A 144,179-nucleotide genomic window follows, 5' to 3' on the forward strand; every position below is an offset into this window, starting at 1 on the left:
AAAAAAAATAAAAAAATACAAATATCAGTATGACATACAATACAAGTCCTCTCAGCAGCATGCTAATGCAGATAGGCAGAGAGCAATCCAAACTATCGAGTGTCATTTTTAGATGTACTTCCCAATTTAGCTAAGAACATAGCCAGGGAAACTACCAAGGACAAGGGTTTGGCTAAAGTGAAGCACTTCACACTTACAGGGTGGCCTAACCACGTTACTGATCCTGAACTAAAGCCTTATTGGGTGAGAAGGGATGAGCTCACTGTAGAAAGTGATTGTGTGTTATGGGGTTTGAGAGCGGTGGTGCCAGCTACTCTACAGAGGAACCTACTAAAGGAGCTACATGAAAACCACTGGGGCATGGTAAAAATTAAAGCTCTTGCAAGGAGCCACTTTTGGTGGCCCAGGTTAGACTCAGACATATAAGACATGGTAAGGAGATACTAGGTGTGTCAGTCTACTAGACATATGCCAAATCTTGTGCATTCTTTGAAATGGCCTGAGAGGCCCTGGCAGCGCATCCATATCGATTTTGCTCAAAAGGGAAAGCACCAGTTCTTAGTAGTTACAGATGCATACTCACGCTGGCCAGAAGTAAAGTGTATGAGTAATACTTCAGCTACAGCCACGGTAGAGACACTCCGGGGAATGTTCTCAGCCTACGGGTTAGTTGAGGAGTGTGTTTCAGACAATGGGCTGCAGCTGGTGTCAAAAGCGATGGAGACATTCTTCCAGTTGAATGGGGTGAAACACATCAAGTCGGCTCCGTATCATGCAGCTTCAAATGGCACAGCAGAGCGACTTGTACAGAATCTTAAACAGGCTCTAGAGAAGGACAAGTCATCAAGACGGTCTGTACAGCATAGTGTGGACAACTTTCTGTTTGCCTACAGGAATACACCACATGCCACAACTGGAAAAACTCCAGCAGAGTTGTTCCTAAAAAGACAGGTTAGAACAAGGTTATCACTGGTTAAACCTAGCTTTTCAGCTGACATGCAGTCCAAGATACAGGACAAGGGGTGGGCAAGAGTCTTCGTTTTTTACAGTCGGAACAAAGAGATGGGTACCCGGGGTTGTGAAAAGGGTACTTGGTCCTGTAACCTACTTGCTGCAGACTGAGGGAAAATTGTGTAAGAAGCATGTGGATCAAATGATGATGCACCACAATGAAAGAGAAGACCTGAATATGTCAGAGTGGAACATCTCTGATTGGGATTTGGACACTACGACTGTGACGTGTGTAACCGGTTCTGTACCGGTACCTTTCTACGTTGTGTTCTGGCGAGGTGGAAGGGAAGGCTCTGGACACAATTCTGCCGGTTGTCTCTCTTTTAATGACTGCATGGAATGGATACAAATGCAAGGCAAACGTTAATGCTGCCGTCTGGACTCTCATACAATTATATTTGCCTCTCCTCATCACGCTTTGAGCAAACTTCACATCAACAAAAAAATGCATTGTACAAAATGTACATGTTAATATTTTCAAAAGACTCACATTTCATTTTAGAAACGTTGTACACCAATACACTAATAATTTGCTAATAAGTGCTAAATATTTATTTGAGTGTGCTATTGTATTATTATACCTGAGGAATACTAATGAGGCAACAACGCCATTTTTGACATGATCGGACAGGAAACGAAATGAACGACAGCTAACTAGGCACATTAAACATGAAATACAAAAACGTCACATTTCACAACATACCTGCATGGAATGGATACAAATGCAAGGCAAACGTTAATGCTGCCGTCTGGACTCTCATACAATTATATTTGCCTGAGAAAATACAAAAGACAGTGCAGAATGCCCATGAGAAAATGTGGTCCTCTGTAGCTCAGCTGGTAGAGCACGGCGCTTGTAACGCCAAGGTAGTGGGTTCGATACCCGGGACCACCCATACACAAAAATGTATGCACGCATGACTGTATGTCGCTTTGGATAAAAGCGTCTGCTAAATGGCATATTATTATATTATTAAAATCGCCAGAAAAACTCACGCGGTCTGTACCTGAAAGAGACCCTCTCCCGCAACCAAAGCTAATGGTAGCAAGGCTAGCCTTGCAAAGTTGCAATCAAAGTTACACTCAAAAATTATCCCCATTCACGCTAATATATATTCCTACAAACAGTAGTGCAACAACACTAAATCAATGACAATTTAATTTTTGTTTGTGCATTTGCGAAAATGGACATTCAAAAGACCGGAGCATACCTCTCCTCATCACGCTTTGAGCAACCTGAGAAGTAAAAGCATGGCTCCCGTTGATGACATCACAACATTAACACTATTTAGAAAATAAATACAATAAAATAGTTCCCTCTTAAAATAATAAATGAAAATAAATATGAGGAATTCTTGGTGAAATACATAAAGTATATTATACACCTGTTACACGGGCATGCATACAGAGACACAGATGGTTCCAGGCCGTGAGCCTGAGGGTCCAGAGCGTCATGAGAGGCCAAAAAGGGTCAGAAGGCCTCCGGACCGATTGGATCTGTAAACAGGTTGTATATGAGTTGATAAGTGGAAAACCCATGATGTTCATCAAGGATGTTTTCAGAGGAAGTGAGAATTTCCAGGGAAGAGTGTGGTGTATTGAGAAATGTATTATGTGTTAATGAGTTTAGATTGTAAATGATTGCAAATAGCCAATTTGTGTGCAGGGGTTGAGTTATTTGAATTAACAAATGACAATAGGGTTTCCGTTCTTGCATTGAAGTGATTGGATTACGTGAGTTGGGCTGAAGACACTGTAGAGAGTGGTCGACTGGAATGTGTTAAGGAGAACATGAAATAAATCTGTTCTGTTTATTATAAGTACGCTTCAGAGTCTTCAGTAAAAGAACCCAGCATCTTTGGCAGATGAGGACAGAAATCCCCCCAAGAGATAAGGTATAGCTCTTACAGTAGTTCCAACTTTCTGCTGTGTTTTCATACATCACTGGTCTCTTTCCATGGTCACTGATGTGTTGCAGATAATGTGTGATAGCAGTAGTAAATAACTGGCCAACACGCTGCGCTGACCCACTGACCTAGACCTACCCTTGGCACAGGCTGCAGGCAGCTATTTGCCTGCATTTGATTTGCCACTTGAGTTTCAAAGTGGAAAACCAACTCTATGGTCTGCAGATAGGAACCCAGAGAATGTATGCTGTCCAAACAGACGGCCTGGTGTATCTTTCACCTTATCTGTTATGGCAGCATCTTAATTCAACTTTATAGCTGATTGTGAGGCCTAGGGATTAAACTGCTGGATTCGGTTGTCGTACATTGATTTATCAAAAGTGTTAGCTTTAACACAAGAATGCAACAGCAAAAGTACACTGCCGTTTAGGATAATATTATACTGGATAGCAAATGTATAATTTACAGTAGCTGTCTGGAGAATGAAAATGTATTCTGAAATGCATAAAATTAAGAAAATAACTATTATTTAACATGGTACAAATGTTGAGGCAAACTGACAGTGGAATGTGCTGGATATACTGTATGTTGTGTCAAAAATATGTAAAAATTCCAAGACAAAGATCTATTTTCAAAATCCCCTCCTTTTCTTGTCTATTTCATAGAAGGTCAAAAGTGAATCCCAGGGATAGGGATAATAAATATCCGAACATCAGGCACTTAAATTGGTTTGCCTTTTTTCCCTATAGAGACCTCAGACTGGTCACATGAACATCTCTGAGCATCCCCCCAGTGCAATTTGGAGTTAGTCTTATTTCAAAAAAGTATATTTGTTGATCATTGTTGTGTACCCTCTGTCTTCGCCCTTGTATTTTTAAATCGGTGGTACTCAGCCTGTCGCCCTCACTATGTTTGTTCTTGACATTTGGGCAGGCTGTGATGTTTTTCATGTACTACTATGAGAATGCCACACACCTTTAAACTACAAAGCAGAGACATTGCCCAGAGAGAAGGCTCAACAACGCAAACAAGTTGCCTCAAAACTGAATGGGTTGTCTATATACAGTAAGGCAGAGTCATTTTAAGGTCATGGCAGTAAGTTATTCCAATGTACATGGTTCGACTTGGTGAGATTGATAACGACGTTCATAGGGCCCTAATAAATGACATTCAAGGTGAGGATCTGCACTCACACATGGTCACTGAGAGCGACTAACCAGGTCGGCATGCACAATATTCCTGGTATTCTGTTCTCTCTTTATCTTATTTCATCATCATAATGGAACTGTTGTAAGAGTGGCAGAAACCAATAAATCCTATAAAATAGTGGACCAGGCCTTGCTGACTGAGTTTTACAATTTTTTGGCTTCCATTCATAGTGTGGCAGTGTTTCCTGTCATTGTGTGCCAGGAAAACGCAGGCCTCTTGGCTGCTCTCAAACGTCCTGCCCATCTTACAGGACGTTTGATTGCATCACTGTGGTTAATATACAACTACATTTTCTAAGAAGTAAACCACGAAGGCAATTTTTTAAAACTATTTTCTCAGATATCTACATTGAGTATCTTCTACAGAGTTACAATCCAATGAACGTATAGTCAAGCAGGTCATTACAATTCCCAGGCCACCACACAGTATTGATTTGATTGGTACAATTTACACATACAGGCATTTATTTAGTTATTCACTCTGCATTGATTATCATAGTAGTTATACACTGACACATAGCCAGCAAGTGTGGTATCTGCCCCCTAACTCAAGATAACAACATCAAGCACCATCATTTAGTGCAATCAGTTAACCTTGGAGCCACTTCCATTACATGCTAGGGAAATTATGGAGGATCTAAACTGTGACAGATTGATACAGTATCTGTACATTTCTGCATCTTAATTTACAACTGACCAGATAATGACTTCGCTGACACTCTTCAGCAAAGACGAGAACTGTGTGAGGAAAATATGGTGCCATAAATCTTTTGATCTGGTTTATAAAAATACCTGAATGGACTCCAAGATTTACTAATACAAAAAAGCATTAATGGATCCCAGTAATTGTGTAGTAACACAGACTGCGTGCATTTCTGTCTCGTCCAGAACAGTTCTAACTCTGACATGTTTCATCCTGAAGCCAAGGCATATAATAAATTACTTTTCCAAATGGTTCAAAATGCTGCTTTCTACCTTGAGATGTCCCCTAAGACACTTTTAAGTATCAGCATGTATTTTATATCTCAAAGAGCTGAAATCAAATAAGAGGAAGATGTGGTGTCCAAAGAAAGCAGATTGTCCAGATGGAATATGAACCAGGTTTGGAGTTTGGAGGCTCTTCACAAGAATCTCACCATTGAATTTAATAGCCTGGAAATATTCAGGGTAAGCCTCCTTAACTAACCTGCTGAACTTCAACACACTCCCCTGCAAACCTCTTACTTGCTCATTGCCGTTATGGAGCTATTTGATAATTACTGTATGAACCGCTGCCTTTCAGAATCATACCACAGCCAAAGCCAACGTTGACTAAAAAATATGTATTTTCACTGTACCTGTGGTAGCCTTGTTTTAGTACCCCATTTGGTCTCACTTTACATTAAGGGTCACTAAATAATTACATAAGTAGGTAGAATGTAACTACAGCACAGAGCATGTACACATGTTAATGTTATTCAAACCGCAAACAGGTTCCTCAGTTACAAGAAACAACGTCCATCTGCAATGTAGTTACACTGTATCTTTCTAGATGTAATTACTATGTAAATACATTGTCATTAATGACATATGCTATGAATTTGGCATAGTTAGACGTAAGTAGGCTACTCAGGGCTTAAAGATATTTTTTACTTCATTATGATGGAGGAAAAATATGAATTGAAATAGTATCTTAGAGAAGGCTGTTCTACCTTGCCAAGAGAGGCCAACGTGATAATAAACTTCAACAGTACAGTGAATGAGTAGAACTTTGGGTGGATAAACACGTCAACAAGGATTTCATTTCACATTGTTTACTTCCATTCATGCATACATCCCCGTATCATGTATCACTGTTTTGTTCTTTATAACTCTGCGCAACAATTACATTTCTAATTGGGACTTTTTAAAACTGTCTTTGATTTATAGCTCAGGGTGCTTTTTTGATAAAAGAGTATCCCTTTGCAGCACTAACAAAAGATTGATGCTTTTTTCATGCCATAAAACCTGTGTTATGGAACCATGGAGAGAGGATTTTATTCAGATGCTGTTTTACGGATCTTCTCTAAAGCTGCCCGCATAAGCAGTTTGGACGACTGAGTGTTCCCAGCTGGAGACATGAAGACCTGATCCAGGACCAGCAGATTGAGGACCAAGCGTCGCTCCATACTGTGTGGGCCTGAGTCGAGGCTTAACTGCGGTGTTGTGAATTCTGGGTGGCTACCAAAATCCATAGAGAAAAGAATGCAGTGCTCTTTATAGCACAAGCATCATATGTTATTATGAAGTAATTTCTTCTGTTTAGTATCACATTGGAGATATATTTATCATCCTCCTCTGAAATAGCAGAGCTATACAGTATCCTGAGCGGCATCTGCTTGTATTGGCAATCATGATGGGACAGAATTGAGTTCAGCTTCAGGCCAGCCACGGTGGAAGCTACAAGAGACGTGTTGAACTTTAAACGTCTATACTAGAGAATTAAGAATAATTGAATAATTTAGTTTGCCTTCATTGATAAACATGTGGAGGTGCCCTTGTGTACAATGTCATATATGCTGTACACATGGTCTAACTAACTCCTATTCTATTTCAAGTTCTTGGCTCTTATTTCTGGCACAAACCAAAAGCCATTGTTTAGCATACTTTCATTGTCATCTTACAATCACAAGGTCAAGATATGGATGAGGCTCCTAAAGGATATGCATTCTCAACGTCCTCATGCTACATTTAGCCACATCACAATTTATGGGAAATTAGAAAGGCAACTTTTCTACACCTATAGAATTTACAATCCGGAACGACCTGAAATATCAGGCCAGAAGAGCAATAATAGGGACAACAGTACGGTTTTCCCCTCAAAGTTGGATGGAAATTACAATTATGTCATTTTTGGCATTTTAATGGCCCGGTGACATCAACAGCGACCAAGCAAAACATTCAAACTTGAGAAAATAATTACGGCTTATTATTGTATCCTTCCATGCTGGAACTGGTGATTATAAATTGGAGTTACATGAATCGAGGCGTGTAATAAAAACTAAACCAACCAAACCCACAACAGAGAACAAAAGACACTGGAAGTCGAAGGCTGAAATTTCAGCTCACTCCATCTAAGTGTGTGGGAGTAGTCATTGGACCATCTCTTTGGGTTGAGGTTTCAACCAAAAGGCGTCAAAGGAAGTCTTCATTGAACGTAATGCTATTCTCCACGCTTTTTGAGGAGAGGCAACTATATAGCCCTATCATTAATGATATCCATGTCAATTAATCATCAGGAAATATAGTGGTTTTCTAAGCTGCTTTATCCATTTTTGGATGCATAGTTAAGTCTGTGAAAACAAGAGGTTACCGAGGACATTTATGTTTGGACAGGCCTTTGTATTTGAATAGAATTTCCATTACCATGGTGTTTTGGTAATCAATAGAATGGGTGTCTTCACATCCCAACCAAGTAACCCATAATGTACTCTAACTGTCCTCTCCTAGAATGGAAATAACATCATGCTTAACAGAACACCTATTCATCTCAATGGCAGCCTACCATTAACTTCACACCTACAGTGGGGAGAACAAGTATTTGATACACTGCCGATTCTGCAGGTTTTCCTGCTTAAAAATTATGTAGAGGTCTTTAATTTTTATCATAGATACACTTCAACTGTGAGAGACGGAATCTAAAACAAACATCCAGAAAATCACATTGCATGATTTTTAAGTAATTAATTTGCATTTTATTGCATGACATAAGTATTTGATACGTCAGAAAAGCAGAACTTAATATTTGGTGCAGAAATCTTTGTTTGCAATTACAGAGATCATATGTTTCCTGTAGGTCTTGACCAGGTTTGCACACACTGCAGCAGGGATTTTGGCCCACTCCTCCATACAGACCTTCTCCAGATCCTTCAGGTTTCGGGGCTGTCGCTGGGCAATACGGACTTTCAGCTCCCTCCAAAGATTTTCTATTGGGTTCAGGTCTGGAGACTGGCTAGGCTACTCCAGGACCTTGAGATGCTTCTTACGGAGCCACTCCTTAGTTGCCCTGGCTGTGTGTTTCAGGTCATTGTCATGCTGGAAGACCCAGCCACGACCCATCTTCAATGCTCTTACTGAGGGAAGGAGGTTGTTGGCCAAGATCTCGCGATACATGGCCCCATCCATCCTCCCCTCAATACGGTGCAGTCATCCTGTCCCCTTTGCAGAAAAGCATCCCCAAAGAATGATGTTTCCACCTCCATGCTTCACGGTTGGGATGGTGTTCTTGGGGTTGTACTCATCCTTCTTCTTCCTCCAAACACGGCGAGTGGAGTTTAGTCCAAAGAGCTCTATTTTTGTCTCATCAGACCACATGATTTTCTCCCATTCCTCCTCTGGATCATCCAGATGGTCATTGGCAAACTTCAGACGGACCTGGACATGCGCTGGCTTGAGCAGGGGGACCTTGCGTGCGCTGCAGGATTTTTATCCATGACAGCGTAGTGTGTTACTAATGGTTTTCTTTGAGACTGTGGTCCCAGCTCTCTTCAGGTCATTGACCAGGTCCTGCCATGTAGTTCTGGGCTGATCCCTCACCTTTCTCATGATCATTGATGCCCCACAAGGTGAGATCTTGCATGGAGCCCCAGACTGAGGGTGATTGACCGTCATCTTGAACTTCTTCCATTTTCTAATAATTGCGCCAACAGTTGTTGCCTTCTCACCAAGCTGCTTGCCTATTGTCCTGTAGCCCATCCCAGCCTTGTGCAGGTCAACAATTTTATCCCTGATGTCCTTACACAGCTCTCTGGTCTTGGCCATTGTGGAGAGGTTGGAGTCTGTTTGATTGAGTGTGTGTGCAGGTGTCTTTTATACAGGTAACGAGTTCAAACAGGTGCAGTTAATACAGGTAATGAGTGGAGAACAGGAGGGCTTCTTAAAGAAAAACTAGCAGGTCTGTGAGAGCCGGAATTCTTACTGGTTGGTAGGTGATCAAATACTTATGTCATGCAATAAAATGCAAATTAATTACTTAAAAATCATACAATGTGATTTTCTGGATTTTTGTTTTAGATTCCGTCTCTCACAGTTGAAGTGTACCTATGATAAAAATTACAGACCTCTACATGCTTTGTAAGTAGGAAAACCTGCAAAATCGGCAGTGTATCAAATACTTGTTCTCCCCACTGTACATCTAGTCTACTTGGTGAGAGTGGTATTTTCACATTGCTCCATATCTACACTACCGGTCAAAAGTCTACTCATTCAAGGGTTTTTCTTTATTTTTACTATTTTCTACATTGTAGAATAAGACATCAAATCTATGAAATAACACATATGGAATCATGTAGTAACCAAAAACGTGTTGAACAAAGAAAAACAGATTTTATATTTGAGATTATTTAAATAGCCACCCTTTGCTTTGATGACAGCTTTGCACACCCTTGGCATTCTCTCAACCAGCTTCATGAGGTAGTCACCTGGAATGCATTTCAATTAACAGGTGTGCCTTCTTAAAAGTTAATTTGTGGAATTTCTTTCCTTAATGCGTTTGAGCCAATCAGTTGTGTTGTGAAAAAGTAGGAGGGGTATACAGAAGATAGCCCTATTTGGTAAAAGACCAAGTCCATATAATGGCAAGAACAGCTCAAATAAGCAAAGAGAAAACGACAGTCCATCATTACTTTAAGACATAAAGGTCAGTCAATATGGAACATTTCAAGAACTTTGAAAGTTTCTTCAAGTGCAGTCGCAAAAACCATCAAGCGCTGTGATGAAACTGCCTCTCATGAGGACCACCACAGGAATGGAAGACCCAGAGTTACCTCTGCTGCAGAAGATAAGTTCATTAAAGTTACCAGCCTCAGAAATTGCAGCCCAAATAAATGCTTCACAGAGTTCAAGTAACAGACACATCTCAACATCAACTGTTCGGAGGAGGAGACTGTGTGAATCAGGCCTTCATGGTCGAAATTGCTGCAAAGAAACCACTACTAAAGGACACCAATAAGAAGAAGAGACTTGCTTGGGCCAAGAAACACGAGCAATGGACATTAGACTGGTGGAGATTTTTGGTTCCAACTGCCGTGTCTTTGTAAGACGCGGTGTGGGTGAACGGATGATCTCTGCATGTGTATTTCCCACCGTAAAGCATGGAGCAGAAGGTGTTATGGTGTGGGGGTGCTTTGCTGGTGACACTGTATGTGATTTATTTAGAGTCAGAGCTCAGAGTGAAGGAAAAGCAGCCAACAAGTGCTCAGCATATGTGGGTACTCCTTCAAGACTGTTGGAAAAGCATTCCAGGTGAAGCTGGTTGAGAGAATGCCAAGAGTGTGCAAAGCTGTCATCAAGGCAAAGGGTGACTATTTGAAGATTCTCAAATATAAAATATATTTTGATTTGTAAAAAATGTTTTGGTTACTACATGATTCCATATCTGTTATTTCATAGTTTTGATGTCTTCACTATTATTCTACAATGTAGAAAATAGTAAAAATAAAGAAAAACCCTTAAATGTCCCCTGTAGCTCAGTTGGTAGAGCATGGCGCTTGCAACGCCAGGGTTGTGGGTTAGTTTCCCACGGGGGGGCAGTATGAAAATGTATGCACTCACTAACTGTAAGTCGCTCTGGATCTGCTAAATGACTAAAATGTAAAAATGAGTAGGTATTCTAAAACCTTTGACCGGTAGTGTATATTTAAGCAAGTCTCCTCTGCTCTTAATTAACTGGTAAGAGCTACAATCAGCAACATTTATTGAGTCAACACAGATTCTCTCATAACATTCTATAATTGCCTCCATGCTCATGACATCATAGAAGAAATACATCATAGTCACTGATGCCTCATTGAGTTTTCCCTGATAGGAATCAAAATCAATACCATATCGGGATAGTCACCCTTGATGACACTGACCATCAATCAGAGAAACAAAATCATCTGTTTTTGCAATTGAGTCAACACGAGTTGTGAATGCTCGCTGTGTCCCAAAAAACTAAAACAGATGTGGATATTGCAATGGGGAGAAGTAAATATTTACCCACCAGTTTTCATTAGGCAGCAATTTCACTATGAAATTAAGCATCTCCATCATAACTCAAGCAAACATTACACTAATGTTGAATTCTTTAGTGAACATTCCCCAAAAAAATTAAAATAATAATAATAATAATAATGTAAAAATAGCAACAATGTGGAAGCAATTTATGCTAATTAGGCTTGTATTTATGGTCCAATAATTGGGCACATTTTAATTGTTGATTATGTTTTTTATCTATCCCTGTGCTCTCTCCTTACTCCCTCTCTGAGAAGATCAAAGGAAGTCCACTTGACTAGATGGCCATGCTGAGTGGTTGGGGTCTACATGGACACAATTAGAACAATTTATGTGTGCCTTTCCCTTAGGAACCTCCACTTAACCCACAGAAAGGGGCTTAGCATTCACTTCTGAGCTATGATTTTCATAACCTTTCCCTCTTGTGTCTTTTCATTAAAACACTGATAGATTATGATACTAGCAATAGAGTCCTTGTGCTACTTTATACAGTCGTTAAGGATAATGTCAGAATAAAGTGCATGACAGCACTGCCATTCAAACTGATAGATTTGGTCAATACAAGCGAAGAACTTTTAAGATATGCTCAGATTATTTTAATACAACAATCTCCTTAAGGATTAAAGTAAAGTATGTCCAGTCTCATCATTTAAGAACTTCATACAGTGATTAACCCCCATTTGAAATTGTGCTATCCGTTTCCCTCCAAAACAAGACCACTAATCACGTTTTTCTTGTATCGTAGTTTACATCAAATGCTCGGGGCATGGCTTGCCTTATACAGTCAGTCCCTTTCTTCTCCCCCCGCTTTTTAATGAGACCGCAAATGGTCCAGTCCAGATTGAGCTGAGGAAACAAGGTGCATTATGTAGGTGGGAGGTAACCCAGCCATTGACACACAATTAGCATGAAGCCCAGACCTTGGAAAAAGCAATGAGGCTGCTGAGAGCTCGCCTGACAGCATGAAAAGATTAAGACTTGAGAAAAGATAGCGGGGGCATGGGAAAGTCCAAAGGGGATACAGAGCGACTGAAGTATACCCAATGAGTGAAGGTGGACAATTAGGCAATGAATGTTATTGTGAAAATTAATGTGCCTGAAACAGCTGCCAAGTAAGTGTCTGTGCATTCCTTCATTCTAAAGAGATGCATTTATTTGGACATGACTTTTGTTTACCAACCTCTATATGTACATGCAAGCCTGTAAAAGAGAAAAAGACTGATGAAGTAGGGTGAAAGCAAACTTTGTATTGAAGTACAAAATTCCCTCAGGTACATAATTAAGTCAACTTGGGATCCATAGTCCTACTTGGTATTTTACATTATGACCCTCATTCAATGCAGAGTACAATACTACAAGTCCATAAAATACAAGTCCACAAGAAGTACTGAAAAGGTCCTCTGGAAGAGTTGCTGCTCAGAGTTGCTGCCCAGCAGGTCAATGTGTGTAAAATCCCCCTATAGAATGATTTCATAAACATTATAACAGCCATGCTGTACTGAAATACATGGTGATTAAATAGAAGGCAGCTGTTTCTACATTTCTTATTGTAGTTGAGAGAACAAATCAGCAACTCATAATTCAGAGTTGTCTGGTCTGGGCCTCACAGTCACTGGAAAAAGGGAATATTATAAAGATATGCATTACAATGAAAGACTGTGTATACCTCAACTTAAAACTGGTGTCTTCTTTCCCAGGATTAGTCTGGGAAAAGTAATGGGAAAATGACTAACCGTGATTGTGATAATTAACTATTTTTTAATTCACACAACAATTAATTAAACCGATTTATAGTGCAAAGAGTGATTGCTTGACGTACCTAGGAAACTCTGTGGTACAATTTCGATTGAGTAGTGTCCCCAGTTATGATGTTCTGTGTTCTTTGCCAAGCTAGGTCTTAGCAGCATTGATTATGTCTCAGTTGTCTCTTTCTTTGCTCTATAGAAATTCCCCCAAAAGGGATTTAGCATACGCTCCATTATATGGAGGAATGACTATCAATATGCATTCAATATTTTATGAGGAGGTGGTGACCAGAGTGAGTGAGTAAACATTTAGATAGGCGAACCACCCACAGATGAATACTTGGCAGTGTAAGGACTTGGCCCACATGTTTCTAGGTGTTCTCTTATGTGCTGTGGATTCGGTCTGACTGGGGATTACTTGTTGACCATTGCTTGTTGACAATCTCTTTTTCCATGTATTTGTCTTGAAGCTGAGATCATGGATGATTTGAAGGAGACCTCTCTCTATCTCTGTTATGGGTTGAATACACTGTCCACTGTAGTTACTGGAGTCATAGCTGATTATATCTCTTTCTAAATCAGTGTCAACCAGAGAAAGAGATTTGACTATCTTTTCAAGTCCAAGAAAAGATGACAGAAAACCCCATGGCAAATACAGTACAGTGTGTTCTTTTTTCCAAGGGGACACTACTTCAACCTTTTGCCAAGCACAGAGAGCTAGGTGGCACTTAAGTCAGCATCCCCCTGAATTAGAAAACAAAACAAAGTGCTGAGCCAGTAATGTCACATCGTAACTCATACCAGATGTGCCATGTTGGTCATCTTCGTGTTTGACGATGAAACAGTGGCACTGAAACGGGATGTTTGGTACCAGTTGATGTTCGCTGCTTAGAACTTAACAGACACTTCTGTTAACGTTTTCAAGAGGGTAGCATATAAGCCTACATAATACTACCCTTTGGACTAGAAAATGTGCCAAGTCATAGAAACAATATATATTATATCCCAAAGATGTGCAGACAGAAAAGTATGCATATTTTTTCCCTTTCCCCACAGTTTAATTAATTGATGCTTTCATGTCAGTTGAAAGGCATCGACTTGGCTGCAGTACGCACAGCATTGAGGAACACTTTCGAAGGCAATGACACAGCTTTGATACAGATGTGAACTTGAACACTCGCTATTAAAATGAAGCAGTAATTTGTAGATAGTCTTTTGCTGTTATTTCACGTGCACATATTTCACGAATGAGCCAGTGATTTGTCTTCCATGTATCCATCGAGGCCGTACGATTCTGTAAGCATACCTGAACACCTACCTTAGAAAGTTAGTCATTGTATGACGTTTCAAATAGTAGATGATCATCTTCAGCTTTAAAGACATGGAAGATGCCACTTCCCGGAATAGGTTTTAGGATTGACCAACAACTCTGACTCTTGTTAGTGGATAAGGCTCATGGTCATCTGACGATGCTTTTAATTAAAAGCCACATAATTTAAGCTGTTATTGTTTAATCATGCGGAGGCTTAGGAATAATCAATCTTTATAAACAAACTCTGGGCAGATTTTGAAGGAACGGAATGATTTAAGAAAGGCAATTTCACCACACCACATCCTCTTATAAACATGGGGGAGAAGTCAAAGTAAACAGAAAAAATATCAAAATAATTTTAATTTGACTTTTATTCTATGACACTTGTGGATTTTAAAATAGTTTAGCTCAGCAATAAGCCACATGGGAAATTGCCTCTAGCTCATTTCGCACCTTCATTCAAGATAATGAGGTTTTGGCACGGGGAGATACAGAACATTAGGAACGTCTTGTTGGCATCTCCGTCATTATCACTCGCTTGGAAAACAACTCGTTCAAATTTCATCTTGACACGTTGATAACTTCATGTGGTGAATGTTGATAACATAGTCACACTGCACTGCTAGACTAATAACAATGTTATTCATGTGAAGTTATGCTAGACTATGAATGATTGTCCATTTGACTCTATTGAAATAACATTAACTGTATTTACTCAGCGTTATACGTTATGTTATGTTCCTCAGAAATATACAGTATACACTGTAGCAATTACATTTAATATCCAACTAATGTAAGTTATTACAATAAGACAATGCTGCAACCCAATTTTTGCAACTTTACAACAACAAATCCTTCTCGGGCAAATATATCTACCCACTTCTCCTGTTTTATATAGTAGGACAATGCTCCCTTTATGCAGCAGCCCTGTCTCCAGAGGTGGACTGGGACCAGAAATCGGCCCTGGCATTTCTAACACCATTTTTTTCCTTCAGGCCCCCACAGCGGCCCATTTTGTCCCCTTGAGGCCCTCATTATTAGCCAGATAATTATAATTTTGCACACAAAAAAACTAGTTATACTAGGCAATAAAAACAAAATCCAGCCCATCTGGCATCTGCCCGAAATGCCAGATGACCAGTCCACCTCTGTCTGTTTCCCTCTCACCTATGGGGGTATGTCTCCCTTTCTAATTCACATTTAATTGAAGCGGAGTGCATGCTATGCAAACTTTGACTCCTCTCTCGGTTTCATTTTGATACCCTGCCATGCCAATCTCACACAGTAAAGCGAGAGAGCTGCTGTGAGGTTTATTTGAATTCATCTTCTCTTGTATTTACACGAGGTCCTTTTTCACTTACTATCATTATCCTTATGAGTGTTATTATTTCAGCATCGGCATGGTACAGCATTCCCAAGCAGTCTACGTCAACATTGGTCTCGGCAGGACAGAACCTCTCCAGGAGCCCACTGTAATTCTACCAGATTTGGGTTGTCACTCTTCGCTTGGTTCATGGCTACCCGCTCTCTCTTTCTCTCTTCGTGGCCCCTCTCTCTCGATGACGGAGAACATAAGCATGTTGCATACCGGATCACCAGGCTACGAAAAATAGTTCTGCTCAATAAGCCAGATGTAAATAATTGTTGAAAGCAATAGAGGGCCCTGCGTCGCCGAGTCCGCTGGATGTTGTGCTTGGCTCCCAGCACTGTGGCTCAGTTTCATTTAGGTCCTCAATGGCCTTTTAACATGTTTTGTTCAATTCAGCACAAGCTTTATTTAAACTCTGCTCACAACAGGCTTAGAGTCCTTAGAGTATAAAATACCTTACCACCCACATTATGAAGCTGCTATCTGAGCTCAAAGGTGTCTATTTTAAGTTTGGGGTATTTTTAGACCACCCCTCCCCCCCGGGGACTGCAGTGAGATTGCTTACCACAAGACAAGCTCACTTTGTATTGAAAGAGACCTTTAAATAAATACTTTTTTATTCTGTTATTGGCTTTTTACATGTACAAAGCATAAAGTATGTTATAGTTTTATCAAAAGTGGAAAATACTGATTTTACATACAGTGGCTTGCGAAAGTATTCACTCCCCTTGGCATTTTTCCTATTTTGTTGCCTTATAACCTGGAATTAAAATTGATTTTTTGGGGGGTTTGTATCATTTGATTTACACAACATGCCTACCACTTTGAAGATGCAAAATATTTTTATGTGTGAAACAAACAAGAAATAAGACAGAAAAACAGAAAACTTGAGCGTGCATAACTACTAAAAGTCAATACTTTGTAGAGCCACCTTTTGCAGCAATTACAGCTGCAAGTCTCTTGGGCTATTTCTTGGCACATCTAGCCACTGGGATTTTGCCCATTCTTCAAGGCAAAACTGCTCCAGCTCCTTCAAGTTGGATGGGTTCCGCTGGTGTACAGCAATCTTTAAGTCATATCACAGATTCTCAATTGGATTGAGGTCTGGGCTTTGACTAGGCCATTCCAAGACATTTAAATGTTTCCCCTTAAACCACTCGAGTGTTGCTTTAGCATTATGCTTAGGGTCATTATCTGCTGGAAGGTGAACCTCCGTCCCAGTCTCAAATCTCTGGAAGACTGAAACAGGTTTCCCTCAAGAATTTCCCTGTATTTAGCGCCATCCATCATTCGTTCAATTCTGACCAGTTTCCCAGTCTCTGCCGATGAAAAACATCCCTACAGCATGATGCTGCCACCACCATGCTTCACTGTGGGGATGGTGTTCTCAGGGTGATGAGAGGTGTTGGGTTTGCGCCAGACATAGCGTTTTCCTTGATGGCCAAAAAGCTCAATTTTAGTCTCATCTGACCAGAGTACCTTCTTCCATATGTTTGGGGAGTCTCCCACATGCCTTTTGGCGAACACCAAACGTGATTGCTTATTTTCTTCTTTAAGCAATGGCTTTTTTCTGGCCACTCTTCCGTAAAGTCCAGCTCTGTGGAGTGTACGGCTTAAAGTGGTCCTATGGACAGATACTCCAATCTCCGCTGTAGAGCTTTGCAGCTCCTTCAGGGTTATCTTTGGTCTCTTTGTTGCCTCTCTGATGAATGCCCTCCTTGCCTGGTCTGTGAGTTTTGGTGGGCGGCCCTCTCTTGGCAGGTTTGTTGTGGTGCCATATTCTTTCAATTTTTTAATAATGGATTTAATGGCGCTCCATGGGATGTTTAAAGTTTCTGATATTTTTTTTATAATCCAACCTTGATCTGTACTTCTCCACAACTTTGTCCCTGACCTGTTTGGAGAGCTCCTTGGTCTTCATGGTTCCCACTTGCTTGGTGGTGCCCCTTGCTTAGTGGTGTTGCAGACTCTGGGGCCTTTCAGAACAGGTGTATATATACTGAGATCATGTGACAGATCATGTGACACTTAGATTGCACACAGGTGGACTTTATTTAACTAATTATGTGACTTCTGAAGGTAATTGGTTGCACCAGATCATATTTAGGGGCTTCATAGCAAAGGGGGTGAATACATATGCACGCACAACTTTTATTTTTTTAGAATTTCTTGAAACAAGTTTGTGTATGACCATTACATGAAATAAAAATAAAAACCCATTTAAATTACAGGTTGTAATGCAACAAACTAGGAAAAACGCCAAGGGGGATGAATACTTTTGCAAGGCACTGTATGTAACAAATGTAAAAAATAAGTCTTCAATCTTACTTTCCCTGAAAGTAAGAACACACTTCAGCATGTGAAAATATCCATAAAAACACATCTTAAGTAATTTAAGTTAATAAACAGTACAAAAAGTAGAAACCATACATTTAAAAAGAATGGACAAAAACACTGACAACGATGACATCCATGATTTCCCATGGATACAAAAAAATTTACACAAGTTCATAGTCTTAGTAGGGCGGGGTTCACGTCAAGATGGGATGGATCAGCTATCATTGGCCGAACCTTTTGGCTGGTCAAATAACACTCAGGCTTGGGGGATTGTGACACAGACTATTCACTCCAGAACCTTCCCTTCCCACCCCCGCCAACAGAACCAATAGTGTCCTCAGCATTCTTAAATCCTCAAATGTCTGTAAGGCAGGGACTCTTGGAGGGCTTAGCCAGTCATCTGAGAGAACACATACAGCCAGAGAGCGGTTACCATGCTTGGGTCATAACATTGGCAGGCCTCGATTACTGTGCGAGCAAAGTTGTGTGCTCATTTTCACACCGAGGGCTATATTTTCATGCCTAAAGGTGCAGTGGGATCAAACACACATGCTTCCTTTTAAAAATTAGCAATAGGACAAAAAAGACACAGGCTGGGGGTTTCTATAGCTATGGCCTTTGGAATTTCTCCTGCAAGTGTTTCAATGCTATCGCTCATCTTATCTTTCACTTGTGAATGTGACAGAAGTTTTGCAAAGGAGAGGCAATATTGGTAATACAGACCAGCCACATTTGATTAAGATCAAATTTAGCTTTGCAGTCATCAAATTGAATTCAGACACAGGCTTTTTGTTCCAACCATTCAGTGTTAATGTATAACGCCTAATGAGACCGCAGAGATTAATGATTGTACAGTTAGAGGTCTGTAAAGGACTGGTATACTCTTCCAACTACATTAGAAGTAATATTACAGGTGTCCTTTTCTGCCGTAATGCATTAAAGGTGTCTTATTTGCACAAAGAAATGAATGGAGACTGCTAGCCCAATGTTCTCCGCTTCTTATCTACATCGTCTTAGTTTCTCTTTTAGAGAACATACCATATTGTACAGGATTGTAATAAATAGTCTCATACATATTGCTCAGCCTCCCCTTCGTTCAGAATGGTCACTGACCCGTTCCCACTGTTCATCTCAATGTTCATTTCAATGTTCATCTCTTTTGTGGCTGCGTTCTCCGGCAGCAGGGCCAGGTCCTTGAACACATCCACGTAATGGCCGAAGCCTGGGCCCCAGTTTAACAGGTTGTCCCAGTTGAAGCCCCCGGCTTGCTGACCCAGTTTTTGGGGCAAAGTGTAGTGGTCTGTCATTGGCGCCTGTGCAGCGGGCCCGCCCTCGGTCCGCCGGCTGGAGTAGCGCCTCTGCTTGAGCCGCCCACCGTAGTCCTCATCGTCTGCGTCGGACTCGTTGACCTGCGACAGCTTGGGCACCCTGGAGCTGTAGGCCACAGGCTTCTCCCGGTCGTACTCCATCTCTGAGCAGGTGAAGGAGTCGTGTGAGTCGCTCTCAGACGATGACTCCGGGGCAGGGATGCCATCGGCTGGGTTGCGCATCCGTGACAGGGGCCTCCGGCAGTCCTCTTCAGACGAGGAGCGGCCGTGGTCGGCGCTGCAGATGCTGGGGTTGCGGGGCCGCGGCGTGTTGAGCCGCTCCACCTCCTCGATGGACAGCCCCACGGGGGGCCCCGTCTCCAGGGGGATCTGCTCGATGGGCTGCTTGAGCCGGCTGCCGGGCCTGGAGCCGTGGCCCGCCATAGTCTGGGGGCTCTTGCTGCGTCGGCCCAGCCGGGTGGCGTAGTTGAACATGGCTCCCGGCTGGCCCATCTCGTTGTGGTGCAGGTCCAGGGGGCTGCCATCCCTGCGGGCCAGGTTAAGGTCTCTGGTGGGGGTGTTGCGGTAGAAGGACGAGGGCTTGGTGAAGGGGGCTGGGCTGTGCCTGGAGAGGGGGTTGGGCGTGGGGCATGCTGAGTGGCTGAGAGGGGTGGACCTCAGGGCCTGGCTGTACTGGGGCTGGTAGGTGTAGCTGGTGGCCCCCAAGGGCAGGGGAGACTGTCTGGCGAAGCCCAGAGGGCTGTGTCTCTGGATGGAGAACTTGGGCGTGTGGCTGCGGAACTGCTTGTAATGCTGGATGATGTCGGCATCGGACGGGGCGATGCTGCTGGCGTTGTCTATGTCATAGTGCTCCATGTCTGCCTCAGGCATCTGGCAGGGGGCACAGGGGGCGCTGGGGATGGTCTCATTGTTGTGAGGGATGTCCGTCTCGTCATATATCAGGTAGGGGTTTTCCCTCTCGATGATGTCAGGCTTGGGGTTCCCCTCAGGCTGCTTCCTCACCGTCATGTCATCACCGTACGGCGGGATGTTATCTGGGTCGTCAAACGCCACGTTCTCACTCCCTTTCTTCTTCTTCTTCTTCTTCTCCTTGGGCTGCTTCTCCTCCTTTGGCACTTTGGTCTTGTTGCGGCTCTTGCAGTGGTTGCAGAGGATCAGACTGAGCACCACCAGGGCCAGGGCTGTGGCACAGCTGCCCACAATGGCCGGTACCGCCCAGATGGGCAAGGTCAGCTCCTTGGCCGTGGGGCTCGGGCTGCAGATGAAGCCACCGTTGTTGGCCATCTTGCAGAGGGTGCCCTGAGGGCATTGAACCCCCAGGCACGCCACCAGGGTCTCACAGGTCTGGCCAGTGTAGAACTCAGAGCAGACGCAGGTGTAACTAGAGCGGGGGCCAGGGACGCAGTTCCCTCGGTTCTGGCAGGGGCTGGAGGCACATTCACCGGGTGGGAGGCACTGGTAGGTGTACCACTGGTTGACACACATCAGGCCGTCCCTGCAAGGGCTGCTCTCACACAGGTTGGGCCCTCTGCAGCCGATCTTAACGGCTGAGCTGGTCTTGGAGATGGTGACGGCGCTGTGATCTCCGCTGAATGGTAGATTCTCCCCATTGTACTTCACATAGGCCAGGCAGCCGTCGAAGCCTGCAGGAAGAATAGGAAGAGGAAGAGGTGTTCAGATAACAGGAAGTAGTCCGGGACGGTTATTAAGACAACACAGTGGCCTGGAAGATCATAGATTCCGAATGACACAAGTTTGATCGCTTTTCAGAACGTGCTATAAGGCTGGGATCGGGGATCGCCTCCTTGTAAATAACAGGAACTGAAAGCTATAATCAGAGCTGTTGAATTTTGTCGGCAATTTGTTCAGCATCAGCCAAAATCTCAATGAAATTTCCTCATGGAAAAAACCTTGACAAATCACATTCTCAAATGGGTAAATCAATTGTTGGAAATTCTGAGAGAAGCCAATATGATTATTGACTAAAACGTGGGAAGTCGATTCCAGACAATCTATCTTCAGACCTCATATCACTTCAAGACATCCATGTGGAAGAAATGTTTTGGTGACTAATTCAAACCTTCGCTTTCATATTGCCTCACAATGTTCCCTCACAGATGTAAACATATTGAATTTATCCCAATATAAATGAAAACAATTTTGTCCTATTCATTATATCCTTACTAGTTGAATGCACACCAGAACACAACTGCTTCGATACGCATATTGAGCGAGGGTCAGGTCCTATTTGGTGCAGGCGTGGCCCCAAGAAACCGGGACCAGATTATCATTGTGCTAGGCAAGGCAGCCTGCCATAGAGCTGCGTGTTCAGAGAGTGTTTATTTTGAAATATATCCTGGACCTTGCTGTGTGAAAGACGCCAACAAATCATTCAAATTGCTAATTTCTTACCATATTAGTCCAGTCCATAGTATTAAGTCATTTTCTTGCCCCTAAAAGTCAGAAATTTACAGTGGTGTATCCCTCCCTCTGGAAGCCCTCTCGTTCACCCTATCCAAACTATTTTCAAGTCAAAGTTGAGGACATTTGATACGTGATTTAGGTCTAACCAAAGCCGAGATTCCAGGGCAATAAGATGAAAACATTAAAGCATTAAAGGTGGGGCTCTCCCACCTAATCAAACTACTTTCACATTAGTTATTGTCTAGAAATGATCCGTAAAAGAGAGCAACATTAACTCTCTTCTACTGTAAATATCTCACAGGCAAATATGTGTCCAATGTCAAAAACCCAATTTACAGCAGACATCAGGACTGGAACACCACCTAATATGGCCAACAGAATACCTTTTATTCAGTGAAAAAGGTCTCTACCATTCACATACTACACTGAGTGTACAAAACATTAGGAACACCTGCTCTTTCCATGACAGACTGACCAGGTGAAACCAGGTGAAAGCTATGATCCCTTATTGATGTCACTTGTTAAATCCACTTCAATCAGTGTAGATGAAGGGGATGAGACAGGTTAAAGAAGGATTTTTAAGCCGTGAGACAATTGAGACATGGATTGTGTATGTGTGCCATTCAGAAGGTGAATGAGCAAGACAAAAGATTGAAGTGCCTTTGAACAGGGTATGGTAGTAGGTGCCAGGCGCACCAGTTTGAGTGTGACAAGAACTGCAACGCTGCTGGGTTTTTCACACTCAACAGTTTCCCCTGTGTATCAAGAATGGTCCACCACCCAAGACATCCAGCCAACTTGACATAACTGTGGGAAGCATTGGAGTCAACATGGGCCAGCATCCCTGTGGAACACTTTTTGACACCTTGTACAGTCCATGCCCCGATGAATTGAGACTGTTCTGAGGGCAAAAGCGGGGGTGCAATTCAATGTTAGGAAGGTGTTCCTAATGTTTTGTACACTCAGTGTATATGAGAATAACAGCAACTTCACACATCACCAACTCACCTAATGCAATTTTCTGCTGGGTGGGCCCAGAGGGAACACCACCGAGGGACATGGTCAGGACGTTAAGACCCCCAAAGTCCTGGGTGGGGTGCTGGATGAATTTGAGGAGGGCTCCGTCCACGTGAAGGGAGGTGGCTGAGCCATTTTTGAAGATCTGCAGGACGTGCCACTGGCCGTCTGATAGGACCATCTCCCCCAGGGTCCTCTCCACCTTGCCCCCCACGCCCGCATCAGAGATGTATTGGACATTGCCGTTTTTCAGCTGGGGGAAGAGACAGAGACTAAGTTAGATGGATGGATAGATAGACGTGGACAGACAGACGGATGGACACAGACGGACGGACACAGACTGACACAGACAGACGGACACAGACAGACGGGCACAGACAGAAGGACACAGACAGGCAGACAGACAGACAGATACTGTATTGTACATGTTTGTTGAGAAGGAGAGCTTGGAGAAATGGATCAGCATGACGATATGATTACTGTATATGCTCAGGCTCTGATAATTCTCAACTCAAGGATGTTGTTGATGTTTCATTTCAGTTGGAGTTCTTGTTTTGGAATACTAATAATCTATTTATGTACAGTATTGTTAATGTACCAGGTAGGACAGTTGATTGAAAACACATTTTCCTTTACAACAACAACTGTTGCAGTTAGGTGTGCAAAGGGAGGGTGTAATACTGGAAACTTTAGAAGGTTACCAGTAAACTACCAGAATTCTTGTATTTTTAAAGAATGTTATGTAATCTATCATTAGACATCTAGTGGCCCTTTTGGGTACTTCAGATTATGACAGGTGTCCGTAATAATCTCTGGCCCTCTGTGTGGCTTTATCACGTAAAATATATTCAATAATTAAATAATACAAAATAGAATGACAAAGCTGTAAAACATTATCCTAAATATAAACCATCAATTTAGTGAATACCATTGGTATATACATTTAAATTATTTTGTTTATTTTGTTTAAAATTTTTGTCATTTAGCAGACGCTCTTATCCAGAGCGACTTACAGTTAGTGAGTTTTTTTTGTTTGTTTTTTCATACTGGCCCCCCGTGGGAAATGAACCCACAACCCTGGCGTTGTAAACGCCATGCTCTACCAACTGAGCTACACGGGACCAGTATATGAGGGTTTTAGCATGAAACGTCCGTTATAAAAATAGTTTTACAAACTTTTATTTATTTTACTATGTCAATTTCTATTTGTTGGCAATGTTTTGGCGTCAAACTGGTGGTAGATGTGAAAAAAGTCAACAGTTGGAAGAGTTTGCAGAAATGGATGCCATTGTTCATTAGATGCTTTTTCATTAAATAGGCTATTGTCTCTTGAACCATATGGTCTACCTACTAGAAAATCAAGGACAATATGGACACAGATATAATAAATGAACACTATATATATATACATATATTTTTTTAGTTATTCAAAATTACGATAGATTGCCATTGATTTGCTGTTAATTACCAAAATTACTGAAGATTCCAGTAACTTTGGTAAATTACCAGTAGCTTTGCAAATCAAATCAAATCAAATCAAATCAAATTTTATTGGTCACATGCGCCGAATACAACAGGTGCAGACATTACAGTGAAATGCTTACTTACAGCCCTTAACCAACAGTGCATTTATTTTAAACAAAAAAAGTAAAAATAAAACAACAAAAAAAGTGTTGAGAGAAAAAAGAGCAGAAGTAAAATAAAGTGACAGTAGGGAGGCTATATATACAGGGTACCGTTGCAGAGTCAATGTGCGGGGGCACCGGCTAGTTGAGGTAGTTGAGGTAATATGTACATGTGGGTAGAGTTAAAGTGACTATGCATAAATAATTAACAGAGTAGCAGCAGCGTAAAAAGGATGGGGTGGGGGGGCAGTGCAAATAGTCCGGGTAGCCATGATTAGCTGTTCAGGAGTCTTATGGCTTGGGGGTAGAAGCTGTTGAGAAGTCTTTTGGACCTAGACTTGGCACTCCGGTACCGCTTGCCGTGCGGTAGCAGAGAGAACAGTCTATGACTAGGGTGGCTGGAGTCTTTGACAATTTTGAGGGCCTTCCTCTGACACCGCCTGGTATAGAGGTCCTGGATGGCAGGAAGCTTGGCCCCAGTGATGTACTGGGCCGTACGCACTACCCTCTGTAGTGCCTTGCGGTCGGAGGCCAAGCAGTTGCCATACCAGGCGGTGATGCAACCAGTCAGGATGCTCTCGATGGTGCAGCTGTAGAATTTTTTGAGGATCTGAGGACCCATGCCAAATCTTTTCAGTCTCCTGAGGGGGAATAGGCTTTGTCGTGCCCTCTTCACGACTGTCTTGGTGTGTTTGGACCATGATAGTTCGTTGGTGATGTGGACACCAAGGAACTTGAAGCTCTCAACCTGTTCCACTACAGCCCCGTCGATGAGAATGGGGGCGTGCTCAGTCCTCTTTTTTTTCCTGTAGTCCACAATCATCTCCTTTGTCTTGGTCACGTTGAGGGAGAGGTTGTTGTCCTGGCACCACACGGCCAGGTCTCTGACCTCCTCCCTATAGGCTGTCTCATCGTTGTCGGTGATCAGGCCTACCACTGTTGTGTCGTCGGCAAACTTAATGATGGTGTTGGAGTCGTGCCTGGCCATGCAGTCATGGGTGAACAGAGAGTACAGGAGGGGACTGAGCACGCACCCCTGAGGGGCCCCCGTGTTGAGGATCAGTGTGGCAGATGTGTTGTTACCTACCCTTACCACCTGGGGGCGGCCCGTCAGGAAGTCCAGGATCCAGTTGCAGAGGGAGGTGTTTAGTCCCAGGATCCTTAGCTTAGTGATGAGCTTAGAGGGCACTATGGTGTTGAATGCTGAGCTGTAGTCAATGAATAGCATTCTCACGTAGGTGTTCCTCTTGTCCAGGTGGGAAAGGGCAGTGTGGAGTGCAATAGAGATTGCATCATCTGTGGATCTGTTGGGGCGGTATGCAAATTGGAGTGGGTCTAGGGTTTTTGGGATAATGCTGTTGATGTGAGCCATGACCAGCCTTTCAAAGCACTTCATGGCTACAGACGTCAGTGCTACGGGTCGGTAGTCATTTAGGCAGGTTATCTTAGAGTCCTTGGGCACAGGGACTATAGTGGTCTGCTTGAAACATGTTGGTATTACAGACTCAGTCAGGGACATGTTGAAAATGTGAGAGCCAGTGTAGTACGATTCAATCTTAGTCCAGTATTGACTCTTTGCCTGTTTGATGGTTCGTCGGAGGTCATAGCGGGATTTCTTATAAGCGTCCGGGTTAGAGTCCCGTTCCTTGAAAGCGGCAGCTCTACCCTTTAGCTCAGTGCGGATGTTTCCTGTAATCCATGGCTTCTGGTTGGGGTATGTACGTACGGTCACTGTGGGGACGACATCATCGATGCACTTATTGATGAAGCCAGTGACTGATGTGGTGTACTCCTCAATGCTGTCTGAAGAATCCCGGAACATGTTCCAGTCTGTGCTAGCAAAACAGTCCTGTAGCTTAGCATCTGCGTCATCTGACCACTTTTTTATTAACCGAGTCACTGGTGCTTCCTGCTTTAGTTTTTGCTTATAAGCAGGAATCAGGAGGATAGAGTTATGGTCAGATTTGCCAAATGGAGGGCGAGGGAGAGCTTTGTATGCGTCTCTGTGTGTGAAGTAAAGGTGGTCTAGAGTTTTTTTTCCTCTGGTTGCAACCCTAGTTGCAGTGCAGTGGAAAAGGTTGCATGTGCCAAATACCAGTGAACCAGACTGATATTATTATTATGATCATGTTATGTATACAGGACCATTTAATAGTATTACTTTCAATATGCATAAACTATATCCATACGCAATAGAGCTAATCGTATAAAAGTAATGAACCAATATAACTTTGTCTTAGAAAATGAATGTGTGCCAGGCATTGTGTATGGTAATCTCATACATTTCAGCCTAAAGTGGAAATGCAATCTCTTTGCTTCCCCTTCAAAGAAACAAAACTTCAGCAATGATAAGTAGCTTCAGGAGGAATTGATTTTAAAGGTCCACGACAAAATCTGGAAAGCCAAAAACACAGGAAAAGAGATTTGTAGAACCAATTTAACTTATCTCTTTTACATTATTTATACTCCTGTACATATTCTTTTCTAGGGTCACACAGTACATTCAATATTGCTCTTTGGGCTGTATAGTAGTAGTGGTAGGAGGGATTCTGGGGGCCTGCTCTGCACCGGAAAACATAACCAGAGAGACTCGGTGTGTCCTGGAGGAAAGGAAGCGGACTGGGGGAAAATGGAAGTGGATGAATGCGAGGCCCTTGGGCAGCTGCCCCGGATCACTCAGAGCCTTGAAGTGTATAGCAGCAGATTGAAGTAACGTATGGAACGTATATATAAGGGTAATGGGAGGAGGTGATGAAGACAGGTCCCCTTATAGCTTTGACTCAGGGGTGGGGGGTTAAGGGAGGACTAGGTGTATGTGTGACATGTTTACATGTGGATCTCAAGATGACGACCAAGTAGCAGATGGAGAAACAGACAAATATACTAACATGCCTGTGTGTACGCTCATTTGTGCCTCTGGATGCTTTGGGAACAGCAGACACATTCTAGCATGTCTCTGGCTTCGCTCCATGGAGCCTCCCTTTACCTTGATGGTGGTGTAGTTGCTGCTCTCCTGGACATGGAGTAGGGTGCCACTCTTGCTGCGGGTGCGGAACTTGATCTCAAGGCTGCTGGGCCCAGAGAGGTCAGAGGTCAAGCCCATGAGGCTCTGGCGTAGCAGGACGTCCCGTTTGGGGCTCTGGCGCATGGCGTAGTCAAGCCGACCAGTCCCGTCCAGCGAGAGAGCCGTGTCGGCCGTGATGTCTATGCAAGAATGAAAAGCACAAGTCAGGGTAAGTCAAAGGAAATGATACAATATTTATCTGATTGATGGTCAAATTCACAAGAAGTGTATGACTCAGACTGCAAGCACAGTCAGCCAAAATTCCCCTCCAAAGGGATTCTTACATTTCTCGCAGTATTTGCCGGTGAAGCCCTCCATGCATTTGCACTGCTGCCAGGACCAGTAGTCAATACAGGTGCCCCCATGTCTGCAGGGGTTGGCTGTGCAGGCTCCCTCCAGTCTGGGACATCTACAGACAGACAGACAGACAAGTCAGCCACCATGGTGGACAGCGGGCCCTCTATAGGATCTGGAAGATGCAACTCCCCCAATACAAAAAACATAAAAAACCTAGGGAATTAGCATATTAAAAGATCTGTCTTCGCCACTATTCACAACAAACTAAAAGAAAGAATCTCCATTCTACAATTCTACGAGTACTATTCCAAAAAACTGTACGTCTGCTATTTATATCAAAGATGGCTCTTCAGAGGTTCTTGAGGGTTGAGCGCTACAGTGAATGACCAGATATCCTGCTGGGAGAGTTTGGGAGTTAGGGGGTTGAGTAGGATGGAAGGATGGAGGAAAGAAAGAGGTAGGGAGGGCGCTAGACCTGTCAAGGATGCCATGGGACGCCAGGGCCTGACTGGGCTCCAGTGGGCGGCCGTTGACGGCGAACTCCATGATGCAGCCCACAAAGTCGTGGGTGGCGACCTGGCCACGGCGATGAAGGACGGGCTCTATTGACCTGACGCCTCCCACCGAGAGCCGGTTGGGCCCAACGTCCAGGATCCTGCGAGGAGGAGAAGGAGAAGCCGCTGGGGGTCAGCGCCTCTCACAACAACATGGCCCCACAGGGGCCCGGGCCATCCGCAAATAAACTGCAGCAGACCCTCGTCATCTGCCAGATCGCTCACTCAGTAAGTCTCACACACAGTCTCCCCCCCATGGGTCCAGACAGCTTTTCACTATGGGCGTCTCACAATGCTAAACGGTACATGTGATGTACATGTATATGTTTACAGACACTATGGTTTACACAAGCCAAGGTGGACATGCAAGGGTTCATTGAGAACAGTCGACATGATGGATGGGTCCACAGACCATTCTTTGCAGAGACATGAGATATTGTTGTACTGTTGATATTTTTAACTTCCCAGAATGAGAAACAATAGTGACCGATAAGGATGTTTGTATGAATTCAAGATGGCCAGCAAGGGCTACTCTGAGAGTAAACAGCCTCAAATGGCATTCTGTTTTTTTTCTCTCAAGGAATTATATTTATTTACAACAGATACAGTATATCATGGAAATAAAGTGCTATTTGCATCTGGAAATAAATGCTTCCCCTATAACCAGTCTCTTCTACCGAATGGAACCTTTTACTATGTAGTTCACAGCTGGGTGTACTCTGCCAGAGTTGACGGTGTGGTAAGCTCTACTGTATGTGTTCTTACCAGTCAGTATGCACAGCCACGTTGCTCACAGCACAGTAGCCTGGCTCCTGATCGTCCCCACACACGTCGACTGTCAGGGACGCAGCCTGCATGACGAGAGGAGCAGAGACACAGTCACGGATATGTTATTCTCCTGTGACTGTACAGCACACATACTGACACACAACAAATTACCACACACGTTGCAACTTCCTGATGGTCGTACCAGCACAGACAGTAATATCTTACTCAGATGAGCACTCCAGTTTGCAGAAAGACAGACAGACAACAGTAAATACAACTACATGTCTGATTTTGTAAGTCACAATTAATGTTGTTTGATAGCATACTGTTTTGAAACCATCCTTATGAAGGTTAGTAGACCTAAATGGCAATCTAAGATTCCCTAAGATATGACCTTTACCGTTAGCCAAGGCTAATAATTGTTCTACTTTCCCTTTCCCTCTGTGGTCTCTGAAGCTTGACTGAGGTGAAAAAAGAGGTGGCAGGAGAAATGAGAAGTGCGTGAACGTGTTTAAAAACCATGGCAGCATGCTCCACCTACACCAAGATCTTAGATAAACACAGAGCGGCCTGCTTGGAACGTGAGCACAAATCATCCAAGAGATGCCGGAGAGCGTGACCCCTCCCTCCCTTCCCTCACTAATTGCTAACACAGAAACTTACAATTTATGAGGCAAAAAAACAACAAGGGAAAAAAGAGACATTTGTCTCAGGGCTTTGTCGCTGTTGTTGAAGGGCTAGGGCTACACTTCGGCGCCAGATGGGCAATTTATTAATGCCTTTCTCTCAGATCAAAGCCCCTGCAGCCAAACCACAGCGTACACACACTGTCAAGTGTCTCACATGACTGGCGAAGGGTTTTCTCAAGGAAACACCCTCTGAAAATGGATATAATATGTGACAAAAGACCAAGAGCATTGTTTTTGTTTGCTTAACTATCAGGGAACACGGTAAACACAGCAGATTAGTGATGTCACAACATATGAGGGTGGAAAAGTGCCACTGGAGAGCATCATTTTCCCATCACCAACCTTCTAGATGACAAATCCAAATAGATGGCTGCTGTTGAACACTACAGAAACATGCTATTGTCTTCCATTCGTCATGTTGGATTATTTATGTGAGAAAGTCAGGTTCAACACTTGTTGAGGATGAAAACAGAATGTGGATGCTAAAGGATGTAAATAGTTGTAAATTATTTATGTTAGGCCTGAAACCACTCTCATTCCTCCAAATGGGAAGAAATAGGAAATAAGGCAAAAATAGCCTTGAGAAGAATGTTACAACAATTCTTGCAGTTAAATTGTGACATGACTGTATTACATATGTAACCTACATTAGTTTTCTTAACTTAGTGGTCATACTCATAACTATTGCTGTTATAATACAGCTATAATAACAGAGTATAGGCAATATAAATTATGCTTGCTGGGTTGCAGCTTTCAGTTGGGTGAACTAGAATATTATTTTCATATATACAACAGTGTCCTTGACTCTCCCGGTGTGTCCTACATTACTAGGTCTGGTTATCACATCTGCTCAGAATCCAAAAGTGGAGGAACTGAAAAATGGCCTTCACAGGCACAGCCGCGGGAAGTAGGGGTGCTGAGGATGCTGCACAGCACCCCCTGATAAATCGGAAGAAAAAAAACTTGTCAGCAGAGCGGAGAAAAATACTCCCCCCCCGTGCCTGAAATGCGGGCAGATGCACGCTCTGCTTTCGTTCTACTAGCTCGGTTAAGAGCCTCAACATGGTAATTCCTCAACCTACTCATAATATTTGTAGTGCATCGTATTTCTAACTGCATGTTGTGTACCTGTCTATCCTGTCACTCTCTCCAAGCTGACAGTTTAATGATTTTACCAATTTCCTATGAAATCCCAGTGCAATGACAAATCTGAAGTCCAGCAGGAGACTTATACAACTCTGGACAGGCTGGTGATTTTTTTCTCCATACCATTGAACAACTGGCAGAGAAACAACTACATTCGGAGGAAATACAAGGAATTTCAGAGTCTGAGGCTATTTTGGAGGCCATATTGTAAATCACAACAAGCAATCAAATATAATTACAACTATGAAAGCTATATGCAGAACTACCAGTGTGTGGGTAGTTTAATTATCATCTCACGGTGCAAAAAAAGAATATGATGCCAAATTTGGATGCTGCTCTCAGCTATAAAAACCCAGGAGGTCATAACTGCTGTTGAAACATAAGCTAGACTTCTATATAGGCCTACATGTGGGGGCTTTAGGATTTTACTCTACATCTTTGCCATTATAGGCCCATAAAACCATTAAGACTTCAAATACAATATATTGTCCAACTGTTTAGGGTGCAAAACAAATAAAAACAGCTTGGTAATAAAGCCATATATAACAAAAATGCCTCTCACCATTCCAGCTCTCCTTGCGATGACAGTGTGGAACTGTCCATCTGAAACTTTTATCATGGTGATTAGTTTATAGGTCCCGCTTCCCAAGTTAAACGAGAAGCGCATCCGTCCCTCAAAGATCTCCAGAGCCAGGAATTCCGCCTTGTCTCCGGTCTGGTTGTCATGGTTGTACATGAGGAGAGCGTTGCTCTTTAGTGTGGCAAACTTGATGTAGATGTAGTTGTTGTTGGGATCCAGGCTCGGAAACTCCATGTAGGACAGCTCCTCAAAGCCGTAGCTGTTGAGTTCACAGTGTTTTCCAAAGACCCCTGAGGAGGAAAGGAATGAATAAATGAAACAGGGATGTCATGAATAATTCACCATACAGCATCTATAAAAGCAGCACATATCTGGGAACCATCCGCTATCATAGGCTAACAATAAGGGTATCATGCTTAGAATAGAGAAACAGTTACACAACATACAGTATGTGAATAAATGTGACATGGATACATACAATTCATTACACTGGGGATAGCAACAGTCATTTTGCCAATCCAGATAGTTTTCAATCACGTAGCGGTTTCCTCTAAGTCAATACTTACCAAATGGACAATGACAGTTATAGCCATCCACTCTGTTCTGGCAGGAGCCGCCATTAAAACATGGGTTACACTCACAGTGATTGATGATGGAATCACACGTTTTGCCTGGGTTCACAAAACAACACAAATTAAAATGAACGAGGTGGGGTTGACAGGAAGATGTGGGGGCAAACACAGTTCATGTTTTTTTTCTTCCTATGACACCCTGTCATTGAAGTTGAAAATCACAGGGGGTCTACGACAGGGTTTAAATATATAGAGAGAGATTTTAGAACGGTAGACTCTTCAATGGATCTCTGAGGCCAATGAACTAAAGCATGATGAAAATATGATCACTAATATAAGACAGTACAATAACAGACAGAACAAGGTATGCAAGGGGCAACACTGACAATGACCTGCAGCTTTATGTATTTTTAGGCACTGACTCCTGCACCATGAGACAAATAGCTTAAAGGAGATACATTCTTTCACCACAACCAGGCAGGGAAAACAGGAAGTGTGGAGTTCAACGTGAGGGCATGCAAACTTCTGTAAGTCAAAAGGTGCAATTCTTCAAGAGGGCCATTCATCTTGATGAAACGACAAGGTTTGTGGTAATTTGTTATGGTCATAATAAAAAAAGACTGATGCTTAGGCAAAATGTCTGCTGTTGATCAGTGGAAGTATCTATCAGCCACTACAGCCAGCAGCTGGCCAAACAGACATGATTCAAACTACTGTTCTCATTTATGGTTCTCCATGTGCACTCCCTTCATTAAGATTAATATTATTGTATTTATCACACCATCAACATTCAAGCAGGAAGGGAGTGATTTACACAAAAAGAGAGTAGCTAGTTCTCTTTAGTTCACTTTTCAAAAATATTTGTATCTTTAAGGATCTAGAAGGAGCAATCTTTAATACATACTAAACCTCTCAATGTTTGACCAAATGAAAGATGAGCAGAGCCCTAAATATCAAAAATATGCTTAAGTACTGTAGAAAGAAAGGCATGCAGAGGAATATGAGACTATATGAGACTACTGAACTCTGTGCAGTCCACAGTAAGGCCCTTACTGGGGTCAATTTCGCATCATCCTTTTTATTAAAGTAAACATGACAAGCTGATATGCATCAAAGCTGATACCCCCCAACTTGTAATCATAAAACCAAAATGTTTTTGGGTTTTGGCAGTCAGGCCTGTATGCTAGGGTTACAACACCTCTTGCATTAGTTTGGAGGCAAATATTGTACTTGGACAAAAAAACGTGAGTCATGTGCAGTGTGTGTATACTTGAGCCTAGCTGAACATCTGTGGTTGTGTTGCTCATAAAATCTAAATGGCTCCTAAGGTGGTGTACGGTACCTGCAAAGCCGGATTTGCAGAGGCAGTTGAATCCACCAGGGTAATTCTGACAGAGTGCCCCGTTCTTGCAGGGGTTGGAGAGGCATTCGTTGATGTCCCTCTCGCAGGCCATGCCCGTGAATCCCTCTGGGCAGGTGCAGGAGAATCCCCCCACCAGGTTGTGGCAGGTCCCGCCATTGTGGCACGGAGACGGCAGGCACTCGTCTATATCCGTCTCACACAGCGCCCCTGCGTACCCTGGTCTGCAACTGCAGGCGTAGGGCTGAAGGGGGTGGTTTGAGACGAGGATCACCGGGACACTCTCCGCTGTCTTCATATCTGGCCCCACACTAAGGCGCCTCTTGCAGCTGCCCCCATTCTGGCATGGGTTACGTGTGCAGGGGTCGTGATCCACTGAGTCTATCTGCACCCCGCTCTGCCTGTGCAGAACATCTTTGATGCTCTGAAAGAAGGTGGCCACTCCACTGGGGTTGACATACTGTCCGTGGCTGCGCTTTATGGCAGCCATCAGGAAAGTTTGGTTGTTGAGTTCAAAGGCGCCATACAGCTGTACTCCAGTGCCTAGCCCCGCCAGCTGTGAGTTTGCGATGCGCACAAAGCTGAGGTAGTGATTGGTGAGGAAGGTGGTGACCCCCTGGGTACGGAGGCGAATCAGGATACTGTTGTCCACAGTGGCATTGGTGAACCCCATGAAGAAGACCCGGACGTTACTGCTGACAGAGCCGTGGACACCATCACTACTTCGGACAGCTAATTCAAGTGTTCCGTCTGTTGAGCGGGCCTTTGAGTTGAGGTCACAGGTGCCCGTTGGGATGGTGAACAGACTGGATGAAGGAGGAGTCAAGGAGCAGTGGAAGCTGTCCTGTATGTCTGGGTCTTGGGGCTTCACAACCCCGAGGGATCCTCCGGGGAACATGTTTCCGAAATAGTGGATGAAGATCTCCACGGAGCGCGGCTCTGACGGGTTATCATTCTGATCATTTACTTTTACGTGGACCGTTCCAGTGGAGGACATCTGAGGGACACCGGAGTCCTTGATAACCACAGACAGGTAAAAGTCGCTGATCTGTTCCCTGTCGATCTCTCGACTGGTGGTCAGCACTCCAGCGGGGCTGAGGCTGAAGTAGTTACTGGCCGAGCCGGCGCTGAGCAGACTATATGAGAATGGACCTTGATTGGGTGACAGGTCTGGGTCAGTTGAAGTAAGAGTTGCGACATCTGTCCCAGCTCGCTGGTTCTCCATGACTTCTGCCCTCACCGTCTTCAGAGTAGGACCGTTATCATTAATGTCCTCCAGATTCACAACCAGGGTGGCACTTCCAGTTGCGGAGGGTGAGCCAGAGTCCACAGCTAGCAGAGTCAGGCTGAACACAGGAGTGGTTTCCCTGTCCAGCTCAGCTGCTACAGATACTTGGCCAGTCTGGGGGTTGATGGTGAAGACGTTTTTCTCTAAATCTGAGGCTATGGAGTACGAGAATCTGCTCCAGCTTGGGACAGAGTCAGAGTCCTGTGCACTAACGAAGGTGACCAGACCGCCAGGGGAAAGACCCTCACTGATCTGAACATCATAGAGTTCCTGGCTGAAAACAGGAGGATCATTGGCATCCAGGATCGTGATGTTCACGAAGACCTCGTCGATATCAGCCCCACGGATGCTTCCCGCGTTTTTCGCCAGGACTTTGAGGGAGATCTTTTCCTCTTTCTCACGATCGAGGGGACCTGTGACGTAGATCTGACCTGTTTTTCTGTTGATGCTGAAGCCCTTTCTTCTGCTCTTCCCGAAAATTAGGTAGTAAACCACTCCGTCATCCCCTTGGTCACGGTCACTGGCGAACACCTCTCCCACCACTGTGCCTCTTGGAGCTGCTTCAGAGACTTCAAAGTAATACTGCTTGGAGACAAAGCGGGGAACGTATTCATTGGCTCCCTTGAGCTGAATGTTGACATTGGCAAAACTGCAGCGCTCCTCGTCTGGGACATTGAAGGCCTTCACTGTTAAGTGGTAGACCTGCTTAGCCTCATAATCCAGGAAACCCTGGGTGGTGATTACGCCTGTGTTTGGATCAATTACAAAGAGGTCGCTGTCTGACGACTGGATCACGTAAGCCATGACAGCATTGGGCCCTGAATCGCTGTCTGTGGCATTCATTTTCACCACTGTGGTGCCACTGGGAACGTTCTCCTGTACCACAGGGAAATACTCATCAGGATCAAATATAGGTGGGTTGTCGTTCACATCGGTCACATGGATTGTGACCATGACGTAGCTGGTCTTTGCGATCCATCCCCCGTCGGTGGCTGTCACTCTGAGCTCATGCTTTTGCTTTTCCTCAAAGTCCAGATGATTGGCCAGAGATAGGACTCCTGTTTTACTGTTCATGGCAAACTGGCCCTTGTCGTTGCCTGAAGTGATGTTGTATGTGATATGCCCGTTCATCTCTTTGTCCTTGTCCCTGGCAGAGAGCGTCCTGATGGCTGTCCCCACGGCAAGGCTCTCAGGTATGGTAGCTGTGACTTGGCTTTGGGAGAACTCCGGTGTGTGGTGGTTCTCCTCAGTGACTGCCACTTTTACAGTGGTTCTAGCACTCAGAGGGGGGTTCCCTTTGTCTCTGGCAGTAACATCCATGAGGAACACCTTGTTCATATCTGAGGTGAGTGAGGAGGCGACAGCGACCCATCCACTCTGTATATCCAGCTTGAACTTGCTAGTGCTGTTCCCTCCTGATATTATGTAATCCACCTCAGAGTTGAGGCCAAAATCTTTCTTGTCAAGAGCTATGACCCTGATAAGTTTGGTGCCAACTTTGACGCTTTTAGTGACAGGGGTAAAGTAGCTAGAGGATTCGAACTTGGGTGGATTGTCATTACTATCTAGTATGTTTACAATGACTGTAGTTTCACTCATCAATGGCTTGGTCGCACGGTCTGAAGCAGTAATGATGAAACTGTGCCGATTTATGTTTATGTTGCTGCCAGTTGAGTTTTGATATTTTAAATGCTGCTTGATAAAGATTTCTCCAGAGCTTGAATTGATCCTGAAATATTCTGACTGGGACCTGATGAAATAGAATATTTTGCCATTGACACCCTCGTCGGGGTCAGTTGCAGACACCTGAGTAACGAGTGACCCCACCTCTGTAAGCTCAGGGTAGTCCAGGTAGTAAGATGGCCGACTGAATCGGGGGGCATTATCATTTACATCCGTTACAAATATTGTGACATCCGTGCTAACTGTCCAGCCAGAATCATGGGCAGAGACTTTGGCAATGTAATGATCAGTGTCTTCCCTATTGAGAGGTTTACTGATAGTTATGTCTCCAGTACTTGGATTGATAGTAAACGGTAGACTTGTGTCTGTGATTGAATGCTTGCTTATGGCATTAGCACCTGCGTCCTCGTCTGTGGTTGTAACCCTGGTGACAGTGTACCCCACTGGGGCGTTTTCGGGCACTGTGGCGCTAAAGATCTTAGAGAACCTGGGAGCGTTATCATTCACATCTAATACGTTGATCAGGACTTTCACAGCTGTGCTTTTGGGAGGATTGCCACGGTCTGTGGCCTTCACTTTCAGGGCATATTGAGATAGCTTTTCCCTGTCAAGAGGCCTGGTCGTTCGGATTTCACCAGTGGCCCGATTGACGCTGAAGCTGTTCTCCTTGTTGCCGTCGATAATGGCATATTCCAGCTGGCCGTTAGGGCCGCTGTCCTGATCCATGGCAGACAACATGAGCACCCGTTGAGGGGACAGGTTCTCTAGTATCTCTGCATGGAATGGTTCCCTGTCAAATACAGGGTGGTTGTCGTTTACATCCAGCACTGTGATCTCCACTTTCTCATAGGAGGAATAGGGGGGGAATCCTTGGTCCCTGGCCTCAATCCAGAGCACATATTTCTGAATGTGTTCAAAGTCCAGTGAATGTTTGATTGACAGCTCTCCTGTCAACTGGTCGATGTGAAAGGCATTATCCAGGTTTCCACTGGCGATGTAGTATGATAGGGCCCCGCCACGTGTAGAGGACCCGGTGACTGTGGTAACTATCGTGTTTGTAGGTTGGCTCTCTGGGAATGTGAAAGTAGTATCCTTCAGCTTGATGACAGGGAAGTCTCCCCCGGTCACAAACCGGACGGTCACAGTGGTCGAGTCTGTTTTGGGATTGGTTCCTCCGTCTTTCACTCGGACAGTGAGGGTAACCTCCGAGCTGCCTGTCAACCTCTCATTGGCTGTAATGGCTCCTCTTATGGGGTCAATCTTGAACTTGTCAGAGTTGCGGCCAGTTAGAGAGTAGTGGAGCTGAGCATTGAGTCCAGCGTCGTCATCTGTCACCGTCACAGCGAATACCAAGTTGCCTGAAAAATACAAAATGAGACAAAATACTTCAGAATAACTACTATAAGTATAACTGATATTCACTTCATCATCAATATTTTTCACAAAAGTAATATTTTCATAGGAGTTCATATACTGTACACTTTAATTTTATAATCATATATTATACTGTATAAGCATGATATAATTCGATATAGAAGAACATTAATATTTGAAATTAAGATGAATGTATCAAATCTGAACCCACCTGCTGAGGTGAAGGCGGGGATGTGTGTGACGTAGGGGTGGTGGTGGAAGCGGGGAGGGTTGTCGTTGATGTCAGCCACCACCACCGACACAGTGGCGGAACTGGACATGCCCAGGGGCTGCCCTCCGTCTGTGGCCACAACTAGGAGCTGGTAGTTGGCCCTGGCCTCCCGGTCCAGTAGGGAGCTGGTGATGATCTGGCCTGTAGCTGGGTTAATGGAAAACTGACCGTTGCCTCCAGTCAAGCTGTAACTGTAGGGACACACAGAAGAGGACATGTTTTAGGGCAAGATTTATACCGTTTCAGATTAAATGCATTTCATTGTGCATTTGAGTTTGATTTATTTATGTAACATTTACAGCGGTATATTACATGTCCAGAATATCATATTTGAATACTGTTACTGGAAGGAGTAGTTTCGTACACATTATACAGACATTAATATGCTGCACATACTGTGGTACTGCAAATGCCTGGATTAAAGCTCTTGATCAGCATTGCCATAATAATCATATGGAGGGCACTGTTTCAAGCTTTAAAGAGGCAGAGAGTACATTTAATAGAAAAACACAGACGTAATATAACTTCCTTACTGTTTCTGTGGTTTGAAGAAAGCACCATCTATCGCGCAAAGCATTACCCAATTCTTAAGGTATCCATCTTAATATTCTATCCAAGTTACTCAATCTATTTTCTCCTGTATTTTTTCATTCTCACAGAGGCTTCTAATTCAAGCTTCTCTGTGCTGAAGTTCAGGGTTGGAGACACCCCAGAATTATTTATGACCAAAGAGCCATACTTTTTTGGTTTCCCAAAGAGGATAGTGTTTCACTTAACTTTTCAGAAGTTTCCAGTAAGTCGCAGACACAAACGTATACTGACATATACATGTACACAAGAGCACATATTTTGAAAAGGCTTCCTAGAAAAGCATTTCCCCTGAAACTGGTGACAAATGATGGAATAAAGTGTGAACACAGATGGAACACAGACTTATTGGGACAGCAAACAACCAAACTGTTCACAACCAGAAGTGGTTCAAACAGTCCAGAAGCAGAAGTAAAAAAAAGCCCAAGTTAATGGACTGTGAGCATGGAAACTAATAACTGATGGCAACTGGTTCTGATTTCCAGTAAGTCCTAGAACCCGTGGAACCTCTGATACTACTTCTGTCATAGCCAATTAATATCCTCATTACGATGTTTTGGGAAAGTGGGGCGAGTTGCCGTACCCCCTGCGCCTCCCCAATGGGGGTACCGGGGCGAGGGGAGGGTGAACAGGCGGGGGTCGGATCTGAGTAAAATGTCCGGCTTGGGGTACAGGAGCCCGCCTATGACCTTAGGGATGGAGTGGGGTGGGCGTCTGGCTCTGGAATGTACCTTATGATACCGTTGAGGCCCACGTCTGCGTCGGAACTGTTGACCAGGAGCACGTCGGTGCCGGTGGGGGCGTCCTCTGGGATAGTGGTGTGGAAGGTGGATGAGGTGAACACAGGGACGTTGTCGTTGACGTCATCTACCAAGACGGTGACTGTACCCGTTCCACTCAGGGGAGGAGAGCCTGGTCATAAAAGGGGAAGAACAAATAAAGGGAATGAGAGGATATCAAAGGACCAAGAGCAAACTCTTTATTTGAAATACCTAAGGCAGTTCCATATGAACGCAGTTAGAATATCATTTTGTATGAAAGATGACTTATTATGCGGGTTTATCGTTTACATGCTGAAGCAATTTATATCCTTGCAGGAACTGTACCACAAGATCCCTGCATTTAATCCAGCAAACGTCTTCGGCCACCACCAGTCCTGCTTTCTGAGCCATGCTGCCACATCAACACACAACACGTCAAAAGAGTTAAATAACTCTGAAACAGAATCTTTCGAACGTGTCCTTCCCTGGGTCTTGGATATCATAGATTTAATCTGGTTGCTGAGGTACTGGTATCTATTTTGAGGCAAGCAGCACTCAGTGAGTTACTTTGTGGAAATCGAGAGAACAGAAAATGTCTATTTTCAGCAAAAATCTAACCGTTCTTTCGCCAAGCGAGTGACGAAATAAGGCTCTCTGGGCCCTGAGGGATGGATTGAAATCAATAGCAGATGAAAACCAACTGCGATGCAGAAATACTGAGAAATTCAAACATCTGCTGGCTTGAGTTGCCCCTTCAACTTCTCTTTAGATGGCCTGTTAATGTAATGTGTTACCAATGAACTTGTGGCTAATACGCAGCTGTATATTCAGCTGTTAACATCAAATAATTTAACCTTGTGCAGAGGTACAGATTAATAATACAATAACAAATAAACGTTTGGAAAGAGACCATGAATAATCTCTCTTGATCTGGAGCCTGTGCATAACCAAAACATAAAGAAACTCCAGAATGTAATGCAGAGGGACAAGATGGAGCCTATCCCTTAGAGCCAGGAGGGCTCTCTTGATATGTAAAGATCATGTTAATTAATAACACGTGCTCATAAACTCTTTGCTGCATAACTAACGCTTATCTGCTCATTTGGATGACAAAGGGATTATGGTACGGTGAAGAGCCTTATATTTATTTAATGAGCGGTGGGGTGATGTCTGCTGTCATAGAACCAGATTAAGAAGAGAACAGGGCAAGAAATAAATCCTTCCCAAATACATATGTTAAATGAAAGAACTTTAATCTAATACCTGCAGGTTTAAATAAATCCTTCATGCATCCAGCCGCTATGATCAGCACAGCAGTTGTTAGCACAAACACACTTCAAATTGTTACAAACAGCCCAAACAAAAAATGCATTCCAGCACAAAATAAATGATAACATACACAGGGAAAAAGTCAACAGTTTTATCCCAAAATACCAGGCGCAGAAACCGCAAACTATAATCTTTATACTGGTGAGTCATTACAAGGATGAGTCATTCATTGCTTTCCCTTCAGAAAAGTTGCTAATTTTCACAATTGTATGTTTATTAGCTACTATAGGCCTTGTTAGACTTTGAAAAGAGCATATGACAAGGTCATTTACAATCATGCAGTACATCATTTCAAGCAAGGTGTTTCAAAGTAGAAAATAGGACAGCCTTTACTCACGTATTTGCTCATTCAAAGGCAATACATTTTTTAAGACCCCCCCCCAAATGAAATGCATGGAACACTGAATACCCTAAATAGCATTAAATTGGATTGTCATCATTAAATTACATAACCAGTGGCACCAGTATCAAAACATATGAGTCAGCAAACTGCTTAATAGTGGTCCGATGTGATTTACATGTCGGTCTCTATGCCTAGTGTCATCACCCATACAAGGGTGCAACGTGACGGGATTGACCAGATTGAGTCATTGTTTCACAGGTTGTTATGGAAGCAGATTAAATGGCTGCCACTCTACAACTGATCCTCTTAATCCATGTCAGGAGGTGTCTGCATCAGTTTAAGGTAGCGAATGTTGAGCTACTGTTTCCAGGCAAGCTCTGTTTGACAGACAACAACTCGTTGGATGTTCTGGTCTGCAACTCCTTGACCGATTAGCGGCTTTTAAAACCAATTGGCTTTGTCTGCGACAGTCATTAACTCAGTGGAGCGTGGATATCTGTTTAACTTATCTAAAAGTAATTCAATGAAAAACATGTTTAGTTAAAATACAGAATGTTCTCCAAAGCCAAGGTGTGTTCATGTTTTTCAGCACATAGAATTGGCTCCTGCTAGTCAGAGCATTGTTCCCTTTTGAAAAACGGAAGCCAATGGTCTTGGAGCAGTGTTTTTTTTATTTTTTAGGTGGGATACTTTTGGCCTCCGTCCAGACGTTTCCCTTTTTAGGAGGATGTGAAGTCACAACCTGTTTACCCATTCAGGAGAGGAGACGGCATCAGCACGACTGCCTGCCACCCCGCCACTGGAGAACCGAAGCAGTCGTTGCACTTGTCTGACTCCTGACCCTGTGCCAAGCACCCCACCACCAGCGCATCAGGGGCTGGGTGATAGGGACGGACTCTGTTACCCTAGCTAATCCATGGGTAAGCCTGAAGAAAGCCCACCCCCCCGGCCTTAAACCCCACTAAACACTCCTCTCTCACCCTGAACCTGCACTGAACTCACCCTTGTTGACAGCCAAGGTTCAAACAAGGTATTTTCCACATCTTTCTGTGTGGATCAGTCTCACATCATCCTGCTCTCTCCACTGTCCACCTCTTAACCTCCCGGGGATCACTGCTATCACATAACAAGTTTCTTCATTTTGACCTGCTGTGTGTACATAATGTGTACATGGTTCAGAAGATCTCTTGTTACATTCTGTGGGCTCACAAATTCAGTCATCATGGAATAAAATACTGTGTGCAAATACAAGTATGCAAAGTATGGTGATGATGCATAGTTTTGGTTAGGAGAAAACATTCCATCACTGCTTCTGTGACATTGAGTAAGGGAGGAAGAGAACAGGGCTACCACCCACACCAATCTAATGCTAAGACCCCACCCATATTGATAACAAGACAATAATTGTGACTGTGATTGGAATAAAAAAGTGAGAAGGTGACGCCATTTCAATAGGATGCTCTCTCCAGAAAAATGGCTGTTGAAAATGCCAGCATCTCAACCAAACAGTCTGCACTTGAATCTGGCAACCAGAGTATCAAGGTCAATGATTAAGCTGACTTGAATGGTGAACGTTGCCACCACTTGTGACCAATGGCTTGAGCCGGGGGAGATATGGCAGAACTAGGCATACAGTAGGTTTGGCTGCAAGCAACAATTGTCTGGCCTGCCGATATATGACAAATTACATAATTGTGCCATGGAAAGAGAGCTGGTGATGTCTGCAGCACTGGTGGTGGTGCCATTCATTGTGGTTAAAAAGTATTGTTTCCATAGGCAAAACGTGTTCCCAGAGAGCTCTTTCTTCCTGCTGCACCAGCAGTTCTGTGTATTTGACACCATTTACGAGCTAGTATGACACCGCACCATGTTTTTTCGTGCCATCTCCGGTGATACTCCAGGGTAGGGCCTAACTTCATTACATCCACTGGAAAAAGGCTTGACTATCCATCACATGAGGCACAGTTACATGATTCAAAATTTCTTAACTTAAGATTCAACTAAAAAGACTAGGGTGAAATCGACCTTCTGAACCTTGTTTACTACACTTGAGCAGCTGGAAAGGTCAGATATCACTTCTGCTCTATTGGAATTGAGTTAGGCTCATTAGCATAATCTTACACCAGGGTTAATCTTAGAAAAAAAGGTGCTATCTAGAATCTTAAAGGGTTCTTCGGCTTTCCTCATAGAAGAACCCTTTGAAGAACCCTTTTTGGTTCCAGGTTGAACCTTTTTGGTTCCAGGTAGAACCCTTTTGGGTTCCATGCAGAATCCTTTCTACAGAGGGTTCTACATGGAACCAAAAAGGGTTCTAACTGGAACCAAAAAGGGTTGTACCTGGAACCAAAAAGGGTTCTCCTATGGGGACAGCCGAAGAACCCTTTTGGAACCATTTTTTCTAAGAGTGTAGGAAAACAATCTGCTCTGACCTGACATTCCTGTCCTGATGATTACACTTTTATACATCAGTTTACCTCACACCACATATCAACAACACCGCTCACATCTTTAGGAGATAAATTGTATATATTACTTGGGGGACTTTGCTGTGATTCTAAAATGTTTTGCCAGCAAACGCCACTCATTGTTTGGCGACTGGCTCAAAGTGTATATATTTAATCAAAATATGTCTTGGAGATTACAACATGAAGAAATGGGGTTTGGGCACAAGAAATGTGCTCTTTCAATCAGCAAATATTTTACCTCATGGTACTTTGTTTCCAAGACAAGGATTGCCCCGAGACTCATAGTGGAGTCAGCAAGCTCTGCAATAGTGTTGATACATGCTAAGCCCAAGCTAAGTCCTGACCAGAGGCCTGTCTCCACAGTTAACTTTTATTTTCCAAGACTACTGGCTGATGGTATTCAGATAACCGTGTAGATTCCATCGGCAGGCATTACAGTACGGGATAAATAAGTCAATGATAGAGACATTGAGTCATCATAGCCCATTTCACACGCAGAAACACAACACCTCAGATAAATACTTTAAGCACTAATGCAGTATGAGGATTCCTCACCACTTTAATTCAATCACAAAAGCAATACCATTTTATGTGTAATGCATTCCCCCTAGGCTCGCTCCATGACAATTTGGCCAGCTGAGACCAAAACATAACTGTCTATTTGATATTTCTAAATTATACCTAAGAGACTGGAGTGGTCGTGAGAAGAACAATGTTCAGTTCCTCCCTAATATGCAATTATTGCATTTAAGCCTGTGCGCCTAAAAGGTTTGTTATTGGTGGGATCAAATGAGTGAATGAGAGAACCCTAAATAACCCTTAAGTGTCCAAAATAACAAGCCCCGAAGACTCACTGGGAGTGCTGTGTTCCATCTGCTCAGCCTGTTCGGTCTTAAACACACACTGACAGCTTTCCCTGTAAGCCGGCCATAAGCCCTCCCCAGTAAGCATTGTCTAGCATAAACATATGGCCGAGTCTAAGAACCTTATTAGTGTACATTACCAGAGGACAAATCACATTAGCCCTGGAAAAGGTGGCATGGGCCATACTTTCAGAGCTGGAGGGGGTACAAAAGACATATAATTACAATTAAACTATCTGAAGCTGGTTGGTGAGCATATGCCACACATGGAGATCTGTGCAGGGGGTTGATTTGGAGGAAATGGCTGCATCCCCCTGAGAAAGGTTGTTGTGTCCTCCAGGGATTGGCCAATCTGAGCCGTGGTAAGAGCTAGGTTTGGGTGTTTTACTGACACTGGGGATAATCTCTGCCTTCAAAATCATTGAGTGATCTCTTGTTGAACACCCTGGTTCATCAGAACAATAGCATCGTTGTCCAAACTCTGGGGTTCATTAAAGTTGGAAGCTCCGGACAGGTTGACTTAGGAAGATGGATGAATGTGTACATTTATCTGACAGTCATCTGTGGCTGAGAGTTTAAGGCTAAACGGTTAATTACGCTTTATGGACAGCGGCTAGATTGTGTTCTTTTGGGACAGCGTAAATAAAACACATCATTACTCACAGTGAATTGGCCACCATCTCGCCAGACATTGACATTTTTCTCCTCCTGAGAACCTGTTGCTTTGCGACCAAAGCTCATTTTAATGTGCCCACTCCAACACGCCTGAATGCGGATGGTGAAGCTGTGTGTGTAGGGTGCGAGCTATCCCACTGCTGCGTTTGCCAAACGTAACAAAGTAAACAGGGCTTTTTCTCACAGTTAATGAGTGAGAGAATATAAGAGGATATTCCCAGCTATACACAACAGACCACTCCCCGTTTAAAAAACATATTTCTAATAATACAGCAATCTCAGAAGTATTCATCAAATTATACCTAAAATGTTATAGAGCTTCCAGTTATTTATGGAGTGCCATGTCTGAATGGTTAGACATATTTTTCCCCCATTATGTTATGAATAGGGGTTGGCGGTTTGCAGACAGACAGGAAAAGTCCATTCATAGACAAACTGCCATTTTCTCCTACTGCAGGGCATGTACTGGGAGTTTATGAAGTGATTTGCCTTTTGTGCTTTTATTACCATGGCGCTTTTTATTTGCTGAACTGTTCAATGGTTTTGACATTGTTGTCAACCAGTAGGCCCACAGGTCTTTTAAATGACATGTTTTTTCATTGTATCGTCACATAGCCATATGAATAGATCTAAGTGCAAACGACAATATGACTGCTGTTTCCAAAAGTGAAAAAGAGTAACAACAACTGAAGAAGAGCCATCTATGCAACTAGTTTTCAATGCCTATGGCGTACAGCTTAGAAGACAGTATTGGCATTATTGTGGCAGCAAATCGCTAATTTGATATTAACTGTGTTGTGTGTTAGTGATGTGATCATGGTTGAGAAGACCGGATCAGGGTCACAGAGAGCCACGGTTTTTAAAACGTGGATCTCCTGGCTGCCGCAAAGCACTAATAATTCAACCCACACCACCTCTTCTTATTAGACACTAAAGCTATTTACACAAACATTAAGTTCCCGCAATTGTTAAGCAGACTAGAAACCAGGAGTGGAAAAAGAGTCATAGGAAAAAAAGCTCCTGCAAGACCACATTGTTACTGAGACGGTTTTTAAGAGTTGATCTAGAATGTTACAGGTCTGTTAAAGTTCATTTGAGGAACCTTATATTTTATTTGGCCTCGTCTTGTGTTGCCACTAGTCTGCCTTGGAGAGGACTTCAGAAATGGACCCCATTAAATATTTATTGTGGCCAGCTTTGGACAATGATTTGGCAAGGTCCCTGCTATGCTTTTACAACACATATCAGTAATTCTCCAAACTTTGTTAGCTTCACTTTCCATTGAAATCCTTCTACTGAGCTAAGTCCTAATGTGGTCAAGCACGGAAGTAATGTGGTCAAGCACAGAAGGGGCATGATGAGACATCTCTCCAAAACCTCTTTAAAAAGCAATATTTAGAATCCAAGACAAATTTGTTGCTAACAGGGATGAATCCTATGCTGGAAATACTTAAGAAACCTAGGAGGTTTACAGACCAGATTCACGAGAAGCCATTCAACAACATAAAAGATCCTGCCTTCAAATGGGACGTTCATTACAATCCTTTATCTGCTAAGCGGTCATTTAGGCCTGAAAAGGAGAAAGTACACACACTTTGGCCTTATGGTGAGATGTGAAAGAGAGGATTTCTATGCGACGGTAACCACCGCCATAGGCATGGGCCGGGGGATTTACTGTGCCCTCCTCTTTAATAAATGGGACCAAACGTGGTGCATGTCAATGTTCCTCTGGGGACGTTCTCACCACATGCACGTGCACTAGACAATGGAGAAATTCTACAGTATGAGGGTGAGCACAACTTGTTAACTTTCAGTGTCATCTAGCATTACACAAAGGCAGTAGTCTATCGTGCATTATAATTGTGCTATAAGCATTCACAACAGAGCATGGCTCCCTAGACAGCCTAAATGAATGCATGTATAATGCATTCAGGTTGCATCAATGGTTAGAAACTGCTGAGTTAATACATGAACTGCACTGTAAACATATGGCCTTCTAAAATCCCTGTTTTGTGAGAAGCAACACTATGAAAGTTAATGATGCATACTCAAGGCTTGCTGCTACTATAACTTACCAACATATCATACAGAAAATGTGTTTTTTGAAACTGTGGTGGCCGAGTAAAACAGTTCCAGTATCACTCATTGCCAACATATTGTAACGTGTGTCAGTGTCCAATGTCTATGTGTGTGTGTGTGTGTGTGTGTTCAGATTTTTTTATGTCCTACATTTTTCTATGGGGGGGATAACTTGTGCTGGTATGTGGCTATGTGGCAGTGGGTTACAAATCTGATTTACCTTCAGTTGATCCCAGATGTTTGATGTTGAACCCATATAGCTATTACAGTTGCCTGGGACTCCACAGTCCTGTTATCTTTCTCTTTTGGTCACACTTTTCCCTCAGAAATTATGCCAACAACTTTCCACTGCAAGCGGATCTGATCTTCTAGTTTCCCTTCAACAAGCCTCCTTGTAAAACACCTTTATGCAGCTTGTATTTGTGCCACATTTCAGGCCGGAGTCCAGATTTCCAAACATTGACAGGAGCGTGCCAAACTCCCTGCTCCCCAGCCAGGAAGCATTATGAGAATCAGGACCAGAGAGCTCTTTTGTTTCCATACAATTCATGACAGATTTCACTCAACAGAGTTGGCCTTAAAATTCCACTCAGCCTCCGGTTAATGAGTTTACCTTCGTTGAAACCATCAGACAGGCCCTGAAAGAGTGGCAGTCACAAGACAGAGGAGCAAAACAAGCCCTTAAGTGGAATTCATTCCATGATCCACACATCGACTATATTTTAACTAAGCATAACTAATCATAGGCCTACTTTATGTCACCCAAAGGCATCATCAATTTGGCAAGACAGCTAGTTCTGAATTGTGAAATTAAAACACTTTCCAAAACTATTGTAACTTACTTCTTAAGAAGTGGTCTTGCATTAAACAAAGAGTTAAATTAAAGTGTTCAAATGATTTGTACTTGACAGTGGTAAAGTGGGATCCAGTCTTCAACATCTACCTTAAAGACGTCCTGCCAGATAGTAAATGGGATAACGATTTCCTTCCCTGTCTTAGCCTCAGCCTAAACATTTTTAGATAACGCTGGAGGGTAATTTCAACTGTACTATGATTCTGTTTTTTTTATATTCTACTCAAATCCCTCTTTCTGCACTTTCATTGGTAAAACTTCCAAAATGTTCTATCAAAATATTTTGGATTTGTTGACAGGGCTTTAATTAATGGCATACTTGTGGAGAAGTTATAAAAAGGAACACAATAATTATCATAATTGGTTTAGAATTGTCTAGTTAAGCATTATAATCAAAATCTCTGAATTTGAGGCTATTGTAAGTAACAAATCAAACAAAATCAGTATAGTTACAGTGAGGGAAAAAAGTATTTGTTCCCCTGCTGATTTTGTACCTTTGCCCACTGACAAATAAATGATCAGTCTATAATTTTAATGGTAGGTTTATTTGAACAGTGAGAGACAGAATAACAACAAAAAAATCCAGAAAAACGTGTGTCAAAAATGTTATAAATTGATTTGCATTTGAATGAGGGCAATAAGTATTTGACTCCCTCTCAATCAGAAAGATTTCTGGCTCCCAGGTGTCTTTTATACAGGTAACGAGCTGAGATTAGGAGCACACTCTTAAAGGGAGTGCTCATAATCTCAGCTTGTTACCTGTATAAAAGACACCTGTCCACAGAAGCAATCAATCAATCAGATTCCAAACTCTCCACCATGGCCAAGACCAAAGAGCTCTCCAAGGATGTCAGGGACAAGATTGTAGACCTACACAAGGCTGGAATGGGCTACAAGACCATCGCCAAGCAGCTTGGTGAGAAGGTGACAACAGTTGGTGCGATTATTCGCAAATGAAAGAAACAGAAAATAACTGTCAATCTCCCTCGGCCTGGGGCTCCATGCAAGATCTCATCTCGTGGAGTTGCAATGATCATGAGAGGAATCAGCCCAGAACTACACGGGAGGATCTTGTCAATGATCTCAAGGCAGCTGGGACCATAGTCACCAAGAAAACAATTGGTAACACACTACGCCGTGAAGGACTGAAATCCTGCAGCGCCCGCAAGGTCCCCCTGCTCAAGAAAGCACATATACAGGCCCGTCTGAAGTTTGCCAATGAACATCTGAATGATTCAGAGGAGAACTGGGTGAAAGTGTTGTGGTCAGATGAGACCAAAATCGAGCTCTTTGGCATCAACTCAACTCGCCGTGTTTGGAGGAGGAGGAATGCTGCCTTTGACCCCAAAAACACCATCCCCACCGTCAAACATGGAGGTGTAAACATTATGCTTTGGGGGTGTTTTTCTGCTAAGGGGACAGGACAACTTCACCGCATCAAAGGGACGATGGACGGGGCCATGTACCGTCAAATCTTGGGTGAGAACCTCCTTCCCTCAGCCAGGGCATTGAACATTGGTTGTGGATGGGTATTCCAGCATGACAATGACACAAAACACACGGCCAAGGCAACAAAGGAGTGGCTCAAGAAGAAGCACATTAAGGTCCTGGAGTGGCCTAGCCAGTCTCCAGACCTTAATCCCATAGAATATCTGTGGAGGGAGCTGAAGGTTCGAGTTGCCAAACGTCAGCCTCAAAACCTTAATGACTTGGAGAAGATCTGCAAAGAGGAGTGGGACAAAATCCCTCCTGAGATGTGTGCAAACCTGGTGGCCAACTACAAGAAACGTCTGACCTCTGTGATTGCCAACAAGGGTTTTGCCACCAAGAATTAAGTCATGTTTTGCAGAGGGGTCAAATACTTATTTCCCTCATTAAAATGCAAATCAATTCATAACATTTTTGACATGCGTTTTTCTGGATGTTTTTGTTGTTATTCTGTCTCTCACTGTTCAAATAAACCTACCATTAAAATGATAGACTGATCATGTCTTTGTCAGTGGGCAAACGTACAAAATCAGCAGGGGATCAAATACTTTTTTCCCTGACTGTATGTCACACTTCATGGCTTTGTCACTGCCACAGTTTTAAAAGACAAGTGCAAAGGCAGTACTTTTGACTGGATATTAACGTTACAGATTGTGCCTTTAAGCCCTTTGCACTTGTCCAAAACAACCACTGGGGCAAGATGCCACCCAGGGTCTGACACAATACACCATTGAGACCTTGCAAAGAGGTAAGCGCGTATTATAATCCAATATCCTAATGCACACTAGCCAACATTATCGCACACTATAAAGAGTGGATCTCTTTACTGTAACATTTCTCACCAAAGTCAATACCAAGTCAAAAATACCCATCATTACTGCTGGTCACATGGTCAGTCCAGGAATTAAACAGAACCACCCTTTGACCATGACGGCCATGCCAGAGTAGCCCAAAGAAACATATACTTAACTTACATACCATGTGATTTGGCTCGGACGAGGATATGCATGTACTCGCTTAACTGCACATTTACTGACCTCTATGGAATAACAACCTAACCTTTTATCTGGATAAAACAAGCTCCACCACAGTCTCCAAACAAACAGAGAAGGGCCCTATTCTATCAAATGCTGCAACAAGGTTTCTGGGATATTCTTAAAAAGCCTTGTGTGGAAATAATTAGGGCTGGGAATTACCCGGGACCTCACAATATGATATTATCACGGTACGATATGTTTTGTCATTCTGGCGATTCTATATGTATTGCGATTCGATACTGTCATTTTATTGCGATTCGATGTTCCAATTTATTGCGAATCGATGTATTGCTCACCATATGTCTGCTGCTGAGGGACAAGAGAGAGCCATGAGAAAACTAGTTTTGTTCAGTCATGGAAATAAAAGTGCTGAAAACAAATTGGCTCACTATTTAAAAAGAAGATGGAGAACAAGCTATGAAAGAAAAATACTGGAGTTTTTGTGCTGGTACAGCCAACTAGAGCAAAAGTAATATTGCAATTGTTGTCAAAACGATACGATATATATCGTCAAACATAATATCCCTATATATACATTTGCATGACAAAACAATGTGTAGCTTACAGTGAATGAACTCCATGATCTGTTGAGATATTTGCTTTATGTCAAGATACTTCGGTCTATGTCCATGTGATGCAACACAGATGCATCTTATGGAGCATCGCTCTTCCTTCGCCAGATATAGGCTCTCTTTTCTTTTCAAGGAGATGATTGACACTTAGTCGAACTTGTTGAATATGGTATACATTTTGCACAGGAGCGCCACTTCGAACACCAATGGATGAAGAGACTTAATAAAACAGTCGCTATCCATCTTCATGCTGTTGTGTTGAAATGCTAGAAACATTTCAAGATGATATGTTGACCGCCCACTCAGCTGTTCTTACCGGAGTCGGTTGCCGTGATGACGAGGGTGTAGTTCCCCTTAGCCTCGCGGTCCATGGTCTGGGTGAGGATCAGCTGACCATTGGATGACAGACTGAAGGCTCCTTCCTCGTTCCCACCGCTCAGCATGTAACTCAGCTGGCCATTGGAACCCAGGTCATCATCCCTGGCCATAACCTAAAGAGCAAAGATGAGACGGATGAGTCAGTGACACACTCCTTATGACTCTGAGGCTATCCTAATACGGACACCGTAAAAATAGATTTTCTCAGAGATCAGAAAAATATAAGACTGTAACATCTGTCTGGGAGGACAGTCATTACCGAAAATGTGCAAAAAAAATGTCAGATCTGATATTGGTCTTTTCCAACCCCCACTCATTATGCTGTAAGGTTGGGCATAAATCTTGAGACCAAAATAACTCATTAGTGAGTGCCAGTGCATTATGGGTGCTGTCAGGTTGGCACAGGGACATATTATTGTGTGGCAACCCACCGCTGCTTGAGCCGTTTCCACACAGCTGCAGAATAATTTCCTTGTAGGAACAGTATACAGACAAACTACACTGTGTGTGTCTGCTCACTGCAGTGGAGACAGGCCCTTTGTGTCTGCTCGCTGCAGTGGAGACATGTCTTTTGTGTGTCTACTCGCTGCAGGGGAGACAGGTCCTTTGTGCGTCTGCTCACTGCAGTGGAGACAGGTCCTTTGTGCGTCTGCTCGCTGCAGTGGAGACAGGTCCTTTGTGTGTCTGCTAGCTGCAGTGGAGACAGGTCCTTTGTGTGTATGCTCTGCAGTGGAGACAGGTATTTTGTGTGTCTGCTCGCTGCAGGGGAGACAGGTCCTTTGTGCGTCTGCTCACTGCAGTGGAGACAGGTCCTTTGTGCGTCTGCTCGCTGCAGTGGAGACAGGTCCTTTGTGTGTCTGCTAGCTGCAGTGGAGACAGGTCCTTTGTGTGTCTGCTCTGCAGTGGAGACCGGTCCTTTGTGTGACTGCTCACTGCAGTGGAGACAGGTCCTTTGTGTGTCTGCTCACTGCAGTGGAGACAGTTCCTTTGTGCGTCTGCTCACTGCAGTGGAGACAGGTCCTTTGTGTGTCTGCTCTGCAGTGCAGACAGGTCCTTTGTGTGTCTGCTCACTGCAGTGGAGACAGGTCCTTTGTGTGTATGCTCTGCAGTGGAGACAGGTCCTTTGTGTGTCTGCTCACTGCAGTGGAGACAGGTCCTTTGCGTGTCTTCTCACTACAGTGGAGACAGGTCCTTTGTGTGTCTGCTCACTGCAGTGGAGACAGGTCTTTGTGTGTCTGCTCTCAGCAGTGGAGACAGGTCCTTTGTGTGTCTGCTCACTGCAGTGGAGACAGGTCCTTTGTGTGTATGCTCTGCAGTGGAGACAGGTCCTTTGTGTGTCTGCTCACTGCAGTGGAGACATGTCCTTTGTGTGTATGCTCTGCAGTGGAGACAGGTCCTTTGTGTGTCTGCTCACTGCAGTGGAGACAGGTCCTTTGTGTGTCTGCTCACTGCAGTGGAGACAGGTCCTTTGTGTGTCTGCTCACTGCAGTGGAGACAGGTCCTTTGTGTGTATGCTCTGCAGTGGAGACAGGTCCTTTGTGTGTATGCTCACTGCAGTGGAGACAGGTCCTTTGTGTGTCTTCTCACTGCAGTGGAGACAGGTCCTTTGTGTTTCTGCTCACTGCAGTGGAGACAGGTCCTTTCTCATTTACTTCAATTTGGTACTTTGGATTGTAATAACCCAATTATATTTTCTAAAGCAATCAAAAAAATAGTGAAACAAGCAGCACCCATTGCTATCATTCTTTATTGTTTTAATCGCCTATTTTCCATGCCAATTCACAAAAACATGACCACCATGCTTTATGTTTTTGTAAACTGATACCATACATACTTATTGGGTTAATATTCCTACAAATGTAGTTAAGCCATTAGCTCGTTGAAGGTCTTAGGCCTGGCATATGAATTAGTGCTTTGTTTATGAGACTTAAAATCCCAGTCCAGAAATGTCAATAATGTTTGACCATGATCGTCTAGAATGATTGACAAAGTGAAAGACCACACTGACCTGTAGTATGTTCCTTGGGAGACTCCCCACGTTCTCCTCAACGTTCACAGAGTAAGGAGAGAGCTCGAACACCGGCGGGCAATCGTTCACATCCAACAGCACGATGTTGACCATGGCGCGGTCCACCCTCGGACTGCTTCCGCGGTCGGCTGCCTGGACCAACAACGAATAAGACGGCCGCATCTCTCTGTCCAGCTGCTTGGCCACCGAGATCACTCCGGTGACCGAGTCAATCCTGAAATCTGAGTTGATGTTGCCCCCAGCGATGGAGAAGCGGATCTGCCCATTGGTTCCCTCATCAGCGTCGCTGGCAAACACCTGGATAACGTCGGTGCCCGTCAGCGTGTCCTCCTCGATCTCGACGTCGTAGATGTTCTGCGAGAAACTGGGCGTATTATCGTTGACGTCCAGCACCAGCATCGTCACATCCATGGCTGAAGACAGCGGCGGCTCGCCCTTATCCGTGGCCACCACCGTCAGTGTATAATTGGACATCTCCTCCCGGTCCAGTTCGCCCACCAGCCTTACGTCTCCATCGATAGTTCCTATGCTGAACTTGTTCCCAAAGGGGCCTTTCAGGGAGTACTCCACGTAGCTGTTGGGCCCGCTGTCTGCATCAATGGCCTGGGCCGTGAAGACCACCGTGTCCACTGGAGTATTCTCCTGGATATAGGTCCTCTTCTGGGAGGTGAAGGTTGGCGGGCAGTCGTTGACGTCCAGCAGGATGATGGACACCTGGGCCGTGCTGGTGTAGCGGGTCATGGGGGCGAGGGCCAGGTCGTGGACAATGACCACCAGGTTGTAGAAGGACTGGGCCTCCCGATCCAAGGCCTTTCTGGTCTGGAGTACCCCAGCTTTGGTGATGTCAAACTGGCTCTGAGGATCTCCCGATATGATGGTGTAGAGTAGCTGGGCATTCAGACCTGGAAGACAAGCCATAGCAATAGATTTGGAGTTGGTTACCTTGTGTTAGTTACTTGTACTAGAAAATGTGAAGTTCTGAAGAAGCTTTGTGTGCTTGCTTCAGCTGTTTGTTATGGTAGGGGGTAGTTACAGTGTAATGGACCCTTCTGTTTCAAGACGAGAAGTATTCATCTGGAAGGGGTAGGATTAGATTACCTTAAAATAGCCCAGAGAACATGTAATGTAATATACTGCACTGTACCTAAAACAAATAAAGTGTAGATCATTTGGACTGACATCTGTTCATGCCAGGTTGTTTAGATATGACTGTTCTGCATGTCTGAATTAGAATGTTATATTCGCTATCAACATGCATTTCCACATATTGTCTTAATGTCTTCACAATAACTACTGTCTCAGCCGCCTTCCAATTTCTTCCTCCAAACGGAGGATGCCTTTATGCAGTGTAATCTATCCTTTTCAAGAGAGAAACAGCACAGCAACTTAAAATCACCTCCTTTACTGATAGGCCACGTTCTACAATTTAGGAATTTCCCTCACAATCGAAACATTCATTTCAATTAAATAACTAACTACAGAAACCGCACAAATGAAAACTATTAGACCTTGAAATCCAGCTTAACCCTCGTTCCTGCCCTGGAGCCGGGGGAAAACGAGCTTAAATTGAGCGTCTGTAATTCAAGTCATTGGGGTATTCATGTGGAAAGCGGCCCGGCACCTTCCAACACTCCAGACGTGTGTACTGAACACAGGTAATCCCTTATCAAAAGGCCAAGTCTACTTCTATCCCTAGTTTACAGCCATGTCTACAGGGGTCAAGGGTTGAGGAACTTCTGGAAGTGCTAACAATTATGTTTAGTGGGGGGCGATAACACAGAGAGAACGCTGAGAGAACATTGGGATAACACAGAGAAAACGTTGAGAGAACGCTGAGATAACAGAGCGAGAACGCTGAGAGAACGTTGAGATAACTCAGAGAGAACGTTGAGAGAATGTTGAAGTAACACAGAGAGAATGCTGAGAGAACGTTGAGATAACAGAGAGAGAACGTTGAGAGAACGCTGACTGACTATCGACAACGAGGGTCAATGAGAGCAAGTGGACAGTGGAGGAGAGGAAGCCTGCCGTTGGGAGACACAAAACAGGCTTCTGCCTCAGGAATGTGGGTCACAGTAACCGCATCAGGCCTGGTATGGTCGGAGTGGTAATTGCAGTCAGAGGGACGGCAGGGCTGTTATAATAGCATGAAGACAGTCTAACCGTAACCACCTGAAATGGACGAATACCTCAAGCCACTTGATTATAGGCTTAGTGGACCGTATTTCACAAGATGATTCTAATGTGACAGGAATGAAAAATTGAAAATAAATGTATGGTTTAATATTATGTTTAGCTAACTCCCTTCACTGCATGATCATTACAGGTGTTGTGTCATAGAAAAATAGTTATGGGCCATGCTATATTAACCATGTTCACCTGCATTTTTCGTAAACCATCCATTTCCGTCATTGCTGTGGCAGAATATCCTATTATGGAAATCAGCAACTGACAGAAGGGACATACATACCGTCATCTGCATCACTGGCCCCTACGGTGATGATACTGGAGCCAGGGGGGAGGCTCTCGGTGACCGAAGTGCTGTAGGAGGTGGTGTTGAAGACGGGCGGGTTGTCATTGACGTCCAGGACGTTGAAGTAGACCCTGACCGCACTGGCCTGACCACCGCCGTCCTGGGCCCTCCCGGTCAGGATGTAGTACCGCTGGGATTCATAGTCCAGGGGCCGCGTGACGTTGAAGACCCCCGTGACGGGGTTGAGCAGGAAGGTCTCGTCCTCGTCATCCTCCTCCAGGGAGTACGTGATCTCGCCGTTCACCCCCGAGTCTAAGTCACTTGCCAGGATCGCCGCCACGATGGAGCCTGACAAGTCAAGAAGCAGACAGTCAGACAGTGAGGATTTGAGAGGGTTTTTGGATTGGGATTCCCTCACGTTTGCATACCAACTCCTTCAACTGCCATATTGAACAAAAATAACATATTTCATATTTCCAAGTGCCACAGTTTGATGAACAGATTCAATGTCCCGGTAACACTTTATTTTAATGGTTCGGAAAAAACAATTTAAAAGGAATATATATATTGTGTGTTCACCATTTATTAATATTTACTCCCACATTAATAAACCATTTACTAATCATAATTAAAGTATTTTTGCAGTCCCTAATCTAAAGTGATTGCCATTTATACGTTATAAATACTTTATAAATGTTTTGAGTGACTAGTGTAATTTTCTTACCTGGAAATAGAATAAGCACACAACACAGGATGTTTAACTAACTTAATATACAGGTATGAATAATAACATACATACAGTCTCTGTTGACCTAGCTAACTAGAGAAACGTCCTGCATTAAAAGCATTTTAAATACAGATAGACCACATTCAAGTGGAATGGCATAAAACTTAGCAGAAATTAATTTGGGACCTGTCACACTGAGTAAGCATGAAAGAACCTAGCAGTTACAAGCAACGCCATGTCACAGTAAGCCTTTTACCTGGTGTCATATCCTCGGGAATGTCGAAGGAGTACGTTCCACGGGAGAATTTCGGCGTGTGATCGTTGACGTCACTGACAGTGATGTTCAGCCTCATATCTGAAGATTGCTTTCCATCGTCGGCTCGAACCAGCAGGGAATACTTGGAGCGACGTTCCCGGTCTAGTCTCTTGGTGGCGATCAGGTCCCCCGATTCCGGGTCGATCCGGAAACTGTCATCGGCACCGCTGATAATGGTGTAGGTCACCAGAGCATTAGGACCCTGAAGAAATACAAACGGTTATAATTGGTTATTTCTAATGGCAGAAAGATTCAGTGTAGACTTTTTATTATGATGCTTGAACATGAGAATGTGATGATTAACATAGGGTTAAGGGTTATGGTTAGTCAATGTCCTGAAGGGAGAGAGAGGGACGTCATACTACTTTCTTTGTAAGAGTGAAATTAATGTTCACAACCACCCACTGCGTGCTTTCACACTTTAATCAAATACTTTATTCTAGGGCTAATATATTAGACATGATTATATTATAAATCTCAATGAGTGAAATATATTGCAAACGCATCACTTAGCAAGCTCCCCTCAAAATAGAATGGTCATACGGGAGAATAAGAGAAAAACTCACAGGAGCTGAATGGCAATATTCTCTTGGGCCGTACTCTTGGTGTTTGAACTCTGGGGCTATAGAGTTCCTCTATAAACGCAACTAATAGATCCCTTGATACCTTGGACAAGTACAACCCAGTACACATGTGAAAGCCATAGTGGTCCTTTGCAATTGGAGTAGAGGACTGAGTGTGGTATGACAACTGAATAACAGTGGCGACAGAGCTTGACATTGATGTTTGTGCTGAGGACAATACCAGAGCAGAAGACTCTCTCCTGATGTCTGATGCTAAGTGAAGGAAGAAAGTCCACTTCAAAAGCTACTACTTTTCAACAGACTGGTCAAAAGCTAAACGCATCTTTCATTTCAGGGTGATTTCAAGGGTACTTTTGATCTTGCCAATATACAATAAAATGGAGTTGATGCAATAAAATAAAGTTGATGTATCTCCCATTTAGTAAGTAGTAATAGTTTATTACTAGTTTCCCAAGGACAAAAACCCCATCCTTGTGAGTTAGCCTCATTGCAATTCCAGAGAGCCCATTCTCATTTTTAGTGAGAGGTCAGATTGAGGCTGTGTTCATCAGAATGCTGGATCTGGGATTCCCATCAGCCACCTGGGCTGCAAACCGGAACTAGACACCCTTCGTCTGCTAATTAATTATCTGATATGGTTCAAAAGGAGAGAGGAGGAGAGGGGAAAGGAGGGGGATGAGAGGGGAGAGGAGTAGGGGGACCAAAAGGAGAGAGGAGGAGAGGAGTAGGGGGACCAAATGGAGAGAGGAGGAGAGGAGTAGGGGGTCCATCGTCTCCCCCTGACCTTCCCCAGTAAAAAGACTGACTAGTTTACAGCCGTCCCAAGGCACAGTGGGAAGAAGGGGGGGGGGGGGGCAGGATTCGGGCCAGACTTGGGCATAAGGAAACTCATTTAGCAGATGAGTTTCAGCAGCAGCAGCAGCTTGGGGTGAAGAGAGAGACTCCTAGAGCTGTCGAGAAGCGGAGCTTCCTGAAACACGACTAGGCCATGTGAGCCAATCACAAGACAGGTGTTAAAAGTCCAATCACAGCAACGTGTTGAGAAGCTATAATCATACCTCTATTTACAATGCATCAATCTAAACTGATAGTCATTTAAGAACTAGATTTTCAGGTGATGCACAGCACCAAAAGAAGGGACTTTGAAAGTTATGTTCCCCCCCCGTAGGGCTGTTGATTTAGTAAATGACTGTGTATTTACATTTGGGGTACATCATAGAAGGCTATAGTAACTGTCTTGTAGCAACTATTTTGGGCTGTTACGTTGTTGTTTTGCTTCTTTAGCACCCATTGTTCTAGAGACTTTTCTTAGTTAGACTTTTGGTACCTGCATATTTTCCACTCTATGTCAGAATGCTAATAAAACTAGAACGTTCTCTCCAAAAAGTGCCGTTTTTTTATATTCTTTCAAATAATCAGGTGAGAACCATTTTCTCCAAAAGAGGCCTTCATTACGGGAGAGAGCAAAGCTTTATTATTTTTCTTTTCCAAACTGAATGCAACCGTTCCCTTCATTTCGGGTGTAGCGGAAAACGGATGCATAGAAACAGCATTTTAATATGCTCACACATGAATCCCACATGTAGCACTGTTAAATTGGATGGGATCATTATGATGTCTGAATTCAGCCAGTCAGCTGGCCAACAGCTTGCCACACTTGGCAACGCCTCCGTGGATCACTTGTGGATTTCTGAACAGGGCCTGAATGCGTTCCATACGCTTAGTGTCAGTGCAACTTACGTTTCCTGCGTTAGGATGTGGGCAGAAATTGGCCGGCCTTATCTGGAGTTCAGTTTAATGATCATATCTGAGTGCAACTACATCCGAGGCTGTGTCCCAATACTCTAAACAAGTGCCTTTTCCTACTCTAATTTCCTTCATGACCCATAATAGGTAAAATGACTGGATAGGTTTCATCATATTGCTTTTCCCTTTCAGGTACTTTTGGATCAGTGGTCATGGAGAGGAGGCAAAGGAAGGAAGCTATTCAATACTACTGGAACACAGCTCAAGTGTTTCTTCCCTTTGATTTTGACAATGAGGAAAAAGTGATAAAGAAACTAACAGAAACCGTCCAAGTCCATTTCAATACCATATATCAAATCCTTCAAGATCAGAGCTCCAAGTTCAAGTTCACTTGAGTCCAAGAGAAGTTACTCAAACGAACTTAAAACGCCCTATTAGTCAAAATATTGATCTGACTCCAGGATTTACAGTCAATGTTCTATTCTGAATACAATGACCATTCCAGAAATGGACTGTGCATGATTTTTCTCACATTCTAACTGGCAAGGTTGGTGAGGTAACAGCTGTGTAATAAAAACGTGTGGCCTCAGAAGTTAACGTTAAGTATGAGTCCACATTTTCTCACACACTAATCCCTCCTCACAATGGCCCCAGTTATTTCCATCCAGTTCCCCTGTCTCATTGGAAAGGAACCGCAGGCCTTGGAGATGCAGGGAGGACCTGCTTTTCGCTCAGTGCTGGATTTTATGTCCACATCCTGCCTAGGTTGCGAAAGATGGAGCCTTTTTCTAATCGAGGGCGAAGCCAGTGATGTAATATAAACTACAGAGGCCGCAGAGGGACAATCTGGCCGGCGCGAGGAGCCAATCGTTAGCCGCTCTCCTCAGGGCTCGGTGACACCCATGGCCCCTAGCCATCTCAGGTAACGTCAAAACACGTGATCGCTGGGGACCGTGTGTGTGTGTGTGTGTGTGAGAAAGCAAAAGTGCTGCGATTGCTCCAAGTGAACTTCAAGTTGTGGTCACTGGCGTACCAGACACCCCTGCAGCCTCCGCAAGGCGTGGGGGCCCACGAGCGCTGGAGGCCCATGCGCCCTTCATTGATTGTTTATTTTTTAAACTTAATAAATAATTTTGACAGTAACCCTCCAAAAAGTCATTAATAAACCTTTTAAATTTCCATTTGTACTAGGAAGCTAAGTGTGGAATGTGACTGATCAAACTGCGTTACGCCAGTGGCTATGGTCGGATACTTGGTAAAATAATTGCAGAGCGCATGATTTGGACAGATTTCTTTTTTGGGGGGGATATTGGAAACTAAGTTTCTACCTGCAGCCACTTTCTTTTTTCTCTGTAAGAAATCCCCTAACAGAGGGTCACATCTGCTCATTTCCAGATTTTCATTTCTGAGTTCCTATATGCAGATAAGAGCAATATAATGTATTTAGGAGGTTGAGCACTTTACATTTAAGTACGTCACCAAATCTAGTCAAGATGTACATAAAAAAAACATCAATTTTGATGGTAACACAGAGATAACGACGGTATGCCTTTTACATTTACTTTTTGTAATGGCTGCCTTTTGGCTGATCCTTCCCTCTGGCATAGGGGACGGGGACGGGGACGGGGACGGGGACGGGGACGGGGACGGGGACGGGGACGGGGACGGGGACGGGGACGGGGACGGGGGTTATCTGCCAGCATTTCATTCAAATAGCCATCCGTACAGACAGAATATAGAAAAGGCCAATCCTGGGAGACTTTACCTCATCTGCGTCTGTGGCTGTTAGCTGCATTATCTTGAAGCCATCACTGATGTTCTCTTCGATGGTCACGTCAAGAAGATCGTTCGGGAAAACAGGTGGGTTGTCATTGACGTCCTGGAGCGTAATTTCCACCTGGAGAGAAAGAAAAACACCACCATTTCCATGAAAACAGTGCCAAACAACGCCTGCTATAGCCGTTAGGTTCACCACGAAACGTCCTGCTCGCATTTCTGACAGATATGCACCCACAGCGACGAGTGATCATTCTCCCCCTCTTCTTAAAACTGCAGAGGGCTGGGGAGAGGAGACTTACTGAAATGTCAAGTGTTTCATATTCCCATTCTGTATAGTCTTATTTTGATGCCAAGTGTAGAGATCAATGGTAGTTTGATGCCAAAAGTAGAGTGTAGTTATCAATGCATTAGACAGGGACAGTTCCATCCAGAGGGCGCTGTTTTATGTTTTTACACACACGTCTACAGTGTCCAGACAGTGTTCAACTAAAGCCTGGAGATACACACTTCTTATTAGTGTTTTACACTACCCAAAACCATTCTGTGGTTTCTTTCAGCATAATGAAAGAGAGAGAGATGAAGGGAGAGAAAGATAAATAGAGATGGACACATACACATTATGGTGTCAAATTGTGTTTAACCCAGGAATATTGCATTTCCACTCATACTCCACAATCCAATCTCATCCCCTTACCCAAATATGAATTTCAATGCCAGTAAACAGTGTTCACTTTGAATCATAACAGACATTTCCCTTTGCATTCTTTGTTTATTGCTTCTATAAATATGGAAAAGCCGGGTTTGAATTCTCCAGCGTTGCAATCTCCATTAATGTTGACAGTGATTATGGTAATTATTTGCCAGACATAAAAACTAAACTGCGAGTTGCTTTCTCCTGAGCCTCTCTATTCAGTCTTATTCAGTCCTCCAGTCGATTCCGCCGCTGTGCGGGTTGATGTGGGTTGGTGAGGCGCAATAGACCCCAAAAATAATATATACAGTGGGGAGAACAAGTATTTGATACACTGCCGATTTTGCAGGTTTTCCTACTTACAAAGCATGTAGAGGTCTGTAATTTTTATCATAGGTACACTTCAACTGTGAGAGACGATGATTTTTAAGTAATTAATTTGCATTTCATTGCATGACATAATTATTTGATACATCAGAAAAGCAGAACTTAATATTTGGTACAGAAACCTTTGTTTGCAATTACAGAGATCATACGTTTCCTGTAGGTCTTGACCAGGTTTGCACACAATGCAGCAGGGATTTTGGCCCACTCCTCCATACAGACCTTCTCCAGATCCTTCAGGTTTCGGGGCTGTCGCTGGGCAATACGGACTTTCAGCTCCCTCCAAAGATTTTCTATTGGGTTCAGGTCTGGAGACTGGCTAGGCCACTCCAGGACCTTGAGATGCTTCTTACGGAGCCACTCCTTATTTGCCCTGGCTGTGTGTTTCGGGTCGTTGTGATGCTGGAAGGCCCAGCCACGACCCATCTTCAATGCACTTATTGAGGGGAGGTTGTTGGCCAAGATCTCGCGATACATGGCCCCATCCATCCTCCCCTCAATACGGTGCATTCGTCCTGTCCCCTTTGCAGAAAAGCATCCCCAAAGAATGATGTTTCCACCTCCATGCTTCACGGTTGGGATGGTGTTCTTGGGGTTGTACTCATCCTTCTTCTTCCTCCAAACACGGCGAGTGGAGTTTAGACCAAAAAGCTCTATTTTTGTCTCATCAGACCACATGACCTTCTCCCATTCCTCCTCTGGATCATCCAGATGGTCATTGGCAAACTTCAGACGGGCCTGGACATGCGCTGGCTTGAGCAGGGGGACCTTGCGTGCGCTGCAGGATTTTAATCCATGACGGCGTAGTGTGTTACTAATGGTTTTCTTTGCGACTGTGGTCCCAGCTCTCTTCAGTTCATTGACCAGGTCCCGCCGTGTAGTTCTGGGCTGTTCCCTCACCTTCTTCATGATCATTGATGCCCAACAAGGTGAGATCTTGCATGGAGCCACAGACCGAGGGTGATTGACCGTCATCTTGAACTTCTTCCATTTTCTAATAATTGCGGCAACAGTTGTTGCCTTCTCACCAAGCTGCTTGCCTATTGTCCTGTAGCCCATCCCAGCCTTGTGCAGGTCTACAATTCTATCCCTGATGTCCTTACACAGCTCTCTGGTCTTGGCTATTGTGGAGAGGTTGGAGTCTGTTTGATTGAGTGTGTGGACAGGTGTCTTTTATACAGGTTACGAGTTAAAACAGGTGCAGTTAATACAGGTAATGAGTGGAGAACAGGAGGGCTTCTTAAAGAAAAACTAACAGTTCTGTGAGAACCGCAATTCTTACTGGTTGGTAGGTGATCAAATACTTATGTCATGCAATAAAATGCAAATTAATTACAATATGATTTTCTGGATTTTTGTTTTAGATTCCGTCTCTCACAGTTGAAATGTACCTATGATAAAAATTACAGACCTCTACATGCTTTGTAAGTAGGAAAACCTGCAAAATTGGCAGTGTATCAAATACTTGTTCTCCCCACTGTATACCTTTTGGATCATGTGTGTATTGTTATTGTGTTGCTAGATATTACTGCTCTGTTGGAGCTAGAAACATAATGATTGAGATATTAATGCACTTTTAGAGCTATAAATATAAGGATTTAGATATTACTGTACTTTTGGAGCTATAAATATAATCATTTAAATATTACTGCACTTTTGGAGCTTTTAGATATTACTGCACTGTTGGAGCTAGAAACATAAGCATTTAGATATTACTGCACTGTTGGAGCTAGAAACTGCACTGCTGCACCTGCGATAACATCTGCAAATCTGTATACCAATTGATTGGTCAAATTTTTTTAACGTGTATTATTCCATATATAGACACACCCTATGTTTGAATAAAATCAACTATATGTAGGCTACTGAGCTTGTCTGATGCTTTACGCACTGCAATTAAAAATGAAGACACAAATTACTAAAGAGGGAGCCAGAGAGCAATATAGCCTATCCAGAAGAAAAAAACCTGTTCCCTACTCTCCTCCTATCGCTGCCCGCTGCTGCTGGCCTTCACAGATTCTGCCATTAAGCTCCCGAAGTTGCTGGTAATACGCTACACCAGCGATCGGCAACCTTTTCCATTTGGAGTGCCAAGTTATCATACCATTTCTACTGATCTGCGTGCCAGTTATGATTTTCATATGCATATTTTCGTGGAACAGTTTCATTTAATTTATAATAGTCTTCATATTTCAAAAACATTTATAATAGTCTTCATATCTCAAAATCAATGTAATGTGGTTCATCAAAATTCTATCTAAATGAAAATGATACAAATCTAAAAGTAACTTCTATTGCCATTGCCAATATGTAAAAAAAATAGCCTACATAAAGCCAACCAATAAAAACACTGCAGCACGCAGGTAGAAAATATGATAAAAAATAAATATCCTATAAATCACATTAGCTCTGCATGGCCAGTCTGCAAGGAACTTGAAACATTGTATCAACTATTAACTTGGGTCTGGCCTGAAGCTTGTGCTAGCAAACTTGCAACATTGTATAAAATATTCTGGGCCCTCAGAGTGTCCTGTGCCAGTGAGCTCCGGACAGACAGACACAGCTGTAGGCTATTTGCGCAAGGGATAAGAAGTAATCAGGTAGACCTTTTTTATGACATTTCCACCAGATCAGAGCATGACATTTTTTCCCCTTTCATGCTGAGTGGTAATCGAAAGGGAGAGCTGGAAAGACTTTTCAAATAGGCTACGTTGAGGAACTATTGTCATTCTCAATGGATGTAAAAACATACTTAGTTTACTTGCTTTTTGAGGCGAAGAAAAAAATACTTTGAGAAGATTCACAGGGATGGTGATTTACATTTGCCATTGGTCAACAAAAACAATCTTGGTTGACCAACAAACTGCCTATCGACCAAACAATCGACCAGTCGACTAAATGGGGCCAGCCCTAGTACGCGACAAATAAACTTTGATTTGATTTGAAATGGGAAAGGAACAGCTGCGTCACATCCACCAACCCAAGTTTCCCCCACAGGCATTTACTATGCAGACAATGGGCTTCAAGGTCGCAGGACCACCAAGAGGGGGGAGATACAGGAGTCTATTTATGCCAGGAAAAACAGACCTCACGTGCTCCTGCAAATCCACTCTGAAACAAGCCGCATGCAGGAACTACCAACAAATGCCACCATCCAGACCCTTTTCAAGAGCTGCAGTCCATTACAGATGACCCAGTAGGAAAGGCTTTAAGATGCCTTGACAGAGAGGGGCTTAACATATAGCAAATTAATTGAGATCTTTTTTATTGATGACTTGAGCTATAACTATTTTCATTCACACATTCCAAAGCCAGATGAAAATGGAATGTTTACTAACGCTGTCCAAAACCAAGAACAGTCTTCAAAAGACTATGATTACAACGTGTCTCCACGCTGACCGCTTATTAATCTGATTCTGAATCAGTGGTTTGGGATGTTCAGTGGTTTGGGTCTCTGTCTGGGATGAGGATGAGGTGGATCTGACCCTGGGTACAGATAATTGGACAACAAGACCTAACGAGGGGCCTCGCCGGCTATCCCGACCGGGGCGCCATTTACCATATAAAAACAAGACGGGAGACGACAGCACTTGCAGAGCCGAGGGACCCGACAAAGTCAACAAACAATGAATATTTATCTTCCAACCCGTGTCCTCTTGATGTGTAAATAATGCACGGTCCAGTTCTGAGGAGTGAACTAATTAGAGAAGAAGTGCAGTTGTGAGAAATAATTATAGTTTACATTACCCAAGCTCCCCTGGGGGAGAGATATCAAAGAGGCTTTGGTGAAAAATTCATCAGAGGAAGATGAAGCGAGGTCTGGAGGGAGGAAGGAGTTGGTTCGTTCCCCTGCTCAACCTGTCACTCAGGCCCAGACGCCCCGGTGTGGTGCAGGTGAAACACATAGTTTACAGGGGAAACGATTGTGTTTCAGGCCACTACTATTTCGAAGTGCAGCTGCTAACTGGCTGCTAGGCTCCATTATTTATGCCTGCTATGAATCATTCACAGGCCGAGCCACTCCTGAATGCTGTCGATTATGATACCTTAAGAGACCGAGGACTATTTGCCAGGGTCTACGCCTGCAACTTGGCCAGAGGATTTGTTATCCGACAGGAATTGTTCACACAGTCTAGTCGGTCAAATCGATTAATCAAGGGCACATATTTCTTAAGAGAGTCAGGTGGATTCCTATCCTTCTAGATGATTCATAAAATCCTCCTTGTACCATTCCATTCAACTTTCTGGACAAACCTTCCAGCCCTTTGCCAATTAGAAGAGAATAATTGCACACACTTCATCCATTGAGCTACTAAGAACCTTGTGGGATTAAAACACTTCATAAACTCAGTTTGCAAAAAAGGCTGAGACTGCAGACCCTGAACACTCCAACGGTTTCACTACCTCTCCCTAACAGTAGCAAAATGTACTGAAACAGCCACTCCATCCTGGTGCGCTTGAGTACGGTGAAGTGAAACATAGGATCTGGTTTCCATGGTATAGGCATCGCTTGCATCCCTGAGAGCACACATTTACCTTATTATCATCCTCATATTTTAAAAGGTGGAAGCACTGGGAGTGATTCACGCACACTTTCCCCCATGTCTCATACTTGCAATCGTGCCAAGATGACTGCACAGAGATGGGGAGATGGGTGGGAAAGGGGTCATGAAGGAAAAACATCCAGTCTTTGAACATTACCCCCTATAGTCAGCACACATATTTTGTGAGTTAGTGAATCAGTCAGTGTTTTCTACCAGTGGAGGGGGCCGCTAATTAATTAACTCAATGCTGGTCTGCATTAAAGATGAGTAATACGCTACACATCAGTTACTCCTACTCATTACTGTGATCGCAAAGACTCCATCTGAACAGAGTAAAAGAAACATCAGCAAAGTAACGTCTCTCTTTTCTAAGAGAGGGTTCCAAAAACAAACACACTATAACCTCTGATGCAACATGTTGGAAAGCCAAGTCTGGTTCAATTGATCATAAAAACTGACAGGGGAAAGGGGAGCGTCTCATCTAGAGAATAATCATTTCAAAATGATTACAGGTCTCATTAGACGTTGTTGACGACTTGAGTTGAAAGTTCAGGGAAGTATCGACTTCCAACACATTATTCTTTGGCCTTTTGAAAATTGAATAATTCCATTCTGCATCACCAAAAAATGATTTTGTAGCAGTACTGTACTTGGAACTAATGTGCTGAAAACCTGGATCACCAGGGCTATTTCACTGTAACACTTCATCATAGCACAAGGCCAAAATCATGAGCAGTTAAAATAAATTACTCAGACGTTGGCTCTGAATAAAATAAAGGGTACAAAGAATGTTTGTAATGCCAGAAAATGAACTCGATACTAAAACCTATAAAACGTGCTGATTCTATAAAAAAGTATTAGAAAAAAACATTGGCAGAGGCAGAATGCACTATTTGTTTGCAGTGAAATGACGTTCATCCGCGGTTACGTTTAGCCAATAATTCGATAGGGCCTTGAGGTAGCTGGAGTATGGACAGAGAGCATGTTGGGAAAGAGAGGAAACGGAGCCATCACTGGAGCATCTCACATTCACTTCTGACTTCCAAGCACTAAGGACTGGATTCAATCCATAGCGACGAAGATCACAGTTTTAGCGCGGTTGAAATGTAAAGGTAATTTACCGTGAATGCAGGTAACGCTAATATTTCGGGGCAAATAGATTGAATCCAACTTCTAACTACCCATTACTAAGGTCAGCCAAGACATTTGTAAAAAATGTGTTAAAAAAATATTGTATCAAAGCGCTTCTCCTCTTTCTAGAGATCTAATTTAACTGTACTATATGTAAGAATATGAATATGTATATATGAATAGTGTGTAAATAGTATTTTTGTTGTCTCTTGGAGTCTTTCTAATATAACTTCATTTTTTATTTTCAGTTTAATGTAATATGTTATGTTGTTCTTGTCTATAACTATTTTGTACTTTGTCATGTATGTGTATGTTTTATGTGGACCCCAGGAAGAGTAGCTGCTGCATGTGCAGTAGCTAATGGGGATCTTAATAAACTAAACTTGTATGAATAAAGATGGTGATTTCATACAATGAACACACCTTCCATGGCTTTAAGCAACCCTATGCATTAGTGAAATCATACCCTTCCATGGCTCTTAGCAACCCTATGCATTAGTGAAATCATACCCTTCCTTGGCTCTTAGCAACCCTGTGCATTAGTGAAATTATACCCTTCCATGGCTCTAAGCAACCCTATGCATTAGTGAAATCATACCCTTCCTTGGCTCTTAGCAACCCTATGCATTAGTGAAATTATACCCTTCCATGGCTCTAAGCAACCCTATGCATTAATGAAATCATACCCTTTCATGGCTCTTAGCAACCCTATGCATTAGTGAAATCATACCCTTTCATGGCTCTTAGCAACCCTATGCATTAGTGAAATCATACCCTTCCATGGCTCTAAGCAACCCTATGCATTAGTGAAATCATAACCTTCCATGATATTCAGTGGTATTTAAGAGGCACTGTATTGTTTGAAGGGCTCTGTCATCTTCCTGACTTTGGGAATGGATGGCCGACCCTCTAGAAAACCCCAGGCCCGGTGTCTGTGTTTGCATTGCTTAATCTGAAAAGCGTATGTCATGATCCGTGCACGTCTGAGGAATGCCCTGCTATAGCTCAGAGAATGTAAAGGCAGACTGGGGTGATATAACGGCACATTCAACATTATTTATTTCCTGTGGTTCCTGAGACTTGCAGACAAAGAGCATCTTTATTTCACTTTATCTTCACTCTCTCTCCCCATCTCTCTCTCCCTCCATCTCTCCTTTACTCATTTAACTGTTTAGATATAACGTCAGGGATTTTTTGGGCCCCAGATTTATGGTCATGGCGGCTTAGGAACCGGCGAGTTCTGAGGGTCAAGCAAAACTCCAAGTACCATTCAAGGCTTCGTTTTTAAGAGCAAAAGGAAACATAAGCAAATAATAAAGACGACGGCTCAGGTATATATTATCCTATCCTCCTGCTTTTTACACATACGCAATCACGACCGGCTTGATTTGTCAAACAAAAGCCCCCGCCACGATCAATCTTCCTGACCGCAGTCGGCAGCGTGTGCTCCAGAGATGGGAATTCGACCGTGCCAGGATGGGGAATGTACACAGGAAAAGCTAGACAAAGCTGGAACGCCGCCAGACTCCAACGCACAGTGCCGGGGAGAAGTCAGAATACGGTCCTATCCCCCGAGCTTCCAAATCTTCTCCTGCCGGAAAAAAACCACGGAGAGAGAAAACTAAACAAAACAAGAGTGCCTGCAAACGATCACAAAGCACCTCGTTCTTATGTAACCAACGAGTGGTGGAGAGACAATGCCGGACAAGTGGCTTTAATAAAGAGGATCACCGTCCTCAGAGGAGCACTTCAGCAACTGTTAAAAGATAGTTTGTCTACAGTCGGCCCTCCAAACCCCCTGCAGCCTCTTCCAAGCAAGGTTCCGTCAATGTGTTTAGGAGGTATATATAATCCTAAACTAATAACCCACAGTCGTTTTGGACCGGAGTATTGTTTCATGGAGTTTCTGGGCTCATTGTCGAGTACTCCCCACATAAAGACTTGAAACAAATCATGATGAATTGTCGTTTTTAATGGTCCAAGGTCTTGCATTATCCAGAATGTGGATGCAGCGCTGCTATTTTTCTCCATAAACAGTCATATTTCTTCTATATTGTTGGTACCAGGGAGAATTTAGTGGAACGTTTAATTAGCTATATCAGAGCTAACGAAACAGATGAGAGACAACGTTTACCTCTCCTTGAGGCCCCAGCCCACTACAAAGCTATCCTCAAAACCTCCATAGCCTACTAACTACATATCCCAAAGATAAAAGGTTAGAGAAATATAAGAACATCAAAACAAGCACACCTTATATCACCCCAAGTGAACGATAAGGTAAAAAACAAAAACAGGATTAGCAAAAATGATGCTTTGAAGTTCACAAAAACACATTTGTATCAGTCGTTCTTAGGCTCCTGACAAAATGGAAAGAGACCGTTATGGGAGACCATCTCCATCTTGGAGCCACGAGCCCTGCGTGAGTCTATGGCCTTATAACTACAGTTGATCCACTATCACCATCCATTACCGCATTCAAACCACATTGAGCATGCAGGAAAGAAATAGGGGGAATAAAACACTACGCTAATTGCTCATAAAGAATGGTGACAAAAAATCTAACTAATCCCATTTCCTACCACTGCCTGCTGTTAACCCTCGAAAACTGATGCCTAAATGAAGAAGAAAAAACTATAGAGTACAATGCAACTGTCTTTCCCATTGCCAACTGATGGTGATTCAGAGTCATCATAAATACTGGAAGATAATACTGGAGTGCCCCTGCATGCAGTTTCAAGTTCAACCCGGGGGATTTCAACAAGACAACTACTAAATCTAAGGGATACAGATACAAGGCATGTCTCTTTCAAGCCAAAGTCAGTCTCCAAGACTTCTGGAAGGAGAAGGCTTTAAAGACTATTCCGGCATCCATTTAATAGTCGCTGTCCGCCAGTGATTGATGCGTAAGATTTTCAGGCACTGGGAGCAGAAAAGGCACTGTTGATATGCTCGTCTGGAGTTGGCCAAACTATGCATGAAAGACAGTCAAATCTGCAGAGGCTGCTCATTTATTTTCAGTGATGTACGTCACTCGGTTAAACTATTACGGAAGCTAAGAAAATTTCATTAAAATGTGAGGGCGATGATGTCGCTTCGAGGGCACCAGGGGAGGCAAGAGCTGACCACATGCCTAACCACATGACCTCACCCTGGTCCACTAACAGAACATGATTGGGAAGGTGAAAAAGGAGGAGGGATCGGGGTGGGAGGAAGGAGGAGGGATTGGGGTGGGAGGAAGGAGGAGGGATTGGAGTGGGAGGAAGGAGGAGGGATTTGGGTGGGAGGAAGGATACTGAAGTCTTATGTGCATTTTATTCTATAAGAGTGAATGGAGGGCAGTGTGTGTGCATGCTTGTGTGTGTACCCTCCAGCTCGTGCGTGACTGTGTGTGTGTGTGTGCGCGTGTGTATGTGTCTGTGTGTGCGTGAATGTGTGTGTGTATGTGTGTGTGTGTGGCGTGATTAAATCTAAAACAGGACCAACTCTGTGTGAGAACAGCTCTGGGCACCCCCTGCAGCCTCTGTTTATGTGAAAACCCCAAAAACAGTAACAATGGGAAGAGTGAAGGGAGAAAGAGAGCGAGAGGGAGGAGTGAGGGGAAAAAGAGAGAGAGAGAGAGAGAGCCCAGCGGTTGGTACCTAATCATGAATGGTTGTGCATGGCGGCGACTCTCCAAGCTCCCTGACTGTTTAACAGCCTTAGAGGGAGGTCGGACAGAGCAGACACACGCTCTGGCCAACAGTCGCTCCAGGACCGCCGCAAGAACATAAACATGCAAATCGCAAACCACAATCACACCTTGTGTGTGTTTACTAGTCACTAACGGAATGCCGAGTTATTTTTTCAGTCCCAGAAAACAAATAATGATAATGTAGAAACAGTTGTTGAAATGTAGTTCTGAGAGACTTGCTGCTAGCTTTTTGGTAAAGAAACTGAAGTACACAGCATTCATGTGTGAAAGTATTCTCATACACTACATTAGAGTTGTAGAGTAGTAATAAGACTAGAAGGACGGTTAATCATTTGAGTTGAAAAAATGTGCCTAGCATATGTGCAATGAGCGTTTGAGATTTTATTAAGGAACCTTAGTCTACTACTGCAACTACTACTGAAGAGCTTGCGTGAGTTAAACACTGCTTCAATCATAAAATTAGACTTGATAATTCCTGATCCAACCTATTTTTTTTCTCCTACGAAGCCACGCAGCTATTTCTCATTTTGCGTCCCATACATCTGCGTCGGTCATTTAGGAACCTGACAGGAACCGTTTGGCAAAGATGGCCTGATCCGAAGACATTTTGAGGGCTGAAAAAAATGACAGAGCAATGTTGATGCATTTAACATGAGGCGGCATAAAAAAAAAATCTGCCAAATAACTTGACAATAAGAGACAGTTTCCCCCTACAGAGGCCATTCATAGCAACAGACTGGGGGCAGGAGCTAGCCTTTCCTCTCCACTGAGCAGCCTGCTTTTCAACCCCCCTCAAAAGGAGTTTAATGTTTAATGTTCTCTCATGAAGATGGGCTCGCTCTGGATACCATCCATCGTAAATGCTAGCATGGGAAGCAATCGACTGGCTAAAGAGGAGCTCTCAAATCACTGAGATCATTACTGGATTAAAACGTAAATGGCTCCACCATGTTGACAGTGCATTTCATTGTCTTATTACCTACTATCAAGGACTTTTATTATACATTTGTTATTATAAACCTTCTAAAATGTACATCTTTGCTACTTCAAAAAAATCTTCCACATACTGACACTTTACATCCCTTCTAAGTAAGTTATTCTGAGTAACCTTAATTTGAAGCGCTCTCCTCTTGATATTCTGTCTGTAGCATGAAGGGCTCACTGTCCCAATAGCATAAATGAATGATATACACAGTGTCCTGTTGGAACCTCTCAAATGGGTAATTATAATTACTGTCTTTTCAGCAAGAACAAACATGTCAGACTCAGTTTGGACCAGTTTCAATCATTTTCAAACCAGAAAATGCTGATTAAGAAGCTAAATGTTGAATTATTTTAGTTAGTATTAGTTAGCATGTTTAATTTGGCCCTCATTTAGCTGAATTGGTGACAAGAGCAGTAGGGTCTCCCTTTGCGCCTGTCTGAGGAACAAAAAGGAAATGTTTCAAAAAGATCTAGCTTCAGAGCCACCCTGTTTTTCTATTAGCGCGCTTGACTGCAGCCGAACAGCTTCAAAACAATCCGTCTCAATTCCCATTCAAGAAACGTATATAGACGATTAATTGTGAACTCATGAACCCACAAAACGAGCTTTGGGGGAGGAAGCCGCCCATACGTTCCTACTCCTACTTTGCTATCATCCATAACACCTATGGGCTTTCTGTTTTTTTTGGGGGTCACTTCACAGGGCCAGAAGAGCATTGGCATTGTGGGAGCTCCTGGATACTTGGGGGTCAGGACCCCAGTTTAGCACAACACTGTCATTTGTTAGTTGACCTTTACTTCCAACCCTGACATCTATTTTGCGTCCACTCCTCCACTCTCCAGTTTTCTAGAAGATGGAGGAAAGGGGGATGGGGGGACTGGTTCTATTGTTCATTTGTATTGCTATTCACCAAAACAATCCCCCTTTTTTTACGCAAGTAGACAAACTGTACAAAATAAAAAAGTTTGTGGTTTACAGAGAATTTGAGCATAAATACTCAGACAACATTCCAACTGTCTCTCTGGTTACTGTAGTGGGAAGGCTAATCCGGCACTGTAAATTAAGTCAGTCACAATAAATAAAGTTGTGTTTAGTAATGAAGGAAATGTTTAGTCTGGCAACAAATACTGAAAGTCATTGACATAACAATGACAGACAATGCTCCTTGGGATATGCAATCCAAGATACACAGAAAGCATTTGTACATGCCCACAAACACACAATCAAATGGACCGCGGTCATTCACTTATGAATTCAACATTTACTCAACCTTCGCGACAGTACACACAAAGAATGACCAATTCACGTCTGCCCCCAACCTTGGTGAGATACTGTATGTTTTATCTCTGGTCTTAAGATAAGTCAAATCAAGTATTTGTCTTTAGAGGCTGGCAAAAGTCAGGGGTATTCCCCACATTATTTACTGTCAAAGAAACAATAAGGTATTTGAGATGCCGTGAGAAAACTCAAAATCCGAGATGGCTGCCATTCTGTTTATGTCACGTTACAACCATGACTGTACTGACATAAAAATAACAAATACTTTTGCAACAAATAACACCATATTCTATCTATTTAACCCAACGTTCCAGACACTAAATTGCAAACACACTTTATTCATTCAAGTAAATGCACACAAAAAAAGGTTTGGTTTAATCCGATCGTCTGGTCGTTGTCAATCAGTGGAGGGCAGAGGAATTAAGAAGGGCTGCGCTGGGGTAAAAGGGCTTACAGTGTCACATATGATCCAGTCAAAGACAGGAGCAGCCACCACCTCCACCTCCCCCACACCGCGGCACGCAAAGCCCGAAACCACCACTTGGCCAGAGAGGACGGGAGGGAGAGAGAGAGATAGGGGAGAGAGTCAGACAGAGGCAGAGAGAGAGAGAGAGGAAGAGAGTGGCCCAGAGACATATTTCAATTGGGCCTCCTCCTCTTTAGTCTCCTAGCCTCCTTTCTCTTTCCCTATTCTCCCCACTTTCTATTCTTTCTCTTTTCCTCTCAGCTGTCCCCTCCTATCCTTAACAGTGTTCTCTCTTCCTTCTTACTCTTCCTCTCCGCCATTTCCCTTCTTTAGCACTCTACTATTTTCCACTGTAGTTGATTTCTTCTTTCATTTGGGATATCCCTAGCACAAGCTTAAGTTTTATGATAGTAACGTTGGGCCCGGTTCTTTACTCCTTGGTTTAACAATAGAACTGGCCATGCATAAAAATAACATTGAAGGTGATTAATGACGTGCATTGACAAGACTTTTGCATCATTTAATGACAATATATTATTGCGAAGGTTTTCATACTAAATTGACTCTTGAAAATAATCTTATTTCATATATGATGCCTAAAATGCAAAAAGTGTCTTTCTCTGAAAGCTTCTGTAGCTGTTGGTTCTTTGCAATGCCTTGATACAAACTCATTAAACAACATACTGTTCAATTAAATGGCAAATTACTACAGTAATCCACTGAATGAAATCACTAATCCAGATTAAGGTCAGACAGACAGGGAATGAAATTGTCAAAAGCACTCGCTTTGAAAGCTGCATACATCGGATACTTTTGGCTAAGGGTCAAACAATTTCGTAGGAAATAGATACCACAAAACGGAAGGTATTTTCACAGTGTGAGAGCACTGAGGTTTGTCATAATCTAATTCAACAATTGTTTGTTGGTGCATAAAGGCATAGTGTGTGAAAAGTTCTGGGTGGAAAATTTGACTGTGTTCCTTCATGACTGAAAGTCTATTAGTGATTACTACGCGAAAATTGTTGGATTGATAGCTGTTGTCACCGACATTGCCAAACTGAGGTATCAATTTCATTCTAAGACATAGGCCAAGACCGCTGTGTCACTCTCTCTTAAACACACATGAACAGACACACGCACGCACACACACGCACTCAACCTCACTAAGAGACACATGCTGACCTTAAATACACAATGCATGCTCTTCAATCGAACGCTGCTTGCACCTGCCCGCCTAGAATCACTACTCTCGGCGGGTCTGTCTTAGAATATGTGGACAACTACAAATACCTAGGTGTCTGGTTAGACCGTAAACTCTCCATCCAGACTCACATTAAGCATCTCTAATCCAAAGTTAAATCTAGAATCGGCTTCCTATTTCGCAACAAAGCCTCCTTCACACATGCTGCCAAACATGCCCTTGTAAAACTGACTATCCTACCGATCCTTGACTTCGGCGATGTCATTTACAAAATAGCCTCCAACACTCTACTCAGCAAATTGGATGTAGTCTATCACAGTGCCATCCGTTTTGTCACCAAAGCCCCATATACTACCCACCATTGTGACCTGTACGCTCTCGTTGGCTGGCCCTCACTACATATTCGTTGCCAAACCCACTGGCTCCAGGTCATCTATAAATCACTGCTAGGCAAATCCCCGCCTTATCTTAGCTCATTGGTCACCATAGCAACACCCACCCGTAGTATGCGCTCCAGCAGGTATATCTCACTGGTCATCCCCAAAGCCAACACCTCCTTTGGCCGTCATTCCTTCCAGTTCTTTGCTGCCAATGACTGGAACGAACTGCAAAAATCTCTGAAGCTGGAGACTCTTATCTCCCTCACTAACTTTAAGCATCAGTTGTCAGAGCAGCTTACCGATCACTGCACCTGTACACAGCCCATCTGTAATTAGCCCACCCAACTACCTCATCCCCATACTGTTATTTATTTTGCTCATTTGCACCCCAGGATCTCTATTTGCACATCATCTTTTGCACATCTATCACTTCAGTGTTAATACTAAATTGTAATTATTTTTGCACTATAGCCTATTTATTGCCTTACCTCCATAACTTACTACATTTGCACACACTGTATTTAGATTTTCTATTGTGTTATTGACTGTACGTTTTGTTTATCCCATGTGTAACTCTGTGTTGTTGTTGTTTTTATCGCACTGCTTTGCTTTATCTTGGCCAGGTCACAGTTGTAAATGAGAACTTGTTCTCAACTGACTTACCTGGTTAAATAAAGGTTAAATAAAAAATAAATAAAAAATGCTGACTGACATACAAATCTCTGTCTCAGTGAAAATTACGGGCTTATGTAATTTCTGTCTATGGATGCAGTTCAAACATGGGACATCAGGAGAAGCTTATGCGATGTTCTTTGGACATGTGTGATAAAACATTTTGGTAAATGCATCAAATAGGTCCTTTGAACCTATTACAAACTGCAGAGGGAGACCAATGGCGGACAGTTAGGGAAAGATGGTCTTAAGACAATAGTTGTATCTGTTGAAATGTAATTGTGGAGCTTTTCACATCCACTCCAGACTACTGTGTGGTAATTGACAGATCAGGAGGTCAAAAAGCATTAGGCAGGTGGACACGGAGGACAACACTTCACATACTGGATCGCCACTCACTCTCTGCGCTCCACTGAATGTTTTCATGTGGGAATCTAACATTTATCCAACTGGTTCTTTGCCATGAGGAAGGAAAAAAAGAAGCCAAATTCAGAGAGCCAGCTGTGTTTGGAGAAGGAAACCATTTTTAAACTGGGAGTGATATATGGCGCTTCTCCGCTCTAACCTGGGTCCAGCTAGCTCACGTTGTCTCATCAGCACTGCTCGCCGAGATCCATCACTTTCCCGTCCAAGACAGATACTCCGTCTGAACGGCGGCTCCCTCTACAATTAGTGCATTAGCAGCTGGGAAGAGCATTAAGACGGCTCTCGGTGTTCACGCCTTCTTCTGTGTTTAGAATAGACTCCACACCGCTAGAAACTCTGGCAAACTAATGAATTGTGTCTAGTCACTGCCAACGGAGACATGTCATTTGGACACAATGGAGCGAGGGAGGGAAAGAGAATGGTTATTGTGATGTTATCTACTGTATGGGGTGGAAAGGGCTGGGAAATTATATTAAGCTGTGTCGCATTTGCAGATGTTCATTATAGTTTGGCCATGGTAAATACTGTAAAATAAGAGGTCATGACCTTTGTCTTTGGCCAATCAATCATTTGCTGAAGCCTTGACTAATGTCCATCACTATTCATTGTAGTCTCTATCCAAAGTGCAATAGAACACAGCTGTGAATGTTTGCCAATGATAAGAAACGTTCATAGCTCAAAGTTACACTTGGCTTGTTTTAGGTACAACTTCTGTCCATCACCATTAGGTACAACTAAAGTCCATCACTATCCATTGTAGTCTAGATCCAAAGTGCAATAGAACACAGCTGTGAATGTTTGCCAATGATGAGAAACGTTCATACCTCAAAGTTATGCTTGGCTTGTTTTAGGTACAACTTCTGTCCAATGCTGTACATGTTATACATCCATATAACAACATCAATTTACCATTGAGGCAGCAATGGGAATGATGAGAATCATTTGTAGTGAAGAAATGTTCTCTCAAATGTCCAAATTACCATTCTGTTAGATAACACAGAAGTTGGATCTCTCAACATGGTTCCCCCACCTAATTTGAGTTCTCAGTCTAGAAGAAGTCTGCATTATCTCTGACTCTCTCCCCCAGGTCCACTCCCCATTGTTTACAGGTGCAATTCCTCTTATCTAAGTCAAAACGAGGGCAAAAGTATATACACATATTCTAAAACATAGACTATGAAACACGCAAGGTGGTAGATATGTTTGGAAGAGGAAACTCTAGACTCTGTAAATTGAAAAAGACGAGATAAACAGGGAGCTTTTCCGCGAACATTTTACACAGCGGAGCCATCGTGATTGAGAACACGACAGGAGGAGGAGGAGTAATTTTTTTGGTGGAGTTTAACAAAGGCCATATCATTCCTTTTTTCCAGTGAGGAGTTCTCTCTCTCTCTTAACTACAGTCTCCCCTCGTTGTTATTCTTGGCGAATGCTGCTGGACTGGCAATCGAAAAGAGTGATGCTATTTTCTGTTGAACATTTTCTCCCTCTTATTTGGTATTTTTCTCTCCTTCTATTCTTGAAACATTATGTTGATAGGTTGATTCTTTGGTCAAGAGTGGGCTCAAATCTAAAGCCTGTAATCAGTTTTCCAAACTCTCTACGCCTTCGCTTTGCCAGCAGCGACTGTTTATTTCGAGCTTGATGACATTGTCCAACGTTGCTTCATGTTTAAGTATGAAACATTAGGCCTCTAAAAAACCTTTATGGTTTCGTATTATAATTAGAATACCGAAACGAGCGAGCCTGCTTGCTGTTCACTAAATTTAGAGTAAGATAAATACAGAGAAAAGTATTCACTCGCTTCTGCCAGTTAATCAAGGAGGGTATACCCATTTGTCTGAGTGTGGGGATTCCAAATTACAGGGTATTTATTATATATTGGTCATTTTCCACACGTCCACAAGTGTAACATTCGGTGTGTAACATTCGGTATGCACATTATCCACTACACTGCACATAACCTCTGACATGAAAACAAATGGAATAATTAAACCACTATTGATGCTAATTAAAGCAATGTTGTACCCAAATCTGGAGAATAAACAGTGTTAAGTCTGACTTAGTTGATGTTGTAACCAACTGTAGCCTGAGACTGTGGGGTTCACTATACATTCCCTCTAACATCTTTGTTATTTCAGGGGTACCCATGACGACTATGTTGACAATACAGTATATAACTACTTGATCCCATTGTATAGCCAAATTAATTAAACTTAATCACAGTGGATTAAACAATCAACAATGTACAATGCAGCCTCCTATCAAAAACACCTAGACCACGCCTTGAGAGATACGTGCATTATTTGACGACAAGGATATGAGTCTTTGGAAGTCCTAAAATAAGAGTCACCACAGAGACAGAGAGGAGCAGGGGTGGAAATACAACGGCTGGGATTGTTGGAAAAGTTGCAGCGCGGCCATGTTTCCTGTTATTTGTTTTGTAGTAAATGCTGATTCTCTCCAGGGGATTAGACTGACCCTGCATGTCTGCCACCGGTCGCCTTCTGACACCAATTACCTTCCCCTGAGCTTTACTGGGAGGAGTGTAGTAGTAGAAATATGTGTACCGAGGTATGCAGGGCTCGGAGTAAATGCAACAAAAAAAGATATACAAATCTGCTCTCCTTCATCAAAACTTAATAGTCCGGGACATTCCTTGCTCCATTATCTGGTTCCAAAAGTTCTGTTACTTCTCAACAGTCAGAATGCCAGTGAGAGGGAGAGGGAGAGAGAGAGAGGGTGAGGGTGAACAAAGAAACAGAGAGAGCAGGCAGGCAGGGCCAGAGCAGACTCTGTGGCATGAGTTTTATTGTCTAACTACTTAATTGTAAATAACAGGCCCAGGGATGTGAGCGGCCATTCATTCTCCAGACAGGGTGATTAATCCATGCTGGGACTTTGGGAGAGTGAGAGAAGCCTTTCTCCTCCATCCCTCTCTCTCTCCTTCCCTCTCTCCATCTCTCTATCTTCCCCGTGCAGATCCTAATTGGCTAATTTCATAAACTCCCTTTGTAAAAAGGCCCTGCTTTGGCGAGGGTTTTGAGGGAAGGGGAAGCATCGCTACCTGCAGTTCCTTGGGTCTTTGTTGGAGGGGGGGCAGTCAGACAGAGACCACGGGGGAGCCTGGAGAGAAACAGAGAGGATATAATAGCCAGAGTCTAGTTTCACAGGCCAGACGGGGAAGAGTCTGAGCTGGTCACTTCCAGTGCTTCGTCCAGGGGCAAGACCCCATTGCCTTACATGTCATTTCAGCCTGAGGTGGCACCGTGGGCTCCAGGGAGTGGGTTGGATGGATGGATATGACTCTGCATGGAAAAGTACAGTTGTTTTGGTCTTTTTTGGAGTACATAGCCTATGCTTGGTATCATTTCCTGTTATACTAGAGACTGAATATTTGCTTGGTATCAGATCAAGCAAGCTATTCTTTCCATATGGGTACTGGAAGTAAGAGTTAATATGCTTGAAATAACACATGATTAACAAACCATGGATGTACAGTGTAGCACGAAGGCAATCCTTCTACAATATATAATTGCTTGCGCGCCTTAGAAATTGGTGCAGTCAGACAGCCGCACGTCTACATCGGTTACTTTGCCCCGCTAAAAGACGCTGCCACGATACGTGGCCCTCTCATAAAGGAAGCATAATTGAAACCTTATCACAGCTCGTGATCGGCGTCTGAAACTTGCCTAAGTGTTTTCCCTTACTAGAGCCGAACCGTTGTGAGCCTCAAACGATGTTTACACTCCTCGCATTGGCAAAGTGGACGGTACATGCGTGTGTCTGGTCCAGAGTGAGATACCAATCGAGCATTTCGTCCCGTGCAGCAGCTGTAACATTGTTTCCCTCCCTCAACCTTGTGATTATTTATTTATTTATTTTGCTTGCACGGTATCTGCTTTACGAGGCGAATTCCAGCCTTTGTATGTTGGAGGGCCGTCACAGTCGAAAACAGGAGATAAACCCAAAGTATAAACATGCTCCCATTAGGCTCTGGCGGCCAACCAGCATTACCTCAAAGGGATCTGTGTTATCAGTCCAGCGCCTAGATCTGCACTGAACTGATTCACTGCAGGACTTCTGTTCTGTTAGGCCTTGCCTTGAGGCAGGCCATCATCAGCCATAGTCTCAGCCTCTCAGGCCAATCCATCTCCATAAAAATGAAATTTTACCAAAATAAAAAAATGGGGTGGCAGAATGCTTTGAGCCATGTGTTCTTTCAAATACCACATTGGTGCTTTTAGTTTGTGTGCTACACACAGACTGCATTAAAATCAGCAAAATATGTACCTTCTATAACATAAACAAGTTGTGGCAGTAGGCCTATTCCTAAAATGTTTTTCTCTTCTATTAGTTTAATAAGTTACTTTATTAAAGCCTTGATAAATAGGATCCCAGGTATGGGTATTGATGGCCACACTACATCAACCAGGTCTGTGTCAGGCTCTACACTGCTAGCGTAATCCATCAACATCATTGGACCCGTTTACAGTTCTATAAAAGTGTTCCTGTGTCTTTGCCTGTCTGTAAATCAGGCATCTAGGACCCCAGCTCATAAGTAACAAAAAATGAGGTATATGAGGAAAGCAAGATGGCCATAAAAAGAGACCAATGTGCCATGGAATATATCCTACAAGGCCTGGCTAGTTTTAAATTCTCCTAGCCTCGCAACAGCATCTTAAATGTATCATTGAGAGTCATGGGCATAAGGATTGCAGTTGTTTTCACCATAAGATGCTTGGATTGTGGCCCAGGGTACCACAGAACCATACACACACAAAAACAACTAGAAATGTAAAACAAAGTTTGAGCATGAACACTTGGTGAACTGCAAAAGTAGTTATGTATGAAGTGGGCTATGTACGGTTGAAAAATAGAAACACTCTCTCACATCTGTGACTACTTTCATCTTGGCTTTCCATGCCGTTAGCCATGACCACTGTTCGCATTAGCATTTAGATATGACTCCGCCCCCGTTTTATTCTTGCTTATTGAGAACCGCTTATCAGTTGCAGTTCCCGACCCAGCATAAATCCTGAGGATTAAAGGACTTTTTTAAAAAAAGTTTGGGGTTGGAAAAAAAGCAGGATGAAAAGAAGTTGGGGGCCCATAGAAATGCTAAGGAAGTGGTCCTTTTTTTGTTGCTCGGGGATAGGAAGTTCCCAGCTCTGCCACTTGATTAATTCATGCTATTTAACAAGCGGGATTGTGGGGGCTTCTTCGGCCCCCTTCACACTGGAACCAACAACAGTGCCATCAGTAACTGACAACCCCCCGGGCGGCGTAGCTATGGCCTCTGGGGTCCATGCTGCAAACACAGCCCCGGGAAGCAGAACCTTGCCATTCAAGAGTTCAGCCTTTATTTGTCACCCCTGTTCCCCTACCCAATCACGGGCCCCGGGGAGGAGGATAGAATCCTCTGTTTCCTATTAGGGGGGCTTGTCAGCAGAATCAGTATGCTCATCCATAACTTCTAACACTTGCTGACGAGAGCGGTGGTGGGAAGGGATGGGCGGAGTGCGTGAGAGGCTCTGGGTGGCAGACGAGAAGTGTCAGAGCAAGAGACATACCAGCTTTAAAGTCATCGTTTTTTTATAAGGAAAGATACCAAAAATGTATCACACATTCTCTAAGCCTATCCTGACAACCAGACAAGTGGAAACATGAACGACTGCACACATACAAAGTGTGTGTTTAGGTCAGGGGTCTCCAACAGTTCGATCACCAGCTACCAGAAGCTACCAGGAGCTACCAGAACACCTATGAGTAGCTCGCCAAACAATTCTGAAAGTACATGCAATTTTCACGTGTTCTACCGCAAACTTAAAAAAACAAAATCTCACAGGTATCAGACACCGCAAGCTCCCAGCTACTATCTAATCAACGCAACATTGACATTATGCCACCCCTGGTTAGCCACTATTGGCTTAAAAAGCCAAACACAATATCTGCCAATTAATTTCCAGCAATACTGCCCCTTTCCGTCTGTGTGGTGCGGGCGTTTGTCTACTACTCCTTGTGTAGCCAGTAGTGATGGGTCGTTTGTGAACTGCTTTTTTTATCAGCACTTTTTGGTGAACGTTGGGAACCAAATCGCATATGTGAAAGAGCCGTTCATTTGGCTCTCTGATTTGCATACGTTTACTATAGCTTTTTGAGCACCAAACATCGATTATCTGCAGATAAATTATAAAAACATTCTCTGAAAATGGTAATTCCTCAGTGCATGAACAACATAGTGAGGAGAGAGCCTCATTCAGTCTGAAATGTTTTGGGGAGGTCATCTAATCATTTAGTCAGGTAAAAATGTATTTGAATTCACATTTCACAATCTAACATAAGGGTAGGCAACGTTTTAGGCTTTATATTACCATTTTTTTATGGTTTTAGGTCCATTTCTAAGCATTACTGAACTAAGAGCTGTTTGGGAACTAAATGAACGGCTCTTATAGGTGAACCAAGCCAAATGATCTGGCTTACAGAAAATACTCGGAATGCCCATCACTAGTAGCCAGTTGATGTGATGAAAATGTATGCATTCACTAACTGTAAGTCGCTCTGGAGAAGAGCGTCTGCTAAATGACTAAAATGTTTTTTTAAATGTGATAACAGTCTTGTAGGTTGACAAATACTTTCCCCAAAACCTTCTCAATTAAATGTTAACTGCAAAGTAGGCTTACCTGGCAGAAGTATATCATGAGGAAGTATACCATTTTTATCTATTATTTGTTATTTGCTAACTTTGCCATGAACTGAGCAGCAGCAGTACAGAACCTTCACTTGACCAGCACATTAGACGGCACATTCCTCACTCTGTGCAATTAAATGGGAATTACACTAGAAAATGTGTTCATTTTCTTCCAGACCTAAAAATGTGTTATTTAGATGTGATTTAAGCATTGACATCGACTCGGACCATCCAATTTCGTTGTTTCTCTATGAACAATTGCCATTTTGAAAAAACTTAAAAAATATTAACCATTATTTTGCCAGGTACAGTGAGGGAAAAAAATATTTGATCCCCTGCTGATTTTGTACGTTTGCCCACTGACAAAGACATGATCAGTCTATAATTTTAATGGTAGGTTTATTTGAACAGTGAGAGACAGAATAACAACAAAAAAATCCAGAAAAATGCATGTCAAAAATGTTATAAATTGATATGCATTTTAATGAGGGAAATAAGCATTTGACCCCTCTGCAAAATATGACTTAGTACTTAGTGGCAAAACCCTTGTTGGCAAACACAGAGGTCAGACGTTTCTTGTAGTTGGCCACCAGGTTTGCACACATCTCAGGAGGGATTTTGTCCCACTCCTCTTTGCAGATCTTCTCCAAGCCAAGGTTTCGAGGCTGACGTTTGGCAACTCGAACCTTCAGCTCCCTCCACAGATTTTCTATGGGATTAAGGTCTGGAGACTGGCTAGGCCACTCCAGGACCTTAATGTGCTTCTTCTTGAGACACTCCTTTGTTGCCTTGGCCGTGTGTTTTGGGTCATTGTCATGCTGGAATACGCATCCACAACCCATTTTCAATGCCCTGGCTGAGGGAAGGAGGTTCTCACCCAAGATTTGACGGTACATGGCCCCGTCCATCGTCCCTTTGATGCGGTGAAGTTGTCCTGTCCCCTTAGCAGAAAAACACCCCCAAAGCATAATGTTTCCACCTCCATGTTTGACGGTGGGGATGGTGTTCTTGGGGTCATAGGCAGCATTCCTCCTCCACCAAACACGGCGAGTTGAGTTGATGCCAAAGAGCTCGATTTTGGTCTCATCTGACCACAACACTTTCACCCAGTTCTCCTCTGAATCATTAAGATGTTCATTGGCAGACGGGCCTGTATATGTGCTTTCTTGAGCAGGGGGACCTTGCGGGCGCTGCAGGATTTCAGTCCTTCACGGCGTAGTGTGTTACCAATTGTTTTCTTGGTGACTATGGTCCCAGCTGCTTTGAGATCATTGACAAGATCCTCCCGCGTAGTTCTGGGCTGATTCCTCACCGTTCTCATGATCATTGCAACTCCACGAGTTGAGATCTTGCATGGAGCCCCGGGCCGAGGGAGATTGACAGGTCTTTTGTGTTTCTTCCATTTGCGAATAATCGCACCAACTGTTGTCACCTTCTCACCAAGCTGCTTGGCGATGGTCTTGTAGCCCCTTCCAGCCTTGTGTAGGTCTACAATCTTGTCCCTGACATCCTTGGAGAGCTCTTTGGTCTTGGCCATGGTGGAGAGTTTGGAATCTGATTGATTGATTGCTTCTGTGGACAGGTGTCTTTTATACAGGTAACAAGCTGAGATTAGGAGCACTCCCTTTAAGAGTGTGCTCCTAATCTCAGCTCGTTACCTGCATAAAAGACACCTGGAATCTTTCTGATTGAGAGGGGGTCAAATACTTATTTCCCTCATTAAAATGCATATCAATTTATACAATTTTTGACGTGTTTTTCTTGATTTTGTTGTTGTTATTCTGTCTCTCACTGTTCAAATAAACCTACCATTAAAATTATAGACTGATCATTTCTTTGTCAGTGGGCAAACGTACAAAATCAGCAGGGGATCAAATACTTTTTTCCCTCACTGTATATTGACAGAAAACATAGTGCACTACTTTCTCTTGTACACTAAGGACCTGGGGAAGAGATGCAGGGGAGAGGAGAAGAAAATAATGTGCCTATTTGAAAGAAAAGAAAAGAGTAGCTCATGACATGTTTTTATTTTTTAAAAGTAGCTCTCATGCTAGAAAAGGTTGGAGACCACTGGTTTAATGAGAATGTTTAGCCCACGTAGACATAGACATGAGGGAAAAGGCTGGTCAGAGAGTTACTCACCAGAGACTAAACCAAGGGATCACCATGAGTGTAATGTTAGACATGCACTTCACATGGCTATTGTACGTGAGGTTTACCAGGGGTTTGAGCTCAACGCTGTAGACTTACACAAAAGCCTGAGCATGCATTACGCCTGCGAGTGATCCTCTTGCAGATTTAGTCCAAATTTAAACATATCTAATGACTATCATGAAAGAATTTTACCCACAACTCCAGGAAATATCCCTAGGGCCTAAGAGTACATCGCTCATGGTGACTCCAAGTGTTGAAAAAGGGGGATTTAAGATATGAACCCTCACACCCGATTTCAATATCTCATTCCACAACCCCCCTTCATACATAACACTCCACAATCTATGACTAAGGTGACTGAACGGAAACAGAGCACATATCCATTATCATAGTGCGTGGACATTATCTATTGTGCTTGGGTTATCTGTTATGGAGAGAAAAGGAGTGAGAGGAACATGGATAAAGTCTTTCCACAGCTCATTAACCCAAATGCCATTCGTCTCCCAGAGGCAAGAGGAGAGAAGCAGAGGGGTCGTGGGGGTCTGTCCTGTCCTTTAATTACTAATATAGTTATTAAGGGGTGCCAATGGGGGACCACCGGGGCAGGATTGTCCCTGCATTATCACAGTTGCCTTTCAAGGCCGTGGAAATCCTCTAAAGCGGTGGCTCAGTGTCACTAGGGGCTTTTATTATCTTTGAACCAGCGGGCCCCCGGGTGGATTCCACCCATACCCCATAGGACCCCTCCCTGCTGTCTTACAAACACACCATACACACACACATCTTACAAACACACCATACACACACATCATACAAACACACCATACACACACACATCTTACAAACACACCATACACTGTAAGTAAGCATTTCACTGTAATGTCTGCACCTGTTGTATTCGGCGCATGTGACCAATACATTTTGATTTGATTTGATTTGATACACACACACACACATCATACAAACACACATCTTACAAACACACCATACACACACACACATCTTACAAACACACCATACACACACATCATACAAACACACCATACACACACACATCATACAAACACACCATACACACACACACATCATACAAACACACATCTTACAAACACACCATACACACACACATCTTACAAACACACCACACACACACATCATACAAACACACATCTTACAAACACACCATACACACACACATCTTACAAACACACCATACACACACATCATACAAACACACCATACACACACACATCTTACAAACACACCATACACACACATCATACAAACACACCATACACACTCACATCTTACAAACACACCATACACACACACACATCACCATACACACACACACACACATCTTACAAACACACCATACACACACACACATCATACAAACACACCATACAAACACACACACATCATACAAACACAAACACACACACACACACACACATCATACAAACACACCATACACACACATACCTACATGTGTCGCAAGCACCATTCAAACATACGCATCACACACATATATTATCATATAGTACACAATGGCCGCCACAGAGGGAGGGTCCAAGAATGTGGTTGTGTAATCGTATCTTTATGATCAGGAGACTGAAGGAAGGTCCCTCTCCCTCGCTTTGTGGTGAAAGTGTGTCTGCGATGGGGTGGGGATGTTTAGTCCAGAGGATAATCGCCATACGCATTCTCGGAAAACGGCTGGACCATCAAAGGACACTGTAAACAAAACTTTAATATGTCTTTGGTCGAAATAATGATGCAAGTTTGTTTAACAACGATCATCCATCTCCATCCTTTAGAGATGAGTGTATCAAAAGTACTGTTTATTCTGAAATATACACAGAATTGAAATGGAAACGCTGACGATTAATACATACATTTCCCCCTCTGTGTAAACCTTATCCCCATTCCCAAGAGCTAAGTGCATTGTGACATACATCAAAAAGACTACGCCATTTAGATCTTGGGCTTCTCTTCTTCGCCATGTCTCAGTTTGAAACATTTCCCAGGATGGATACATCCTTTCTGAATGAAGTAATGAGCATTAGGGTTAGACTGCCGCAGAGCAACCACAACCTCCTTCGGCTGATGATTTAAACACACAGGGATGAATCTGAGCATTTTTTCCTTAGCCAAACAAGGGGAAATGCCTGGGAATTACCTGTTGGACCCGAGAGATCTTGGCGAGCCCATGCCAGGGCACAGGGGGCGTGGTGCAAAACGTTCATTTTAACAGACAAAATAGAGAGGCTAGGGAGGTGCCTCCAGGGAAAAGTCGCTAATTAATTCCACTTAGCTCAATTTTGTATGGTTTTCAGTGCTTATTGAATGAGAAGCGGCCCATGATGACAGTGTTAAGACATCTTCGTCTTCGCTACACAATACGCTTAAAGTATTGTAAACATGATGTTGTAGACGCAGTAAAAATGTGACACTATAGCTACAATTTGGCAGGGAGGAGTTTTTCCAATCCAGTCCTGACGACAATGATTTAAGTGAAAAGGAGCCCTTAACACAGTTTTTCCAAATTAAATGCAACATACCGTTACATCTGATTGCAGAAACAAGCGTCGCTCAGCTGGGTTGAGTTAACCATCAAAATGGTTCAATGACTTTTAATGCCAATGCTTTGCCTGGAAGGACAGCAGCACTCAATAATTGTCAAAAGGAAAGCGGAAATCCTGCAATACACAACACCTAGTTGAGCCCTTGTCTATGGGCAGTAAAAAAATGAATGGAAAAAATAATTAGAATTTCAACTGCAATTGCACAGATGTGTTGCACTTTCATGACTCGATTCTCTCTCTCTGGCCTTATTGTCCGTTTGACTCATGATGGTGATGATGATAATGAATAGTGGAAATGAATGGCCAAGTTTCCCTTTGAAGGCAACCAAATAAAAAAAAGCCTCGGCCTGGTAACTCATCATCTGGGCTGTCCCAGGCTGTGCCACTAGCGCAGGCAGACCCTGAACACAGAGCTGGCCTCTGTACTTACTCAAGCAGCCCAGGCTCGGCTCATCTGACTCCTATCAGACACTGGGAAAGGAGAGAAAAAAAGCAGGCTAGACTCACAGACTCACGGCCTGGCTGGCAAACCTGTCACCATTCAGGACGTCCAAATCGTCCACGGAGATAAAACAGCTACAAAAACAACCCAGCAGTGACTTCATACCGAGAGGAGGGGGAGAAAGAGAGGTGATCTTCGATTAATGGACTAAGATAAGGAGAGAGTGAGAATGTTTACCAAAACTGGCCTAGATGATAACTCAAAAGGGGTTTGAGGTTTAGCGTTAATGGTATTATCCAAAACAGAGTCTCTTTTTTTCAAGTAATGTACAGAGCGAGCAAAGCCAAGGTGGCAGGTAAGATGACTCCCTCGTGTCCTGGAAAGTTTCACTTCTTCCAGGGAAGTTTGGGTCTGACCCACTTTTAGCGTCTCCCTCGGACCACTTGATTCATTCTGCTTTTGTGTCGTCCACCCCCCCCCCCCCCCCCCCCCCCCCCCGGAAGGTTTAACCTTAGGTCACCACCAACTTCTTAATCAGCCCAGCACATGACCAGCCCTCTCAATCCCTACATAGCAGAGGGAAGCACTCCCTGATACAGTATATTTGGATAAAGAGCTCACGACCAAATAGAGAGAACTATATCCCCATATGAAAGCCAGGACCGATACATCACTGGACAGATTGGGGGGGTGCAAAACACTTCTCCAGAAAATCCACACTTCAAAAGAACCCCTGTCTTAGACAGAATGGGAGTGAGGGGTGGAAGTAGGGGGGTGATGTGTGTGTGTGTGTGGGGGGGGGGGGGTCCTTCAAGCTTACGGGGATCCAAGATGTTGAAATAGCATGTGGTGTGTTCTCTCCAAACATTATTGCTCTTTGAAAATGTGACTTTTCAATGGCCTCTAATTACTATCAGTTGGGTCGTAATAACTTGAACCAAATGAGTAAAAGGGAAGCAAGGGGATAGGGTCTGTGTTGATTAGTTGTCAGGGGGAAGAGCAGTTTCCTGGGTTGGCCAGAGCACTAAAAAAGGTCAAAGGGTGTACCGGGAGGTCGGAAGCCCAGTCAGGAAGGGTCAGAGTTCACCCCACACAGTCGTGGTTCTTTTTCCTCCCCAGAAAAATCACGGTTTAACCCCACCTCCCCAAAAAAATAATCATGTGATTTCTTCTCATCCCTATCATCTCTTATAATCTCATAACTCTCCCTGTTTGTTTACTGTCCCGCCATTCTCCTAATCCTTGTTTGACCAGAACACAGATGCAGCATTTGTGAGATTAGAAGCCGAACACATCCCAGGATAATGTCATTATTGAGTACAAAACTTAAGTTACTGAGCAACTTCTTACAATTGTATCAAGTTTGTACACCATTATAAAGCTATTTTTCAATAACACAGTAATTCGTGATTTGGTTAGTTTATTAGGTAGACCGCGTCGCGAAAATGGTTTGATCCTACAGACAGTGAGTCACGTGGCCGTGGCTTGCTGTATAAAGCAGGCAGACAGGTATCGTGACATTCATTTACCGTTCGATTGAACGTTAGAATGGGCAAAACGAGTGACCTAAGTGACTTTGAGCATGGTATGATCGTCGGTGCCAGGCGCGCCGGTTCCAGTATCTCAGAAACGGCCAGCCTCCTGGGCTTTTCACACACAACAGTGTCTAGGGTTTACCGAGAATGGTGCGACTAACAAAAAACATCCATTCAGCGGCAGTCCTGTGGGTTAAAACAGCTTGTTGATGAGAGAGGTCGAAGGAGAATGGCAAGAATCATGCAAGCTAACAGGCGGGCTACAAACGGGCAAATAACGGCGCAGTACAACAGTGGTGTGCAGAACGGCATCTCGGAACGCACAACTCGTCTGTTCAGAGGGGTTGGGTTAAGTGCGGAAGACACATTTCAGTTGAATGCATTCAGTTGTGCAACTGACTAGATATCCCCCTTTCCCTTTCCTTGTCACGGATGGGCTATTGCAGCAGACGACCACACCAGGTTCCACTCCTATCAGCTAAAAACAAGAAGAAGCGGCTCCAGTGGACACGCCATCACCAACACTGGACAACTGAGGAGTAGAAAAACATTGCCTGGTCCGACGAATCCCGGTTCATGTTGCGTCATGCTGATGGCAGAGTCAGGATTTGGCAGAAGCAGCATGAGTCCATGGCCCCATCCTGCATGGTGTCAACGGTACAGGCTGGTGGCGGTGGTGTAATGTTGTGGGGAATGTTTTCCTGGCACACGTTATGTCCCTTGATACCAATTGAGCAATGTTTGAATGACACACCTTGTAGAATCCATGCCTCGACGAATTCAGATTGTTCTGGAGGCAAAGGGGGGTCCGACCCGGTACTAGATGGGTGTACCTAATAAACTGTATATTATAGAATACACTACCAGTCAAACGTTTGGACACACCTACTCATTCAAGGGAGAGAATGCCAAGAGTGTGCAAAGCTGTCATCAAGGCAAAGGGTGGCTATTTGAAGAATCTCAAATATGAAATATATTTTGATTTGTTTAACACTTTTTTGGTTACTACATGATTCCATATGTTTTATTTAATAGTTTTGATGTCTTCACTATTATTCTACAATCTAGAAAATAGTAAAAATAAAGAAAAACCCTGGGTAGGTGTGTCAGAAACTTTTGCCTGGTAGTGTATATCTAACCCTTATCTTTTTATTAGATAAAGATACTTCATAATTCATTGGTGTTTTGAAAACATCAAAACATCAACTAGATAATATTCCATCCCTCAGAAGTCCTGGCCAACATCCCATAGCCAACCAACATTTTCATCCAGGGAAAACAGAGCTAACACTTAACTTCAAAGACTGGCCTGATAAGCCTGAACTGATAACCCTCACCCAGACTACTGAACTACAGCCATGGTGAGTGGGGGGCCAACTGTTTCTCTATAACAGTAACTCAATGGAAACTACTGCCAATATTTGAGAGAAAGGAGTACAGCTACACATACTGCATGTCCAGCCTGAGAACCATACAGGCTCATTAAAGAAGTCTCCAATAAATGAGGATGGCAAACAACCTCTGCACTCAGTGTCAGGGAAAGAGACTGCAACACCTCTGCAGCCACTTGACAGAGTGAAAAGGGGGGGAGAAGGTTAGTGGAGTGGAAGGGAGGAGGGGGAGAGTAGCACTTCAGCCGAATGGGAGACACAAGCCCCGGCAGCAGTCAGAAGCGGGGACACAGGGTCTACTGTTCCCATTGAGCGCTTTGTCTCTGGGCCTCTCTTGTTTTTCCTCAGCAAACCATGGTACAATGAAGGCGGCATGCTCCACTCCCCTCTCTGAGGCTGTCAATACTGGACCTATCAGGATCTGAATGGCCGAACCAGCCTTCCCATGAAAATCAAGTCAATGACCTGCTTCCCCGCTCCCCTTGTGAAGTGGGTGACTGAGGGGTTTTCTCACGTGTTTGGGGGCAGTTCGCCCAGCCCTGCGGCCCAATATAAAATGCATTAATTCCTTCTCTGTGAGCTCACCGTAAATTATTTGATTGTGGCTGATTCGACATAGTTTTCCTGGCTTCCCCAGAATAGGAAAACAAAATGCAGGCAATGTTAAGAAATTTTTCAACCAAACATTAACTTCACCCTTATGACCCAATCAAGTGGAAGAGACAGCTTTTGTCTACCTTTGCCCATCCAAGGAAAGTGCAACAGTGAAAGAAAAAAAGGAAAATAAATGTAAAGATTTTGCCAAGTTTTTGTCACGCTTTAAGGGCTGGTTTAGTCAAATGCTGTCAGATCAAGAAGACAGAAAGAAAACAGCCGCGGTTGCCTTATATAAAAAACACTTTCTCTCACAGCCAAGTCGGGAGAGTCCCAATACACAGAATTACACAGTTACTTTTAAAGGATTTGCATTTAAAAGATGGCATAGAGGCCTGAATGCAGGTCATTTCCCTGTGACCATAGAAACATTAGAAAAGGTGGAAAATTCAGTCCACTGAACTTTATTAAAGTGTCACTAATCAGAAGTGAAAGACACAGGGTTTTAGTGTTTGGGCAAACTTACAGAAAAACTCTGAAAAAGCTTAATGACCTGCTAAGAGCATTACTTTGAAAAGCCTTGTTGACGGCAGAGTATTTTTTTTTTACACAAATAAAGGACTCCTATTGCTCACTCCGAGAAAAAATGTATACCCTGAAAATGGCAAGAATTTGACTTAAATGTACAATTCTATTTTCAGTCTGGAGTTAAGAAAATGATCCATTCCCACTGCTTTAAGAACAATACTAAATGACTTCTGTCATTTCCTAACAACTTGAGGCTTAAAGCGAATTCTACAATAATGTTTTATTTGTGGTCGATATTATCACATATTGCAAATAAAACATATATAATTGAATTTGCTGGAAAACAAGCAGGAATAATGATGGGCCCCGTGTAGCTCAGTTGGTAGAGCATGGCGCTTGCAACGCCAGGGTTGTGGGTTCGATTCCCACGGGGGGCCAGTATAAATAAAAAATAAACATGTATGCACTCACTAACTGTAAGTCGCTATGGATAAGAGCGTCTGCTAAATGACTAAAATGTATAACTGGGAAAAAAATGAATGACATATGAATACCTAATCCTGCTACTAATTTACAGATTGTCGATAACTGATTCTAAAGCATTCCAGCATTGGTTGCCCAAAGAAATCTCTGGATCCCAAGCAGAAAATGGCTGCGTTTAACAGGATAAAACTCAAAAGCATAATCCCTGGCTAACAATAGTGATGTTTGAAAGGACTCCTGTGAGTCCCGTTTGGTGTCTGCCAGGACGGCCGGTGTTTTACAACCACCGGCGGGGCTATGTAATCTCCTCTCAATGGCCTACGAGCCACAGACCCGGAGAGAGACCTCCAGATGAGACTCTATCCTTCTATCTCTCCATCCATCCATCTGACCAGCAAATCCCCAGCGACGGAGAGCCAGCCTCATTTCCATCCAACTCTGATGGAGGTCTAGTAATCGCAAAGAATGAAACCAGACCGCGGAATAGACAATTATGAAGATATGGAGAGAGAGGGTGGGGATTGAGGGGAGAGGATGAATCAACATTGGTGCGAAGGATTAACAAGAGTTTCTGATCTTCGCTACTTGTGCTAATCATACCACCCTAAATTAATCATCCTGGGAGTATTTTTATTAGCGCTGATTTGGGTAAGAAATTAATTAAAGTGGTATTCGAATTGATGTATGTAGAGTGGAAAAACAACAACAACAATGGGATAATGATCAGAGGCTAATTTATGTCATAATGATATGAATGGGACATCAGATGACTAGCATGCTTAATGAGCAGGAAAAATAGGGCTTTTTGAAGATTAGAGGATCTAAAATGGGGTGGAAGGGTGCTATCCACTGCTTGTTCTTTGCATAATTTTTGCATAATTTATACTTCACCAAGCATTGTAGTAGCCTACATCACAACAGAGTTGCATACTGAATGGTTTCCATGTCATAATTCCTTTCAATCTTATATTCAGTAGCGTAAGTGAATGGGGGGAAAACATCAAGACAACAGTATAGTCAAAACCATATGTCCAAGATTAACACTGATAAACATTTCCTTCTTAATTTTGCAAATCTTAGAGGCAGACAAGTTTTTACAAATCCAGATCTTAAGAAGCACAACTGTCACCATGGCCCTAATGCCAAACAGCGCAGTGTCTGCAAAGCTGCTATGAAACCTAATGCAGCAGTCAGACAGGGCATTTGACTGTCAGAGGGAAAAATGCCCTTCTCTGATTGACTCCATATGACCAATAATGCCAAGACATCAAGCGAGGGCAACCACCTTTTGGCCTACTTACTAGAATCTTGACAGTAGGATGGTATATGATCTTGGTGAATAGAGATTAGGTTTCAAAGACACATCTGAATCTGATGTGTGTTTACTATTATGGCCAGACCTCATACTCAGCCAATGAACACAGCCAATGAATATGAATGATATATGGAGTAGTGTGATCTCTGTACCAAGGAAGGTCTGGGGCTAACTTTGGGATAACATGCCTTTCATCACGTCTGTGCTATTTGACCTAGCACTAACACACATTTTCCTATTATTAAAGCTGCAATATGTAACTTTTCCGGTGACCCGACCAAATTCATATAGAAATGTGAGTGATAGATCTGTCATGCTTATTGAAAGCAAGTCTAAGAAGCAGTAGATCTGTTCTGTGCGTGTTATTTCTATGCTTCCCGTTCTTCAGTTTAATTTTTGCATCTTTTACTTTCGGCATTGTACACCAGCTTCAAACAGCTGAAAATACAATATCTTTGGTTATGGAAACAATATTTCACAGCGGTTTAGATTGCTTGTTTTGTCACATAAACTATTAGAATTTTTGCAACCAGAAAATGGCGGAGCAATTTCTGCATAGTGCACCTTTAATCTACAGAATGTACAAATAATTGTAATACTTTAAGTTGTCGCATTTTCAGAATCAAATGTTTAAAGGTGTGAAGACTTAAAAAGGTGTAATGACTGTGACTTTACGAAATCAAAATGGAACTTAAAGTTCATAAAGTTGCGCCCACCACCTGGGCCTGAGTAGAATCATAATGCGATGTGCATATGACAACATTACTTGCTCCATGGGCAACCTATCAGAGACAAAAGGAGCACACAGAGCTGTTTTATGGGCCGGCCTGCAGTGAAGCATGATGGGAAGTAATAACCACATCATTATTAACAGTGTGTCAGCCTTGTCACACGTCAGACGCATAAAGACGCCATGGGTAGATCAGGCTCTGCCAGTCTCCAGCACTGTAGGGCCCTGTCACACACACACAGCTGGCACAGTGGTTCAGCTGCCAAGGGACATTGCTTCCGCTAATGCTGCAGGCTCTGCCAAGGCAAGCCAAATGTCACTACAGTCACTGGTAACCTGACCCTTTGCAGTGTGAATGTTCATCACCTTCCCTCGCGGAATTAACTCATAATCAAACCAAGACTGAGGCAACAAATATGTCTTTATCTCATTTATGTGTTACTAGAATCATATTAATGTAATTTTTTATGTAATCAATTTCACGCCAATACTCAGAATGGAGACTAGAGTGCAATGGGAGTATGTGTCTGTTTATAAGGTAGAGGAATACGTTTGGACAAGGAAATCCCATCCTTTAGAAAGGAATGCTGCCTGATCTTATCAACCACCTGGCTCTAATGGAGGGGCAGCTCCAGAATGATAACACAGACTGGGACTTGTAGGTTTTTGCTGTGTGTTTTACCACAGACCAATTCCAGAAGGTTAAAACCAACAGCACAGATCCCGAGATAGATATACATGAGTAGTACGTGGTCACTTTTAATGTATGATTACAGTGATGTGCAGGGAAACTACACCCAATGTATGATTACAGTGATGTCCAGGAAAACTACTCCTAATGTATGATTACAGAGCATGACGTCCAGGGAAACTACTCCCAATGTATGATTACAGCGCATTATGTCCATGGAAACTACTCCCAATGTATGATTACAGTGCATGATGTCCAGGGAAACTACACCCAATGTATGATTACAGTGCATGATGTCCAGGGAAACTACTCCCAATGTATGATTACAGTGCATGATGTCCAGGGAAACTACTCCCAATGTATGATTATAGTGCATGATGTCCAGGGAAACTACTGCAAATGTATGATTACTGTGATGTCCAGGGAAACTACTCCCAATGTATGATTACAGTGCATGATGTCCAGGGAAACTACTCCCAATGTATGATTATAGTGCATGATGTCCAGGGAAACTACTGCAAATGTATGATTACTGTGATGTCCAGGGAAACTACTCCCATTAAGAGCAAACTTCATTAGGAAGTTCCTATCAACAGGGGAGATATCAGAACACAATGCTTCAGCCAGCATATTTTGCCTGTTGGACATTGCATGCTCCTTCTGCCAATAAATAGGGCATTCTTGACTTAACCTCTGTTAAGTGTGATAAACATACCTGCATTCGCACGCATTCGCACACACACACCAATGGAATCAGATACAATACAGCTGGTCTAATTAGGCCACTCCAGCCATAGGAAAAGTTGAGGGGGAAAAAATAGTACAAATAGCACAATGTCAACGTGTGTAATCGAAAGCAGAGGGACTGTTTCTGTGTCCTAACATACGGAGCACAAACAGTAAAAAGTTTCCCATTGCTCCTTGTGATATCGTCCAGTTTAATAAAAGCATAACTTTTGCCTGACAACAAAGCTCAGAGAGAGCTGCTTAGGTACCCAATCAGGAATGAGAGCCTGAGTCACGTTGGCTGGCCCCAACATTGCTGCCCCGAAAAAAGTGCTTCACCCAGATGTTTTCAATTAGGCAGTCTTACCAGAGGGGGGAGAAAAAGGCTGCACTCACCAAAATGGCATAGAGGAGAGCTCTGTTTCTCACTCAAACTGGAGACATCAATTGTTAGAATTGTGTAAACAAAAGTGTTGTTTTGTTATTAAGGCAAGGTTTATTTGTTGCCGTGCGAATTCAAACCATTTGTTTAAAGTCTAAAATAGTCTTATCTCCATTTTTCAATATAAATCGTGCAGCGAACCTTAAAATCTTCTTTAGAAACTCTTGGAGACTACAAACTCGTTTTGGGAGAATAGCTTTTGAAAAATATCTCACAAGCCAAAGTTGTCTGCTTGATTCAGCTCACTTTTAATATAGCATAATATGGTTTATCTTTAGTGAGCATTACTTCAGTCATATGAAAAGGCCAACATATTTTCAAGAGTAGTTCCTCTTTTATCAATTGCCAAACATGCCATAACTATTCAGTTACACGCTGGTGTGCATGTATAATGAAAGCTAATAAAAAGTGAATTTAGAGAGATGCTTCAAAGCACACATGCACGCACCCCCCCCCCCCCCCCACTACTCCATACATAATTTTAAAGTAAACACCAGCCAACACTGTAAAAACTGGTAAAGCTTAAATCACCCTTCACCGTCAAAACCTCCTGACACAGCCAGGACACAGTAGACTGCTCTGCACCTTTTTCCCCTCTTAATGGAAACCTCCTAAAATAAGAGGGAAGACAACAATAACATGAACTTTCTTCTCTGGTACCAGTCTCTCTCCTTGTCTCCAGGCCTGACGCTGCTAAACTCGCTCTGGCCCTCTCCCACAGCTCAAACCTCAATCCCCCCTCCTCCTCTCCACCTCCCTCCTTTTCCCCCATCTCGCTCTCCACTCCTAAATTATCTGTCTGCCTGCGGGAGATAGCCTTCCTGCCCCAAATCCTCTTTCCCCCCTCTCGTTTGATGTCACAGGGGTGGTGGCGTGACTTAATGGCACTTAGAAGGTGCTGATGATATAGGGTCTGGGAATGAAGATCTCTAAAAGTACAGGAGCGTTTTTCTTTCAAGATAAAATGGAGATGCAGTGTACTTTTGTCCAGAGAAAACAATGGAGGTCTAGGGGGAGGTGTGTGTGTGTGTGTGTGTGTGTGTGTGTGTGTGTGTGTGTGTGTGTGTTTGTTGCAGTGTCAGTCACGTGTAGAACAAATCATTCCATAGCTGGGATCCATTATTACTGCATTGAAAATGAGCCAAAATCAACCTCCCCTCCCCCCCACACCTCTCCCCAATCTTCCTTGCACACTCTCTTTCTCTGACTCCTAACTTCTTACTAGTCTAAATAGTGGAATCTTTTTTACTGGAATTGGACAAGATTTACAGTAACAGTTCCTTTACAGACCAGTCAAGTTTAGTGGACTTGAGCAGCTTAGCTATTACAATAACTATATTGTAGATGACTACATTAGTATCCTATTACTACACAGTACTATCATGCGAGCAACGTTAATAACAGAAAGTAAACAACACCTGAAGACACAGTTAATCAGCTTGATCCAGTTTCTATATCGGCTGGATGCTAACAACGTGTTACACCTACACCAGTGAGCCAATCAAGACATTCCTATTCAAAGTTACTCAGTAAGCCTATGGCCCTGTTGTTGTTTGATCATTTGTTCCATAGACCAAAGCAGCAGGACATTCCCAGTGGACCCGATAGTAGATCAGCCTCTGTGCTCGGACCATGTGTGCTGAAGACTAGGAATGACCTGCAAATGAGACGTGACAATCAAACTCCCAGAACCAGAGAAATGTATCTCTGAAGTAAAAATAAAGTCCATGCGAGCGTGCACAGCTCTCGCCACATTCATTTATTATTCTAACTGAAAACCTGTGCTCTCTTTGGAAGACGACCGAGTCAAATGGAGGAGCAGGATGAGGCAGCAGACAGAGAAGACCGTTTAAAGACCGTTTAAAGACCGTTTTGAAACATATGGTCAGTCTGTGGTCTGAGGTTGACCCTTTGTTGACATTAGTCGACCTAATGTAGTGCTTATAGCATTTATTTTCAATGACACTTCTATTCTATTAATAAAACTACTGAATTGATGTGTGCTAAAATGCTAAATATAAGTTTGATCTGCAATTTTGTCTGCTTTTTATGGTGTCTATACAGTACGGGGGTGGGGGGGGGGGGACAGAGATAGAGATAGAGAGAGAGATAGAGAGATAGAGAGATAGAGATAGTGAGAGAGATAGAGATAGAGATAGAGAGATAGAGATAGTTAGAGATAGAGAGATAAAGAGAAATAGATAGAGAGACAGAGAGATATTTATAGAGAGATATAGAGATAGAGAGAGAGAAAGAGAGAAAGAGAGAAAGAGACTTAGCGACACATGGCCTGGATAAGGACCTACAGCCTTGTTTTCAACATGAGCCCTGAGGGTATCATCGTTGCTAAACAAACGCTCATTGTGAGCCGCGATTGCCGCTAGCTTTGAAACCAGGCGAGATAGAGAGAAAGTTTAACAAGTAAACAGAGACGGCTTACTGTGGCTTCTGTGTTGTGGGGACATGCCCCACAATGCTATCACTGGAACAGCATTGATATTGTAACAGTTACAGTAATTCTTCCAGGGGGAATGCTTTAAAGTGGTAGCATGAAAACTGGAGTGTTGGTTTCTTGGCATAGAAGATAATATGTGTGAACTTGAACACAATATTTGACCTCTACCCCTGTAATCCACCTATTAAATAGAACACTGAAAACTAAATAATAGGGCAGCTGTGTGTGTGTGTGTGTGTGTGTGTTTCTCCCTGCATGCATGTGAGGAGGGGTTTATAGTTTGTGTCTCATAAAAGACAGGCACTTAGAGAGTCTCCCGTTTGTCTCAACTTTGGCCTCAGAGAGGACCACCTACATGGGAGGACCAGCATACGCATCAACTCCATGAAGGCTGTGAGGAACCTGGCGATGACCGCTACAAAACACATGTCCAGCCAATTTAATTTACCCCATGAATGTACTGTTCTGCTCGCCTCAGAAACCCTTCATCCCCCATACCAACAAACATATCATATGGTACCAGGGCAGCGCAGCCCTCGCTCTACCTTGTTGACCTGCCTGTAGAGGTTTTGTGTTTCATAGTGCTTTTTCCTATCTACACAACATCAAGCACTCCACCCGCCACTAATGCCCTAATCACATTTCCTCAGGGTTCAAGTCAGAGGAGTTTATCGGACCTGGGTTCAAATAGTAGTTGTTTTCTTTCAAATACTTTGAGCATTTGATTGAGCTGAATCAAGCACAGCTAAAGTATTTAAAATACTATTTGAACCCAGGTCTGGTTTAAGTGTGCTGCACTGACACCAAGCATGTAAAGGCATTCAAGGTTGAGTCGCAGTCTATTTCATATCCAGTAAGCATGCTTCAAACAGCGGGGTAACATTAATAAACAGTCTGTTTTCCCAACTGTTTCGAAGTGTACAAGACGATAGAGGGTTATTGTCTGGACAAAACGTTCCTTGCAGAGGAGAGGGGGAATATAGAAAAAGAAAGTGTGAGGAAGAGAAAGATGGGAGGGAGAAAATAAAGAAGAAAGGGGGTCAACTCCACTGTCCTGAGTAAAATAAACACTAATAAGACTTGTCTATCTAGCCTAGCCATCTGCATTCCCCTGTTGCGATGTCCAGAACACCAGAACACCAGGCCACCGGAACACCAGGCCACCAGGCAGAATGCTGATGCCCCCCTCCTCAGTTTGTGAGATGATCCGAAACGTATCCCAAGTATTCTTTTTTTCGTCAGGGAGGAGGGGGTCCAATACACAACCCTAAATCTGTCAGTGAATGACGCTGGCACAGACAAAAAATAACAAAGCCCACTGAATCAGTGTCAGAGCGGAGCAACACTATATCTGTGAAGGCTAAACAAAGGAAGGACTGTTGCGGTCGGCAGTGTTTATTTCCAGAGGGAACAATGCTTTCGGGGGGGCAAGAAGTGATGTAGCACTTCAGGCTCTCTCCTAAAAGATCCTTTATTCTTTTTCACAATGAGCAAAATAAAACAATTAAGGCTGGAGCTGGAGGGAGTGGGCTTGAGAGTGTGAGAGTGGAGAGAGAGAGAAGGGCAGAGAGTGGAGAGAGAGAGAAGGGCAGAGAGTGGAGAGAGAGAGGAAGAGCCAGAGAATGAATAGAACACAGAGAGAGAGAGAGAGAGAGAGAGAGAGATAGCGAGAGAGAGAGCGAGAGAGAGAGCGAGAGAGAGAGCGAGAGAGGGGGAAAGAGGAGGAACAGGGAGGGAGGGAGGGTGAGAAAGAGTGAGTGAGAGTGGAAGACATAAAGAGAGCGAGGGCCAGACACCCTGACCAATATTGACTGAAAGGTCAAGCAATAAACCAGGTTGTTACAACATGTTCTGAAGCAGGTTGTTACAACATGTTCTGCTATCAAAGCAAACTCTAAATCCCAAAAGACAGAAACCAAATCAACAATCAATGGCAATTATACTCACTTAATCTGATACCAAGAGGCATTTTCAAAACAAGTCAGCGGCAACTTCTGTTTCATAACAAGCTCAGCGCTATGTCAGGTTGTTTATGATACCAATCATTGATACGGCATACTCAACTGAATTCTTTGTTCTAGTCTTTCCAAAACATTGTGCACAGTGCAAAGCACAAGAAAAGCGGTTGTCAAAGTTCTCTCAATAATCAATACGAATCCTTATAAAAGGCTAATGGATTTAAAGCTGAGAAAGTGAAAGCCTCTCCCTCTTTAAGGACCTTAAAAGTTACGCTTTTATTTGAAATGTATCAGTCTAAAACCAAAACCTTAGCCTGTCAGATGCCACACTGCTGAGCAGTACCTGAGACTGCTTTAAAGCAGGCCATATCACCCACAGGAAAGGCAGTTTAAAACCAGCAAAGTGACTGAGCTTTTACACTTTAATAAAGAGAGTGCCTGTACAGTCATGGGGTATGTTTAAGTCATCTCTCAGAGGACAGAACAGTATAAAATGTCACTGGACTTTGAGAACAGGGTTTGTACAGGGAAAACGTAAGAAATGTGTTAAGCATTATTTCTCTCATTATGTCGACTGCAGAGTTTTCAAAAGAAGAGATTAGTATCTGCCGTGCTGTGGGCAAAATGGGAGAGCATTTGATATCCCCATTTGACCATACTAACATTAAGTTAAATGACTTAACGCGATTTTGCCAAATCTGTGATTTTAATCATATTTGAGTTTGCCTCCAAATAACCGATTATTGTATTGGATTTCAATTTCAGTATTTGTAATGGTTCAAGTGGTATCCACAAAAACTGTCAAAGCATCCGATTACTGTCATACTCTTAGAGTGTTTCAGGATAGGCCCTTTGCCAGCAACTTCCAAAGCAATAATAAAAAACACATTTTCTTAAAGGAAGCAGCAGTGAAATCTTTTCTGGTTGCGCTCAGAAAACTCAAATTTATAAATGCGTATCATCAAGCCTGTAATAACATGAAATTCTAGGTTCCAGTTGAAATTTCCAAAACACATATATAGCATATAGAATCACATTTGTTTTTCATTTGAGGAGTGGCTAGGGCTTAACCACCCAAAGCTGGGTTTACAGTTTCAGCGCTCAACTTCAGAGAATTTAACTCCACCCCCAAGGGAAGGATAAAACGAAGAGCAAGAGGTGCATTACATAATGCAAACTGAATAGAGAGCTTAGGTTTCAGTCTTCCAGATATTTTCCCCTTCTTCTCTCCCCAAAAATCTTTTCACAGTCTTAGGAGGTCATGCAATTTTAATGGTCACATATTGCCTGCAGAGCCCGGCCCAGTGGTGGAGGAGAGTACCACAGGAACACCCTTAAACCAAAAGAGCCTCAGGCTCCAAACTCCAACGTGATATTGGCCTGATATAGTCTACCTGCACTAACTCATCATTATATTTTCATTGTGCGTTCCATTACAACCTATAGAAATCTATAAAAATTAATCATGGAACTTTATCATATGAAGCAACCCAGCATGATTAATGCCTGCAAAGAGCAAAAGTGTTAAGTTTTGATTTGTGTAGTTCTTATTCACTGATAAGAATATCCAAGTTCAAAACAGCATGAGCACAGCAGAAACACAGGATACGAGGCACTCATTTCCCCTCCCAGAAAACACAGACAAATGCTAGAAGGATTGTTACGGCCAGTCCTTTTTGGGAACTGGAACAATACAATTATCTTGCCAAAAACCAAGGCCTACTTACTCATATCCAAGGCAATTTAGATTTAATGTAACACAGAACTTTCAGCAATATATTTAAAAAAGGAATGTAATTAATGTGCGTACGAATGCACTAGGTAGACCTGTTTTATGTGCGACTTGGATATTTTCCTTTCACTCCCAGGTTTTCCAGTCGAAACCTTGATCTCATTTCATTTAATCCCACTAAATGACTTCAACGGCTGTATGGGTTCAGATTATGCTGTCTGGAAGCCATCGACCACAATACGAAAAAGCCATTGCCCTAGAATAAGAGAAGAGAAATAAACGCGCTACTAACCTCAGCTCTCTGTGTCCTGGGCTGACTGGCGTCCGTCTCGATGGCGTACACATCCACCAGGTAGAGGTCAGAGCCCTGTTCCCGGTCCAGCTCGGCCACGGTCTGGATCACTCCAGTATGGCGGCCTATGGTGAACAGGCGTCCCACGGCCTTGCCACCGCTGCGGACCGACACTATGAAAAACTCCACCTTGGTGGCTGAGCCCCTGGGGCTGGAGGCGTCCAGGGAGATGACGTTGGTGCCTGGTGGTTGGCCCTCTTTCAGGATGGTGATGTACTTGGGCTGGGAGAAGACGGGCCCATCAGCGCCCTGGAGGATTATGGCGAGCTCGGTCCTGGAGGTCTTCCTGTCCGAGCCGTGGTCGGTGGCCGACACGGTCAGGCTGTAGATGAGGCGAGACGGCACCAGCTGTGAGGCCAACCGGATATCCCCGCTGTAGCGGTCCATGATGAACGTGTCCGAGTCCCCCTTCACCAGCTCGTACTCCACCTCGCCGTTGGAGCCCTCGTCGGGATCGAACGCCACCACCGTCGTGAGTATGGAGCCGATGACTATGGTGGACTCTGCGACCAGAGCATTCTGGGAAACAAACTTGGGGACATTGTCGTTCAGATCCGTCACCCATATTGTGACATTCTTCAAGGCAAAGCGCCGGAATTCCACAGGAACTGCCTGGTCAGTGGCTTTAACTGTCAACTCAAAGAGATTGGAGAACTCTCTGTCAATCTCCTTGTTTGTGTATATGAGGCCACTACTGGGGTCAATGCTGAAGTGACCTCCCCTGGGTGTCTGTTGAACTATGGAGTATTCCAGCTGGCCGTTGATGTCTGCATCTGTGTCATGAGCAGTGATTGTCATTACTGATGCAGAGAGGGGCATATTTTCAGGAATGGATTTAAAAATGTCACCGGGGGTAAATATAGGAGGATTGTCATTGAAATCTCTGACATGAATGACCACAGGAATTGTTGAGGACCTTGGTGGTCTCCCATTGTCTCTTGCAGTGATATTCAGTTTGTAAAAAGACTGAGTTTCAAAATCTAGCTTTTTTACTAGGAAGATGCTCCCTGTGTTGGGGCTAATGCTAAATGTCCCATGGTTGTTTGTGGCTGTGATGCTGTATGTTATGTCTGTGTTATGACCCGAATCGGAGTCTGTGGCTGTCACTGAGGCCACCAGCGCTCCAATCCTCATATTCTCCAGAACATCCACAGATATGGCAGATTTGAGGAAGGAGGGGGAGTTATCATTCTCATCCAGGATGCTAATGCTGAGCATACAGGAGGAGGAGAGGGGCATGGTTCCAGAGTCAACAGCCATAATTTTTAATGAGTAGGAGGACGTTGCCTCATAGTCCAGCTTTCCCACTAGTGTGACCTGTCCAGAGCTGCCGTCAATGGTGAACTGGCTCTCCTCGTTGCCCTCTTTTATGTGGTAGCGGACCAGTCCGTTTCTGTTCTCATCCACATCGACGGCAGACACCCTCAGCAGCTGCGTCATGTTCTGGGCCGACTCGGAGATGGAGGCCTGGTAAATGTCTTTGGTGAACTTGGGCGGGTTGTCATTGATGTCTTGGATGTAAACCTGCACTTTGGCCTGGTCTCTCAGAGGCTTGGGGAGCCCCTGGTCTGAGGAGACTACTGTAAAGCTGAACACTGCAGCGCCTCTCTGTCTCATTAGTGACTCACGGTCCAACTGCAGAGTACTGGTCAACTCCCCCGTGATAGCGTTCAGCTCAAAGTTGGGCTGTGGAGTCTCAAACGTGTACCTGACCTCACTATTGGGGCCAAAGTCCTTATCCACTGCAAACACTCGCCCTACCAGCAACCCTCTCTTCTGCTCTTCCTCAAAGTGGAACACATAATTAATGCTGTTAAAGAGGGGACGATTGTCGTTCACGTCATCCAGAATTACACTGACATTGACACTGGCACTTAGTGGCTCTACTGCCCTGTCTGTGGCCACCAGCACTAAGTTATATCTGTCCTGGACCTCTCTGTCTAGTTCAGCCTTAATATACAACTGCCCGTCCGGAAAGATCCCAAATATGTTGGCTGTGTTCCCGTCAACTATGTCATACATAACCTCCCCATTCAGGCCTGAGTCTTTGTCGGTGGCTTCCACCTTAAAAAAGCGACTGTTGACAGGTTCAGACTCTAAAATAATGACCTCGTATGAGAGCTGATCAAACACGGGAGAGTTATCATTGACGTCGTACACGCTGACTGTTAGCATTAGACTGGATGTGAGCAGGGGGACCCCCATATCAGAGGCCAGGACCTCCACCTGGTAGGAGCTTGTGGTAAGCTCCAGCGGCCCTGTCAGTGTGATAAGCCCATGTTTCTCATGGATGTGGAACAGGCCTTTGGGGTTCTGCTTGAGGCTATAGACCACCATGCCACTGGTTCCCTCGTCAGGGTCTGAGGCTTTAACCTGGAATATCAGATGCCCTGTGCTCCAGTTCTCCACTGCACTGACATGCTCGGTGGTGTGGATAAAATGGGGCGCATTATCATTTAAATCCTTGACTGTGACGTTGACGAGGGCCTCGCCCGTTACCTCCCCACCTCTGGCTATGACTTTGAGTTGATAAAAAGACTGCTCCTCTCTGTCTATCTGACTGGATGCTTTGATTTGACCTGTCGCACTGCTGACAGTAAATAGCCCCCTCTGGTCCCCTGAGGTGATTAAATATGTGATATTTGTATTCAGATCAACAGTGGAGGCAGATACAGTACCAATAACTGTGCCAATGCCCACATTTTCAAACATGACAAAACTGTAGGCATCCTGATTAAAGGTAGGGGGGTTGTCCTGTGTGTCTATGACATTAATGGTGACGATGGCCTGGGTGTGTGAACGGAGTCCACCACCATCTGCTGCTGTCACCTGCAGCTGGTAGGCTGTCTTCTCCTCTCTATCTAGCGGCACCTGGGTGGTGATTTTACCCGAGTTACTATCAATGTGGAATTTAGATGTGTCTCCAGCGGTTATGATATACTTCACTGTGCCATTTCTCCCCAGGTCAGGGTCCGTGGCTAATGCAGTGGTTACGAATGAGCCTGTGGGTTCATTCTCTTTGACATTGGCAAAGTACTGGACTGGGTAGAAAACTGGACTATTGTCATTGATATCACTCAGGGTGACATTTACTTTACCAATGGAGTGGAGAGGGGGACAGCCGGCGTCTGTAGCCTGGATGTAAAGTAAATAACTCCCTTGGTCCTCCCTGTCCAGTTCTGTGGCTGTGCTCAACCTGCCTGATACAACATCCAAGTGGAACAACTCTTGTACACTAGACGGGGTCTCCGGGTCAAAAGAGAACCGTATAGTTCCATTGGCCCCAAGGTCATCATCTGAGGCTGACAGCACTAGGAGCTCACTACCGGCCGGAGAGTGCTCCACCAGGAACACATGATACGTGCTCTGTGTAAATGTGGGCACTTGGTCATTCACATCAGTTATGTTGACTATCAATTTAGTGTAGGAGATTTTGGGCTGCAGCCCCTGGTCTTTGGCACTGATGTTGAGCACTATTTCAGATGCTACTTCCCTATCCAACAAAGTGGCGCTGGTAACCAGACCACTGTTTTCACTGATGGCAAACCAGCCCAAACCGTTTCCAGACACCAGGGAGTAGCGAAGGTTGGCATTCTGCCCGGAGTCACCATCTGTTGCAGAGACCCCTTTAATGTAGCTGCCTTTTGGAATGTCTTCACTGATATCTACTCTGTATAGGGCTTCCTGGAATATGGGCGGGTGGTCATTGATATCATTCACAAAAATAACCAGGCTGGCAAAAGAGGACCTGGCCATGGGTTTGCCATTGTCTGATACAGACACAGTCAGGTTGTAGGAGGAAATGCGCTCTCTGTCTAGAACACTAGCCACTTTGATCAAGCTTAGGTTGGGAACTGGGGAAGTGTGCACTTCAAAGTGTCTCTGCTCATTGCCCCCCAATATTGAGACAGATATATTACCATTAGCTGTGGGTGAGTCGGAATCTGAGACTGTCAATAAGGCTACCACTGTACCAATCTGAGCATTTTCATCAACAGAGGCAAACTTAGATGTGGTGGGGAAATATCTAAATTTCACAACTGGGTCATTATCATTGACATCCAGTAGTTTGATAGTGGCCTCTGATCTACCTGACAGAGAAGGTACACCATTGTCCATAGCATGAATAGTCATAGAGTATTCTTTCTTACTCTCATAATCCAAACTTTCTTTTATAATGATGGTACCTGCTTTAGGATCGATTTGAAAAGGTGTTCCCTCATCTAAAAAGTACCTGATGTCTGCATTAGCTCCCTCATCTTGGTCCGATGCTGTTATTTGCAGAACACTATAACCAACTGCTGCATCTTCAAAAACACTAGTTTGATATTGGTCATGATCAAACATAGGGGGGTTGTCATTGATATCTTGAATAGTTACATTTACTTGCAGGTACCCAAACTTTTTAGGGTCTCCTTTGTCCTCCACTTCAATCAAGAGTTGGTAGAAGGGAGTTATTTCCCTGTCCAAGCCTCCAGTTGAAACGAGGTGCAAGAATGCCCCCTCTCCACTAGGATTGACTGTAATATCCAAACGGAATTTCCTTTGCTCGTTGCCATTGACTATTCTGTAGGTGGTGTGATCCACTCCATTACTCCCAATGTCCGAATCTGTAGCGGTGTCCAGAATCACTTGTCTGCCACTGGTGGCGTCCTCTTTAAACGAAACTACAATTGATGCGTCGGGAAACACTGGCGAATTATCATTTATATCCAGTACAACAATCCTAACTTCGGTAGGATAGGTAGGTTGGCTGGAGAGGACCACCACATTGATGACATTACTTTGCAAAATCTCCCTGTCAATCACAGAAGAGGTGTAAATGACTCCAGTTGTGCCGTTAATTGCAAAAAGTTTGTGGTTTTCACTGAAGCGATAGGTGAAGCTGGGCCTCGTCTCTATCGTTCCCACGTAGGTACCAATCGGTTGTTCCTCCAATACCTGAAATTCTTGACGGACTTGACTGGATGAAGAATATTGCGACAGAGTCCATAGCATCAATAAAATCAAATGGAACCGGCCTAAACCCCTACCTGTGAGCGCCATGGTCAAAATCCCAGTCCACCTTTATTAAAAAAAGTCCATGACGAAGATGCATCAACTTTATTCGAGTTTGGGCAACACTAAAGCATTGTATTCCAATATTGAGCGACTCACTATGATAATTCCAGAAATTATAAGGATACTGTTTGAGTACCCTGAAGTATTTTCTCCCGTATCTAGATGTAGTAATTGAATCCTTGGGATGCAATGAATCCGCGGTGCTCGGACGTCCCTTGCTTGTCAATTAAGTTTCACCACTACTCCCCCTGTAGCAAAACGCATCGTCTGTGAGCTGCAATTCATGATGGTTCATATGCGCAATACAATTACTGATGAATAGGAACTACAAAAGTGAAAAAAACATGCCAATATTAACTCCTCTCCGTAGTCAAAAGTGTATCCAAAAGTGAAAAGTGATTCAATAATTGTATTTATAGACAACGGAAAGCCAGGCACAAATACTCTCAGCTGTACCAATGCAATGTCCCGTGGAATAACGGTGCAGAAGCTTCCGTCATATACGCTTAGGTCCATAGTAACTTAGAACAAAGCTCGAGTTAGGCAAACTCCCTCCCACCTGTGATCCCATTGGATAACGGTGCTCCTGCGCGCCCTACTTGCCTTTCCTTTCTATTGTAAACCGGAGCCCTTGTCGTGGCTTGTGGAGGTGAACGTCAATCAAACTAAAGAAAGGTCATTATGCCATGAGAGACAGGTAATGAGTGCACCGTTAGTTTGTAACAAATGTAGTTTATTAGGTTACAATCTGGAATGCACTGATCTACCTAAACCACATAGTTAGGCCAGGTTGATTAGAAAAGTATCTAGTTTAAACTCAATAGAAAGTCTACCAATTGCATGTATCATATAGTCACACATTTTAAACATAGATGTTACCCAATGCATCTTGTTACTCCTAATGTAAAAATGCAAAACAGGATTGCAATTTGGAAATGTATCAATATACAGACAGTATCAAGTGTCTTCTTATGAGGTAGAGTTTACATATGTGTATGTATCGCCATCTAGTGTCTTAATTAAATCATCAAGCAGCAAGAAGGTAAAATAATACTCCACCTATGTTTGATTAAAGCCAATATGCAGCTAAAACATCACACATACTGTAGTTTACTAACGTTCCAATAATATTCTTAAGTGACTGAATAGATGACTCCAAATACCAAAATGACTCCAATATGTTATTAGTATGTAACATTAAACATTTTAACTTTCAATTGGCTTGTCATGTGACTTTAAATATATGTGTATCTTCAAAAGGTCTGAAAGACTCACTAAACATATAAAACATTTCATACTGAACCATAACAGTGTCTGTTCAATTGTGGCAGTCATATGTGACCATTTGCGCAGTGAGGTCTTGATCAGTACATACAATTGAAGTCGGAAGTTTACATACACCTTAGCCAAATACATTTAAACTCAGTTTTTCACAATTCCTGACATTTAATCCTAGTAAAAATTCCCTGTCTTGGGTCAGTTAGGATCACCACTTTATTTTAAGAATGTGAAATGTCAGAATAATAGTAGAGAGAATGATTTATTTCAGCTTTTACTTCTTTCATCACATTCCCAGTGGGTCAGAAGTTTACATACACTCAATTAGAATTTGGTAGCATTGCCTTTAAATTGTTTAACTTGGGTCAAACATTTCCAGTAGCCTTCCACAATATGTTGGGTGAATTTTGGCCCATTCCTCCTGACAGAGCTGGTGTAACTGAGTCAGGTTTGTAGGCCTACTTGCTCGCACATGCTTTTTCAGTTCTGCCCACAACTTTTCTATAGGATTGAGGTCAGGGCTTTGTGATGGCCACTCCAATACCTTGACTTTGTTGTCCTTAAGCCATTTTGCCACAACTTTGGAAGTATGCTTGGGGTCATTGTCCATTTGGAAGACCCATTTGCGACTAAGCTTTACCTTCCTGATTGATGTCTTGAGATGTCTGTAGCTCAATTGGTAGAGCATGGCGCTTGTAACGCCAGGGTAGTGGGTTCGATCCCCGGGACCACCCATACGTAAAAATGTATGCACACATGACTGTAAGTCGCTTTGGATAAAGCGTCTGCTAAATGGCATATTATATGTTGCATCAATTTATCCACATAATCTTCCTTCCTCATGATGCCATCTATTTTGTGAAGTGCACCAGTCCCTCCTGCAGCAAAGCACCCCCACAGCATGATGCTGCCACAACGGTTGCTTCACGGTTGGGATGGTGTTCTTCGGCTTGCAAGCAACCCCCTTTTTCCTCCAAACATAACGATGGTCATTATGGCCAAACAGTTCTATTTTTGTTTCATCAGACCAGAGTACATTTCTCCAAAAAGTACAATCTTTGTCCCCATGTGCAGTTGCAAACCGTAGTCTGTCTTTTTTATGGCGGCTTTGGAGCAGTGGCTTTTTCCTTGCTGAGCGGCCTTTCAGGTTATGTCGATATAGGACACGTTTTACTGTGGAAATGGATACTTTTGTACCTGTTTCCTCCAGCATCTTCACAAGGTCCTTTGCTGTTGTTCTGGGATTGATTTGCACTTTTCGCACCCAAGTACATTCATCTCTAGGAGACAGAACGCGTCTCCTTCCTGAGCGGTATGACGGCTGCGTGGTCCCATGGTGTTTATACTTGCATACTATTATTTGTAAAGATGAACGTGGTACCTTCAGGCGTTTGGAAATTGCTCCCAAGGATGAACCAGACCTGTGGAGGTCTACAATTTCTTTCTGAGGTCTTGGCTGATTTCTTTTGATTTTCCCATGATGTCAAGCAAAGAGGCACTGAGTTTGAAGGTAGGCCTTGAAATACATCCACAGGTACACCTCCAATTGACTCAAATGATGTCAATTAGCCTATCAGAAGCTTCTAAAGCCATGACATCATTTTCTGGAATTTTCCAAGCTGTTTAAAGGCACAGTCAACTTAGTGTATGTGAACTTCTGACCCACTGGAATTGTGATACAATGAATTATAAATTTAATAATCTGTCTGTAAACAATTGTTGGAAAAATGACTTGTGTCATGCACAAAGTAGATGTCCTAACCGACTTGCCAAAACTATAGTTTGTTAACAAGAACTTTGTGGAGTGTTTGAAAAACAAGTTTTAATGACTCCAACCTAAGTGTATGTAAACTTCCGACTTCAACTGTAGATGTGCAGAAGAATCAAAGAGGACATGACTCAACCATCTTAATTGAATTACAAACAGGATGGTTGGCATAGACTGCATGGACTGACAGCCAATGCATGCACCCATTCAGTGTTCCAGTAGCCTACCAGACAGAGACAGACCGTTTCAAAGCAGATTAGCTTCCCACACTGTCTTTCCTGCCTGACAGCCAGCCAGTTAAACTGATTATGCTAAGCCTGAAGCTTGCAGGATTCTTTTAACATCAAAAATCATCTTGTTATTGTGTTTGTGCTATTTAAAAAAAAACGTGGACCGATGTCTTCATGAGCTATTTCAAAGTTGACGGTTTTCAGTCCATATGGGGAGTCGAACCCCGACTCAGATGACTAGTTGACCCAAGTCTTACCTCTTGTAACAATCAGCTTGGATCTCAAACTAAGTTACAATTTTAAAGTTCAAGGAAATACTTTGTCAGTATGAGAGCAACAAAAACAAAACAGACAAAGTGTTATAAAGTGAGCACAAATAAGCATAGTCACAAAATCAGAGTTTCAAACAAATAAAAAATGCACTTTCTTTAAATTAGAGTCCAAAATAAAAGTTCAAATCACAAATAGAATCCCAACCAAAGGTCTTAATATCCAACTAAATAAGGAAGTCCAAAATCCAATCAATCAGAGTTCAGAGAGCACAGATGCTTCAGAAGGCTCACCGTTCATATAGCCTTACAATACCAACACAAATGTACTCCTTTGATGGATAAGAATAATCCACAAAAATGTGCAATATATTCCTAATTGTCTATATTTTTTGGCTATGGTGGCCATCTTTGATTTGTTGTTGCAAATAATGTAGTCAGGCAGATACATCACATAAACAGCATGGAAAGGTTTAATCTAGCCTTGTATCTGTCTATGTGCCTATCACCTCACACTTGTGGCAGTGTCACACTCTTTTGCCCTCAGTCACTGGAGTCATGAGATTTCTGTTATTGAGCAGTGACTTTGGTTTCTTTAACTTTAACATCTCAATGTACACAGTATGGATTTTTTTTTTAAAGCAGGGACAATATAACCTTATCCCAGTGATCATCTGTTTGATAGCTATGGCTATTGCATCTAAGCACATCACCACAACACTTGTAGATGTTTCTCTACCTATCGTCTCAGAATCGCAAGTGATTGATCTGATTACCTTGTTTGACCCCCTCAAGGACTGGAATACTGTAGCCTGCTTCCTTTTAAAAACACATGAGCACAACCCTGCAGGACATGTACTCGTAAAATCTGTCAACATACAGTAAAGCCAAGGCCCAGTAATAAAGATCAAACGCAGCAGTCAATGAGAGGATGAAGGAGTGCCATAATTCAAAACAGACATGATGTGCCTCATTGAAAACTTTTACTGTCATCAGCCGACAGAATGGGTCTGAAAGGCGAAGCGTTAACTCAATGGGAGAAGTACACATACAGTAGGAACATACTGTTAATAAGATTCTAGTCATTATTTTAATTCAAACATAGTTTCAAGGCCTTCTTTCACCTCAATCTTCAAGTAGACACGGAGAGTAAATCATTCGTTGTACAGTAGAATAATTTATTTGAGTGTTCAAGCAAGGGCAGAATAAGTTCAAATGAAAGTCACAAAAGGTTATTGTACAACCAGGAAGCACGAGCCAGTGAAACACAAGTCCCCCTTTTCAAATAACCAGTGTGTGAACGGCCAGGCATTAACGCTGACAGTGGATCTATTGCGTGTCTGTATTTGTTTAACATGCCTCCAGGTTTTAAATTGTCGTCCATGCTTTCTCAGGGATTTTCCCTGGACCCCTCATTGTTAAGTAAGTTGTAAGGGCCTCCTGTTACCCAACAAGGTCTGTTTTTCCCGTGGCGTACAACCATGAATTTCCATCTCCCTGGCCAGTTGTGCTAAGCAGGTCTCAGCACCGGGATATAAATATCAATCAGCCAACTCGTTAGAATACATCTGTGGTGCAGGTACAAGAGATCATTTGTGTGAGAGCTCACTGAACAATCCTCTGTAAGTCTTTTTTGGAGGAAAACCAGAATATTGTGGTCATATTTTCTTGAAATATCCCACTTGTGTAGAGTCTAACATTACATAGACATTTTTTCTTTAGACTGGAGGTGACTGGGCGTGAGGAGATGTGGAAAGGAGTAGAGAGTGTTTTGCATGAACCTTAGTGTCCATCCAGAAATAAATGTTATTCATTAAATCCATGCAGCACCAAAACCTGTCCCTATGTCGGCATTTGCCCGCCAGATGTCGCCATTGTATCACCATGCAAAACAACTTCATACTCAAACAATACCAGAGAAGTGTGCTTGTAATGTTTTTTTCATCTTTACCAGGCCTCCATCCATGCATAGAAATGTAATTTAAACCCTCCTATTACATGCATTTACTATTGTTCCATTGACAAAAATGATCATATTTCAAGATAAGATAATGATGGTGATTAGACAGATCACAATCTTTTATCCCTTTGAAAACAATCTGAAACTTTAAACCCAGCGCAGAGTAGTTAGGAGGACAGTGACAAATAGCTGCAAGTGGAGTGTGGTTCTGTTCATTAGGTCCGTATCCATTTCACACTCGCATTGGGGGTGGATAATATGGATTCCTTGGATGTCCTTTCAAACATCAGACCCTGAGTAGAACTTCAGTAAAAATCCCTGAGGTGCAGTGTGAGGATAGCTTTAACCAATGTCATATTCAAGTATCTCATGTATGCAGCTCCTGTGACCATGCGAAGGGACTTGAGATGGATAGGCATATTATTACAAGGTCATTGAAATAGAAGAAAGTGACATTTTCAAAAGGCACCTCACAGTAGGTGCTATAAAAGAGAAACTGTGCATAGAGAAACAGAGAACTGCACACTATATAATGCTAGTTGAGTTGATAGTATATAAAGATTACAGCTACAGTTAAGCATTCATATGGAACATGAAGAAGACATTGTCTTCCCAGTATTCGCAATCCATTTAAGAGCATGATAATGCTGTGTTTTGTGTATTCACTTTGTTTGTAGTATCTGCAAATGTAATAATTTGTTGGACATTGTGTGATCGCAGGAGACGTGTAAATCCATGTAAGTGTTTTAAAAAAATGTGTATCTGTAAATACGTTTGAGGCTTCGTCGTAGCTCATCAAGGGTTTAGGAATACAAAGTTGTGCTTGGTGTCATAAACCACCACCCTTACCCCTCCACAACCACAAAATGTTGATATGAAGAAAACTGCAGTGGACCTGTTGTATGCCACGTCAAGGGCAACGTTGTTCAAGCCATAAAGATATTCCATTAAGCAAGAATTGCGGTTAGGGTTTTTATTAGGGCAGTACATCAACTCTGATGTTTACAGCATTCTTAATTACCATTCATTAATGACAGTGAGATATTGAATTCTCACCCAGATGGAAAAACAACATCATGCAGCACAGTGCTGTTGGCGTCGATATTTCAACCTTTTCAGTATTAAAATGTGAAATTCTTATTTTTCTGTGGGTGTCATGCTGGTTAACAGCCTTCACATAATTAAATGATTGCCTCGTGTTACTTTGTGTTTAATTTTATTCCACATTTGTTGCTTTTCATAACGTCACACAGTTCTACAAATCACCCAACAAATGCATTCCATATTTCTCAAGGAGCAATATAATATCTTCGATAATATAACGCCCATAGAAAAGCTGTGCCCAAAAGCCTTTTTTAAGTATTCTGACTGCTGTGGCAAGCACATACACTACCAGTCAAAAGTTTTAGAACACCTACTCATTCAAGGGTTTTTCTTTATTTTTACTATTTTATACATTTTATAATAATAGTGAAGACATCAAAACTATGAAATAATACATATGGAATCATGTAGTACCCAAAAAAGTGTTAAACAAATCAAAATATATTTTATATTTCAGATTTTTCAAATAGCCACCCTTTGCCTTGATGACAGCTTTGCACACTCTTGACATTCTCTCAACCAGCTTCATGAGGTAGTCACCTGGAATGCATTTCAATTAACAGGTGTGCCTTCTTAAAAGTTAATTTGTGGAATTTATTTATTTGTTAATGCGTTTGAACCAATCAGTTGTGTTGTGACAAGGGGTGGGGGGTATACAGAAGATGGTATTTTACCAAATAGGGCTAAGTCCATATTATGTCATGAACAGCTCAAATAAATGACAGTCCATCGTTACTTTGAGACATGAAGGTCAATATGGAACATTTCAAGAACTTCGAAAGTTTCTTCATGTGCAGTCGCAAAAACCATCAAGTGTTATGATGAAACTGGCTCGCATGATGACCGCCACAGGAATGGAAGACCCAGAGTTACCTCTGATGCAAAATATATGTTCATTAGAGTTACCAGCCTCATAAATTGCAGCCCAAATAAATGCTTCACAGAGTTCAAGTAACATACACATCTCAACATCAACTGTTCAGAGGAGACTGTGTGAATCAGGCCTTCGTGGTCAAATTGCTGCAAAGAAACCACTACTAAAGGACACCAATAAGAAGAAGAGACGTGGTTGGGCCAAGAAACACAAGCAATGAACATTAGACCGGTGGAAATTTGTCCTTTGGTCTGGAGTCCAAATTTGAGATTTTTGGTTCCAACTGCCGTGTCTTTGTGAGATGTGGTGTGGGTGAACGGATGATCTCTGCATGTGTATTTCCCACCGTAAAGCATGGAGGAGGAGGTGTTATGGTGTGGGGGTGCTTTGCTGGTGACACTGTCTGTGATTTATTTAGAATTCAAGGCACACTTAACCAGCATGGCTACCACAGCATTCTGCAGCGATACACCATCCCATCTGGTTTGGGCTTAGTGGGACTATCATTTGTTTTTTAACAGGACAATGACCCAACACACCGCCAGGCTGTGTAAGGGCTATTTTACCAAGAAGGAGTGTGATAGAGTGCTGCATCAGATGACCTGACCTCCACAATCCCCAGACCTCAACCAAATTGAGATGGTTTGGGATGAGTCGGACTGCAGAGTGAAGGAAAAGCAGCCAACAAGTGCTCAGCATATGCGGGAACTCCTTCAAGACTGTTGGAAAAGCATTCCAGGTGAAGCTGGTTGAGAGAGTGCCAAGAGTGTGCAAAGCTGTCATCAAGGCAAAGGGTGGCAATTTGAAGAAACTCAAATATTAAATATATTTTGATTTGTTTAACACTTTTTTGTTTACTACATGATTCCATATGAGTTATTTTATTGTTTTGATGTCTTCACTCTTATTCTACAATGTAGAAAATAGTAAAAATAAAGAAAAACCCTTGAATGAGTAGGTGTTCTAAAACGCTTGACCGGTAGTGTAAATCTCCTAGGAAAGAACAACACTGTCTTCCCTGATTCAGTGATACATATCCTAAGGACCAATCCCTGAGTCACTCCATTAAACCAAGTTCAACCATGTAAGCATTTTTTGAGTTTCACCGGTGTCAAATGTACTGCAACCAATAAGGTGCCTGAGATTACATTTTTAAAGATAGAAGAAGAGGGGCATTCCGCCTCAATCCCATAAACTTTAAAAGCCCCATTTGGTTAAAATCAATGAATTAGATCAAATTTGTCATGGTACAAATTTGTCAGGTACAAAGCAAAACAAATATCAAAATTCTGGTCAATAAGCCTGGACAAAACCCTTTTTTACCCATATGAGAAGGGAACAGGAGTTTCAGTAAGTCCAGGATTAGGAGCTAATTAAATACTCCACAGAAGTCACTGGGTTAGGAGCAATAATGGCCTCTGTGAGGGCTTCCTCCTCTTTAGCTTCACTTTATGTTTGTCGGCATAGTGAAAAAAACCCTGGACATGCATAACATGGAGTATTGATGTGCACAAAATCTGTCTCTATGACTACCGAAAGCTACAGTATATACTGTAGAGTGGCGCTATAATGGTGAATGCTTAGTTGAACAACCTCAAGTCTATTCTGAACTAAATGACTGTGACAGACTGACTTCACTAGCTAACGGAGAAAAGGTTCAGAAGGTAAATGTGGGTGAATATAATTCAACGCTAATGACAGCCCATTTTGTTTATTTTTGGTATACAGATAATGATTTGAGGAGAACTTTCCATCCATCTAAAATATATTAATTTGGTTTAGGGCAATAATGTGCAATACTCCCACCATAATGCAGATCTGTATCATGTAACAAATCCCGTTTTATCTCTGACAATCCTTGGAAAAACATCCTCTCCCCAAAATGGGATTCAATGTCACTGTATAAACACAAAACCCTCTACTCTCTTGAATGCATTGCTTGTACAGTGGATCTCTTTGATCAAAGGTGTAGACCTTCTTGCCTTGAGAGTGTATCTCCAGTGCCATCCATCACGTCCAACAACGTGAAAACAGCTGTGCTCTATCGGATGCTTGTTCACGCCTCAGTGATGCAGCAAGATACCTTACCATGCTGGAGTATTGTTATAGTTCTTGTAATAAAGCTTTATTACATGTACAATGTATCGGATGTATTATTGGTCTTGTGCATCTTTGAGAAACATCCACATAGAGATGTGTAGGTACAGTAGTGTGTGCATTATGCACTGTGTAGAAATAGGAATGCCATTTTAAGCAATTGTTCTGGAAACAAGGATGGATTCTCAGTAAATGATCCATTGTTTCTCCATACACAAGCAGAGGCCGTTTATCAAACTTGTTTTGATGGACTTGGGTTTGAGTTGTCAACAGAACAAAATGGTCTGTGACCAAGGCAGTGGGAGAGGCCTGAATATGCTTAGGTGGCACAAAGCAATTTTAGCTGATTATGGTGCTGCTGCGCGATGCCAAGGGGATTTTATTATATCATAACAGTGTTAATTGCGGCAGCATTAACTAAATGCGGGACAAGTATTTGCTTTAGTGTGTTTGCCATGGTCCATGTTAGCCATTTAATACCCAGCAAAACACCCCAAATAAATTAGGGACTAGCATTATATGTCAGTGTAGGTTAATGCAATTTGGTATGTGTAATATGCAATTACCGGTGAAACGTAATCATAGAATAATGTTTATTAGGTTGTTACATGTTTATTAGGTTGCTACCTTGATGCTTATAGTCATCATGTTCTTGTTAACCCACATATGGATTTTAACAAGTGCAATTTCAATCTGACACTACACAAATCAAATGGCTAAAATGATTTCCTTTACAACATATCTTCTGATACCGTGTTGTTGCCATTCTAGAATGAGGTTTCCCTACAGAATTTGCCTTTGGGAGTCGATTATTGACTTAATCACCGTTTAAGTGACTAGTGTTGTAATCACAGCATTGTTTTCTTCACTCTGTGAAAGAAGGATGTTGGTTATAATCAAGATAGTTTACTTCAGAAAAACACTGTTGTATTGTAACTTTTCCATTACAGAGTTGTGGGAACGCATGTTTTTGTTTCCCCATTGGTTCTGGGAACAAAGCCATATGTTTTCTGACCGGTAAAACGGAAAGTACAAATTTGGCCTGTTCTGGGAACGTACATTTTTAGGTTGCAGGGAGGTTCTGAGAATATTTTACTATGGTTCCCTGAAAGTTTTCCTGGGAGGTTTAATTAACATTCTGAGAACGGAAATTATAGGTTATTTAAAACTAATAAAATAATGCTCTGAGAATATTCTCTAAATGTTGAATGTTTTGAATGAAATGTTAAGGTTATTTTGAGGTTTTTGAACAACTTCCTCAAAACGTTCACTGGATATTTCAATAAGACTTTTAATAAAACTGCTAGCTTAGTTTGGGTTAACTGTTTTTAACTCCAAGCACATATAGGACACATGGAAAGTAATTTGCTTAGGCATTATTCAGGCAAACACATGTATTTTTGTGGCACGGCATCAGTGAGATTCGAACCTAGGATTTTCTGTTCTCTATCCATGGAATTAGTCGACTGCCCCACCAGGAGCTGTGGGGCAGTGGACAAAAGCTGATCATTTTTGTCTATTCAAACAAGCACTCATTAAGATCAGGTGTGGCCAATTAGTGGTCGCGGCCAACACACCTGATTACACTTAACAAGATTGAGGATAGAGAGAGATTTATTGACGCTGAGAATGGAATGTATATGTTTTTAAATAACATGAAGAAACCTGCAGAAAACGTTATGATGAAGTTTTGAAATTCCCACAGAAGAACGTTGTTTCTTAACGTTCTCTGAAAAATTTGAGAACATTCCCAATGTCAAACCAGTTGGAGAACATTCCTAGAACATTACCGAAAACTAAATTAAATGTAACCATGTTTGAACTTTCAGTAAACATTCTGTTAAATTAATGAAATACCAAGAAAATTACATTATTTTGTCAAGTTCCTTAAATGTGCTGAGAATGTTCCAAAGGCAAGAACATTGTGAGAAGGTTGTATGTAAATTAACCATATAGTTCATAATTGTGTAAAATAGAGGCATTCAGGCCATCAGCCAAGCAGCTCATTTTGCCTCTGTGAAATGACTCACAATTAGGTCCATTGAGCCAACTGTCAGCAAGGCAAATCAGTCTTTACTAATTAAGGGAGAGACTTCCCCATTGTTTACACAAAACATGATAAAGTATTCAGGAACAGTGGCCCCTTTGAATAGCAGGAAAGTGTTATTTCATCCCTAAGGCCGTCGTGTGGGTCCTTAGGCATCAAAATGTGTCAGAGCTTTTTGATGCAGGAATCAGAAAGACAAGTCACCTGCATCTCTCATGTTGTTAAGAAGAGTGATGAGAGACGGGAGTTGTCTGAAGTGTGTGTGACTGACTCGCAGTTGGCGCTGTGTGTGTGTGTTTGCCAGCCCTCCGTGACTAAGATAGCCCAAGGTCATCTGGCCGCCCAGGTGAGCGGGGTGGTGACGCGAGGAGGAGAGAGGGGGAGGCTGGGTAAATGTCTGTCGGATTACCTTACCGCGCGGTCTGAGGTCGTCTTTATGTGGACTACGTGGCTTAGCTGGGATTCAGGTGTCAATCAAAGCCAGTATCACTGCAACTGGAATGTGGTAAACAAGACTGTGTGGTCTCTGGAACCCGGTGTAGATAGCATTTCTGTGGTCAGCGCAACAATGTCACACATCTGCATTTCTGCTAGCATGGCAGCAACACCTGAGGTTGAGAGAGAAAGCGCAGCCCGTCTATTAAGTGACTGTAATGAAATACCAGGTACATATGCCCGGAGGCAGCGTGAACAGAAGTAACTATTCAGATATCGAACAGTGCACCTTTTATCCTGCTCATGTTCCTATTTAACATCCTCAATCACTAGATGTCTTAGGGGCCCTATTCAATTAAACACAGTTACCAGGTGTAGGAGGTAAAAATTATATTCCTTCAGCACTACAGGTAGGCTCTATGATTGACATAAAAGCAAACTCCCTTCTGTTTCACACAGACTGTATTTATTTGTTCATTACCTGATTCGTACAATTTCACATTTGCATTGTGCAGCCCACAATACAAGCTACATTGTAGAGTGTTAGCAAACACAAATCCTTAAGTGCTCATTTGAAAACACAGCACATGAACACCCGTTGCCTCTTATCTCGCTTTATGTCGAGGGTTCAGATTCAAGCCTACTTAAACAGCTGCCAAAAGCATTCCACTTTCAGAGTGAGTGGGAGTGGTCTGAATGAAGTGGACAGTGTGTGTGTGTGTGTGGTGGTTGCCTAGGATAACACAGCATCCTCTTATTTCTCTCTTGCCGTGCTTCTCTGTAGACACTTGTGTGTCAGTTTGTATATGCAAAGTCTTCGACTGCTGCGTATAGAAAGATTCATAATTCATTTATTCATGACAAGAACAGTGCATTGTCCATCCAGTACTCAGCAGCACGTACCTCAGACAAGACAGCTGCTCAAACATTTCACTTCTTACATCAGCACCTAGTGGCATTCGATTTTTCATCTTCGGTCCTCTCGCAAGATTGATGTCGCACACCTGTTAGTCTAGACGTGCAAACAGCTGGGTGAATTCTATCAGAACACAGCCCATTTCATAACTGACACTTAGTTTTAAAACCAACTGTCTTGTCAAGGAGTCAATTCATAGGGAATAAAATTACTAAGGCTACTGTACACGCTCCTATGATGTTTAGGCCTTCTCTTGCTTCTGTACCAGTATGAGATGTCTCCTTTGACCCACTCTACACTATTCCAGTGGATAAACCTGACAGTGAGATTACTTTAGCTGATGTAACCAGCTGTCCCTCGCACCACACACCTATAAACAAATCCCGTAAGACATTAATACGGACAGACGTTGTTTTTCTCTCATCCGACATGGCTTCCACCAATCTCAATTACTTTAGCATGCATCAAATCTCTCCAAACAGTTATTTAATTAGCTAACACGTCTCATCTGTCACAACAAAAAGTTCAGCCAGTCCATGTCAACCCACTGCTTCCTGAGTCCATCTTGCCTTAAAGACACCTCTTTAAATGCTTCTTGAAGAGGATCAATAGATAAGTGCAGCAGTAGCAGCTGCCAGGATAGACCGCCCTCCTCGCTAACTCATAAAGGAGGGAGAAAATTAAAACACCAACTGCAGAGAGTCCCATTACAGTTCTCTTTATTGGATAGCCATCTTACAATCCCAGAAATGTTGACAAATGTTGCTTTATTTTCATTTCTTTCCTCATCATCATGCACCAGCCATCCACCTCAATCATCAACCTTCCTTACTATGTTGGGGTTGCAGAGTTGTATCGTATTTTGAGATTGAAAGACACTTAAAATAAATGCACAGAGCATGTCAAATATGATGATCTGATACTTGGAAACTGAGAGCTAATTGAAACTAATGTTGATGTTTGTCAACAGTCTTTTACGGCTGATACATACTTGCAGCTGCTCTCGGTAATTTGACAGTGTCCTTACCATGAGATCAACTCAGATGTTCTAGAAGCTCAGTCAGAGCTGGCCCTAGCCACTAAGCGATATAAGTGACCGCTTACGGCCCCGCGGCCCCTGACCCAAAAAAATTGGATCTCAGTCGGGTCTCAACTTACTGTTGAGAGTTAGAAAAATAGAATACACAAGGTACAATTTCTAAATGTGGTTGTGCATCAGCAGTTTTTCTCTTGTTATTTCAGTCACTGACAATCACTCAATTAGCCCATGTCAGCTAACATTGTTTAGATTGTTAAGTTAGTCTAGCCAGCTATCTTAACTTGTAGTAATCATGGTCAAATTACCGACCGGGTACGCAGGGCACATGCCCAGGGGCCCTGACCTCCAGGGGGCACACATTGATTTTGTTAGTCACTCTCACACAGATATATTAACATGGCATAAGTCATGGAAAAATGTGTAGAATTGCAGGAAATTAACTCTAAAACTACCACAACAACAACTAAATCTCTGCAGTCAAGCGGGGGGCCACTAAAATGTTTTGCCTGCGATGTTTTGCCTTTGTTGAAGACACATTGCTTCTTATAGCAAAGACAATTGTTTGTTAAATATATTCGATCTATACGTTGATGAAATAGTAATTAATGACGCTGTAAGAAATAAGTCATTTTCGAGCACTAAAATTGCTTTTTTTTAATGCAGTTTTGTGTTCAAGTAAATTCTGTTCAAGTTAGTCGTTCCTATACAACCCAATGAAGGGGAGTTGGAGCAGTATACTAAGTGGTGTAGCATAATGAAATAAATATCAATAACCAGGAGCTGTAGCCACTGGAGAGCAGGTGACACAACATTTGAACAGAGGTTGAATAGATACTTGCAGGAAAAGGACAGCTGTGCACACCTGGTTGTGCTGTGGATATAATTAGCTGAATAAAGAGCCAACATGTGACACATACCATAGAATCAAACAAGGTTAATGCACAGTAAGTGATATTTGATCATTTATGGATTTCAGATGTATATGCTCTCACGATCAGTTGGCTTTGTGGGTTGTTTTATTGCTGTGAGAATATAACACAACAGCTAGTAACAGGAACAATTCAATAAATAATTGACATAGTAAGTAATGTGTTAGATCACAACAGGGAAATTACATTAAGCAAACCTCTTAAGACTACAGTGCCTGATTTCAGGAAATAGATTTACTGGTGATTACTGATAAAATGTTTACATGACAAATTGTATTCATTTCTCACTGTTTTATAAAATACAAAGAAAACAGACACTCAGAGGCTTCTCTGTCGAATAACACTACTACATTCTTCAAAATATTGCCTTCTTGCTAGATTGATGAATAGAACCATAGCAAAACAATGCAAAACGTCTGTCAGCTTAGCAAAAACATAAGCAAAAACAGATTTACATATCTATGAGCGTCTGGTGAGTGGGGAAAGCAACCATGTTTGGGAGTGTGGCTAGGGCTTGTTTTGGGTGGGGTGGTGGTGGCCAGTGTTTTGGGTGGGGTTGTGGTGGCCTGTGTTTTGGGTGGGGTGGTGGTGGCCTGTGTTTTGGGTGGGGTGGTGTTGGTGGCCTGTGTTTTGGGTGGGATGGTGGTGGCATGAGTTTTGTGTGGGGTGGTGGTGGCGGCCTGTGTTTTGGTTGGGGTGGTGGTGGTGGCTTGTGTTTTGGGTGGGGTGGTGGCCTGTGTTTTGGGTGGGGTGGTGGTGGTGGCCTGTGTTTTGGGTGGGGTGGTGGTGGCCTGTGTTTTGGGTGAGATGGTGGTGGCCTGTGTTTTGGGTGGGGTGGTGGTGGCCTGTGTTTTGGGTGGGGTGGTGGTGGTGGCCTGTGTTTTGGGTGGGATGGTGGTGGCCTCTGTGTGGCTATGCCTGACAGGGCATCTCAACTGTTGATGGGGCCTTTTCATTCCCCCAGAGATAAATACATACAGTACCAACCCATGTGATAGCAGTCAGATGGGACAGCTCTGAAAGCACAGTGAGATTATGTTCCAATCAGATCAAGGAGTGATGGTCCTAAGACATAGTTTTGTTGGGCAAAACAGCATGGAGACTTTTACAGCATAACTGCTGCATGCATTTGCTCTTGTTGTCTTCTGTATCTGCTGTGGATTATCTGCTGTGCCAACTACTGCTAAATTATTCTCCGTTTATAACCTTCCTCCCTGGCACAGTATTGGGTTGAAGCTCTCCTATGGTAAATTCAATGATGCGTATAATGTGCTCCCTTAGCCCTTCAAACACCCCATTTCCATCAGCTGATGATATCGATTATAGTTAATGTACCTCAGCGCACAATTTATTGACTTTGGCAGCCATAGAAACTTCATAAAGTTAATGCCCTGTTTAGAGTGGAGATGATGGGCTCTCCCACCAGAGTCTCATCTGCAGAACTTTGAACCTTGGCACAATCTCCTTGAAAGAGTCTTGGGTCATGCCAAATCGTGCTGATCTCTACATCTTTAATGTTTCTCTTGATAGTCAGGAGCAGGGCAATTTCATTTAGCCAACACGCAAAATTAATTCCAATTAATCTCTTGAAGTAACTGATTTAAAAGGGAATCTGGTCAGGAGAAGTCTAGCCAGTCTGACCAGGCCTCTAGTGTCCAACAAGTCACAAGCTCAAGATGGCTGACGAAGGACAGTGTGGTAACTAGTAGCTCAGTAGTATCTTTATGCAGCCATGCAGGACAACTGTGACCACTTTCACCCAGCCCAACATATCTAATCTAATGGCGGGGCCATGAAAAGGAGTGTGAAGTTGCTGAGTGGCCAAGAGTGGCTGATGGAGATAAGGGGAAGTGACTGGACCCAAAGCCGCCAACGCTCAGCCTGTCACAGCATGCTGCCCATATTAATTAGCCTGTATAACTCACAGCTGAACTGACACAGCCACCTAACTTACTGGTGGCTCGACAAAATCACTTGAAAAATGGACGACCCCTGATCTAACCACTTTGGTATGCTACAGTTTTTCCTCGCCACCTCAATTTTCACTGGTTGTGATGAGAGATATATTTACATTTTCGTCATTTAGCAGACACTCTTATCCAGAGCGACTTACAGTTAGTGAATGCATACATGTTTTTTTTGTTTTTTTCATACTGGCCCCCCGTGGGAAACGAACCCACATCCCTGCCGGCCAAACCCTCCCCTACCTTGGACGACGCTGGACCAATTGTGCGCCGCCCATGGGTCTCCCGGTCACGGCCGGCTGCGACAGAGCCTGGACTCGAACCAGGATCTCTAGTGGCACAGCTAGCACTGCCTTAGACCACTGCGCCACTCGGGAGTCAATACACTGTTTCCGCCTTTCTCCTTGTCTCATAGGACAGTGAGAGACTCATTCAATTTGCAAGGCTAATGCTTTTGAGAACACGTTCTGTTACAACAAGGTATCTTTCACTTTCCTAGCAAAAGTATTAAAATGGCGACAAACACATCTAGATAAAGGCAACAGTGTCCATTCCTCTTAAGCCAGTGGCTGTGTGTCGGTCTCAACCTTCAGATGAGAACATATAGACCCCAGAGGAGGCACAAATGGGGTCGTTATCATTTTTGGCAGCCCTCCTGTGTAAACCAAAAGGGTCCTCCATATTCAACAGGGTGATTATGAGCTGACCTCCGTCTGCTATTAATTCTGTGCTATACACCTACCACAGCCCACAGAGGAGTGTAAGCAAACCTGACACCCAGCCAATTACATCTCTCTGAGGTGAGGGAAAGGGTGTCGGTGGGGTGTTGGGGAGGTTGCAGATGGCAGCGGTGGGATCCCGGCTGGATCAATTTACTGTTTGCTTGGACAGGCCACGTTAATAAGATTGCTAACATCTTGCACCAGCAATCCAGTTTGAGAGGAAAAGCCTTGTGGCTCCGTCACAGAGAATTACAACGCATGAAGCGGCTTCCAAGAATCAAATTGACTAGCCAATATTTTATTTAGAAGTACCGTATTTAAAGAAGGATTAAGGTTCTGTTTGTTTTCCACAATCAATTTAGACTTATTCTCTGTGCCAACGTACAAAGAGTGACCGTTTCAATTAAATGTCAAACAAAAATGTTAATCCTCTGACCCTAAGTCCCCTATAGAGATCAGCCTGTAAATAATAATTATATTCAATTAAAACATAGCGGAGATACCCCATTTCCTAATCACTGAGTTAGGCCAGGCTCCTCATTTCAAGCCTTTGACATGCAGACCAGGATGAAATTGCCATTTTGAAGATACTAAACAACTCAATTAAAACTGCCAGACCCCATCAGCGAGTGCAGAGTTGGAATTCAATCGAGTGAGCACACCAGGTCTGGCCTTGATAATGCACTGAGTGAGATGTATATTCATCTCTACAGTACTTGCTTGGTCCTGTGGTGTCTGAGTCCAGCTCATCCATGATGGAGGAGGGTATTACAGCTCAGCAGAGAGCAGCAGGTCTAGCCTCTAGAGTATAGACCCTGTTCCCTCAGTATTCCAATGGTTTTTTGCCAGATGCTATTGACTTTATGGCTCATTAGAAAGGGGAATAATGCGTATTCCATAGATCAAGCGGAATGTATTTCCATTTGGCCTTTTGTGTATGAATGAAAATGTGAGTTGTTTTTTTTATGTCATTGGAACAATGGGAATCTAGGATGTTCATCTGACAAATGCCCTGGGCCCAGTTTTTCAAAAGTGATCTGTATTTTGCCTATCGGATAGGATTAAATACATAGAAATAGAATGAATAGAAGAGCAAAAAAAAGAGGATCCCCCATTCAAGTCAATTGTTTGTCCATTCTATTCATTCCATTTCTATGCATTTAATCCCATCTGATAAGCGAAATCCAGATAACTTTTGAAAAACTGGGCCCTGGAGTGGTTTTCTGAGAAGAATTGGATCCATTTGTGGTGGAAAATATGAAATCTAGACATGAAGAATTTGCGAGTAAGATTTGTTTTGGTCCCAGGTGAAATCACATGTATTTTGACAATGACACATCTAGACTGTGTATCATAAGACTTATAGCAGGGTGTCTGAAACAAGCCCTGGATGCTGCTAGTGTTTTGTTTTTACAACCTGAGGCAATGTTGATATGGAGGATCATACTAACTTCCTGCATTGGAAGCCAGACCATTGGCTGTAGACAATGTATTCAAGATCATCACCGATAAGACATAAGCTACCATTACCTGTGTGAGCTATAACACATCTCATCTACACTGTTTCACTCAGCTTCAAATGAATCAACATCAGTTATGCCACAACACTTGCTCTGGGATCCATCCCATGGCTAACTGAATACCCTTTTTTTATGAGCCACTTAGCAAAGGACGCTAACGGAACAGAAGCTTATGTAACCGTAAAACAGGAAATATCATTGATTGGCACTGTTGACGGAGAATAGTCCAGCCAAAAGCATGGTGTGAACAACAGCTGTGGTAGACCCGATGCCCTATTCAATCAAAACCTATATCCAGGTTCGCTGGGGTTGGACAAGATTGGTCTTGCTCTGTGAGAAGTCACATTTGAATCCGTTGAAAGTAGAATTTGTCTATTAACACAGTAAACACTGTTCTATCATCAAATGAATTCCAACATTCATTATTTTAGTAGAAAAAATAATGAAGGGGAACGCTGCTGGGATACAACAGTAGAACTCTGTAGGTAGAAGGTGCTCTTTGGTAAAGGGGTTAAATTGTCTTTTTTTTTTTTAAAGGACAGAGGCACTCTTCATATAATTAGTTTAAAATGCCTTTAAGTTATGGCATGTTCAATAGAACAAAAAGTTTAAAACGCTGATGGGTTTCGGCAGCATGGGCTTGGTCAGGGAGTACAAAGAGGATTGTTATAGTTCTTATGGTCTATTTGTTTTTTCCTGGTTATTTTTGCATTATCCATAGGAAATTCTGTAAATGGTTTAGGTTAAGTAGGTCCCCGTTTGCAACATGTGTCATAAACGGTTATATCAGTGAGTGGCACCAGATTTTCTCTTAAGGTAGCAGATGCATAAAGAGTTTTGTCTTCTTGTAGATAGAATCTGAACCTCTGTAGTCAAAACAAACATTGTGCTGAGACAAATACACGGTTGAATGGCAATGCTCAGAGGATTCAGCATGAATGGTAGCCAACAAAGATTTCAATCACTATAAAACACTCTCACATTTTAATGTTGTGCAGGGTTAGTGTTATTGGGATGCAGTGGCGGCTCCTGAAAAAATTCTCAGGAGGGGCAATTTTTCTGATGATTTAGGTGACCTACACACGTGCACGAGTCCGTGCACGCGATTCCAGATATCTTTACCTCTGAATAAACTGCCTTTATTATACCATATCCACCCTGTCCAAAGTCTCTACTTGGTCTCAGTTCTCCAGTAAACTTGTGATTATCAACAGTACACAACGGTAACAAACAATTGGGGGAACTCACGGGGCAGATAGTAACCACTTAAAAGGAAGCGATTCCCAAACCTTCCATAACAAAGCCATCACCTACAGAGAGATGAACTTGGAGAAGAGTCCCCTAAGTAAGCTTGTCCTGGGCCTCTGTTCACAAACACAAACAGACCCCACACAGCCCCAGGACAACAACAACAACAACAACAACAACACAATTAGACCCAACCAAATCATGAGAAAACAAAAAGAGAATTACTTGACACATTGGAAAGAACAAACAAAAAAACAGAGCAAACTAGAATGCTATTTGGCCCTAAACAGAGAGTACACAGTGGCAGAATACCTGACCACTGTGACTGACCCAAACTTAAGGAAAGCTTTGACTATGTACAGACTCAGTGACCATAGCCTTGCTATTGAGAAAGGCCGCCGTAGGCAGACCTGGCTCTCAAGAGAAGACAGGCTATGTGCACACTGCCCACAAAATGAGGTGGAAACTGAGCTGCACTTCCTAACCTCCTGCCAAATGTATGACCATATTAGAGACACATATTTCCCTCAGATTACAGCGATCCACAAAGAATTCGAAAACAAACCCAATTTTGATAAACTCCCTTATCTACTGGGTGAAAAACCACAGTGTGCCATCACAGCTGCAAGATTTGTGACCTGTTGCCACAAGAAAAGGGCAACCAGTGAAGAACAAACACCATTGTAAATACAACCCATATTTATGTTTATTTATTTTCCCATTTGTACTTTAACTATTTGCACATTGTAACAACACTGTATATATACATAATATGACATTTGAAATGTCTTTATTCTTTTGAAACTTCTGAGTGTAATGTTTACTGTTAATATTTATTGTTTATTTCACTTTTGTTTACTATCTACTTCCCTTGCTTTGGCAATGTTAACACACGTTTCCCATGCCAATAAAGCCCTTAAATTGAATTGAATTGATAGTAAGGTCGCAATGACACAGAAAGCAGTTCAATGTCGGGGTACAGAGTCGCTCTCTTACCAGGATCGCGGTCCGCTCTGACCAGGGTGAAGGTGGCCGGCTCCACTTCTCTGTCCGGGACTCTGTCATCCAGTCAAGTCTCCCAGCTGTATTGGGATTCAGCTGCCAGCAGCGTTTTCATTATTTAGTCCGTTCGTAGCGGGTATGTACACGATCAACAAGATCAGTCCAAAACCAACCACTGGAAATCCATGGTTGGCAGAATGTTTGTAAACTAAGTCTACAAATTAAAAACATAAAATAACGCCGCACTGCAGGTCGCAACAGAGACGCTGCTAGGCGCCATTGTCTTAGTTACGTTCAACGTTACGTCACGTATGACGAAAGCGCGTAAGTGCAAGCCCACAGACACCCATAGAGAATGTATTGAAAGCTTTGAAATGTGAAAAAAATAGATTTTACATGACAGGCTATGAGAGACTTCTGGGCGATTTTCAACTTGACTGAAATCGCCCCAAAAACGGGCGGGGCCATTTGAAGCACGACTTTAGCCTGATTTGACATTTAGTGGCTGGCAGATCAGACGTGAACACTGATAACTGCTGTTGCCGTGATATAATTGATTAGAAAAAAAATCCCTTCCTTTTCCCGTTTGGCAGTGCGTCGCCCATATCGCCCTATTGAACAAGCCGTCCCTGTTGGGATGGCCATACATACACCATTGCACATTATTGGGTGTCTGGGAGAGGGAGTTTGACTATTTCAGGGGTCATGTGTAAGTGTCTGCTTTTTTATCAGGATAACTGGTTTGGAAGGAGTCAGTTGAAGTTACATTGCGGGGACAAAATGTTGATTGATGGGAGAAAATGTTGCTTTTAAGGCAGAGAAGAGCAATTATTTGTTCGAGTAGAAGCTGTGTTTTGATGCAATTTCAGTATATTCCCTTATTCAGTCAGTTTGGGTGGCTCTTACAGAATGGTCAACATGTATTCTCCCTGGGCCATCATGGCCTAAAGAAGCACCTAAAGTAGAAACAGCATAGCCTGCAATCATCCAATACCAGGCATGGAAATGTAGATCACTCCGCTCATAACCAGAAGTAATTTCAAACAATCCTGACACACTATGTTCATTTGAACAGTACACCATTTTATATCTTTATTTAAATGGCACAATGGACAAAACTAGATTTGAAACACCAAATAATTAAAAAGCCTCAAATGTTTGATTTTCTCATAACTTTTACATTATTATTTATCTATGGCTGATGACTGAGGATGTCCTAATATGGATGCCTTGAGCCACACGGACATGAGTGGGCGAGATGGGTGAACTACAGTAAGAGATAATGAGATTGGACACACATCGGCATTGTTGATACTCATCTAAAGCTAACTTATATGTCCAAAATGGATGTAGCAACTGCAGATTGCCCCTTTAAATGCAAGCTGGTTCATTCATTTCAGGTGAAAGTAAAAGTGCTGCCCATGTGTTTTATTATGCTATGTGAAGCTTTGGCCTTACTCAACATGTAAATATATACTAAACAAAAATATAAACGCAACATGTAACAATATCAAATATTTTACTGAGTTACAGTTGAGGAAATCAGTAAATTAAAATAAATTAATCAGGCCCTAATCTATGGATTTCACATGACTGGGAATACAGATATGCATCTGTTGGTCACAGATACCTTTAAAAAAGAATTGACCTCACAATGGGCCTCAGGATCTCATCATGGCCTTTTATTGTCCCCAACACAAGGTGCACATGTGTAATGATCATGCTGTTTAATCAGCTTTTTGATATGCCACACCTGTCAGGTGGATGGATTATTTTGGCAAAGGAGAAACGCTCACTAACAGGGATGTAAACAAATTTGTGCACAACATTTTATAGAAATAACCTTTTTGTGCATATGGAACATTTCTGGGCTCTTTTATTTCAGCTCATGAAACACATTAACACTTTACATGTTGTGTTTATATTTTTTTTCAGTGTAGTATGTTCAACAGACATTTTTATTTTAGAGGCTAATGTTGAGCGACATTTTCTTTCTCTCTCTGAACAACCTCTGATTGAGAAGGCAGCTGTTGTGTTTCTCAGGGGCTCTATCAGTAGATCTGAACTAGCTAACCCCTGTCAACAGCCAAGTCCTTCTAATCGAGAATGTGTGAGCTGGCGGACCTCTACTGCTCTCCAATTCACAGCACCATGCTTACCTCTATTAGGACGTTTTGTTTGACGCTCACTGCAGCCAGGCTAGATTGACAGTGACACACACTAGCTAACTTCTGATGGCAGATGTTTATGAACTTCTGGAACCAATTAGACATGCCAGAATTTGACATGAACAGATATAGTAAGGCTTGTGCAAGCATTGATGTAGAGAAACACCAAGATGGATTTGCTCTCACTGGCCTAGTGGGCTTTGCCATGACTCTGGCTTACAGTTCTGGCCTAGAAAATACACTTGGAGATGCATCATTTCCATTTTTGGACTAAAGCAAAAACATTACTTCTGCCTGAAAGCCAGACCAGTGTATTCCAGAAATGTCATTTATAAAATGTCTTGCTTCCTGTTGCCCTACTTCTGTCTGCTGTCCAAAATCGTGAAATGACAGAACACACAGAATGCCCTCAATGGCTCCGTGCACGCACGCACACACGGAAACAGGATGGAGTCTGATTCAGGGCTGGATGGAGAGAGGCAAACTCCTGGCCTGCAGTATACTGAGGATTCAGTGGAAGCCTAATTACTTTTGTCTGTGAGAGATGGACACCTTTGGCTTGTTGGCAGAGCTGCAGACAAGATTCAGGGCCCTCAACAGCGCTGGGTGACACTGCTGCAAGGCAGGCTGGGAAGGAAGGCTGCAGACTGCTCAGACGACCACTGAGAGGGCTCTGCTCAAATGTAAATGTAAAATTATACAGCCTCTATTAGTGGGCCAATGGCAAGCTTCATTGCTGCCTACAGTTGACGGGCATGTTTCCAGAGGCTACCCGAAGGCTAGTTATAAATACTGTATATAAATATAGGAGTTTTGAAGTGGGACCCAGATAACATTAATGCAAATATTTTTTGAGAAAAAAATCTATAAACGTGCATTATGGTGGCTCGATACTCTTGGCACGCTTTGCAACACACGGGACAGTCTCAGATGCAGTCTGGTCTATTGTACTACCAGTGGGTGAGTGTGTTTACATAAAGACAGCTGATTTCAGTGACGCCTCCACGACACCTCGGGGTCACTCACTGCTTTGTTTGTTGTGACAGCAGCAGCCTGTGCACATGTGTGTGTGTGTGTGTGCATGTGTTAAATTGTATGTGTGCTGTCTTTTTCTCAGAGTGGGCTGCAGACGTGAGGCTTTTTAATGTATCTATTTTTTCCCTCTTTCCCTTAAATTTACCAAGGAGCAAGTCCTCTCAATGGTCAATAATTACTTATCTGTCAATCAGTCTACCCTCCCACCCAGATGCCTAACATTCTCAGACAAACTCACTTCTGGTAATGTTCAAATGGTCTCATACTACACCATGGGTAGCCTGACTAATGGCAGTCTGTGGTGAATAAACATCAGCATATGTAATCTGGACTTTATAAATAACGAATTTTTTTTACAACTGTCACATTTATGAGGTAGAGTGCTAGATATGCTTCTTAGCGTCCAGGATGTTTTCTCATATCAGTAGGCATACTGTAAAGTGGCAACAGACAAAATAAATGTTAAGGCTAAAGATTTCTAACCTCAACAGGAGCTAACAAGGACAGCTCCCAGGCAACCCTGAGGCTACTATCAACCCTTTGCTAGAGCTACTGTGTATCTATATTCCGGTAATTATTTGCATACTCAACAAAAATCCCCCCCCCTTTCTTTTTGTAACAGACTAAATCCAATTTCACGACTGTTTCAGACAATCTGAAAATTACTTTTTTTTGTTAGTAGCAGCATGATATAGCACTGAATGATATAACAAGCAGATAAACAAAAAACATTAACATAATTCTCTATGCTGAAAGGTCTGCTATTCCAAACTGTCCTCTGGCTACTCAGTCAAACAACCATTATCTGACTCCATCATCCACAATTGGGCTGTAGTGAAGTGGTAATGCCCTCGAAGCCTGTGTTTGGAGGATATATATTATTGGCATGGGTGCCAATATATCCTCCAAACACCGGCTTCGAGGGCATTATCACTTTTATACAACGGGTTACCAACGTATTCAAATAATGATTAACATATTTACATAAAAAATGTTATTTTGATAAATGTATTCATAATATTTCATCCTTCCACGAGATATAGTCCTGACACAAATCTAAGGTTGGTACCCAAGCTGGCTGGTCATTAGTTCTATCGGTTCGGTTGCCAGAGACGTGACCCAGTCGTTAAGTCTTTTTGTTCTGTATCAGTCGTTCGTTCTAAATGTTCTATTGCCATACTGGCTGCTAGCAATGTTCTCATCCTTTGCTTGCTAGCTAGCCAACTACGGCTAACCTTTCAGGCATGTCAAACAGTGCTGCCAGAATAACAACAAAGTAGCTGCATTTGCATTTGTTTAAGCTGTTTTCTAGTGACATTTAAATTATTTGGATACACAACAATGAGTAATGATGCACGATTTCGCCTGGCATAGAAAATGTGCTTTTCCGTCAGGACACTGTTGTTCAGAGGAGCTAGCCAACAACACAGCTAACACAATCACTTCAAACTGAAGCTGGAAAGACTGCAAACTAGCTGCATTTCATTTTGTTTTACCTGCTTTCTATTGGCATGTCTTTGCATAAAACCATTAAAATGATGCCAGCTGATTCATGATTTCGACTGGCTGAGAAAAGCTGTCTGCCTGTCTGTCTCGTCCCAGCTCCCAACAAGTTGATTACTATAGGACAGCTAGAGATCGAATTTCAATATTGAAACAATGTTGCAAATGTCGGAGAGACAGACAACAAGGTTTATACAAATCTCTGTTGTTGAAAACCAAATGCTAGTCTAAAAGAAATGGGAGGTAATGTCTAGATGCTTTTTACAGTAGAGATCAAGTTTATAAAATGTCTGGTTGGGCTGATGAGACAGTGAATTGCGCAGTGAGATGGAACAGAGTAAATAGTCATTTCAAAGTCATAGCTTTAGCCAGTGGTAACTTGTGGAATAGACACCGGCTGGAATGCCGGTTTTAACCAATCAGCATCCAGGATTAGACCCACCCTTGTATAATCAAACAATACATACTTGTGTGCTCCACTTATGGATCCCTACAAGTCCCTACTTTATCACGCATAGTTCACACGTCTCCGAGATGTGACGGATAGCTGTGAAACTTGGCTTCATTTCTGTTGTGTCAGTATAAAGCACTCCTCCAGTCGAGGTGACGTCTTGCTCCACATTCATGTGACAATGTCGCCAACTAGTAATGACGTGTGAACAGCGGAAAACGTCAGGCTCAGATCATCTGAGGATCATCAGGATTCTGTGTAAATGTGCACAAAACTGGGCCATGCTAATGACAATAATCCACTTGGTTAAGATACAATGATGTTATTGAATGGTCATCATGTGGCAAAACGTGGAAATGATCTTCAGTTGAAACATTTGACATGGATAGAGCCACACTAACTATTTTTCAGTCATTGTGTTGGTTTGCAGCTAGATGAAGCTTGTTGGTTTGCAGCTAGATAAAGCTTGTTGGTTTGCAGCTAGATAAAGCTTGTTGGTTTGCAGCTAGATAAAGCTTGTTGGTTTGCAGCTAGATAAAGCTTGTTGGTTTGCAGCTAGTTAAAGCTTGTTGGTTTGCAGCTAGATAAAGCTTAGGAATCAAATGACCCACGAACAAGATTTGCATTTGTCTTCAGCATCACAGAACGCTTTGCTACCCCACAGAGAACAAAACGACGGTGAGAAATCCTTCATTAACCCTCTTTTCACTTATTTTCTATTTTAATGAGGAGGAGAACATGTTTGAATAGGCTTGCAAGGCTGGCATCACAGCACTCATAGACCCACATTTTTTAAATTATTTTTTTGTCATTTAGTAGACGCTCTTATCCAGAGCGACTTACAGTTAGTGAGTGCATACATTTTCATACTGGCCCCCCGTGGGAAATGAACCCACAACCCTGGCGTTGCAAGCGCCATGCTCTACCAACTGAGCTACATTGGTGAGGTTGACAAGCTATATGTTCTCTTTCTTCCACCTATGCAGCACAGCCATATGTATCTCTGTACAGCCTCTCCAGATTGCCCAGAGAACAACATGGATCTCACTTCCTCTGACAATACCAAGCCTGCGTTCCATTTCATCATGTTATGTTTCATAGCTTTGAGGCATCCCTATTCCTTGTCCTCCTCTCCCACTCAAAATGGACTGTTCATATAACTGAGGATGATCAGTTTTGCAATAAGTCTAAATAAATAATATGAACACCTAACAAGAGCGTGTTTTACATGGTGAACATTGTTTCGTTCAGTATATCAAATCCAAATGTACATTATTCCGCTGCAAGAAAAACGTCTGAATCTACCCTTTCACTCTAACTAATGGAGACAATTCAACAGCATGACATGGCTATCTGGACGTGAAGCGAGCTTTTCTCTAGCCAACGTGCTCTCGTCCATTTGTCAACAGGCAGTTCTTGACACCAGTGTACAGAGTAGAGTGGTATTGTGCCAGGGACAGATGGGTAGCCTACATTGTGAATGCAGTTTGCATCTGCTGAGATACAATGGCACACATTCATTACAATATACTGTATGTTCGGACTGAGTGTATAAACGCCAACAACTACTGTTTATATGTAACAGTGCATTCATAATATTCAAGATTGCCAGCTGTGTTTCTTTAGCTTTATCGATGACAGAGAACCATAAAAGGCCCGTGAGGGAGATGATAATGTTGGTATTCCCTGAACGGATGGCATTCTTGCCAAACACACAATTTCCAGCCGCACCTGCTAAGACTTCAGACAGAACCCAGTTTAGGCAGTAATTGCATAGTGGGTAAGGAAAAGGAAATGCCACCCTGTGAATGGCTACCTTAAGAGAGTCTGACAGTGTAATCTCCTCAGCAATACTGAAACCACAGCAAAGGTATGCTGAAACATGGTTAACAAGAGAGAGAAGTATTAGGCATCATGTATATTTCTGAAAACACCAACAACACTAGTGCGGAGTCTTGGAATCATAGAGGGTAGAATTATGCTATCCATTAAGGTAGTGCTTCACAATTGAAATAAACATGTTATACACCGATAGTGTACTTTAAATAACATAAGACAAATCTAGAATAAGTATTTTTGTAGTTGAAGTGCCATATACACAACATTGCAAATGTGAATCTAAACATTTCCCATATTGTCTACAGTATGAGTTTAATGACTGCATTTGCTATGCTCAACTGACCCAGTGCTGAAGTTTGACTGCCAGTGGAAGGCAATGGTTGTTCAACTATCAGATTAGTCATAGGTTCTGGAAAACATATTAAGACTTCTGGAAGTGTGGCAACATTTGACCCTTTGGCTTGCACACACTTGAACAGGCCGAGGTTAATCAGAGAATGCATGACGCCAGGTCCAACCTCGACCTCTCCGGTAATTGGGCCATTTGTTGAGAAGGTCACCATGATACAGATATCCCTGATGGTATCTCTCCAGCCACCATGATACAGATATCCCTGATGGTATCTCTCCAGTCACCATGATACAGATATCCCTGATGGTATCTCTCCAGTCACCATGATACAGATATCCCTAATGGTATCTCTCCAGTCACCATGATAGAGATATCCCTGATGGTATCTCTCCAGTCACCATGATACAGTTATCCCTAATGGTATCTCTCCAGTCACCATGATATAGATATCCCTGATGGTATCTCTCCAGTCACCATGATACAGATATCCCTAATGGTATCTCTCCAGTCACCATGATACAGATATCCCTAATGGTATCTCTCCAGTCACCATGATACAGATATCCCTGATGGTATCTCTCCAGTCACCATGATACAGATATCCCTGATGGTATCTCTCCAGTCACCATGATACAGATATCCCTGATGGTATCTCTCCAGTCATCACTGACCTTGAAAGTCAGACTAAGCTAATAAGACAAATGCAAGAGACTTTAAAACTGATGTCACCTGTCTTCTCACACATTTCCAAATTGTCTTTCTTATAATGAAGGTCCTTTACAGCGTCCTTCTCCTTTTTAAAAGGCATAGAAAACTAAGAAATAGGAAAACGAAGAAATAGGAAAACTAAGAAATAGGTAGCTAAGAAATAGGCAGCTAAGAAATAGGTAGCTAGAAATAGGCAGCTAGAAATAGGTAGCTAAGAAATAGGCAGCTAGAAATAGGCAGCTAAGAAATAGGCAGCTAAGAAATAGGCAGCTAAGAAATAGGCAGCTAAGAAATAGGCAGCTAGAAATAGGTAGCTAAGAAATAGGCAGCTAGAAATAGGTAGCTAAGAAATAGGTAGCTAAGAAATAGGCAGCTAAGAAATAGGCAGCTAGAAATAGGCAGCTAAGAAATAGGTAGCTAAGAAATAGGCAGCTAAGAAATAGGCAGCTAAGAAATAGGCAGCTTGCAGCCTCAGAATGATTAACTTTATGGCCTGCACAAACACAACATGCTGAACTAGTCGTTAAACTGGACGGCAGTGTGGCAAAACAACAGACAGCCATGTCACCTCCAGGCCAGTTGGGGGTCACTGCAAGGGGAAGGAAGTTTGACTGTCCAGGCGGAGGAGCAGCTAATGTATCCATCCACCCCTAACCCCGAATCTACCTCTATCGCCAAAGAACTTCTGCAGTTCTAAGAGTTCTAATCAAATAACTTATTATATCTGGGTATGTCGGGGATACCGATACCCAAATACTTGCCTCAATGTCCGTAGTACTGCTGGTTTTAATTTCTCCCTGGTTTAACTTCTTTATATCACAAATGGGCCAGAAAGTCTACTCTCAATCCCTGAGTAGTGGGAAAGGATACAACCCAACAGCACTGCAGACCGTGTGGCCCAAATGATTAATGTTACATAAATGAGCATAATGCATTTCTAATTACTAGTAATACATTATTAATTACTGGTTAGGTTTTTGGCCAACATAGGTCTCAACCCGCACCTTTTTGGCCTCTATTCAGATTGATTTTACAACTAGGCTGTTTTACATATTCTCACCACTACTGAAACAACTTCTAGTCCTTTGTGCAATATGAGGAACCAGACTGGTGTCACTTACCATGCAAACAATGGTAACATGGTGTGGTGGAGCACCAAGAATTTATGCTGTCTGTATGAGGTCATCACTCTGCACCCAGAGAGAATGCATGAGGTCATCACTTCGCACCCAGACACAATGCCATGCTCTTTACTTGTGAATTTACTTTTTTTCTTCTATGGGTTTATCTCAAGTGACTCGCTAGCAAAGATGGTGGATAAATGAAGAGTTCACTCAGGCGGTTTCCTTTAAAAAAAAAATGATGGTCAGTTCTGGTCTACGTAAGTGGGTGTCTCACATAGACACCAATGCAATAGCAGCTGGGTCTGGTCTACTTAGATCATTGACTTTCATTGAACCAGAAAAAAACAGCGAGTGGGGCGTCTCGCTTCCTCTTCCGTCTCTGTCGCTAGTGCGCCATGATGTAAAAGAGTCATTGCACAAAATATTTCTCCTCCACAGGCGCTCGTATCTCATAGGTCTGATAAGAGGGAAAGTAGGAAATAAAGAGTGAAACTTGTAGCCTTGGATGAGCCAGTTACATAAGCGAAATACAGAGACAAAGCTGTTATTTTTTCAAAGGAGTCCTTCAGAGACACATAGACAGAGACATCTAATACTCTCATGAGTATCCACCGCAGTCTAGGGGCTTATCACTAGTCCTTTAATTCCACCAAGTCTTCATCAATTATTTAAGTCTGCATTGTTTACATGCTCACGATTCAATGTCCATGTCCTAGATTTCTGAAGATGACATGTTGTTGTTTCATATCTTATACTGTTATTTTAGAATGAATAATTCAGTACTCAAGAGGTTATGAATTTACAATGAGAATTTGGGTATAGAATTTGGGAACAGTGCAGCAATAGAATCCCAATAAAAAAAAGTGGTTTCGCTTGTTATGAGGGTGCCTTCACATGAATGTTGACTCATATAACCCTTGCTCTAAATTCAATGATATAGCCTATGTGGATACCATACCTTATGTCTCATTGGGAAAGAGTAAGAATGACGGCTGACTGCATAAACCTGTGACAGTTATTTTAAAACCACACTTCATTAAAAGCATCCATTAAAAGCATTACCTCAGAGAATTAACATTCCATACATTGTCCACTCTGGGATGCATTACATTTAATGGCCCCCTTAAATACTTTAAAATATACTCCTTGAAGTGATCACTGATCTGTATGTGGATGGTTAGTGTAGTTTCCATTCTCTTTCTTTGACCAATCAAACCTTGTCAGATCAGTGATTACTCCAAGTAAGGGACAAAGAGTGGATGCATTTTGTATACAATACACAGGGCCTTTGTATGACAAATATAGTAATGCTGGGAAGTCACAGGATCTTTAGCATCGATAGTGGGAGATGTAGCCTGAAGGCACAGAGAGAGAGAGAGAGAGAGAGAAAAGACTTCCCCCTCTAGTAATGAATCACACATGTTTGCCTGAATGTTGTGCCAATTTTCCATCGACAGCCAACACACACTCTCACTCCAGGGATATGAATATTTCAGAGAGTAGTTGTTGTTAGTTCCAGTCTGCTGGACAACCTTGTACAAAGAGTCAACTTAGCCCCAGAGCTGTGTGAATCTGTCATAAAGTGATAGACAGCATTATTCTCCAATCCCCAACTTCTTTGGAGTAGGCAGTGGTTATTTATTTTCAGAGACCAAAACACTGCAAGGAACAAAAGCTTATTTTCCATGAGAAAACTAAACCCATTCCAGGTAGACAGATGAAAGTGAACCAAATACGTTTACACTATTGTAGTGCCTTGCAAAAGTATTCAGCCCCCTTGGCGTTTTTCCTATTTTGTTGCATTACAACCTGTAATTGAAATGCATTTTTATTTGGATTTCATGTAATGGACATACACAAAATAGCCCAAATTGGTGAAGTGAAATGAAAAAAATAACTTTCTAAAATATCAAAAAAATAAATAACGGAAAAGTGGTCCGGGCATATGTATTCACCCTTTGCTATGAAGCCCCGAAATACGATCTGGTGCAAACAATTACTTTCAAAAGTCACATAATTAGTTAAATAAAGTCCACCTGTGTGCAATCTAAGTGTCACATGATCTGTCACATGATCTCAGTATATATACACCTGTTCTGAAAGGCCCCAGAGTCTGCAACACCAATAAGCAAGGGGCACCACCAAGCAAGCGGCACCATGAAGACCAAGGAGCTTGCCAAACAGGTCATGGACAAAGTTGTGGAGAAGTACAGATCAGGGTTGGGTTATAAAAATATATCTGAAACTTTGAGCATCCCACGGAGCACCATTAAATCCATTATTAAAAAATGGAAAGAATATGGAACCACAACAAACCTGCCAAGAGAGGGCCGCCCACCAAAACCCATGGACCAGGCAAGAGGGGCATTAATCAGAGAGGCAACAAAGAGACCAAAGATAACCCTGAAGGAGCTGCAAATCTCCACAGCGGAGATTGGAGTATCTGTCCATAGGACCACTTTAAGCCATACACTCCACAGAGCTGGGCTTTACGGAAGAGTGGCCAGAAAAAAGCCATTGCTTAAAGAAAAAATAAGCAAACATGTTTGGTGTTCACCAAAAGGCATGTGGGAGACTCCCCAAACATATGGAAGAAGGTACTCTGGTCAGATGAGACTAAAATTGAGCTTTTTGGCCATCAAGGAAAACGCTAAGTCTGGCGCAAACCCAACACCTCTCATCACCCTGAGAACACCATCCCACAGTGAAGCATGGTGGTGGCAGCGTCATGCTGTAGGGATGTTTTTCATCGGCAGGGACTGGTAAACTGGTCAGAATTGAAGGAATGATGGATGGCGCTAAATACAGGGAAACTCTTGAGGGAAACTTGTTTCAGTCTTCCAGAGATTTGAGACTGGGACGGAGGTTCACCTTCCAGCAGGACAATGACCCTAAGCATACTGCTAAAGCAACACTCAAGTGGTTTAAGGGGAAACATTTAAATGTATTGGAATGGCCTAGTCAAAGCCCAGACCTCAATCCAATTGAGAATCTGTGGTATGACATAAAGATTGCTGTACACCAGCAGAACCCATCCAACTTGAAGGAGCTGGAGCAGTTTTGCCTTGAAGAACGGGCAAAAATCCCTGTGGCTAGATGTGCCAAGCTTATAGAGACATACCCCAAGAGACTTGCAGCTGTAATTGCTGCAAAAGGTGGCTCTACAAAGTATTGACTTTGGAGGGGGTGAATAGATATGCACGTTCAAGTTCTGTTTTTTTGTCTTATTTCTTGTTTGTTTCACCCCAAAAAATATTTTGCATCTTCAAAGTAGTAGGCATGTTGTGTAAATCAAATGATACAAACCCCCAAAAAATCCATTTTAATTCCAGGTTGTAAGGCAACAAAATAGGACAAATGTCAAGCGGGTGAATACTTTCGCAAGCCACTGTAGGTCTTGTTTTTAATTGCCTGGCTTGGCCTTGATGTGATTTCTGACATCCTGTCAAACCACTTCACGTCAGTTGAGGTGAATTCACACAGTAGAAAAACCCAGTAGCAAAACTAAAAGTAGGCCTATTGTATTTTATTTCTCTGTCCTGATGGCAGCTGACTCACTATGGTCCTCAAAACACAATGATATGTCTTAACCTCAAACATAGTGGAGCTCAATGGCCTTGAAATAGCCAACTGCCCTCGTTGTTTGAGGGGTGTTAGTACTCTGTTGAATCATGACACTTGAGTTTTCCTCTCAACTTGTTTCTGTAGCCCTTAGGACATTGTAGCCCAAAGATTTGTTAAACTGACATTGAGAGGAAAGCGTGACATATTAAACATGTTTAGCTCCAATAATGGTCAAACAGCAAGGAAGTATTGTGTCTAACTGCAAGATATCAAGCCTTAAGAAGATACAATGTTAGTCAACATACGTGCTCGTATCGAAATATTTTCCATATCTACAATTAGAGAAGATGTTGGGTGGGAGAAGGTCATGTCAGTGTCACCCCAAATGTCAATAGTCTCTAAATGTCACTTTAAATGGGATATTCCCATTTGGTCTTGCAAATATGGCCATATTCATAAACATTAAATAACAATTTCATAGCAGTCAATACAGAACATTGATATTTAGACTATAGGATTGCTAATCTATTACAGAAGGTGACTCATGCTATGAGTCCAAGATGCAGCAAGCCAAACAATTACTGCTGTGCACAATAATCATGCCCCTATATTACTTCAATAACTATGCTGTGCCTATACACACAAACAACCTTAAAATCTGTATTTGAGCCGCATCGAGTGATTGCTATTTATTATTCACCCGCTGACCTGATGCTGGGATTTTTAAAGTACACTAAGTGCTATTTCATGTAAAAACAACGTAACACTGTGTCACGGTTTCGGCCGAGGCTGCTCCTCTTCCTTGTTCGGGCAGGCTTCGGCGGTCGTCGTCTCCGGAGTACTAGCTGCCACCGTTCTATGTTTCATGTTCTTTTGGTTTTGTCTGTTCATAACACCTGTCCCTTATTTGTGTCTTAATTGTTCCCCTTATTTAGTTCGTGTGTTTGGGTCAGGTGTTATGCGTGATTGTTCATTGTCAGCCTGCCTCTGTGAAGTTCGTATTATTCTCTCGTTGTGTTTTCCCGAGAGCTCGCACTGCGTGCGCTTTTCTTGTTTTGACGCACTGTGTGTTTTGTGCGTAATTGTGTGCGCCACCCGGTTGGGTTGGCGACTCCTTGTTCTCGTTGCTTTGGGAACATTACTAAAGACGGTTGAAGTCATCCTGGGTCCTGCGCTTGATTCCTTCCACTCACCTACACACACCACTCTGACACACTGTTCATCAATGTTACATTGTGTTCACTGAGAAATATATTGATTTGCATTTATGCTTGTATACAATACATGTCTG

General features: G+C 42.8%; 1 protein-coding gene across 1 annotated transcript; it reads right to left on the reverse strand.

The window, feature by feature from the left end:
* Nucleotides 1-17,616: 17,616 nt before the first annotated feature.
* LOC311107523 (protocadherin Fat 4-like) lies at nucleotides 17,617-108,727 on the reverse strand (the record flags this gene model as incomplete). Its single annotated transcript, XM_084150025.1, has 17 exons — nucleotides 17,617-20,871; nucleotides 22,661-22,922; nucleotides 27,281-27,498; nucleotides 27,643-27,767; nucleotides 28,131-28,310; nucleotides 28,975-29,060; nucleotides 31,375-31,682; nucleotides 31,959-32,063; nucleotides 33,307-37,653; nucleotides 37,881-38,131; nucleotides 39,260-39,440; nucleotides 51,310-51,484; nucleotides 53,380-54,302; nucleotides 55,871-56,221; nucleotides 56,857-57,118; nucleotides 61,012-61,143; nucleotides 103,622-108,727. 17 exons carry the CDS (start codon nucleotides 108,725-108,727, stop codon nucleotides 18,968-18,970), a joined length of 14,916 nt encoding a protein of 4,971 aa, XP_084006151.1. The 3' UTR covers nucleotides 17,617-18,967.
* Nucleotides 108,728-144,179: the final 35,452 nt, after the last annotated feature.

This window comes from Coregonus lavaretus (genome assembly GCF_964263955.1).
Source record: "Coregonus lavaretus genome assembly, chromosome: 32".
In the NCBI taxonomy this organism is placed as follows: Eukaryota; Metazoa; Chordata; class Actinopteri; order Salmoniformes; family Salmonidae; genus Coregonus; species Coregonus lavaretus.